General features: G+C 44.5%; 12 protein-coding genes across 19 annotated transcripts; 5 read left to right on the top strand and 7 right to left on the bottom strand.

Moving 5' to 3' along the window:
• Positions 1–1444: 1444 nt before the first annotated feature.
• mapre2 (microtubule-associated protein, RP/EB family, member 2) lies at positions 1445–10600 on the bottom strand. 2 transcript variants are annotated; one of them, XM_080462227.1, is made up of 7 exons: positions 10532–10600; positions 5362–5489; positions 3728–3873; positions 3429–3645; positions 2519–2664; positions 2270–2428; positions 1445–2182 (listed from the first exon to the last, which is right to left on the bottom strand). In XM_080462227.1, exons 2-7 carry the CDS (start codon positions 5480–5482, stop codon positions 2084–2086), a joined length of 888 nt encoding a protein of 295 aa, XP_080318353.1. In that variant the 5' UTR covers positions 5483–5489; positions 10532–10600; the 3' UTR covers positions 1445–2083. The 2 variants fall into 2 exon arrangements, with proteins under 2 accessions (XP_080318353.1, XP_080318352.1); XM_080462226.1 differs by lacking the exon at positions 10532–10600 and adding an exon at positions 7917–8252.
• A 1771-nt stretch (positions 10601–12371) lies between these two features.
• Positions 12372–15815, bottom strand: LOC308106717 (uncharacterized protein). 2 transcript variants are annotated; one of them, XM_080458620.1, is made up of 8 exons: positions 15599–15815; positions 15130–15520; positions 14908–15039; positions 14115–14228; positions 13778–13912; positions 13556–13689; positions 13446–13494; positions 12372–13371 (listed from the first exon to the last, which is right to left on the bottom strand). In XM_080458620.1, the coding sequence occupies exons 2-8, from the start codon at positions 15280–15282 to the stop codon at positions 13222–13224; spliced, it is 867 nt and encodes a 288-aa protein (XP_080314746.1). In that variant the 5' UTR covers positions 15283–15520; positions 15599–15815; the 3' UTR covers positions 12372–13221. The 2 variants fall into 2 exon arrangements, with proteins under 2 accessions (XP_080314746.1, XP_080314747.1); XM_080458621.1 differs by lacking the exon at positions 13446–13494 and having other exon boundaries at positions 12453–13371.
• A 330-nt stretch (positions 15816–16145) lies between these two features.
• sycp2l (synaptonemal complex protein 2-like) lies at positions 16146–23089 on the top strand (the record flags this gene model as incomplete). Its single annotated transcript, XM_080473348.1, has 22 exons — positions 16146–16158; positions 16666–16727; positions 17942–18049; positions 18131–18235; positions 18406–18430; positions 18708–18787; positions 18942–19030; positions 19202–19236; positions 19597–19739; positions 20008–20060; positions 20138–20183; positions 20279–20371; positions 20515–20587; positions 20687–20814; positions 20881–21004; positions 21110–21159; positions 21238–21304; positions 21579–21655; positions 22425–22519; positions 22679–22778; positions 22873–22931; positions 23035–23089. The coding sequence occupies 22 exons, from the start codon at positions 16146–16148 to the stop codon at positions 23087–23089; spliced, it is 1680 nt and encodes a 559-aa protein (XP_080329474.1).
• A 935-nt stretch (positions 23090–24024) lies between these two features.
• LOC308122836 (guanine nucleotide-binding protein G(olf) subunit alpha-like) lies at positions 24025–27338 on the top strand (the record flags this gene model as incomplete). Its single annotated transcript, XM_080484962.1, has 12 exons — positions 24025–24160; positions 24281–24353; positions 24482–24536; positions 24624–24743; positions 25633–25730; positions 25900–25954; positions 26053–26126; positions 26238–26296; positions 26382–26502; positions 26593–26723; positions 26792–26859; positions 26964–27338. The coding sequence occupies 12 exons, from the start codon at positions 24025–24027 to the stop codon at positions 27108–27110; spliced, it is 1137 nt and encodes a 378-aa protein (XP_080341088.1). The 3' UTR covers positions 27111–27338.
• Positions 27339–30753: 3415 nt separating this feature from the next.
• On the bottom strand, positions 30754–35784 carry LOC308111296 (ranBP-type and C3HC4-type zinc finger-containing protein 1-like). 3 transcript variants are annotated; one of them, XR_013935438.1, is made up of 10 exons: positions 35335–35738; positions 34309–34483; positions 34131–34226; positions 33902–34043; positions 33733–33823; positions 33361–33646; positions 32415–32515; positions 31462–31572; positions 31141–31362; positions 30754–31000 (listed from the first exon to the last, which is right to left on the bottom strand). XR_013935438.1 is itself a non-coding variant. In XM_080466158.1 (9 exons), the coding sequence occupies exons 1-9, from the start codon at positions 35638–35640 to the stop codon at positions 31309–31311; spliced, it is 1362 nt and encodes a 453-aa protein (XP_080322284.1). In that variant the 5' UTR covers positions 35641–35784; the 3' UTR covers positions 30754–31308. The 3 variants fall into 3 exon arrangements, 1 of the variants encoding a protein (XP_080322284.1); XR_013935439.1 differs by having other exon boundaries at positions 30754–30991; XM_080466158.1 differs by having other exon boundaries at positions 30754–31362; positions 35335–35784.
• Positions 35785–37899: 2115 nt separating this feature from the next.
• On the top strand, positions 37900–45680 carry LOC308115622 (alanine aminotransferase 1; the record flags this gene model as incomplete). The annotated part of the gene is made up of 11 exons (XM_080473220.1): positions 37900–38004; positions 38075–38164; positions 38272–38380; positions 39055–39188; positions 39265–39508; positions 40387–40466; positions 42567–42703; positions 44138–44312; positions 44389–44544; positions 44620–44732; positions 45427–45680. 11 exons carry the CDS (start codon positions 37900–37902, stop codon positions 45515–45517), a joined length of 1434 nt encoding a protein of 477 aa, XP_080329346.1. The 3' UTR covers positions 45518–45680.
• Positions 45681–48284: 2604 nt separating this feature from the next.
• On the top strand, positions 48285–60919 carry LOC308120830 (schwannomin-interacting protein 1-like). 2 transcript variants are annotated; one of them, XM_080481683.1, is made up of 7 exons: positions 48285–48476; positions 52725–52834; positions 58641–58758; positions 58859–59065; positions 59319–59442; positions 59610–59703; positions 59821–60656. In XM_080481683.1, the coding sequence occupies exons 1-7, from the start codon at positions 48297–48299 to the stop codon at positions 59870–59872; spliced, it is 885 nt and encodes a 294-aa protein (XP_080337809.1). In that variant the 5' UTR covers positions 48285–48296; the 3' UTR covers positions 59873–60656. The 2 variants fall into 2 exon arrangements, with proteins under 2 accessions (XP_080337809.1, XP_080337810.1); XM_080481684.1 differs by lacking the exon at positions 48285–48476 and adding an exon at positions 49328–49915 and having other exon boundaries at positions 59821–60919.
• A 15370-nt stretch (positions 60920–76289) lies between these two features.
• Positions 76290–77799, bottom strand: arl14 (ADP-ribosylation factor-like 14). The gene has a single exon (XM_080477479.1). It carries the CDS (start codon positions 77723–77725, stop codon positions 77123–77125), a length of 603 nt encoding a protein of 200 aa, XP_080333605.1. The 5' UTR covers positions 77726–77799; the 3' UTR covers positions 76290–77122.
• A 4610-nt stretch (positions 77800–82409) lies between these two features.
• On the bottom strand, positions 82410–90172 carry ppm1la (protein phosphatase, Mg2+/Mn2+ dependent, 1La). 2 transcript variants are annotated; one of them, XM_080460407.1, is made up of 4 exons: positions 89273–90154; positions 85328–85502; positions 84530–84691; positions 82410–84109 (listed from the first exon to the last, which is right to left on the bottom strand). In XM_080460407.1, the coding sequence occupies exons 1-4, from the start codon at positions 89669–89671 to the stop codon at positions 83748–83750; spliced, it is 1098 nt and encodes a 365-aa protein (XP_080316533.1). In that variant the 5' UTR covers positions 89672–90154; the 3' UTR covers positions 82410–83747. The 2 variants fall into 2 exon arrangements, with proteins under 2 accessions (XP_080316533.1, XP_080316532.1); XM_080460406.1 differs by having other exon boundaries at positions 82794–84109; positions 85307–85502; positions 89273–90172.
• A 2519-nt stretch (positions 90173–92691) lies between these two features.
• On the top strand, positions 92692–94524 carry otol1a (otolin 1a; the record flags this gene model as incomplete). Its single annotated transcript, XM_080473099.1, has 4 exons — positions 92692–93166; positions 93248–93337; positions 93460–93531; positions 93629–94524. 4 exons carry the CDS (start codon positions 92692–92694, stop codon positions 94522–94524), a joined length of 1533 nt encoding a protein of 510 aa, XP_080329225.1.
• Positions 94525–99426: 4902 nt separating this feature from the next.
• Positions 99427–103315, bottom strand: LOC308117934 (T-cell acute lymphocytic leukemia protein 1-like; the record flags this gene model as incomplete). Its single annotated transcript, XM_080477056.1, is given in 5 exon segments — positions 99427–100324; positions 101242–101330; positions 101571–102135; positions 102138–102151; positions 103257–103315. Coding segments are annotated over 5 exon segments (1254 nt in total). The 3' UTR covers positions 99427–99797.
• A 5350-nt stretch (positions 103316–108665) lies between these two features.
• Positions 108666–120734, bottom strand: LOC308123707 (uncharacterized protein). Of its 2 annotated transcripts, none has more exons than XM_080486334.1 (10): positions 120096–120734; positions 118300–119639; positions 116892–116964; positions 115290–115442; positions 113634–114787; positions 112072–112219; positions 111578–111797; positions 110104–110216; positions 109825–110015; positions 108666–109748 (listed from the first exon to the last, which is right to left on the bottom strand). In XM_080486334.1, exons 2-10 carry the CDS (start codon positions 119603–119605, stop codon positions 109555–109557), a joined length of 3552 nt encoding a protein of 1183 aa, XP_080342460.1. In that variant the 5' UTR covers positions 119606–119639; positions 120096–120734; the 3' UTR covers positions 108666–109554. The 2 variants fall into 2 exon arrangements, with proteins under 2 accessions (XP_080342460.1, XP_080342459.1); XM_080486333.1 differs by having other exon boundaries at positions 112072–112222; positions 120096–120604.
• Positions 120735–121896: the final 1162 nt, after the last annotated feature.

Raw genomic sequence — 121896 nt, 5'->3', positions numbered from 1 at the left:
TTCAGTGAACCGTTAAAACAGAAATACAACACGGTCACTTCAAGGTAGAAAAACTCTCCTGTTTTCATTAAAAACATTATTGTTCTGTAAAAAAAAAAGAAAGAATTGTAATTCAGCTGAAATGGATTATTTCATCATTCTGAGGTTTTTATGGTTTTATTCATTCAGAAAAATATATAAATTTGACATATTTGCATGATTAAATAAACATCTTGTCTCATTTGTTTTATTGTACCAATCCAGAAGAGATTATTATTATTAATATTCAAATAAATGCCAATGTCAATTCTGATAACATTTTCGTAACTTCAAAAAACTGAGATTTTTTATTTTCTACAATTTAGAAACGTGACTCTTAAAATCGTGAAAATTTTGCAATTGACTTGAAAAAATATCCTGAGAAATAATCCAAAAATGCAGAACTAGTTCAACCGAAACAGATTATCTGGTATTTTCAGAGGTATCCACTGAATCGATAATCCAGGAAATTGTGAGATAAACATGTTAAATATGAGAAATTATCTCATAACAGGTAAGATCTTCCAGATCTGGGTTATTAATACAGATTAATACAGATTATCACAGGCGTGAGCTGTGAAGTTTGATAACTGAGCTACAGACTCTGCTGGTGAAAGACTTAAAACAGGACCACTTGTTCTAATATGAAGAAAAAAACAACAAACAAAAGACAAATATCACAAAGCTGATAAGATTATCGGAGAAATCTGAGGTTTATCTCAGTGATTGGAAGAATGTCAATTATCTCCATGCCTCAGGAAACCTGATGAGGATTTGTAGTGTAAAATTAGATTATCTCCTCAATCTGATTGGATTATCTCAATATATCAGAGTAAAAAAAAAAAACAGGAGAGTTTTCTTCCGGAGTGACCGTGCGACACTTCCGAGGATTTGAACCTAAAACCTGCTGCTTGGCCGACTTCCTGTGGGCTTGAAAGCAGATCCGCGGTCCGACAGTCAAACGTGTCCCTCGTCACGGCTAAGGCTTCAGAAGAATAAATAGGGAGCAGGTCTGTGGACAGATTGTCCTCAAACAGAGTCACATGTCAGTGCAACAGGGGTTGGAGGGGGGTAAGAGGGGCTACTGGGGGCTGGAGGGGGCGGGGGAAGAGGGGCGACTGGAGGCTGGAGGGGGCGAGGGAAGAGGGGCGACTGGGGGGCTAACGGAGCGGTTCCCAAACTGCTCTACCAGGACGGACCCCCCACAGAGACCCGGGGGAGGACTGTGGACCCCCGCTGAGCTCTGATTGGACGAAACATTACAGTGAGGCCTGGTGGCCACGCCCACTTTCAGCATCAGGAAAGCAGTTTGATGTCGATCAGAAGTCTCAGATTTGATTTCACTTCTCTTAATTAAAACAGATAAAAACTAGTTTCGAGTGTAGAAATAATTGACAAAACTATTTATTTTTACAAATTTTTTTTTGGTGCCGCACCTGTAATTTAACCTTTTTAATCTGGAATATGTGCCGAGTTTTCGTATGTAGCCTGTAACGGCCGTAACAGTTAAACTGAACATTTGACATTAAATTTCAACTTTTTATTCGCTCTTGATTACACTCGCAATAAATCCAGTTTGAAAAATGTTTTCATAAAATTGTTTTAGCTTCCAGTTATTTGTCTTTTTTTCAATCAGGATTTATTTTTGTATGTTAAAAGAATAAAATGCACCTCGGGGTCCCGGACATCAGGTTGAGAACCATGGACTTATTGCATTCTGCTATGAAATGTTGTTGATATGCAAAGTAAGAGGATGAAGAGGACAGAAGTTTGGGGGGGGGGGGGGGGTAATAACACTGACAGGTAACGGTCACCTGTCCGGTGGTCCGTCTGCGATGGTCCGAGCTCACCGACCCGCCGAAAGTCCCAAAACAAAAAAAACCAAAACAAACAAACAAAAAAAAAAAAAACACGAAGAGTGAGCAGACGGACACGACAGGTGAGAGACGGAGGCGGTGCTTTGAGTGTTCGGTGTGAGAGGAACAACAGAAACCGGGAGGAGGACCGAGGACCACCCTGCAACAGTTCTCACACACTCACGGGTGAGAAGGGGGCGGGGCGGCGGTCAGTACTCGTCCTGCTCCTCCTGCTGGTCGTACGCCGCCTCCTCCTGAGCGTCCTGCTCCACGTCCGCTCCATCACCCTCCGCCAGCTCCCCTCGCTCCTGGAAGCAGAAAACAGCCGAGTCAGCGGAGGAGAAAACGCTGAGTCGCCGGACCTGACTCCTCCTCCTCCTCTTCCTCGCTCTGACCTGATCGTCGGAGGCGTACAGCACCTCCATGAGCCGCTCCACAAACGGGGCGTTCTCCTCGCCCTGCTCCTGGCACAGCAGCTCCACCTCCCGCAGCTTACTGAAGTAATAATCCCGCTCCTTCTCCACTCCCTCCAGCGCAGACTTCAACGTGTTCACCTGGGGAGGCGCAGCAGGTAAGTGTGTGTGAATGTGCTGCAGTGTGTGTGTGTGTGTGTGTGTGTGTGTGTGTGTGTGTGTGTGTCCTACCTGCTCGGTCAGCTGTGTGACCTGTGCTTCCAGATCCTTCTCTCCTTTGGCCAGAGTGGCTGCAGCTACAGGGATCTTCTTGGCTGACGAGGGTCTGGAGGAGGGCGTTGCAGTTTTTGGGGTCGTGGAGGTCGACCTGGACGCTCCTGCAGAGGAAGAAGAGCGGTGACCGTCCACGCCACTCCATAAAACCCCAGCTCACCACTCGCTGCGTGGAAACACTACTTTCATTCACACCGTGTCGCGTTCTGTTATCTTGTTTGAAACTGCTAATAATAATAATAATATCAATAATAATTATTATTTCTACAGTTCAGGTGCCGTTTACACGAGAACGTTTGAAGTGAAAATGTATCGTTTTTGCCTCTTCATCTCAGCGAAGCTTCATGTTTCCACGGCAACAGTAATAAATGCTGAAAACGATGTAGTTAGCGTGCCAGTTTGTTCTAATGAACAAGGTTTTTGGTGGCCTTAGTGTCAAATTATATACGGTAGATATCATACACACACGCATATTAAATATATCTACATGTACATAAAAATCTATTCAATATATTTTAGATTTATAACATAAATTCTAATATTTGAGCCTTTTTTGTTTGTCAAAATGATCAGTTTTAGATAATTAGGAATTTTTAAAAACAGCTTTAAACTTTTTGTGCATAGAATTAAATGACAGAACTTTGTTCTTCTAGTTTGTCCCAGTTCACCCTCCCAGTGTTTTCTTCTTTCTGTGATGTAAGAAAATTATCCTTAAATTTGCCCCAAACGTGCGACAGAAGAGCAAAATCTTGCTCATTGTTGATTTTCAGTGTGAATACAGATGGTGAGAGTGAAGACTCATGGTGTGTGTGTGTGTGTGTGTGTGTGTGTGTGTGTGTGTGTGTGTGTGTGTGTGTGTGTGTGTTACCTGCGGTGGGTGAGCTGGCTGCGTGGTGAGATTTCTTTGGCAGGTTGAAGATCTGCTCTCCGGGGTCCGGAGGGGGAATGGCGTCCTGGCCCTGCCTCGCCTCCACCGGGTCGTACTCCTTCCCGTCGTAGTTGGCGTCAAAGAACTTTTTGAACCACTGGATGAAGTCCAGATTGTCCTGAAATCTGCCCTTAACCAGTTTCTCCACGGGAATAATCTGGAGTGAAGAGAGAAGACGTGAGGTCAGCGTCGGCGCGAGGCGGCGGGTCAGAGTGAGAGGAGACATGCCGGAGGCCGACCTTGTCCACGTTCATCCGTTTGAACGACGCCTGCAGCAGTTTGAAGTTGTGGATGTACTCGTGCTCCAGTTTGGCCTGAAACTTGACCTTCTTAAGACTGATGCATCCGGGGAACAGCAGATCCATGAACTGACAGTAAGCAGCTCCTGAGCGAGGAACAGAAACATCAAACATCAAAGAAAACCTGAGTGGACCTGAAGGAGAAGCAGGATTCATGGTTCTGGAGGGAACGGTTGTTGAATACCGTCGTCGCCTTTAAATATTGAGTCTCGTGTGGCAGGCCAACAACGAGACTAATAGCACTTTTCCACCAGTTCTACTCGGCCCGACTCACCTTTGAAGCACTACGTGTTAGTACCAGGTACTCTCATGGTACCAGGTACTTTCCTGGTTCCTCCTCCAGGTTCCCAGTGAGCTGAGGCTAGTGGACAATGTGACGCGTCGCGACACAGATGAGTCAGGTGAGCGTCTCGCTCAGCCGCCATTTTTAAACCCGATCACAACCAGAGAGAGACGCTCAGAAACCAACCAGTGGAGCAGCGAGGAGCTGCAGATGTTTCTTTGTCTGGAGGCGACCAGAGGATTCAGGAGCTCCATGGATCAGGAGGTCTCCCAGCCACGGATACCACCAGTGTTTTGGATTAACTGGTTTCCCTGTTAACTGGTGACCTTCTTTCTCCAGCATCATAGAGTTTGTTTGTCTTATTTTAACATCAGCTGCTGCTAACAGCTGCTGGCAGAAGTCACCAGTTAACAGGGGCACCAGTGAAACCGAAACACCAGACAGTGAAGCACCATAACAATCCACATTTTGTAATATTCAATTCAATTCAACTTTATTTATATAGCACCAAATACAACACAGTCATTTCTAGGTGCTTTTAACAAGAGAAAAGAGAAAAACCCACATGAGCAGCAGATTTATTTGCGACTGTGGAAAGAAACAACTCCCTCTAACAGGAAGAAACCTTTGTAGAAACCAGAGTCAGAGGTGGAGGCTTTCTGCTGACAGGTTGGGGTGAGGGGATAGAGGAGAGGAAAGGATAGGATAGACAGATAGAGAGATAGATTGAGGGGGAGATACAAAGCTCGAAAACACACCCTGGTTTGGGTAGGGGAGGTAGAGAGATTAATTATTATTATTATTAATAAATATATAAAAATATACACTATTTACTTTAGTATTTGAGCTGATATCCAGTGGATGTTCGCTCCTCAGCAGGCGATACAGATTCTATCAGGGGGATTACTTGTGCACGAAGGGGAAAAGTCGCAAATACTCCGCCCACGGCGCCGTGGACCTTTAATGCAAAGGAAAACAAACGAAGCCGAGTCGAGTCGGGCCGAGTAGGTACTAGTGGAAACGCGCCAGAAGCCTCTGGAGTGAAGTGTGTTTCTCTGAGCCCTGCTGGTTGGATGTGTGTGTTTAGAAGGAGGGCGGCAGCTTGGCTCTCCCAGCAGGGAGCACCTGAGGAGTAATCTCCATCAAACACCTCCTGGACAACAGGAGATCTGAGGGAAATTGGATTAGTCTCTGAGAGCAGGAGAACTGGGCCTCCTGGTGGTTTATTTATAGCCTGATCGCAGGTTGCCGGGCAGAGGACCGAGAGTCGGCCTGGAACAGGTGAGCTCACCTGAGGAGAGCTGCTCCACCTTGGTGTAGTTCAGGCAGAGGATGTCGTTGACCCAGGCCGTGATGTCATGCCGGCTCATGGTCTCCTGGGTTATTGAGGTAGAGTAAACGTTGACCGCCATCCCCCAACTGCAACGACACAAGAAGAGAAACATCAGGAGGAAATACGCCGATAAAAAGACGGAACGGACATTAACGCTGATTCAGCAGCCTTCTTTAATGAGGTCGATATTTTGTTTTGAAAGAGCCAGATTTTCTCCACTTTTATAAACTGGAAAGTTTGTTTTAAAGTAAAACTGATCATTTTGGCCTCTGGCTAAAAATATAGGAAAGATTCACATTTCCGGTTTGGATTTTAGCAAATATTAAAACAATCCATGAGTGACTCAAGGTTTTTTTGTTGTATTGTTTTGAATTACCAGGAGGTATGGTGGCCCAGCAGGGCCAACAACACAACACACCAACAAAAGTTCTTAAAAGCTCTGACTGCTGCGTCCTTCCGTTGTGGCTCTTTGTTGTTGTGTTGTATTGTTGGCCCTTCTGGGCCACCGTACGGATGCGTCAGGTCTCCCGATACTCCGAGTAAACAGAAGATTTCTACATACTGTGGCTGAGTGACCGTCTGATCTACAGTTAAAGATCAAAGTTCTTCAGGCTCCAATAACGATCAACCTGAGTGATTGGTTTAGCAGGCGAAAGGTCAAAGGTCAAACCTTCAGTTCACAGCTGTGAAGGTTTTTGTTACAGGTGGAGGAATCAGACCTGAGTTTTCATTAGTTCTCATGACGGATATTAAAAAAAAAACACTAGACAAATATCAGCGTTATTCACGTGCAGCTTAGCAGTCATGCACACGTCTGCCACTAGTCGGAGCTAGAGAGCCGTCAGACGTGCTTTCTCACAGTATTGACGTAGAAAATGAAAACAACTGACACAGAAATTTTAATCTACACTTATTATCTGTCTTAACTAAAGAGCAAAGAGCCTTTTAGATGTGATGAACGCTCCTCGTAGCAAGAAGGTCATGGGTTCAAAGTTTGCATGTTCTCTAGGTACGAGTGGAACATCGGGATGTCAGAGCGTCTTATCATGTCATCCTGATAGAAACTTTCGTCTCCATTAAAGAGGCGACCTGCCTCCAGTGAACACAGGTTAATAGAAATAATACATGTTAAGACAAAATGCTTCGGCCAACAGTAAAGCTAACGTGTGCAGGAGCCCTGCGACTGTTTTAACCAACAACAAACGTTCAGCGTCTCAGACTTCAGTGTGACTGAGCTACTAGTTTAAATATCAGTTACTACTGTGTTACTGCTGACAGTAAAGTTACAATAATGCATAAACCTGTTATTCCCAACAATAGTGTACTGGTTAGTACTCTGTCATTGCTGCGAGCAAAGAATCATTCATCACAGATTTAATCCCAATGGATGATGAAAATAATCCAGCAGAAGGGGGGGGGGGGGGGGGGGGGTAGGGTCAACACCTCGTCCCTCACGGGGAGTTCCCCCATCTGCACAAACTGAACAAAGCAACACAACTTAAATCCTCCATATGTAAAAACTTGTTAGGAAATAAATCCACAGCTCTAATCGGGCTCAGATCCGGGAACAGTCAGGATGACAGCTTGTAAAAAGGATCAATGAGTGGAAGTCGGGAAGATTTATTAACGGGTCGATTTATTCTGTTATTATAAGATGTTTCCTTCCCGGAGGGCCGGAGGACCGGAGGACAAGCTCTCCTCCCTCCAGCCGGAGGACAGAATAAGGCAGCAGGTAATGAGGATGTGGAGCCTCCGCCTGCTGGAGGCTGTGAACAGGCGGGGATGGAGCCCGCAGCAGCGCGGAGTCCGGTGCTGAAAACCGGCTCCAGCCGCTGTGTGCTGTCGGTACCGGAGCGGGGGGTTGAGGGCAGCCGAACCGCGGAGCTCCAAGCCAGGCGGCTGCAGGAGCGGAGCCCCGGGCTCGGATCCTCGGGTGGGGGGGGGCGGGGGGCGGTCTGGGCCGGCCCCTCTCATGTCAACAAAGCGGATATGTGTTAGCACGCTTTGTTAGCCTGGCACGGATAGCCGGCCCGCGGCGAGCAGGGCCGGGCCGGGCAGAGCCGAGCCGGGCCGGGCCGGGCCGGGCCGCAGCCTCCACCGAGCCCGGGAGGGAGGGACCCGGCCAGTTCCACACAGAAAGCACCAAATAACGGCAGATAGCCGGGAAGGGGGTGAAGGAGGCCGGAGGAGCAGCAGCAGGAGGGGCGGCTGCCGGTCCCTGAACACTGCTGTCAGAGCCGAGCGGACCCGAGCAGAGCCGAGCCGAGCCGAGCAGAGCCGGCCCTCCGCCACCAGCACGGAGCACTTCAGCGGGAGCACCGAGGGTTTAACTGCCGGGTGGAGCGGCCGGAGAGCCCGCATGGTCTTCGCGGAGGGTCCGGTACTGCCGGAGCTACCGTGGCAGCGCGAGGAAGCGGCGGAACGTCGGGCCGCAGGAGCCGGAGAGAAGCCGGAGGAGGAGGCCGGGCTGCAGCCGCCCCTCTGCGGCTCCTCGCGCTGCCTCGGACGGTTACCTGTAGGCGCGCTCTCCCCGGACCGTGTTCTTCCTGTACGGGATGATGTTAGAGCCGTTGTCCGGGACGATGTCGTTGTTGTTCTCTCCATTCGGGGACAGGGCTTGGGTGGGACCGGGCATTTGGGTCTCGGACGGGTGGAACAGATCGTCTGTTCGCTCGGTGGCCAGTGGAGAAAAGTGGAGGCGGCGGCGGCGGAGGAGGAGGAGGAGGACGGCTGCGGATGGAGAGAAGGTGGCGCACCTCCGGGCTGCTTCTCCTTCACAGTGTCTGCTGATTCCTCACAAATCTGCCCGGTGACGTCCCGGAGCACGTGACCCCCTCCCGGTTCAGCACGGCTCACCAAAACCATGACAACGTTTATATAGAGCGAGCGTGCGTACGCGCGCACCCGCACGCGCACTGTAGCACCATTTATAACTCCTTCTATATCCTATAACAGGATATATATATACACACTACCCCACCATCAATACCATAACAGCGTCAATATATCATAGCGCCAACTATTGATCCATCAGAACATCAATCAACACTATCGATAGTAAAACTCCCTGTATACCACCGCGAAGTAAAAATACTACGATCACAATATAAAAACAACAAATCATAATCTACAAGCACCATCATATATATCAATGCAGGCCTTTGTTAGCATCACTGTCCTTCCATAATAATCTATACGGCTCTATAATCTGGATATTAGAGAAGGAAGATGTTCTATAATCTGGATGTTAGAGAAGGAAGATGTTCTATAATCTGGAGGTTAGAGGAGGAAGATGTTCTATAATCTGGATGTTAGAGGAGGAAGATGCTCTATAATCTGGATATTAGAGAAGGAAGATGTTCTATAATCTGGATGTTAGAGAAGGAAGGTGTTCTATAATCTGGAGGTTAGAGGAGGAAGATGTTCTATAATCTGGATGTTAGATGAGGAAGATGCTCTATAATCTGGATATTAGAGGAGGAGGATGCGTTATAATCTGATGTTAGTGGAGGAAGAGTCTTTTCAGTCTGGATGTTAGATGAGGAAGATGCTCTATAATCTGGATATTAGAGGAGGAGGATGCGCTATAATCTGATTTTAGAGGAGGAAGAGTCTTTTCAGTCTGGATGTTAGATGAGGAAGATGCTCTATAATCTGGATGTTAGATGAGGAAGATGCTCTGTAATCTGATGTTAGAGGAGGAAGATACTCTATAATCTGGATGTTAGATGAGGAAGATGCTCTATAATCTGGATATTAGAGGAGGAGGATGCGTTATAATCTGATGTTAGTGGAGGAAGAGTCTTTTCAGTCTGGATGTTAGATGAGGAAGATGCTCTATAATCTGGATATTAGAGGAGGATGCGCTATAATCTGATGTTAGAGGAGGAAGAGTCTTTTCAGTCTGGATGTTAGATGAGGAAGATGCTCTATAATCTGGATGTTAGATGAGGAAGATGCTCTGTAATCTGATGTTAGAGGAGGAAGATGCTCTGTAATCTGATGTTAGAGGGGGATGCTCTATAATCTGATGTTAGAGGGGGAAGATGCTCTATAATCTGGATGTTAGCGGAGATAGATGCTCTATAATCTGGATGTTAGAGACGGAAGATGTGCTATAATCTGATGTTAGAGGAGGAGCATGTGCTATAATCTGGATGTTAGAGGAGGAAGATGCTCTGTAATCTGGATGTTAGAGGCGGAAGATGCTCTGTAATCGGATGTTAGAGGAGGAAGATGCTCTGTAATCTGGATGTTAGAGGAGGAAGATGCTCTATAATCTGGATGTTAGAGGAGGAAGATGCTCTGTAATCTGGATGTTAGAGGAGGAAGATGCTCTGTAATCTGGATGTTATGCTTTATTTTACAACTCATTTTGATCATTTTAGTTTTCAGCAGGTCAGGATTTTATTTTCTTGAGCAGCATTAAATAAAAGCTGGAATATACAAGGTCTATATATAATACAAGGTTTTACCTTAAAGAGTCACAATATTTACACTTTCTCACGTTTTAGGCCAGTTCCTACTCGTGTACTTTGGAGCTTTCTACCTGCTTAAGGTCTCTTATATACGGTTTCGTAAAAACCGAATAAGGCCGGAGGGTGAACCCCTGAGCTCTGCTCCCCCAGCCAGGTGAGGGTCAGCGGGTCACGAGGCGCAGAGAGCCCGGGCGGGAAGCAAAGTTTATCGGTCCAGCTCCTCCCAGAAACGTCTCCCTGTGCCGGTATGGAGGAAGAAGAGATCCGTATCCACACGGAGTGAACCGAAAATAAGAGCTGCCGACCCGGACTGAAACAGGCGGTCCGCTCCGGAGCGGACCGACCGGGGGAGTCCAAGAACCGGAGGAGCCCCCGGGTCCAGTGGAGTCCAGGAACCGGAGGAGCCCCGGGTCCAGTGGAGTCCCGGAACCGGAGGAGTCCCCGGACCGAGAGCAGCTCCTCAACCCGGCGGAGGACACGTTGTTCAGTTTTCCTCCGGCCACCGACACTTTCTAACACCTCTGACAGCTCCTACGTGCCCTGACCCCGGGGTACCACCCCCGCTCCCCCGGCTCCGGTCCCCGCAGCTGCTCCGCGGCTCCAACGAAAGCTCGCGCCGAGCGGAGACGGTAAAACCAGGTGAGACTCACCTGTGAAGTGGATCCGCTCCTCTGCAGCTGCTTCAAGACGCCGTTTTCCGGCTGAGTCACCCCACCCTCAACCCTCGGCGCTCGATGAACCGGGTACGGCCGCTGATTGGACGGCGCCTCATCGCCGCGGCAGCTGATTGGTCGGCCGCTGACATCTGTCGTGAAAACGAGCCAATCGCGTCTCGATGCGTTGATGATTCAAACATGTGACGGCTGTTTTTGTGCCGTCGCCCCGTGTCGCTTCACGGCCCCACGGAGGAAACGGAACCGAGCCCGTTTTCCACAAACAACCGCAATAAAACAAACAAAAGAAACAAAACAAAAACGTTTTTATCACATTTTATCAAAAAAACAAGCCATCCGAGAGGATGCTCCATTCAGGGGAATAAAGAGGTCTTCTTTACAAATCAGAAAAATAAAATACCAACATGGATGACAGCAAATAAATGATTCAAAATAAAACATTTAATTAAAATACACAACGGAAATGTCACCGATTGAAAAGCTCGACTCATTTAGTCTCTTTGCTATTGAAAAATAGATAGATAGATAGATAGATAGATAGACAGACAGACAGACAGACAGACAGACAGACAGATAGATAGATAGATAGATAGATAGATAGATAGATAGATAGATAGATAGATAGATAGATAGATAGATAGATAGATAGATAGATAGATAGATAGATAGACAGATGCAGTAGTGTAGAGAGCATCCAGGGATCAGTGCAGACTAAAGTGTGCTTTAAGAGGTTTAACGTGTCACTCAATGTTTCAGGTACCAGGAAATAAAATCTTCAGAGCTTTTCATCCCAAACTGAATCCAGAATTTGACTTTCTGTCTCTTGAGTGAAATAAATCGAGTGAGCGCCTAAAACGATATTGATTTCAGACCTGAGGAGAGAGAGACCATGTAAGAAACATGAGAGAGTTGTTGAATCAGTATTCAGAGTAAAGATATTTCAACGAGGGCTACCGACATCATCATAGCTAAAGTTTCTCAGTTGACAGACTTTCTCGCTGCAATAGGACGAAGGAAGAATCACTCTCAGGCTGTTTCTGGTCTCTGTGGTTCTGTCTGAGTTTCCAACAGAAGCAGGGATTGTAAACCTCTGTGGAAAAACTTTCTCGTGATTGTTGGTCTCTTGTCTGGGAGGGCGTCAATCACAGTGTGTGGCCTCAATTATTAGTCTCGCTCAGCTGACTTGTTGCAACAGTTTTCATCCTATTATCGCCACATGCTGGATTTCAATGAGCTCCACTCAGATTCTCACGACTGTAAAGGCTGATTGGCTCCGGACGGAGACTCACAGTTGTGACCCAATAACACTTTGAATATATTTATGAATGAACCAGCTCTTGGAGTGCACTCAGCTCCAATGGCATCAATAACAAAGGAGTGAAGGGAGTGAACGGGTGAACACGTAATCAAGCACTGGAACAACACTGCCATCATGTGGTCAGTTTGTAAAACTACAACACTGAAGTATTACAGTATTATTTTTCATATTACACTGATATAACTTAAGCCAACATCCAAATTACAGAGCATCTCCCACCTCTAACATCCAGATTATAGAGCATCTTCCTCCTATAACATCCAGATTATTGAGGCACTTTTGATCTTTTGTCTTGATTGATTTTGATCTGTTTGCCCGCTTGAAGAAAATAATGGTAATCTACATGAAATCCTATTGGAGTAAATTCAAAGTGATTGCTTCAATAGTGGTGTTAGTCTGACATTATCATAGCATAACTGTTCTCTCGAGATAAAACTCTCTCATTCTCTTTTAGATTAGATCATGTACATCAACTGAGTGTCTGGATCTGTAATTGTTACAAGCTTCGTGAGCAATTTTTTTATTACAATCTTTCAGTGAAAACAATAAAGTGATGTTAACAAGTAAATGAGACTAAAAGACACTTTAAACCATTTAATCATCTCTCATTTCTCTTAGGATCCTATAACACAGTGGACTCTATGGAGTTGAGCTGGAAATGACAAAGCAAAGTTAAAAAAAAAACACAATCTTGCCAAGTTGCCTTACACATGAACACAGCAACATTTAATAAAATTAAAATGTAAAGAAGATAAAATGCACGCACAGAGGGTAAAATGACATTCAGTGTCTCGTCATGGTGACGGGATATGTCGCTCTGCCGCCTCCTGCAGGACAAACTGTGTTTCTGCAGCTCCTCGTCACATGATTGATGAGCATTGTGTGCCAGCAGGGGGCGCTGTCACCACTCAGCATGGCTATAAATCAGTGTACAGACATGCTGAGATGACGCTCTAGTGTGAAACCATGAAATATGTCAGCAGGTAAATACATTTTTGACATAAAAGCACCAGAAAACTTGATCATATCAAATTTATTTTTAACAACATGTTCACACCATGAGCGTCTGCATCACTGAAGATTGTAGAAAGCCTAATTCACACCATCAGGCAGGTAATAAGCCCCGCCCCTAGCCTCAGGTAATAAGATCACAATCAAGCCTTCAGAATCTGCCTCCAACTCATGTGTGATGAAGAAGATCCACTACCAACTCTTGTTACAAGGTTATTCCCGAACTCCAGGTGGTTAAAACACCCCATTATTTATTCTACATAGCTAAGAGGTATATGAAGCACCGCCCCCTTGTTCTAACTCGTCCCCAGGTTTGGTGAAGCCCCGCCCCCTCGCTCTAAGTGGCCTTCAGGTAGTTATAGAGCGCGCTCAGTCCGCCCTCCAGAACCTCTTTGATGGGTTTGAGCAGAGGGTTGTGGACAATGTGGAGTCCTTTGTCCAGAGGATGGCACGCTAACTTCTCCAACCGGCACAGGTGGTGCAGCTCCTGGATGACATGAACACGACCTTCATCATTATCATCCTCATTATCATCCTCATCAATCATTATCATCATCATACCTGAGGAACATCCTTAATGTCGTTAAAGTCCAGATTCAGCAGCTCCAACCTGATCAAACCAAATCAGACCTGGTTAGGTGTAATTATACTAACTGGTCAGGGGCAGTTACCTGGTGAGGCAGCAGAGGCCCTTGGGCAGAGTGTGGAGGCTGTTTCCCTCCACAATGAGGATCTTGAGCTCCACCAGAGCCTGAATGTTCTCCGCCAGGTTCTCCAGACGGTTACAGGCCAGGTGGAGAAACACCTGTAGGCAGAGAGCAGGTGAGGGAGCATGTCTGTGGCTGATCAGCGCCCCCTGCTGGAGACGTGCGTCCAGTGAAAAGTGGCGATACCAGAGCCTTCATGCTGTAGACGCAGGCTGGGAGGTGAGCGATGAGGTTGTGGCTGAGGTTGAGCTTGCGGAGGCGGCTCAGGTTGGAGAGCGCAGCCGGCAGAGAGGACAGCTGATTGTTAGCCAGACTGAGTACCTGCAGTACAACACACAGCCACAGAGGGGCAGCACTGAGCCAGGACAGAGACACCACCTGTCCTGTGGACGCGTTGGAGGAGGTCGGAGGTACTACACACAAGTGGAGCACTCTTTGTAATAGCGAATGGATTACTTTGTGTAGTACTGCACAAAGTAACAAAGCATTACACAACGCGATGCAGTATTGTGTGTATTAGTACCTCCAGCTGTGTACAGGCTCCAAGCTCTTCAGGAATCTCGCTCAGTTTGTTTCTGTAGGCAAACAAGACTCGAAGTCTCCTCAGCTGTCCGATCTCCGCAGGCAGGCTGCTCAGCTGCAAACAAACACACATGGAGGGAGTGTGTGGGGATGTAATACCACCTGCAGCCTGCAGGCAGCGCCACTGAGTGAGTCTGAGCTGCTCCTGAAGGTTGAAGGAATGAAAGTGGATCCTGGTGGATCAGAGGAGGATTAGAACCGTTATTTTTCCAGCACACATGAGCAGCTGCTGCAGGAGTTCAGGGACGCTGCCTGGCTCCAGGGCACCAGGGTCAGAGCTGCTTTTAGCGACACGACCGGAGCAAGTCGCACGGCGCCGTTTACTGACACGCTTCGTCCTGAAGCAAACAACAACACAAACCACACAGAGACAAACAACAACAACAACGCAAAGCAGAGAAATAACAGAAACTACCCAGACTTCAACAGGTCCTGGAGGAGAACTCTGCTGGATTCTGGATCAGAACATCCGTGCTGCGTTCAGGTACCTCCAGGCCTCGTAAATCTGAGCTGTTCTCAGTGTTGTGAAGCAGGAGGAATCACTTCCAACATGGCCGTCGCAGTGTGACATAACCATGTTCTTACCAATGGAAACTCTTCGTTAAGGCTTGGAGGACATGTTGACTTGTGGCTTCCACTATTTTGGTGTTTTTTTTTTTAAAGGAAGTGACATCATCCTGGGAGGCAGCACAGAGGCGGGAGTACAGAGGGGGCGGGGCTAAGCAGCAACTCACCTGGTTGCCCCACAGGTTGAGCACCACCAGGTTGGAGAGCAGAGCCAGCTGAGGGGGGAGGAGCCTCAGGCTGTTCAGGGAGAGGTTCAACTTCTCCACATCCAGCAGCTCCCACAGGTCCTCCGGCGCCTCCTGCAGGACAAACAGATCAGCGCCCTCAGGCAGTGGATTCCACCCTGTACCTGTGGTCCACGACACCGTCGGAGCGCAGCGACGCAGTACCTTCAGTCCTCGGCGAGCCAGAATCAACACGTTGTACCCAAACTGTTTGACGGTAAGTCGTCGGATTCTGTCGGCCGACGTCAGACTGTCCTCCCTCCCTACGCTCCTCCTCTGCTCCTCCTTCGCTTCCTCCTTACACACGGCTCCTCCCATCCTCCTCCACCTGGTGGAGACTTCGTCTGGAGAAAACCTACAACTACTGACACGCGATGCCCTCCAGATGGTCTCTAGATGTCCTTCAAACGTTATCCTGATGGTCTCCTGATGTTCTCTAAACACAGAGTTCTTAGACCCTCCAGATTCTTTCCTGATGTTTAGCTCCTCACTGAACAAAGCAAACTGTCACACCGCTGTCCAGATGTTCTCCACCTGTTCTCCACATGTTCTCCTCCTCAAAACAGAAGAAACAGAATGTGAATATGCAGTTTCTGGCAATTTCTAGATCAGACACACACAGACACACTCCTACCTGCTGCTGATCCACTGAAACTACGATTAACTTTCTGAGACTGAGAGAGGAGGGTCTATATGAGGACACACACACACACACACACACACACACACACACACACACACACACACACACACACACACACACACACACACACACACACACACACACACACACACACACACACACACACACAGAGTAACTCTATCAGACACACACCGAAGAGCTGCTGGATGATCGTGGTGCATTCAAGGCGTGTGTGAAACGTGTGGAAGAGTCAATCTCAGTTTCTAATCTCAGAGAAACAATAAACTCAGTTTGTTTATTTAAAAAAATATATATTTTCACCAGGAAGTTTCCTCCTCCTCTTCCTTCTCCTTCACCTCCTATTTATTCTGTAAACAAACACACAGTTTGTGTAAACAAGTAAACAAAGTAAACAACATTTAAGAAAGAAAGAAAGCATTGTAGCAGTATGATCCCTTTAAAACAGTCACATGTTCAAAATAATTCTTAATATTCACTTCTTTTTTTTTTCCAAATCTGGAGAAACGTTCCAATAACAATGTCCTGTCTCAGTGGGTTTAAAACAACAACAGGTTGCACACTGAAAAGGAAATATCAACAACAGAGATTAACAGTGGATCAAAAAGCTGTATCACATATAAACATTATTCAATTTTAGTCTTTCCTGTCAGTCGGTTACAACCTTTTATTTTGAAAAGAGCTGCTGGTTCTGTGCGGCTGCGCGGCCCCGACTCTCTGATGAGTTAATGAGGAGCAGCTGAGCGCGCTCCCGACAGCGCAGAGGCCAGACCTGCAGAAACACACATCATGGTAAACATGAGCACGTGAACTAATTATTTCCATGTTTCTGAAGAATAATCAATCAGATTTGCAGGTTGTGCAGGAGTTGAATTTTTATTTTTTTTATCAGGCTTTGATACAGTTACTTTACTGTAACTATCTTCTGTGTGTGTGTGTGTGTGTGTGTGTGTGTGTGTGTGTGTGTGTGTGTGTGTGTCAGTGTGAAGCACAGGTCCATGAGTGTGTCCTCAGAGAGGACGTCTCTCTCTCGGTGTCAGGGCTTCTTGATGGAGGACAGACTGACGTCACACTGGCCAGACTGGACAATCTGGTTACCAAGGTAACCAGGCAGTTGTAGCCATGGCAACATCTGCTTGTTTAATTACTGTTGAGCTATGTGGACTGTTTATTTGTTTGTTTGTGAAACGTTGTGAATTGTTTACTGTTTGTTGGTTTTGGGAGCTGTGCGGGCTGTTTATTGTTTGTTTGTTGGTTTTGGGAGCTGTGCGGACTGTTGTTTTGTTTGTTGGTTTTGGGAGCTGTGCGGACTGTTGTTTTGTTTGTTGGTTTTGGGAGCTGTGCGGACTGTTGTTTTGTTTGTTGGTTTTGGGAGCTGTGCGGGCTGTTTATTGTTTGTTTGTTGGTTTTGGGAGCTGTGCGGACTGTTGTTTTGTTTGTTGGTTTTGGGAGCTGTGCGGACTGTTGTTTTGTTTGTTGGTTTTGGGAGCTGTGCGGACTGTTTTGTTTGTTGGTTTTGGGAGCTGTGCGGACTGTTTATTGTTTGTTTGTTGGTTTTGGGAGCTGTGCGGACTGTTTTGTTTGTTGGTTTTGGGAGCTGTGCGGACTGTTTATTGTTTGTTTGTTGGTTTTGGGAGCTGTGCGGACTGTTGTTTGTTTGTTGGTTTTGGGAGCTGTGCGGACTGTTTTGTTTGTTGGTTTTGGGAGCTGTGCGGGCTGTTGTTTGTTTGTTGGTTTTGGGAGCTGTGCGGACTGTTTATTGTTTGTTTGTTGGTTTTGGGAGCTGTGCGGACTGTTGTTTGTTTGTTGGTTTTGGGAGCTGTGCGGACTGTTTATTGTTTGTTTGTTGGTTTTGGGAGCTGTGTGGACTGTTGTTTGTTTGTTGGTTTTGGGAGCTGTGCGGACTGTTTATTGTTTGTTTGTTGGTTTTGGGAGCTGTGTGGGCTGTTGTTTGTTTGTTGGTTTTGGGAGCTGTGTGGACTGTTGTTTGTTTGTTGGTTTTGGGAGCTGTGCGGACTGTTTTGTTTGTTGGTTTTGGGAGCTGTGCGGACTGTTGTTTTGTTTGTTGGTTTTGGGAGCTGTGTGGGCTGTTTATTGTTTGTTTGTTGGTTTTGGGAGCTGTGCGGACTGTTTATTGTTTGTTTGTTGGTTTTGGGAGCTGTGTGGACTGTTTATTGTTTGTTTGTTGGTTTTGGGAGCTGTGTGGACTGTTTATTGTTTGTTTGTTGGTTTTGGGAGCTGTGTGGACTGTTGTTTGTTGGTTTTGGGAGCTGTTTGTTTATTAAGCTGTGCGGACTGTTTGCTTGTTTGTTTCAGGAACTGTGTGCAGGAGGCTTCAGCAGAGTCCTGCCGCTGTTAAAATCTTTGGCGAGTTTGTCGGAGAAGCAACAACAGGAAGTCGTCCGGCTGGGACTCCCCGCCAAAGTAATCTGTAATCTCTGAGTGTGACTCCTGAAGTTCGGTGACATGATTTTAAACACTGTACTTTGTTTGTTTGTTTTTTAGGTGACGTTGTGGTTCGATGTGGTTTGTGACTCGCTGACCTCTGACCTCCACAGAAGGTCTGCCCCCCTGTTCAGCCTCACCGAGGAGTTCTTGGATTACTTTGTGGTGAGCGGCATGCTGGGAAAGGAAGTCTGTGACCACGCCTTAGCTGCTCAGTGAGCTTCAGTCACATGACTCAGCTGGCCAATCACAGCGCTCCTGTGGAGGCTGCAGCATCTCTGAACTGTAACTGAAACAAAGTAATGTAACTGAGTAACTGTCTCTGTGTCTCTCAGCTGCTGACTCGGGTTTCGGTTCCAGGTTTGTTTGGTTTTTAATCATTTTCTGTCACTGGCGAGTCTTTAACCTCAGTCGTCCAATCCTGGTCCTGGAGGTCCACCGTCCTGCAGGTTCTGGTCCCTCCCAGTTGTAGCACCTGAATGAAATGAGGAACTTCTTTATTGGGCTTTTTTTTTTTTTTTTAATTTACAAGTTCGATGGAGACGCCATCATGAGACATTTAAGATGTGCAGGAGACCCCCCAGGACCAGAGTTGGACATCAATGCTCTAAAATCTACCATTCTGTCTCTGTCCCAGTCCCTGAGCTGTCGGCAATTCTTCTTCAGTTGATTCGTTTGTCTCTCAAGACAGAAATCAATTTTCCACTCAGACTGGAGGTAACCATGGAAACTAAACGCTGTCTGAACTAGTTTCTTCAGATTTTTACTGGTCTGTGGTCGTCTGTTCTGATCTCTGATGGTCTGTTCTGGTCTCTGATGGTCTGTTCTGGTCTCTGATGGTCCCAGTCATAAATCTTTTGTCTCCTTCCAGGGGATTAGAACCTTCAACAGCATCGTTGAGTCTCTGAGCCGAGAGCAAAGGAGGCTGATCCAGATTGAGCAAGGCCAGAACCCTATGGTGTACCTTACTCTAATGTTCTCTACTACACTCCACTGTATTGTACTATTCTTTGCAAAGTCCTACTGTACTAACATCTACCACACAGTATTTTACAGTCAAATGTACTCTACTGCACCTTACTAGTATTGCAATATTGCTCAGTACTGCAGTAGGTGTGTTTTGTTTGTCAGGTTTCAGATGGCAGCAGCAGTTCTGGCGGTCGGAGGTGAGTCTGATGCTGCGTTCAACTCTTAGTTTCATCCCGTTACAACGAGGGTACCTTCAGTGATGGACCGCCAACTGCATCCATGGTTTCCTTGTTGGACGCCATCTTGGATGAGGACTCAAGCACATTCACTTCCATTGGCGGAAGGACGTCTTTATAGAATTTAAATTACAATACATTTTCACGAGAGCTCATGAACATGTTTTTTAACCTCAAAGCCAGACAGAAATATACTTATAATATTGTATTTTAATAGGAGTAATTTCACTACAATATAGTCACTTACTCACTGGAGCATTGAATGAGAGGATCCAGCTGTCATGGCGGGCGTCCATGTTTGTAGTCTTCTTCCTGTTTCAGACTACGAGCTGCAGGGCAGCCTATCGGAGGCCCTCTGTCGCCTGACGCCACGCAGGTACCGCCAGGAGAGAGCCGACCACTGGTTCTCCTGCTCTGACATCAGCAACGCCTTCTGTGACATCAGGGACGCCGATTTTGAGGTGGTGGGTGGGCCATGTTTCGTTAGTTTAGTTTATTTTGTCAGGGACCATGTACAAAGAAACTATAATCTTAAAGAAAAGATGCTTGGTACCAGATTTAGCCGCTGCTAGTTTCCATCTGCAGTCCCCGGGCAGGAACACATTATAATACGTATTACTAAATAGCCTACAATAGCATTAAAATTCATCACCTGGTTTCCTAAAATTCATACAGAATACTAAAATACATTATACAACACCTGTCGGCCTGCTCACCTGTCTCTTTTTGCAGGACTGCAGACATTTCCTGAACTTAGTCAACGCCTCCCATGGAGAACAGAGAAGGTGATGACCTTTGACCTCTTTGTCACAAAAGCGAAATGCAGATCTTGGGTTGATTTTGCTTTTGTTGTGCCTGTCAGGGTCTACACCTTCCCCTGTCTGCAAGCTTTTCTAAACTCCACACAGGTAAAACTATGATCCTGTCAGTCTAATCTCTGGAACAACTGTGACCCTTTCAGTCTCTGGACAAATACAAACTGAAGACTCGTGTGTTGTTGCAGTTGTTTCAGCCCAAAGACGACAAACTGGACGAGTTCTGGGTGGATTTTAATGTTGAATCAGGAAGTGTGAGCTTCTTTGTCGATGATTCTGAGGTAGGACCGAGTACTTCATGTAGCAGTACTGCAGTACTGGGCAGGTTTACTATGTGACTGTAGAGTTATTTGTTAAAGCACAACCTGCACATGTTGTTTACATGTTGTTTACATGTTGTTTACATGAGCGTGACGTGTCGCAGGCCTCTCTGTGGGGGTCCATCCACCTGCTGAAGGACGACGTGGATTATTACACGCTGGACATCAGAGACGAAGGTCAGAACCATGAGGAAGATGATGATCGAGGCGATGGAGATGAAGTTTGTCACTTTTTTTTTCTTTCTTTCTTTCTTCCCCCATCATGCATTGGTGCAGAGCTGGTGCTCATTGTCCGGCTGAACAATCCCATCATGCATCAGGGCAGCAGAGGTCATAAGGTGGAGTTGACCTTCAGCAGCAAGCGTCGCAGCGAGCTGCAGAAGGCTGCGGAGCGAGTCTTCATGGTAGTGACCTCACTGCCACGCCATGGCGTCTTGATGTTATTTTGAGAATGTCCCTGTTTGGTTTAGAAGTTTCAGAGCTTCTCAGATCTTCAGGAGACGAGTGGTTCAGGTCGAGCCTCGCCCTCGGTGAAAACAAACAGTCGTCTGTCCTACGGCCGCAAGAAATCACAGAGCAAGAGTCGGCTGAAGGGTGAGAGAAGACGACAGTGACCGCCACTATGACAAGAGATTACAAATAATTCTTCGTCTCAGGCCGAGAAAAATCGACTCCAAACGACCTTCTGTGTCTCTGCAGTTTTACCTTTGTCCTCGCCAAGCAGTGGGGAAGACGCCTCCATCTCCTTGGTAACAACACTGGCACAAGCGGTCAAACGTCGTCGCACTACTCCTCTACCAACTTCCACTTTGAATTCTTTGTTTCAGGTTGACAAGAGAAGTCGAGCTGAGATCCTGTTTGACGCGATCAGAGGGTCGTCGCCCACCAGCAGCCGTGAGTCTGTTACACCTTCGCTTTGTCAACAATCTGTAAACAACTGGACCGTCAACAGGTTGTATATGTCTGTTTATATGTCTGTTAGCAAGATTACGTCAAAACTACTGCACGGACTTTGTCGAAACTTCCACGACAGATAGATATTAGGCCCTGGAAGATTCCCTTACATTTTGGAGGTGATCTGGATAATTTATAAGCTTCTAAGGATTAAAGGATTTCTGAGTCTGAATTTGTTTTGAGAAAAGTGTCTAAACTGCTGCGGTTGTTTCAGGTGTTTCTGAGGGGGCGGAGCTTCACAGCTCACGGCAGCAGAGGGCAGACTTTGGAAATATTTCTCCAATAAGAAAGGTGACTTTACCTAAATATGTGTCAACAATTGTTTGTAGTTCACCTGTAACTCACCTGCAGTCTGGTTTCAGATCACCTTAAGTAGTTTTTTTGTCTTTCCTCAACTGTAGTTAGTTTTTAGCTTACCTTTATCTCACCTGTAGTTTTTCCTTCTAGCCAACATTGTGACTCACCTGTATAGAAAGCTCCCGTAGATCACCTGTGTGCTTTTATTTCGTTAAAGGACGTCACGAGGAAGAGAAAAGCTCCAGATTCAGGTCGCTGATTGGCTCTCCTGCCTTCTTCATCTGGAAGTCAAAATGGGGGCAAAAAAGAAGTTATTTCAAACAGCAGCTTCATCCCACCTGTGTTCAGGTTACCTGTCGGACCAGACGAAGACCTCGCCAGCCACGAAGAAGAAGGCTGATCCTGAGGAAGAGGAGGAGGGGCGTCTCACCATAGTGACAGGTTCAAGCTGGTGTTTTTGACTCCTTCTGTTTTCACAGTTCAGTCCTTTCTGAGTCTGGTCTTCACCTGGTCTTAGAGAGCTCACATGAAGAGGAGGAGCCAGCCTTGGAGGAGGAGGAGGAGGAGGAGGGGGGGGGGGTTAGTCACCCAAGAGGTCTGGCATCTACCCGTACCACCGACTGAACCTGAGCTGACGTCTGACATCGCAGCCGCCTTCAAAACCTTCCGATCAGAGCTGGAGAGCCACTTCACGGTCGGTACACTCACCTGATGGCGGGCTGCGGTTGGCTACGATGGCCTGATCACAAACCTCTGATTTCAGGGCCAATGGAAAAAGGTTGAAGCTGAAGTTAATCTTTCTCTGACGGAGTGTCAACAACACGCTTCCTCATTGCTCACAGCCGTCCATCAACACAGGTACCGCCCACCTACGAATATCTGTCTATGAACACAAGCCCCGCCCACTTACACACCTGCCCATCGACAGACCCCCCCCCCCCCCCCCCCCCCCCCTCCCCTACACACACGTGCACATTGCTGATTAAAAGAGAAGTGTGTGTCTGTGTGTGTTTTCAGCCTGGAGTCGCTCCAGACATTCGGCAGCAGCGTCTCGGATCATCTGAGGCGACTTGAGGAAAACTCCTCCACTCTGAATTCCATTAACACCCAAATCCTGGTACAAACGTGAAACCCAGTCCAGATTCAGGAGCCAGACCAGATCCAGGACTTTGGTGTTCCCAGTTCCAGACTGACCCTGTGTGTTGTTTCAGAGGTTCTTCCAGTTGGAGAAGCAGCGGTTGGGAACCTACTGTGATGATCTCATGCAGAGGTCAGTGAAAGGTTCACATCTGGTTTGGATTCAGTTTGAAACTGGTTTAGGACTTGGAACCAAACCCACTCAGACCGGTTCCATCTGGTTTCTTTTGCCTCAGGTTGAAGTCGTTGGGCGGTGGCCAGTTGGTGGCGGAGCCTCCATCCAGACAGTGAGGAAGTGGTCATCCAGTCCGATAGCTTGTGTGACGTTTGGACCACATGTGAAGAATCAGAATCTCATCAGACTTTAAGTCTGCAGCTTCAGTTTCAACGTTTTCTTTCACGTTCCGTTCAATAAAATCACACGAGATCTCACTCGTTTTCCTTCTGCTGCAGTTCTTCTTCAGAGCCACCAGGGGGAAACAGAAACATAGACAAATACCTCAAAGACCTTCTTCCAGCAGGACATTAAAGTCAACGAAAACTAAATCATGGTATTCATATAAAACATTTTTACTTCTATCTGAACTATTGATTTTATTTATGTTTCTAATTATATAAAAATTAATGACATTTGTAAAACTTTTGAAAACAGTTTGGTTAAAGGACAATTAAAAAAAAATGTTGATCTGATTTCAAAACATTATGAAAATATTCCAATTATAACACGTTATAAACACACAGACAGGCTTGTGTGTTGTGAATTTCGTTGTCAGGCAGCAAAGTGACACCGGAGGTTCAACAAAACCCCCCAAAGACCTCCAAGAGAGACGCCACTAATGAGGGGGGGAGGGGGGCAGACAGGTGAGACAGAAGAGCTGCTCAGGTGAGTCAGTGTAGAACTAGAGAAACATCAGCCGGCAGCACGGGAGTCCTCTCTCCAGCAGCTGGACTAAAGAAGACTGTCTGGATTAAACCTGATTCCAATCTGGATTAAACCCGACTGAAGTGGAGGACGGTGCGGGATGCTGATTGGCTGAGGAGCCTCCGTCACTGCGTTTGTTTGTTTATTTGTTTGTTTGTTGAACTTTGATGGATAGAGGGACTCTGGATCTGATCTGGACCTGCTGAGACGACAGGTCTGTTGACGATTGATCGGGTCCTGATTGGCTGTGTTTGTTTACTGTTGATGTCTTCTTGTTGTTGTTGTTGATGTGGTCTCAGAGGAGATGGGCTGTCTGGGAGGGAAAACAGAGGAAGAACGACTGGATGAGAAAGCCAAACGAGAAGCCAACAAGAAGATCGAGAGGCAGCTTCAGAAGGAGAGGCAGGCGTACAAGGCCACACACAGACTGCTGCTGCTCGGTGAGACACCGGCTGTCTTTACCTCTGTGTGTGTGTGTGTGTGTGTGTGTGTGTGTGTGTGTGTGTGTGTGTGTGTATATATGTGTGTACGTGTGTGTGTTCACCTGTTTGTCTCTGCAGGCGCAGGAGAATCCGGTAAAAGCACCATCGTGAAGCAGATGAGGATTCTTCACGTTGACGGCTTCAACGCTGAGTAAGTTTCCAAACATTTGGACCTGGTCTTGGTCTGGTTGGACCCCCGGTGGTTCCAGATCGATAGAACCCGGTTCAGTATTTCTGATACAGGTTCTGACAAGTGGGTCTGCTCGGTTTGTGTTTCAGAGAGAAGCAGGAGAAGACTCAGGACATCAGAAAGAATGTAAAGGATGCCATTGTGGTGAGCCACATGAATTAATACCCCTCCGTGATTGGTTGTGCTGAGGGGCGGGGCTATTATTAACGGACTGTGATGTCACCATTTCAGACTATTGTGTCAGCCATGAGCATCCTGGCTCCGCCCGTCGCCGTCGGTAACCCGGGCAACCAGTTCAGGGTTGAATACATCAAGAGCATCGCACCCCTGTCGGACTTCGAGTACACCGAGGTGACACACACACACACACACACACACACACACACACACACACACACACACACACACACACACACACACACACACACACACACACACACACACACACACACACACACACACACACACACACACACACACACACACACACACACACACACACACACACACACACACACACACAGGTCAGTCTGGAGAGCGGGTCTTTGGGTCGGTGGTTTCATGAATGATATCTCCTATAACTTGTGGTTTGTTCTGGAAATGAGAGAGGATTTGATACATGTGATGCATTCAGGGTCAGATGTTCAATATCAGATGTGTGGTGCGTTCAGGATCCGATGGACAGACTAACATACGTGGTGCGTTCAGGATCCGATGGACAGACTAACATACGTGGTGCGTTCAGGAGCCGATGGACAGACTAACATACGTGGTGCGTTCAGGATCCGATGGACAGACTAAAATACGTGGTGCGTTCAGGATCTGATAATGAGACTAAAATACATGGTGCGTTCAGGCGTCTCTCACAGGTGAACCGATGTGTGAATAGTTACCTGATACAAGAGACAGCAGCAGGAGACCTGCTGTTTGTTTTAATGATGTTAATGACATGATGTAACCTGCTCACCTGAGACCCACACACACACACACACACACACACACACACACACACACACACACACACACACACGTCTACATATCACCTGAGGACTCATTATCTAAACTGTCTGCGACCCTCTGAGGAGTGTTGGGGCTCAAAACAAATGTCTTCCTGCGACACCACTAACTTCGTCACTCTTCCTCTTCCTAAACACACACACACAGTGACCTGAGGAAGTGCGTGCGTGCGTGCGTGCAGGCACGCAGCCTGAAGGGCACCCTGACCTCTGATGTCTTGCAGGAGTTCTTCGAGCACACTCAGCAGCTGTGGGAAGATGAAGGAGTGAAGGCCTGTTTTGAACGCGCCAACGAGTACCAGCTGATCGACTGTGCTCAATAGTAACACACACACACACACACACACACACACACACACACACACACACACACACACACACACACACACACACACACACACACACACACACACACACACACACACACACACACACAGATCAATCCGAGTGCTTCTCTAACCTGCTCCTGATTGGATATCCTTGTGTCTCAGCTTCCTGGACAGGTTGGACTCAGTCAGAAGGACCGACTACACACCCACTGACCAGGTAACAAAGCAGCCAATCAACACGCAGCTTCCACCTCGACGTACCTGCTTGCTCACCCCCTCTTCCTTCTCCTCTTCCTCTTCTTCATCGTCCTACAGGATCTCCTGCGTTGCAGAGTTCTGACCTCAGGGATCTTTGAAACCAGGTTTCAGGTGGATAAAGTCAACTTTCAGTGAGTTTAACACACACACACACTAACACACACACACACACACACACACACACACACACACACACACACACACACACACACACACACACAGATGTTCTGTGTGTGTGTCAGTATGTTTGATGTAGGAGGACAACGGGATGAGCGCAGGAAGTGGATCCAGTGCTTCAATGGTGAGAGAAGCTCTGATTGGGTGAGATGGGGTGAAGTGGGCGGAACTTCTCTAATTTGAGAATGTGTGTGTGTGTGTGTGTGTAGATGTGACAGCCATCATCTTCGTGGCCGCCAGCAGCAGCTACAACATGGTGATCAGAGAGGACAACTCCACCAATCGGCTGCGAGAGTCTCTGGACCTCTTCAGATCGATCTGGACCAACAGGTTTAGTTCTGCAGTGTGATTGGCTGTCGTTAACCTTCTCTGCTCTGTGATTGGCTGCGGAAACCCTCTCTGCTCTGTGATTGGCTGCAGGTTTCTGAAGACCATCTCGGTGATCTTGTTCTTGAACAAACAGGACGTTCTAGCGGACAAGATCTTGGCAGGAAAATCCAAACTGGAGGACTATTTTCCAGAATACAAGAACTACCAAGTTCCTCCTGATGGTGACTCTCTCTCTCTCTCTCTCTCACTCACTCACTCCTTCCTCCTTCTCATGCTTGTGTGTTTCCAGCTGTTCCAGATTCAGAGGAAGACCCCAAAGTGACTCGGGCCAAGTTCTTCATCAGAGACGAGTTTCTGGTAAAAACAGGCGTTGCGCCTCACATGTTAGCATTAACATTAGCATGTTTTACGCGTTAACATTTTGAGTGCTATCCCGCTGAATGTGCGCGATCTCCTTCCAGAGGATCAGCACGGCGAGCGGCGACGGCAAACATTACTGCTACCCTCACTTCACCTGCGCCATCGACACGGAGAACATTCGCCGCGTCTTCAACGACTGTCGTGACATCATCCAGCGCATGCACCTACGGCAGTACGAGCTGCTCTGATTGGCTGCCGGACCCTGGTCTCGCCCCCGCCCCCTCCCGAGAGCTCGAGAAGATAACGTTAACGCTAGCATCTTGTCTAAACCGATGCCGATAGATCATCTGCCTACATGCTGCCTGGAGTAGGGAACTGTGTACTTCTGATGGTGTTTCTGAACTTATTAGATTCAACTTTTCTCTGATTTTTTCCTCCGACGTTTAGATTTGAAACATTAAATTGTGCTTGAAGCCAACACAGCGTGTGTCTGTTCACTTCTGTTAATCTGCTGAGCAGCGTGAAGAGCTCAGACATCAGATGGGAGCTGAAAGCTGCCAGAGAGACCTAGAAACCCCTGGGTCATGTCGGACTGTGAACGCATCGTGACGGCGGTCAGAGGTTGGCTGGGGGAAGATGGTCGAGTAAAACTGTTTTTACATCTTAGTGTACGCCACCCTGCTCATGCAAAACTAGAAGAATCAACTGGTTATTAACGATACAGAAAAGTAGGACTGACAAAACTGAAATTGCGAGACACAATTAGTCAAACTTACGTGACAAAAGTTCAGGATCTTTGTCTTTGGGGTGAAATTTATGTAAAATGTTAAAAGTTCATGCTATAATAATATATCATGAAATCATACAATCGTGATGTCCTCTGCTCAATTTATTGAAACAATAGCCAACAACAGTGGCGTGTATTCCCTCAACAAATAATGTCTCATAGGGTTCACTTTTAGGGCTCAAGATTTTTTCACTGTACTTACTTTAATCCATACCGTCTTGTTTCATCGCTACGAGGGCGACTGTCAGATTTACGTCTCGCTGAAGAAGAAAGATGCCTTCACACTGACACCTCTGTTATATCTGGATGTAATTAATGCCGGGATAATGTTGAACTGTTTAAAGTTTAACAAAACGAAAACAGAGGTGTGAGCCATTTTTTGAAATGGCAATTTATGTGCAGCACTTTGGTTCAGCTGTTTTTAAACTCCCCAGAAATACAATTGAGTGTCAATAACTCTGGAGAACCTCCTGAGATTATAGACTTTGCTAAAGAAGTTAGCCGATGCTAATAGCGTTGCGGATTAAGTTGTTTCCCTGTTATCTGGTGACCAACTTCTTTTAGCTCCTTGTTACTGCGGGCAACAGCAGCTTGTTAAAAAAAAAAACCGACAGACGGAATTGTCTTGATTAACGCTGTTTAACCGTGTTGGACCTCTATCTTGTCAGGTTTTAAACCAAAGCAGGGGACGCGAAAAGAAGGCAGTCACCAATTAACAGGGACACCAGTTAATCCGAAACACCGGAACTCATAAGTAGTGATGTAACGTCAGATAAACACATTAAACTTCTCTAAATATACAGAGTCCTGGGATATTTCTCAAACTTAAGCGTGCGGAAGTTCTCTGATACGTCTTACCTGTAATTATTGGTTGTTTATGTACATTTCTTGAACTTTATTCACTTAACACGGTGCTGGCGGTGATGGTGTCCAGCTGCGCTTTTGGGTGATGGGCGCCATCTACCGACCGCACTGCGCAAATAATAACATCTCGTGCATTTGGGTAATGGGAGCTATTTGGATTTAGCAAATTATTAGTATCTAAGCATAATATTTGCTGGGAGGCGGCTACACATGTTCAACGCAGTTATTTTCTCGGTACATTGCAATCTTGCAAATTTTGTGGCGCGACGATCAAAAGGTTGTACAAATGTACAAACTGACAATGTCATTTTACTCTTTGTAATATTATACCCACTTGTTCAAAGAGTATAAATAGTTGTGAAAACTTGGACACCCAATCAACTCATACTGAACCCTGTTGCTGAGAGGTGTAAAGCGTGTGAATTCTTTAAAATCATTTTTTGAGGTTAATTCTCCAAAATACTAAATTCCAATTAACAAAACGCGCCAGATTGATGCTGAAACTGCACAAGTATAAACCTGCGTGATCGACAGATTACGATCACTGTGTGCTAATTTGTACTGGCAAACTGCGCAGAGCGATCAACAGATCTTTTAGTAAATTACAAATCCATTATTTTATAATAGATCTTTATAAAAGATATGTATTTATCTTCAATAAATATCTTCAATAGATATCCTTCAGAAAAGAGCAATACCGCTCATCAGGAACACACAAACACATTATTTCTGAAGTCACAATTACTCAAGCTGACTGACATTGTGCAGTACCAAACACAGTATTACTCAAGCTGACTGACATTGTGCAGTACCAAACACAGTATTACTCAAGCTGACTGACATTGTGCAGTACCAAACACAGTATTACTCAAGATGACTGACATTGTGCAGTACCAAACCCAGTATTACTCAAGCTTACTGACATTGTGCAGTACCAAACACAGTATTACTCAAGCTGACTGACATTGTGCAGTACCAAACACAGTATTACTCAAGATGACTGACATTGTGCAGTACCAAACACAGTATTACTCAAGCTTACTGACATTGTGCAGTACCAAACACAGTATTACTCAAGCTGACTGACATTGTGCAGTACCAAACACAGTATTACTCAAGCTTACTGACATTGTGCAGTACCAAACACAGTATTACTCAAGATGACTGACATTGTGCAGTACCAAACACAGTATTACTCAAGCTTACTGACATTGTGCAGTACCAAACACAGTATTACTCAAGCTGACTGACATTGTGCAGTACCAAACACAGTATTACTCAAGCTGACTGACATTGTGCAGTACCAAACAGCACAATGTTCAGAGCAAAACATAATCTATTACCAGGGAATATTCAACAGTTGTTCAAAAATGATGAAGAGTCTTACAATCTAAGGAGGAAATGTAACTTTAAACAACCAAGATTTCGTACGACCAGAAAAGGGTTTTGTCTCTCAGCATGCGGGGTGAGACGACTGAACGGGTTTAGTGTGGAACCGAAGTAATGTCCAAACATGAGACAGTTTAAAATGCTTTATAGGAATATGATTTTCAGAAGGTGTGAGGATGAAGAAGGTGTGGCCAATCACGAGGCTATTTTTAGGGGCAAATGTCTGGTCATTTATTTTGGTTATTTACAGTATATTGTTCGTTTCTTTCTGTGGGCTTGTGTGTGGGTACAGGTGTTTATGTCTGTCTGTAGGTATGTATGAATGGACGTGTATGTATATATATTCTATGTACTGCACAGGACACGTGTGTGTGTGTGTGTGTGTAAGAGATGGAAGGAAGTAATTATGTTATTTACTTGTGACAAGGGGTGAGAGTAACTAAGTTTTACTTCTTCTCACTCCTTTTCGAATCCTCATCTGACGATGTTTTTCTTGATTTATTTTTATATTATTATTACTTTTATTCATTTGTTTGAGAGGAAAACGTCGTACCTTATTCGAAATAAACATTTCAATCAGTCGATCTTATTGTCACCTAGAGCTACACCCGGTAGAGCGCAGACTGTCGCGTTACGAAGGCTCCTCCCAGGGGAACGCCGACATCCGTGGCTAAAGAATTAACGCGAGGGAGCGACAGCGCCCCCTGGCCACCGCCCGGGCTCCGTCAGGATCAGAAACACCAGAGGCAGTGGAGTGAAATCCATTACCAGAGGCAGTGGTTAGTGGAGTTTGTTTGAGCTTCTGCACATGTCCTTTATACGACACGTCGACGAGGCAGACGCAGTTCGTTGAGTCAGTTCTTCTTTATTTTTGAGCCAAGATGAGTTTTTTTTACACGATAATGTATGAGACGGATCATTCCTTTGCTGTCACAGCTCAGAGGGAGGAAAAACTCGGGTCACGTAAACGCGGCTTATTGAAAACAGAAAAGACACTCAATGCGACGTCATTAGAAAAATAAAAAGCACTGGACGAACCCTGTAAACGACCATCCTGCTGCTCCATCGTTTGGCTCGGCTCCACCTCAGCTGCAAACACTGAAGCAAATCAGGCTGTTTGTGTGCACCACACACACAATCTCACTCTCTCATACACACACACACACACACACACACACACACACACACACACACACACACACACACACACACACACACACACATAATCTCACACACACCTTGTAAAATAAATAGGGAAGCGGTGTGGCTGGATGCAGATGTGTGTTCCGGGGCCTCGCTGGGTGCAGCTACAGTCTCCTCGTCTGTTCACGAGGACGTTGTCGACTTGTGTGTCTCTCTTTGTGTTGATGTGTGACACGTGAAACGGCGGCGGCCATGATGGGCAGTCAGCTGCTGGTCAGAGCTGCTTCTCCTCCTCGGTCCTCCCGACGCCCGTTCTCCTGAGAGGAAGCAGAGACTGTCAGAGTGTGTGTGTGTGTGTGTGTGTGTGTGTGTGTGTGTGTGTGTGTGTGTGTGTGTGTGTGTGTGTGCAGCGCCACCTGCTGGCTGCAGCTGTGCAGTGTGTCGGGTCGGGCCGTGGTGCAGATCTCACAGCCGGGACGAGACGGCTTGTTGATGAAGGTGCAGGAAGGACACGCCCACTCTGTCAGCTGAGACCAACAAAACACCAGTAACTGATTACTACTCTTATAACTTAGTACTCAAGTATCACCCATAACGACCGACTGTTCTCTTTAGCAAAAGCTAAAACTAATGTTTGAGAATAACTTGTTCAAAAGTAACAGATCAAACATCCAGATTATAGAGCATCTCCCTCCTCTAGCATCAGATTATAGAGCATCTCCCTCCTCTAGCATCAGATTATAGAGCATCTCCCCCATCTAACATCAGATTATAGAGCACCTCCCTCTTCTAACATCAGATTATAGAGCATCGCCCATCTCTAACATCAGATTATAGAGCATCTTCCTCCTCTAACACCAGATCATAGAGCACCCCCTCTAACATCACATCATAGAGCATCCCCCTCTAACATCAGATTATAGAGCATCTCCCTTCTCTAACACCAGATTATAGAGCACCCACCTCCCCTAACATCCAGATTATAGAGCATCTCCCCCTCTAACATCAGATGATAGAGCATCTCCCCCGTACACCAGATTACAGAGCATCTCCCCCAACATCAGATTATAGAGCATCCCCCTCTAACATCAGATTATAAAGCATCTCCCTTCTCTAACATCAGATTATAGAGCATCTTCCTCCTCTTACGTCAAATTATAGAGCATCTCCCCTAACATCAGATTATATAGCATCTAACATCAGATGATAGAGCATCTCCCTTCTCTAACCTCAGATTATAGAGCATCTTCCTTCTCTAACCTCAGATTATAGAGCATCTTCCTTCTCTAACCTCAGATTATAGAGCATCTCCCTCCTCTAACGTCAGATTATAGAGCATCTTCCTCACATTAATTGCTCACTCACTCACCTGTGTTTTACTGGTTTTGTTGCTGTGCTCGTTCAGCTGCAGCTTCTCCATGTCCAGCAGGTCGTTGACGTCACCCGGTCGCTCAGTCGATCCGCCTGTACCTGAAAACATCAAGTCAACAATCAAACACACCTTCAAATTAAATGTTGATTTTTTTTATTCAACAGACATTCATATTTAGCATTTTAACTTTCTGGAGCCTGAATGTGTCTGAAACTCCATTTACAACATTACAAGTGAAAACGCGTCGTTTTGCGTGTTTGTTTCAGAAGGTTTGGCAATGATGCTTGTTTACTTGCTGAAAACTGTGCAGCTTTTATGTACTTCCACTAGTTGGTGCTGTTGTTTGTTTATGTAATGAAAGCACACACACACAGACCACCAAGTTGGATTGTTATTACGGTGACTGTCAAAATAAAACTACCAAGCTGGGTTAGTTATTACGGTGACTGTCAAAATAAAACTACCAAGTTGGATTGTTATTACAGTGACTGTCAAAATAAAACTACCAAGTGGGATTGTTATTACGATGACTGTCAAAATAAAACTACCAAGCTGGGTTAGTTATTACGGTGACTGTCAAAATAAAACTACCATGTGGGATTGTTATTACGATGACTGTCAAAATATAACTACCAAGCTGGGTTAGTTATTAAGGTGACTGTCAAAATATAACTACCAAGTTGGATTGTTATTACGATGACTGTCAAAATAAAACCACCAAGTTGGATTGTTATTACAGTGACTGTCAAAATAAAACTACCAAGTTGGATTGTTATTACAGTGACTGTCAAAATAAAACTACCAAGTTGGATTGTTATTACGGTGACTGTCAAAATAAAACTACCAAGTTGGATTGATATTACGGTGACTGTCAAAATAATCCCCCAAAACACAAGGAAAGTTTCCCGTTCCACGGGGGGCGGGTTCTGACTCGGACACTGACCCTGGTTGTTGTGGGGGAGTCGTGAGGGCAGCGTGCTGTAGCCCCGCCAGTCCTGAGAGGTGGGGCCGTTCCCCGGGGGGAGGGGCGGGGCCAGGAGGGCGCTCTCCAGGTCCTGCTGGAACAGCTGGCGCGTGATGCGGGCCTGCCGGGCGGAGATCAGGTACAGGTACGCCGTGTCGCCATCCCGCTGCACGCCGTACGAGGCCAGCGAGCGCGGCTCGGTGCACAGGCACTGACCGATGACCCAGCGCTGCACCCGGGGGTGGAAGCCGTACTCCAGGAACACCTGGGGAGGACGCAGGGCGGCGGGCGTCAGCTGGAGGATGCGCGCCGCCGTGTGTGTCTGTGTGTTTAACAGAGGAAGGTTCTGACCTGTTGTTTGAGAGCGGCCACGGTCATGAAGGGGAACACTTTCACCGTGACACAACAGGAAGAGGAGACGTCCTCCACCACCACTGACAAACTGCAACACACACGAATACAGATTACAGAGTGGACCGGAGACCTCGCCGCCATGACGCTGCATTCAGCCTCACGTCACCTGACTTCTCCGTCCGCGTAGTTCGTCTCGGACAGCCGTATCGTCAGCGCCACCTTCTGTCGAGCCAGAGCCGAGGCGTGCTGCGAGGCGGCCTGCGTGTCGCCCGCCTCGATCGCCCGGGCGAGCTCCAGACACAGCTCCTCTGAAGGAGGAAGAGGAGGAAGAGGAGGAGGTCAAAGACGTGACGGCAGCAGGGGAAATCGTGGACGAGGGGAGGAGCTAAGCTCACCGCTGAGCGGCAGGGAGGCGGAGCTCCACTGCTCCATCGCCGCCGCTGCCACGCTGCCCGGTTTACCGTCCGCTTCAAACGAACCGATGTTTGCAACTGGTGGAAGGAAGTAATGGACAAAGCGATGAAGTTTTCTGGATTTTTCTCCAGAAGTCGATGTTTTAAGGGGGGGTCGAACCTCGATGTGCCTCCCGGAGCGATGACATCACCACGGTGGCCCACTCCTCCGCCTCCCGGTCGCAGCGGAAGTTGAAGCGGATGCAGTCGTTGGGCGGCGCCGCGAGTCGCATCTCGTGGCAGCGCGACGACTTGACCTCATACTGCACCGAGCGCAGGTCGAACTCCGCGATGAACTGAGGCGGGGAAGAAGAAGAAGAATTAAAAAATAAACAACAACAACAACCACAGAAATGGAGCTTTCACACAAACGCCCAGCAGCTCTGACGTGTGGATAATAAGAAGAACTGATGATTCAACGTGTTCACGCCTAAACTAGAACTAATAAAGTTATTTCACCAGTCGTTGGTGTCGCGATGAAGAGCTGTGCTGAACGCCTCGTTTCAGAATTACTTCCTAAAACATTCTGAGGGGAACTTCAGGGCAGGAGAACGTGTGCAGGAATCAGACAAAAGGTGGAAACGCATCTGGAGAGAAAAGTCTTCAGGCTCCATGTTGTTTGAAAGTGGAAGTGAAAGTAAAAGAACTTCCCAGTAACAGTGACGGGAGTTGAACCAGCATCATAAAGAGTTTGACTTCCTGGAGACAATAATCTGCTCATGTTTGTTTATGCAGCTGAATGTGAAGAAACACTGAGAACCTGCGGAACTCCGGACAGAACATGTCCACAACCTGATAGTGTGTGTTTCTATGTCAGTGTCTCTCTCTCTCTCTCTGTCAGTGTCTCTCTGTCAGTCAGTGTCTCTCTGTCAGTCAGTGTCTCTCTCTCTGTCAGTGTCTCTCTCTCTGTCAGTGTCTCTCTCTGTCAGTGTCTCTCTGTCAGTGTCTCTCTCTGTCAGTGTCTCTCTCTCTCTCTCTCTCTCTGTCAGTGTCTCTCTGTCAGTGTCTCTCTGTCTGTCAGTGTCTCTCTCTCTGTCAGTGTCTCTCTCTGTCAGTGTCTCTCTGTCAGTGTCTCTCTCTGTCAGTGTCTCTCTCTCTCTCTGTCAGTGTCTCTCTCTCTCTCTCTCTGTCAGTGTCTCTCTCTCACCACACTGCGGTTCCCGCTCGTGTCTCGGAGCGCGAGCCGGAACTCTCCGGCCCGGCTCGGGTCCATGCTGAGCTGCAGCCGCAGCGCCTCGCTCCCCGCCCCGGGCAGACACAGAGGCCGGATCCCGGAGTGACACACGGAGACGCGGACCGACATGAGCACGGTGCTGCAGCAGACGGCTGGGGCGGGCCCCCCTCCTCCCCCTCCGCCGCCGCCTCCTCCGCCGCCGCCGCCGCACGCAGCCTGCTGTTGGGACGAGGCGGGGACCGGGGCCGGGGGCGCCCAGCCGCCCGAGCTGAGAGCCATGTCTGCGGGGCGGCGGCCCCTCTAGGCGGTCCGGCGGCGCGGGGACAGCTGGTTCTGGGGCGGGCTGCGGCTCGGCTCGGCTCCTGTAGGTTCTTCCATTTCTGTTTGATCCGAGCAGCAAGGAAGAAAACAGGAAGGTCCCCCAGTCTAATGTGTCCGGGTAGAAACCAACCACACACAAACACACACACACACATTATCAGTCCCTCTTCCAGACTGTCACCCATCAAAATTAAAGTTACAACAAAAGAAAAAAACTGCATTTACAGAGAAAATCTTCACACACGAAATAGAGAAAAGGAAAAGCTCTTTAAGGAGGAAGAAACCTGCAGAACTAAAGGTCCTCTAGCAGTCTTAAAGGAGTCATGTTATCCCGTTTTTAAACACTTCCACATGGTGTTGTTGGTCCAGAAACCTTCAGTATTCAAAGTTTCTAGCTCCTCCTTGATTTTCCTCCATTTGAATATTGGATCATAGGAGCTGCATTCAGAATCTGCTGTGTCTGTGTGAGCTGGACTGGCTCCGCCCACACATGCCCATACTGAGAGGAGGAGGAAGTACTTCCTCTCGTGGTGCCATGTACCAGAGCAGAGCTGCCTAATTGAGGGAGGAGTCAAAGGGAGGGCCTACCTTGATTGGGATTGGCTAAACCCCCGATGACACTATATAGGGTTTGATTTCTGATTGGCTGGTTGGAGCAACACACTTTTTAAAACCTGAAACAAGCCAGGGAGAGAGAGGACAGACTGTCTTCACTTCTGGGGCGTCAGTCCAGGTATGGGGACGATTAGTACTGCTGGAAAAACTATAGAAAGTGAATTTTGCACAGTATGACCCCTATAACCTACAGCAGCTCGACACAGAAAAGGATCTAGGTGGCCTGAACCCAAACTAACTGTAAGAAGTTCAAGCCTAAAAGACGAGACTGTGTTTCCCTCATAAATGGGTTCCACATTTCAAAATTACCTCTATTTTTATTCTTTTAGCAGAGTGAGATCTATATTAAAAACCCACAAATATATTTTGGTATTTATATTGTAGATTCTTATTTCTACAAACACAAGATGCCACAAATTTGTTTCTGATAAAAAAAAAAAAAAAATCCTATTTTACATTCCTATGATGAAACTCTGCTGGGATGCTTCCACGAGAAACATTTAGTGAATGTGGTAACATCCAAAGGATTAGAATATTCGATTACAGTTTTAAGAAATGTTTTAGGATCAGTGATGTTTTTGGATCTCAAACCCTCCCGACACTTTGCCGGGACACTGTAACGGAGATGTGAACATTTGACTTTAACTTCTGACCTGTTTGCAGGCTCACAGCCACAGCAGGAGTCCTCAGCTGTCACTGATTCACAGAAAATGCTGTGAATACATGAGAGAAGTGACATTTAAGGGACCTTCAACACTGGTTTCAGTCTTTCCAACCCCCAGCAGCTCCACTACAGCAGCTTCATGCTCTAAAAACATGGATTACATCTTTAAGTTGTGTGTGAGAAATGCCTGGTTTCATTCGAATAGACGCAAATCATCACACAGAGCATCAATCAAATAAATAGTAGATGTAGAATATCCTATAAAAAGACTTATTTGGACCTTTCTTGACTGTTAAACTGTGAATAAGCCAACAACCGGTGAATAGAGTTCATCAACTCGTGAGTTATGAGGATTCTGGAATAAAAGAGAAAGAAATAAAATCATAGATTCTTTTTTTTTGAGAATATGAGTAAATGGGATGATGTTCTTCCATACAACACATTTATATACTGACAGCTACAAACCAGAAGGTGAAGCAGCAGCTGTTCCTCTTAAAAGCAGAAATTTGTTTAAGTCGGGTGGACCACAAACATCTCCCGCTAATGATGTACAAATCAAAATGTCCAAGCTTTTTCTATTTTCGGGAAAGAACGAATGGAGCTGAAGAGAAAACAGACTCTGGCTCCGAAGAAAAAATCTAAATAAAAAGTTTAAAAAAAATGTTTCGCAGTGAATGTGAAATTAAAAAATAGTTGCCACTGCTCCGGTAACAGACCTTGAGTTTGCAGTCATAAACTAATAAGTGATATTGTACAGTAATAAGTTACTGTACAATAAAACTGCAGGGGGTGTGTGAATGATAAGCGAAAACGCGGTGTTCTGAGAAGAACCCAGTTCTCCTGGAGGTTAGTTAAAAAGACACCACCTGCCTCGTGTCCTCCAGGTTTCCCTGGGACCAGTGAGAGACGCTCGGGCGGATCGTCTCCCGGCAGCAGCCATGTCCAGCCTGTGGCTGATCAGCCAACATGTGAGGAGCATGAGCGAGCCGCAGCTCTCCATGCTGTGGAGCCTGGCAGCAGACATCCAGGAGGAGCTGAGACAGGTACTGTCAACCCTCGCCCCAGTCGGGCTCTGACCCGTGTGCTGATGTCAGGATGTGTGCGTGTCCACAGGGAGCTGCCAAACCCTACAGAGACGTGATCAAGGTCTGCTGGGGCGACCTCCACAGCGGCAGGCTGAAGCCTCTCACGTTCGTCCGGCAGGTGACCCCCTGACCCCCCCCCCCCCCCCCCCCCCCCCCCAGAGGAGCAGGAAACACCACCGACGTCTCTCTGAAGTGAAATCAAGTCCTTGTTTCTCCGTCTGGCAGGTTCTGGCGGCTTGTTTCTACCCTCAGCTTCTGGAAAGCAGCAAACTGCCCCCGGATGTCAAGCGGAGGGCTGAATGGCTGCTGGAGAGATGTGAGGGGGGCAGCGTAGGTGAGGCCGGCGTGAAACTTACCTCCAGGAAATCTCTGTAGCTCTGAGGTGGTGGGGGAAATTTATTGTGGGATAGCATGATGAATAATGAGAGATATAGGATGAAAGGAACGTTTCCAGGAGGCAAAGTGTCCGTTTAAAAACTGAATGAGAGCAGTGCCATGTGCAAACTATCAAGAAAGTTATGCAAACGTGTAGCCACCAGCTAATGCTAAAGCCATTACTTATATTAGATATAAACTACACACAATAAAAAAAAAATCCCCAGTCTACTGATTAATTCAGTTTGAACTGAAAAATGTTGATTCTTTTATTAACAAATCCTTAAAATCAAGTAGAATCTTTTGGAAATTTGGGTTAAATTCTCATTTATTTTATATCCACTATATGCAGACTGCGTGAGATGTTATTGTTTTACACACATAATGATATGTGTATTTTTAAGTAAGTAAGTACATTTTTATTTCTATAGCGTTTTTCACAGACATGGAGTCACAAAGTGCTTCACAGTAAAAACAGATAAGAGAAAAAACTATCTTAAAAACACAACAAATGCCGAGAGTCAGTGGCAGCGTGGGTCGATTAGACTATAATGTTTTGGGAAACAAATGTGTTTTTAGGCTTTTTAATCAAACGTAAAGTGCGACTGTGGTGTGCGTCTGTGTGTTGTCCAGGTTCGTACACCCTGACGGCCGGAATCGGCGACGTGGTCCAGAGGATCTCTGAGTTCATCAGGAGACGAGATGGAGGAGTTCCCTCTCGCCCTGAAAACATCTTCATCACCTCTGGATCTCAGCGGGCCCTGACGGTGACGTTTGTGTGACTGACACGCTGCGAGTCGTCCCTCTCACGTCCCTCTTAACGTCGTCTTTGTCCCCCACTAGAAAGTCCTCAAGGTCCTGGTGAGCAGCGAGGCGTCTCCCAGGGCCGGAGTGTTGGTTCCAGTGCCGGGACACAGCGTCACCATGTCGTCAGCGGTGGCGCAGGGGGCCGTCACCGTGCCCTACTTCCTGTGCGAGGAGGAGGGCTGGACGCTGAAGGTGGAGGAGCTGCAGCGGGCGCTGGACTCCGCGCAGGGCGTCTGCAGCCCCCTGGCGCTCTACGTCATCAACCCTGGAAACCCTGCAGGTGACAAGACGACACTGGAGAGACAAACGGTTTTACACGAGTCAAAATAACCTGAACCAGAACCAGACTTTCTCAGACAGTTCTGCGGGTTTACTGATCAAATACCAAGAAGTGTTGATCTTCATTAGATTCGGGGAAATTCACCTGTTACAGCGGCTAAAACAGGAGAATAATGAACCAGCGAATGCAAAATACTCTAAACACTTAACCACTCTTCTATAAAATATTCAACCAATAGAAATAAACTTACCACAAATCAGATCAGAAATAATTACATCAACCGATTTGAGGTATTTCAGTCACAGTAATTATTCAACAGATTTTGCACATGACGCAGGTCAGTGTGAAAAGCAATATCAGTAAATGTGCAAATAAATATATGGTAAGTGGAGACTTTGTATGAGGTATCAGCGATAAGATATTTTTTTTATTATTTAACGTTTATTTAACCAGGAAAATAAAACCCATTGAGATCAAGATCTCTTTCACAAGGGCCAAGAGGTCCGCGGCACACATCACATCATTCAGTTTGAAGCATATAAAACTGATATCACACAATTACAAGAATACAACAGTTTAAAATGAGTTACCATAGACACATTTTAAAAGATAAAATGCGAAATATCTGCAGGCCAGAGTTAGAGAAGCTCACTGGTTGTAAAACGCTGCAGCGTCTCAAATCTGTTCGGAATTAAAAACGTCCTTTAATGAGAAATGACAAGACTTCTAGAGTTCTGGATGTGGTTCAGTCCTTTTGAACAAGCCGGGTGTTTCTACATGATCAGAACCGGGTTCCTCACTTTATCCTGCAGTGATTAAAAATGAGATAAATAATAGAATCCTGCGTCTGCGTGTGCTCACCTTGATATTTCTTGAAGGTTTGGTTCAGAGCAGAGAGTCCATGCAGGAGGTGGTTCGCTTCGTGGCAGAGAAGAAACTCTTCCTTCTGGCTGACGAGGTAAAACTCTGCGTCTGGAAGCGTTTCACACCGTTGTGCTTGGAGGGTCTGGAGCCCGTGGACCTGGAGCCACTCATCCCTCTCTGCTGCTTTTAAAAACTGTTATCTATTATTACCTCAACAAAACTGGTGGAGAAGTTTATGTTTTCGTCTGCATGTATTTATTAATTTATTAATATGTATGTATTTGACCAACTTTTCACAAAAACTATTAACCCGAATTGCATGAACTTTTCAGGGATGATCTGTCATCACTCAAGGACCAATTGATTATATTTTGGAACGTTAACAATTAACCATCTCCGAATAAATCTCAAAAAACTGTAATTTTTTCCCCATAAATGAGAATGAGAGAGGCACCTCATGGAGGAGCTCAAAGGAGATCAGCGTCTGTTGCCATGGAGACGCTGACTGCTCAGTGTGTCACACAGTGACGTAGCTGCCTGACAGGCTAGTTCGCATCGATATGAGCTAATGGCTATCAAACAAACAAAATGTTTCGTTGGGGAAGTTCCGCGCTCTACCGAGTGTAGCTCTAGTCTCACAGTTTGTTACTCAATAAATTAATTTTCAGAGACTTTCCTTCCAATCAGATGTGAATTAAAGAACGTTGGTATCTTATTAAAGGTAAATGAACCACCCTGGCATTTTTCAGTTTTGAATTAGAATTTTTTCAAATAATATTACTATTTCTACGATACACATTTAATATATGCTATACACAAGTTTTATATGTATAGTTTATACATGCACATCAAACATACGTACACACTTATACAACACATATATACACATGTACATGAACATAAATGACATGTACATAATAATAATAATAATAATAATAATAATAATAATAATAATGAACAAGAGCATTTACAAATAAAAATATGAATGTATACTATTTAAATGTCATCAATTACATTTTAAATTCAAAACGGACAAACGTGACATTTTCCTCATTTCAAATCGAGGATCAAATTGATCACGTTTTTATTGTGTCTTTACAAGTTTGCATATTTTATATTTTGGCTCCTAATTCAAGCGTGTGTTTGTTTTAATTTTAACTGTAACAGCTAAAAGAGTCATATCATTTTAACACTGTAGGTTCTCACAATACTAAATGGCTCATGAGCTGCAGTTTAATGGAGTCTGAGGCATGTTCTCCCTCAGGTGTACCAGGACTACGTTCACAAAGGAAGCAGGAGGTTCTAGATCTGCATGTTCTCCCTCAGGTGTACCAGGACTACGTTCACGGAGGAAGCAGGAGGTTCTAGATCTGCATGTTCTCCCTCAGGTGTATCAGGACTACGTTCACGGAGGAAGCAGGAGGTTCTAGATCTGCATGTTCTCCCTCAGGTGTATCAGGACTACGTTCACGGAGGAAGCGGCAGGTTCTAGATCTGCATGTTCTCCCTCAGGTGTATCAGGACTACGTTCACGGAGGAAGCGGCAGGTTCTAGATCTGCATGTTCTCCCTCAGGTGTACCAGGACTACGTTCACAAAGGAAGCAGGAGGTTCTAGATCTGCATGTTCTCCCTCAGGTGTACCAGGACTACGTTCACGGAGGAAGCGGCAGGTTCTAGATCTGCATGTTCTCCCTCAGGTGTACCAGGACTACGTTCACGGAGGAAGCAGGAGGTTCTAGATCTGCATGTTCTCCCTCAGGTGTACCAGGACTACGTTCACGGAGGAAGCGGCAGGTTCTAGATCTGCATGTTCTCCCTCAGGTGTACCAGGACTACGTTCACGGAGGAAGCGGCAGGTTCTAGATCTGCATGTTCTCCCTCAGGTGTACCAGGACTACGTTCACGGAGGAAGCAGCAGGTTCTAGATCTGCATGTTCTCCCTCAGGTGTACCAGGACTACGTTCACGGAGGAAGCAGGAGGTTCTAGATCTGCATGTTCTCCCTCAGGTGTACCAGGACTACGTTCACGGAGGAAGCAGGAGGTTCTAGATCTGCATGTTCTCCCTCAGGTGTATCAGGACTACGTTCACGGAGGAAGCAGGAGGTTCTAGATCTGCATGTTCTCCCTCAGGTGTATCAGGACTACGTTCACGGAGGAAGCGGCAGGTTCTAGATCTGCATGTTCTCCCTCAGGTGTATCAGGACTACGTTCACGGAGGAAGCAGCAGATTCGTCTCCTATAAGAGGGTGGTGGCCGAGATGGAGGCTCCTCTGTCAGACTCGGTGCAGCTGGCCTCCTTCCACTCAGCGTCCAAAGGGACGATGGGCGAGTGAGTGTTTGTCTCTAGTTTCTGCTTTAATGAACATTTAACATCATTTTCCCACAATGAGAATTAAAATCTGGTTAAATGGTAAAAGTACTCTGTAGTGACTAGTAATGTCATCATTTTGTTACTTTCAATCCAATAAGCTGCTGGAACTCAAATTTCCCTGACGGAGTCGTCCTAAGGGATTAATAAAGCTGAGTCTAAAGTCTAAAGTCTAAAGTCTAAAGCCGAATGTGTAATAGTAAAGATATACAGTAACTGTAATCATAACTGAGAGAAGTAGAGTTTATCCTCAATGACTGGACAGGATGACTGGAACTTCCACTTCAAGCAAACTGTGAAAAAATGTTTTGTAGTACAGAAATGAAGTACAGAAATCTTCTTTGTGTTTTTTACTTTATTGAATGCAGTTAAGAGATTTGATTATCAAGATATTACATAATTATACTTTCTATTATGTTTTTTTCTACATTTGCTGTTTCATTTCTGTTCTACTACTACTACTTCTGTTACACTCTACTACTACTTCTACTCCTCCTCCTGCTACTACTCTATCATTACTTCTGTTACTACTGCACTACTCCTACTACTTCCATGTTTATTCTTACTACTAGTACAACTATTCCTACTACTATTTCTACTTTTATTCCTCCTTCTACTACTGGTACCTCTACTCCTCCTTCTCTTAGTTCTACTCCAACTTCCACTAGGCTTTATTACTACTTCTACTTCTATTCCTCCCACTACTACTGCTACTTCCATTAGACTCTATTACTACTTCTGCTACTACTACTATTCTTACTACTACTGCTACTTCCACTAGGCTCTATTACTACATCTGCTACTGCTACACTAGTCTTACTACTACTTTATGACTACTACTACTTCTACTACTACTCCGATTATTATTCCAACTCCTATTGGTAGTCCTACCACTACTACTACTTTTATTATTATTATTACAACTACTATTACTCCTATTATTACTCCTAATCGTACTACGACTACTTATATTATTATTACTACTACTACTACTACTAGTCCTATTATTACTCCTACTTGTAGTCCTACCACTACGTCTATTATTATTATTACTACTCGTACTATTACTCGTACTCCTACTACTTATATTATTATTACTGCTACTACTACTACTTCTACTACTAGTCCTATTATTACTCCTACTTGTAGTCCTACTACTACGTCTATTATTATTATTATTACTACTTGTACTATTACTCGTACTCCTACTACTAGGTGCTTTAACGACTATTTTTCCTACTAATATGATATTTACTCAACCGTTGCAACATTTTCAAAGTATTTTGTCGAATTCAAATTTTTTTCTACTGACAATCAAAATGTATTAAATTACTAAAGTCTTCAGTATTATGCCGGCCGTTGAACTGGACTCTGGTTGTGTACCTGGTACTTCAGGTGTGGTTTGCGTGCTGGATTCGTGGAGCTGCTCAACGTGGACTCGGCCGTCATGGAGTTCGTCTACAAGCTCTTCTCCACCGACAGCTGCGCCGCCGTGTCGGGTCAGGTCGCCCTGGACGTGATGAGCTGCCCGCCGCGGCCCGGAGACCCGTCGTACCCGCGATACCGGCAGGTTGGGCGCCGCCTCGTCTCACAAAGTCAAGTTTCAGACAGAAGTAGTGTACGGAAACCCGCCGTGTCGTCTGCAGGAGACACAGCACATCCGCAGCACGTTGGCCCACAATGTGAAGAGAGCCCAGGAGGTTCTGGACCGCCTGCCGGGCCTGAGCTGCCAGCCGGCGGCCGGAGGGGCCTTCCTGTTCCCCAGAGTGCAGCTCCCGCCCAAAGCCCTGCGGAGAGCCCAGGTGACTGGGGAGGCGACCACAGGGACTAAACTCACCCTGTCAGACATGAAGACTGAACCCTCTGCTTGTTTCTAGGAAGCAGGAATTGAACCAGACACCTTCTACTGTATGAAGCTTCTGGAAGAGGCCGGAGTGTTGGTCAGTCCGGGCTGCGACTTTGGACAGAAGGAGGGAACTCACCACTTCAGGTAAACACTTCCACGTGATGGCGGCTTTAATCTGAGATTAGAACTCAAGAGTCTGAAGAACCATCTGCCGTTGCCGTTCACCTTTGAGAACCAAATTTGTTAAAAAAAAAAAGAAGTTTAGTTTGATGGATAAGTAGTGTTAGATGTTCACCACTAGGTGGCGCATGTTCATGACAAAGCAGAAGCTGAGTCAACTTGTTCAAGTTAAAGAGTTTCTTCATGCAATCAAACCTCGATGCATCCAGAGAAATGTAAGTTACTGTGGGACTGTTGTTCTATCAGTATTTTCTTATTGCAGCTTTAACAATAATAACAATAATACTTTATTTATATGTGCTTTTCAGGGCTTTTAAAGTCACCTTACATTAAAGAAGTCTTAAATACAACATGCAGACAGAATAAATAAAACAAGAAACAATTGAATAAATACAATACAAAGTCAAGATTAAAAAAAACCCAACGTATTAGGAGTGGAAGGTCAATGTGAACTGATGTAATTTGAATATGTGTAGGACTGTTACAGTCCTGATGTCCCGAGGAAAACTGTTCCCAAGTCAAACTGGGTCTATCTGAAGTTTAAACTCAAAATCTCCGACTTGAAGTGGGCGGGGCTTTTAAGACAACTGGAACACGGTGTGTTTTTCTAAAGTGTTATGAAGCAGCTCTTGACGACGTGACTTTGTTGTGTTTGCAGAGTTTCTCTGTTGGTGTGTTCCGACGTGATGGAGGAGTTACTGAGACGCGTGAGCAGCTTTCAGACCGACTTCATGAAGGAGTTTTCTTAAAGCAGAATTTCACTCACTGCCATCACTTTGACAAAAGTCTGCTAAAGTACTTCAGTAGAGTTTAGAGCATCTTTATTTTACCTTTCTCTGAATTAATTCTCACTCTGTAGTTGTTCATGTATTTGATTCATTTAGATTTTCCAAATTAAAACAACTTCAGTCGAGCTTCTTCCTGTTGTTTCCTTCAGTGATATGTTCAGTGTGTGTGTGTGTGTGTGTGTGTGTGTGTGTGTGTGTGTGTGTGTGTGTAATAATGATTATTTGAGAATAATCTTTAATTTGTGCAAAATGGGTGATTGTCAGGTGGATCTTTCTGAGCAGTTAATTATGTCCTTGGCTGGTTTAGAACTGTTTCTAGTTATATTGGATTGGTTTGCGATAATTCGAACAGACTGTTTGGGATTAACCGCTGTTTGAAAGTATCAAGAATGTTTTTAACTTTTTTGTGACTTTTTAAAGCAGTTTGTCTGGTTTATCAGTTTGTCTTTTGGGATCAGTCCAGTGTGTAATTATTGTCTTTACAGACTGTGGTTTAACTTCAAGACGGGTTTCAGGCTGGATTTATGAGAGTTTCCTTTATTCTTTTTAAGACCAGTTTTAATGCTGAGTTGTCATTTAATTTTCGGTTAGGTTAGACAATGTTAGTCTTTGATTGTTATCCATCCAGCAGATATCCATGGCAAGAGACAGCGCATATGAGAAGACCGACTGGCCTACGGTCAACCAACCAACCAGCCAATCAATCAACCAACCAACTAACTAGACAGCCAATCTACCAACCACAGAGCTAACCAACCGACCAGCCAGCCAACCAATCTACCAAACAGAGAGCTAACCAGCCAATCAACTAACCAGCCAGCCAGCTAACCAAACAACCAACCAACCAACAAGCCAACGAACAAACCAAGCGACCGACCAACCACCGACCGACCGACCGACCAACCAACCACCAACAAACCAGCCAGCCAACGAACAAACCAACCAACCACCAACCGACTGACCAACCAACCACCGACCACCGACAGACCGACTAACCAACCACATGACTGCACATTTTCAGTTCATTGAACAATCTTCAGAATGACACATTCACACATTTGGTTTTCTATGTTATGAACCGCGATGTATTTTCTTCCTGTTAAAAATGTGACAATTTATTCACACTATTTCTCCAGAACAAAAAACACAATAGCTTGTTGTGTCAGGATGTCAGACATTAGGGCTGCAGCACATTGTCAAGTGTTAGATAAACTTAGTACTCACAAGAAACTTTCACAATCCGTTTACTTCAAAATATTGATACGTGTATGAATAAATGTAATACTTTAATAAAGGAACGTTGTTATTCTGTCGCCATGAACTAAACAATATGTGGAGATAAAACCTCTGGAGAAGGATCTCGGCTCCGTAGTGTTGTGACCCGGACAGCTAATGTAATCAGTAGTTGTTATCACTGTGTGACAACCTCCTTTCTCAGTCGAAGTGAATAATACCCTGGAGGAGAAGCAGGTCCTCATCCAAGATGGCCGCTATGCTGATACTTCCTCAGCGTTATCCTGTAAGGTACAGTATCTACTAAGTCACAATTTTGAAGAAAAAGTCAGAATCACACTTTTTAGGACACTTTTGATCCTTTGCATGGTGCAGACTATCGTAAATGATGAACACAGGCAGAAATCAGTCACCATGGAAAATAATATCATGAAGAGAGAGGGATAGATTTGTCTAAATCATCTATAGATGATATTGGTGGCATTTGGTGGAGATATGTGGGTGTGTATATATATATATATACATATATATATATATATATATATATATATATATATATATATATATATATATATATATATATATATATATATATATATATATGTGTATATATATATATATACATATATATATATATATATATATATATATATACATACATACATATACATATATATATATATATATATATATATATATATATATATATATATATATATATATATATATATATATATATATATATACATTTTCCAAGAAATAAAATGTTGAAACAAAATCAATCAAAACATGAAAACAAGACAAATCATACAATAAATATAAGAATTTGATTTGAGAACATGTTTTGAGATCATCTTTAAAAACTACATAAATACTATATTCACTCCTCCACAAGATGACCAACACAAACATTTTATAATGTCTAGCAACCTTTTTTGAAATATTTGGAAAGTGTGAATACAGATGACATTTCTAATGTACTTAAATCTTTTTTTTTTTTAAATCATTTCTATTTCAATTGTTTATTTTGTTCATATACATATAAAATATATAAAGAAATAAAAAATCTATATGTATATATTTGGTGTATTTATATATTTTGTTTATCTGTCTGGTAATTTATTGTGTTTTGTTTTAAACATCTAGGGTTGGCCTTCCTGAGCGGTCTGGCTTGTTTGTCTGTGTTGCTGTGACGAGGTGGGATAGGGAAGAAAAAGAAAATAAAGGAAAATATCTCTGAATGTTATTTTTGTGTTTTCCAAAATAAAAATAAATTGAACAAGAAATGTTGACCAGCCGATATGTTGACCCGTGTTCTTCTATTCGTTGCAGCGGGGATCAACCGAACAGATTGACCCGAAAACCATCCAAACAGCCACTTTCAGCCACAGATGTGTATCTCAGGCCGGCTGGCCTCTTTCCCAGCCGAAGCACTCGGCCCCTCCTTACCCCCGAGTCTCCTCCTCCCAGTCCACGGCCCGCCTGGATGGAGGACTGTGATGTGGACATGGATGAGGAAGAGGAAGGAGAAATCTTCTCCGCAAAGGCCCAAGCAGGCGTCTGGTGGGAGGAGAGAGGAGGACGAGGCTTGGTGCTGAGCGGCTGGGCCGAGCGGCTCCAGGAAGTGTCAGAGTCCCAGACCGTGGACTGTTACGCTGGAGGACGAACCCGGCGCTCCAGCATCTCTGTGAGTGATCCATCATCCTTCTCTTATTTCAGCCACACAGGCTGAGGCTCCGTCTGTTTCTTCTCATGATACCAGCAGGTTACTGAACCACAGCAACGGAGACTGGACCACAAACAAAGAAGCACAAATCCACATTATGGGGATTGTAGAAGCCACAAGCTCAACTCATGCATTATTATCACATGCAAATTATATAATCAAATGTCCTGCAAACATATTTAACCATTTCCAGTTATAAGAAATCTCTAAATTGGTCTGAATGTTCAGCCCCCTCTAAAATATTTGGGTACTACTGTCCCACAATGCAATGTTTGTGTTTTCCTTCAAGTAACTTAAATGATCAGGTGTATGATTTAAAATAGATAATGCCCCTTTCAGTAGCTTTCTACACACTGAGGATTGTCTTGTAATAACTATATAGGTTTATGCCATTTCATAACGAATAGAGAAATAGCAGATATCCCCATAATTAGCTCGTCTGGCTATAAATTTTCTTTTTCCTTTAAATATTTAATTCAGAAGAAAAAAAAATGCTAAAGCTACCAAATAGGTATATGCCAATTACACAATAAAGGTATAAAGATATGCAATACAGATTTTTTTGAGCACCAGCATGTGATTTTAATTCTACATGGTTCTCCTGAGAGGAAAGTCTTGGTACATTTGGCCGGATGCTCACACTGATTAAGGCTGAAAGATGACTCACCATGGATGTTGTGTTGTTTAATCGGCCTACTGCTGCACTGTGACACAGCACTGTGTCAACAAATCGTGTGTGTGTGTGTGTGTGTGTGTGTGTGTGTTTGTGTGTTTGTGTATGCACGTGTGGGCAAATATGTGCCATGTGCGGCCTTTTGTGGCTCGTCGGGCTGGGATCCGTGATGCGGAGGAGATTCCTCCAGGAGAGGCCATGAGGACACAGAGGCGTGTTGATCCGCCGGCGCCTCAGTGAACCAGCCGGGCCCTTTCTAAAGCTCTTGTCCCTCCACGTTGCCTCCTCATCCATCAGACTATATTTAGTTTTTTAGTGCAGCGTCATGCTCGCGTTGCTTTGCCGTTTAATCATCGTCTCTCACTCGACCTGCTTCCTCTCCGACCGACAGGATTCCTGTGTTTTCTTTCCAGTACAATGATTGAAAAAAAAAAAAGAAACACTGAGGAAGATGGAGGAGCAGATAAGAGATCGGGAGAAGCGTGGCAGCACTGAGCAGCTCTCCCTCCATTTCTCTCCTCCCCTGCTTCCGCCTCCTCCCACTCCTTCCTCCCGTCCCCCCCCCCCCCCCCCCCCCTCCTGCTGCCTCTCCCCTCCTCCCCTCGCTCTCCTGCACGGAGCTGCAGTATATATGAGGGTCTCCTGGGTCTGGCTCCACTGCAGTGTAGACGAGTGCCTCAGTACGATGCGCTGAAGGATGGTGCACCAGGAGAAACGCATTTACCAGGTGTGTGGATCCGTATCTTCTCTTGTTCGTGGCTTGTAGTCGGGGTTGTAGCTTATTGCAACATCAGACTGACAGGTATGCGTGATAGGTGTCACATCACGGGTGTGCTGCTCTAGATACTAGGAGAGTGGATGAAAATGGACTGGGTGTGTTCACATGCGAGTCCGACATCAGTGTTTGCACGTTGTCCAGTTACCCCCCCCCCCCTGCAGTTTTCCCTACGCTTGATTGGAGAGGCAACGGCGGTTTGCATGTAAGGAGGTCATGATGTGGTGTGAAGTGGGCGAGCGGGAGGCAGAGCGGGAGGCAGAGCGAGAGGCAGAGCGCCGGTTTCCAGGAGTGATGGAGGCGATCAGATGATAGATACTCTTACATCACAGCTTCATCTGATGCGTCACAGAAAGCAGAGGCAGTGTGTGTGTGTGTGTGTGTGTGTGTGTGTGTGTGTGTGTGTGTGTGTGTGTGTGTGTGTGTGTGTGTGTGTGTGTGTATTCAGAGACACATCTCCATTTCTGGACTCGCTCCTCAACGAGTCCTGATTATTCAGCACGGCCTGGAGACATGAGAGCCCGCGCTCTCAGAATAGAAAAAAACAAACAAACATGCGGTGCCGAAACATTGTTCGATTTTTTTTCCAGAGACAAAAAGACAAAAAGAAATGGCAGCCGAGGAAAAAGAATCATAAATGATTCAGGAAAAGAGGAAACAACATGAACATTTGGAATTGAAAAAAATGGAAATTTAAGAGTGGAAGAAACTTAACTGCAGAATGACATGGCAGTTTGAACCAGTCGCAGGAAGCTCAGTTTTAATGAAGATATCAGCTGCTTTCACCTGAACGTCCAGCTTCTGCTGCTTCGTCCAACCATCTTTCACTCGGAGACACAGAGACCGACAACCACACGCTTCTAGAGCCACAAAATAACCTCCAATGTTCTCGGAGTTCCTGGAGAAAGCATGTAAACTTTACTGAGCAGAGACTCGAACAGGGGATGATGTTCCTGTGAGGTTAGAGGGCTAACCACTGCACCATTTTACACCCCTGACTAACTACTGAAAAAAAAAGAAAATGGCCGTTATTATTATGCATCTCGTTGTACATTTTGAAGATTAATTTCCATCAAAGCCAAGTCCCACTTAGTTTCTCACGGTTTAACTGGCCAGCCGATCAATCAGACAACAAATTAATGATTTTCTAATATATTTTCCTAAGAGATAATAACAGTAACATTCAGAAGCCATGTCACTTCCAGCAGAGAGACTTTAATCATTTCTAATATACGTAGCCTGCCAGTGTTCTGCATGCGTGTGTCCCTGACTCCCTGTGTGTACCTCGCATTAAAGATGATTTATAATTGGTTCATTAAAATAGTCAATAATCTGGCAATTAGTCATGGTGTTAATCATTTCTGCTGAATGGGACTTTTTTCAGAAGACAATTTAAAATCAATTTTGAAGTTATAAAGAGTAATATCTTGGGGGTGGGGGTTCTTTAAATAAGCCAATAAAGAAGACAACAGTCACAACGTCATATAGTGTTGTTGCCTGTAGGTCTGTAGGTGGAATCCTGAGGTTAGTCAGCTAATCCAGCCTAGTTGTGTAAATCTTTCCCCTTTTCAGGAATGTTAAATTACATATATGAGTTATGTACGTAAAGGTGTTGGTATACTCAGATATAGATTAGTTATTTTGTGTAAATATATTTCCATACAAATATGAATTTAATTATCTATATAGATTATCAAGAAGTGGTTTATACATGAATATGTCTATGTATGTCTGTGTATGGGTGTATCCGTTTGCATGTGCTTGAAATGAATTCATTCATAAAAAAAATTATAATCCAGGATTTAATCTGACCTCAGTCTAACCCTGCAGACTGATTAGGAATGAACAAGAGATACTGGAGGTCACGGTGCTTGCCAAGTAAAAACAAAAAAACCAAGCTGTGACAGACATTAAATGGTGCTGCCACCTAAAGGTCAACACTTTCACATCTCAGTTTCTCAGTTTACAGTTTTTTTTACCTGATTTTCCTCCATTTGAATATTGGATCATAGGAGCTACATTCAGAATCTGCTGTGTCTGTGTGAGCTGGACTGGCTCCGCCCACACATGCCCATCTTGGGAAGAGGAGGAAGTACTTCCTCTCATGGTGCCGTGTGCCAGAGCAGAGCTGCCTAATTGTGGGAGGAGTCAAAGGGAGGGCCTATGTTGATTGGGATTGGCTAAACCCCCGATGACACTATATAGGGTTTGATTTCTGATTGGCTGGTTGGAGCAACACACTTTTTAAAACCTGAAACAAGCCAGGGACAGAGGACAGACTGTCTTCACTTCTGGGACGTCAGTCCAGGTATGGGGACGATTAGTACTGCTGGAAAACCTTTAGGAAGTGAATTTTACATAATATGGCCCTTGAAGGTTAAAAAACAGTCATAAACGTTTAAATCTGCTAGTTTGGAGGATTTTGGCTGCAGGTAACACGGCTCTGACGAAAAGAAAGCATTCACATACTGTGTAAAAATGTGGAATCTTTCAGAGGAAACATGCATAACATATTTAAATGAGATGTTATTTTATTAGTCCCACAGGGAGAAACAGAGAAATGTGTTGAGTATTAGCAGTGTCCCTGATGAATATGATCCTGAGACAAACCCTGATGTCTCAACGTAGTTTAAAGATCCGTCACTCTGATCATTTATTCCTTCAGTGAGTTTGTGGCCTACTTAAATCAATCAGAAGAGCAACACGATTGTGTCTCTTCATTGTCTTGATATTTTGTGTTGTTTTTTTTTTTTCCTGGCAGGCCCAGAGGAATGAAAGAGAGTCCATCAGGCAGAAACTCGCTCTGGGCAGTTTCTATGACGACGAGCCCGTCATCTATACCAGCTGCAGCAAGAATGGCCTGTCGTCCCGGTGAGTGTGTGTGTGTGTGTGTGTGTGTGTGTGTGTGTGTGTGTGTGTGTGTGTGTGTGTGTGTGTGTGTGTGTGTGTGTGTGTGTGTGTGTGTGTGTGTGTGTGTGTGAGTGACCAGGGTTTGATCAGAGCAGCCTTTTGAAGAACAGAAATAATGAGTGTGGATTGAAGCTGCACTTTCATCTATTTTATTTATTCTTTTTACAGATTTTATATTTAGATAAAAGGAAGCAGAAGAGAGAATCTGTCCCAGTTCTGAATAATCATCAATTCATCAGAAGTTTTTATATTCAGTCGTGGATTCAACTGAGCCGTTAGAACAATTGACTTTTTTAAACAGCTGGTTCATGTTGACGAGTATAAGAATGTCATTTTATCTATTTATTTGTGGTCGTTTTGATCTTGAGAGAGAATCGATGCTACAGAGGGTAAAGTTCTATTCCATCACGTTGCATACCTAACATTCATTTCCTGTATATATTTTGTCCAATCCTAACCTGAATCTAATTCACTCCTTTTGGTTCACTTCGACATCCCAGTTTAAACTCAATTTCTACGTAGCAGCAACACTAAATCATAATAACCTATAAAAACTAAAATCCTCAATTTTTGGACAAAGAGTTAAATATCTGCTCCTCTTTTGGTGACACAATGATACGCAAATAAATGTTTTGTAAAGTATCTCTGCCAGTCCAGGGGTCAACGTATCCTTGAGCAATACAGTGAAACCAAAATGACTGCCATTCGACCACTGTGGCTCCCGGAGCATGACCCTTGACCCCCACCAGCTCCCCGGAGCGCCTTGATCCTACAAACAGGATAAATCAATGTGGGGAAAAAGAAGTGTCCGTAAAGGGATTCATAAAGTATGATCAGTTTAATTGAACATTCAGTCGCTTCGATGAGACGGTTTTCTATGAGCAATCATAAATAAATACGTAAAAATGTATTAATAAATATGGGGCTGTCACGGATGAGTGCTTCTATTTTCAAAAAAGTTATGTGGGTTGTTTTTTGTTTGTATTTAATAAGATAATGTGTCCTCACATGACAACAACATGATACATTTGCATGCGGACATGAGTGCTGGTCCTCCAGCAGCCAGCGGGGGGCGCTAAGCAAATCAAAGTCACGCAATAGATGAAGAAAAAGGTCTAACTGCACCTGGCAGTGAATGACGGTAGTGACTTCCAGAGAGCTCTGCAATCTGCAGTAAAACAGCTGAAGATAGCGTCTCGGTCATTTAAAGGAGACATATCATGCTTTTAAATCCTTCCTTTTTACATATAAATCATACAGTAGTGGTCTATATAAAGCGGAATTCCTCATTATTATAGCTCCACAGGCCCCTTTTCTACCCCTTTTCTGATGTGCTTCTGAGAGCAACTCGTTTTGGGGCGGTCTCTTCAAATGCAAATGAGACACTTCATACCCCGCCTCCTCTCCAGGTTGCAGAGGTGACACTCGGTTCAACTCCACCCTGTCCGGCCATCTTTGTAGTTTGATAGAACAGATACAATTATCTAGCGGCGCAGAAACTTTATATTCACACATTATTTACAAAATGTCAACAACGGAAGATTTGTCCATCCAGCCATACATGTTGGAGCCAGAGTCGGACCCGGCGGAGCGAGATGAAAATGACAATGATGCACCTGAAGAACAACGTCTTCATATGGATGTAACGCAATGGTGTGTTACTATATTTACACTAACTTCTCCATCCATGCCCACTACTACAATACTGCCTGTATTACAACGACTATTTAACACAGAAGTTACATTATAATCTAAAACGAGCACACAGCGCTAACATATGAAGACGGTGCAACTGCTAATGCTAACAAAACAATGACAGGGACGTCTTATCATCACACTTTTTAGCGTTATATACAGCTTACCGAAGTGCTCTGTTCGTCGTCTCCATAGATAGAAGGAACTGACCGCTCAATCAGACCAAGTCTTTCGGCAAATCCTTCTTTATACTGGCGGAGGTTGCTGAAGCAGTCGTCCTTAAAGTGCTTCGCGCACACAAAAATGACCTTACCCACAGATGTGGGTACATTTTCTGTGAAAAATAAAACTCAAGCAGGCACTTCGAAAAGGTTCTGATGCTGGGAGACGGTGTAACGAAGCTTGTGGGTTACTACATCCAACAACCGAACATTTCGACTTATCCTCTCGTAACTTCGGTTGGACTACAAAATCGCAGCGAGAAACAAAAATGGCGGATTGCTCGAAATGTCGATGTCCTAATTTGGCAGTTCCGCTGCGAATACTGTGACGTCATTGTTCAAAAAACGTAATAGAGAATAGAAAAATCGAAACGGATCGCAAAATATGACCAAAACAGAATATAAAGATATCAACGGAGCACCTGAAGAGACTACTTTGAACTTTTCTGTACTTCTAAACACTCTAAATATACAACAACATGCATTTAAGGGCTAAAAAAGTGGATTTAGCATGATATGTCCCCTTTAAGGCAAAACAGAAAGTGTAATTAATTCTTCCTGGAAGAGCGGTGTTGTTTACGGTCAGCGTGTCGGGGGGGCTGGCGTGGCATGGACCTCAAACAAAGACTCGGCTGTTTGGAAAGGGCAGGCTGGACAATGTGGTTCTAAAGTTTCTCACAGTGGCATGAGGTTTTCACTTAGAAACTTAAAATCAAACAAGCAAAGAAAAAATAAAACACTTTCATTTTCCTTCCTTCATGCTGGTTTAATTAATGCACAATCAGCAAATTCTGTGTTGGGTTGGGTTTTTCTTTTACTGACGTGCCGGTGGCCAAAGCAGGAAGAGAAATATACCAGTCAATGCTTTTTGTTTATTTGTTTGTTAGATATGTTACATAGATATTATAGTGGCTTATTAATAGATATACTAGTTAATGCTTTTTGTTTGTTTGTTTTAGATGTTTGCTGTTTGATATGTTAAAAAAAAATACGGTACAAATTTGTAATATATTTACTAATGTTTAGTTTTTCACAAAATCACTCATCGTAATCGCGATGATGTCATATGCCATACATCATAAATGAAATGTAAACAAACACATAATGTAAAAACGTTACAATCAAATGTATTTACATAATGTAAATGTAAATACAATATAAATTTCATAAATCAGGCATTTTATTCAAAAAAAAGGTCTAATTTGCAAATATCACTCAAAAAAGGAACAAATAAATGTTTGTTCCTTGATGTATATCCCATAATTTCTCAACTATTTCACTCCACGACTGTAAACTTTGCATGCCATGCTAATTAGCAACTTACTGTTTTCTGGTACCTTTGGTCCTTGCATTGGACTGTCCAATATAAATGAAGAAACTTTGCATGGCAGTTTTCAGAATAAGAGTTGTAAAGCAACAGGTGTGACTCACTTTTACGTAACTGACTGACATTAAAAAAATGAAAAAAAAAAAAATCTTTTCCCATGAAAGTGATATTTCGTATTTGTGGTTGAGGCTTTCGTTGCCCTGGGATAGCGGCACGCCTACACGTTGGCCGGAGTTGCATTGACATTACATCAGGCACAGGCTGGTGAACCACATCCAGCAAAACCTCTTTCTTTCTTGTCACGCCTCCCGTTCAGTTCAGGCCTTTGGACTTATCAATTTTTCCTTGCTAAATTGTGGGGACGCCCCCTCCCCCCCGCCCTACCCTGCCAACACTACCGACCACTCTTTGAGGAAGTGCAATTTGGCGACTCTTTGAAAAAGGAAGCGGTGCCTCGTGTGAGGCTGCTGCTGTGATTGGTGCAGTTCGAACCGTGTCACCTCCGAGGTAAAGGTGCTTCGTCTGGGCTGGAAATTCCAACGCTGCTCGTCCCAATCAGCAAGTCATTGTCATTCGGAAGGAGGGAGTGGTTACCGCGGGTGAGTTAGGTTCTTTCACAGTATAATGATGTGGAATTGAATGAATTAGTGTTTTGAGTGGTTGGAAAGATTGAGGTTAAAGTTTCAATTGTTTCCGTGCAACTGCTCCGAGGGGCTGGTTATGACAGCGTTAGTCATTTCTCTAAAAGCTCCAGTCGATTCTTATTCCCATCGACAAATCGTGTGACGTTGTTGACATTAAAACAGACAATGTCACAGCACAGCATTTTAAAGCTCCCCAGGATTTCCATTGAAATCTAAAGGCTTCACAGCAACAGCGTGAAACTCATTTCAGTTCAGAGGCCACAAACACCCCAATTTCATGTTGGGTGAGTAAAATAAAGCCATAATAACCTTTAGATTTAACGTTTTCTTTATAGTGGTGCAGAGTATACATGATGAAAATATCTATATTTTTACTAAAACCAAACTATTCCTATAGAAAATGGTACAATCTCAACATAAATCCAATTTTAATGAAACCGGAAATGAAATGTCCAGAAAACATTCTGGGCGTTTTTACAAACTCACCCTGGCAGCGTAGCGTTGAGGGTTAGGGTTTGACGGCAACAAGGTATTCTGTAATGACTTACAGAATATTAGGTGTGGTTCAAAGTTGTGGGTTACCAGCTTCCTCTCAAGGAGGAAAGTGTCTTCCCGCTGAATTTCCAAAGCTTTAACCGACAGACACGAGCGTTTCATGGCTCGGACACGTGGCGGAGGGATCTCCTTTACTTTTACGAAAAAGTCCACACAAAATGTTCGGTCCCACTGTTCTTCACGTGGTTATTTATAAAAGTAATCGTTTCAGTTTCAATACTTCTTCTAAACATTAGTACACAAGTGCTACTACATCAAAATGTCAAATGAGCCAATCGCATGGCAAAAACGCGAAGCATGAAACACAGAGTAAAATGACGACAACTGGACAAGAAATACCAGCACACTCTGACGTTGATACTCCTTAAAAATCTACTTGTTTTTTCTCAAGGCTGGCAGATCAACATATTTTTCCACCGTGAAAAAAAATATTCTCGACTTTGATTTTCGACTTTTTCTGAAGTGCATGAAGGTTTTTTTTTTTTTTTTTAGCCTCCAAATTCTTTTTTTTTTATCTTCAGTGGCCCTAAAACTCTTCCGTAAACTGCAGCCATAAAACTTTGGATCTAATGCAATTTCACTGTAAACACGGTTGCAAACGTGTAAACTTACTGCAACGGGTTTCAGTGTTTTGTAGTGGCATTGACGGAGCCACATTTAACCCTTTGGTGGCCCTGTTTTTGCCCCATCTGCTGGATGCTACATGGTCAAGCAGCCTTCCTGAAGTCCAAACCGACACAACCTCAAAGTAGAGGAGCATCAGAAAATTGAATAATATTGAAAACTGGAAGTTACAGGATGAGAGAAACATCGGTACATGTGGTGAACCTACATTTGTGCTGATTCAGAATAAAAGGCCACAATTCAACGTCAGTCACAGGAAAACAAACATGGATGATTCCCACAGTGGATCAAGAGGGTTAGGGTCCTGCTTTTGGTGCAGGAGATGTTCTCTGTCAACTTTCTGTCCCACCCGAGCGTGATTTCAGCTCATCGTTAACTAGAGCTACACTCGGTAGAGCGCAGACCTTCACCAACGCCACATTTGTTTGCGGGACCGAGTCGGCATCGCTAGCATGATAGCCGTTAGCACATATCGATGCCAACTAGCCTGTCAGGTAGCTACATCACTGTGCGAAACACTGAGCAGGGAGCGTCTCCATGGCAACAGACGCTGATCTCCTTTGATCAAGACTGTGGTCTTCGTGGGATTTCAGACATGGTGAAATCAACTAAATTGTTGGTTTAATGTGTTCATAAATCCCTTTACACTACATATAAGTGCCATGCACCTTCTCACAGCATGTCTGTGTGTCTCCCGGCAGGCTGCAGAGCGGCGTGAACCTGCAGGTCTGTTTTGTAAATGACAGCAGCAGTGACAAAGACAGCGATGCAGAGGACAGCCGGACGGAAACCAGCCTGGACACGCCTCTGTCTCCTGTGGTGTGTTTCTGTACCGCGTCTCTCCCACCACTTTCACGTATAACAGGCGACACTGGGTTTGACCTCTGACCCCCCCCCCCCATCCCCCCATCCCACACAGAGCAAGCAGAGCTCGTCGCTATCGGACCGAGACACTGCGGAGGAGGACTCGGACCCGCTTGATGACTGCGGCGGGTTCTGGCGGGTGCAGAGGAGGCTGCAGGAGGAGGCCCGGGTGGCGCTGGCTCTGGCTCGGCCCATGGCCCGCATGCAAGTGGAGGTGGAGCGGCAAATCCAGCTGCACAGACGATCTCCCGTGGCCGACCTGGTCAGTCACTGATTCATGTGCAGACGGCTTCCTTCTCCTCATTCATATCGTCAGGAGAATAAACATTCATCTCTCATGTACGGCCTGAGCAGGCAGGCTTTTGTGCATTTTGATTTCTGGCTCGTGAAGAGATGTGTTTGCATTTTGTCCTGCTGACGATCGACTGAACAGATTCCCAAACACACACTCAGTTGAATTTCATCACGATGTCAGCACACGTCAAGTCCCCGCTCGTCTCTTCTGATCTGTGCAGCTTCCACATCTGCCGCACATCAGCGAGGGCTTGATGAAGAGGAACCTGAGGCGAGGCGACATGAGGGACATGAGCCTCGGACAGCTGCAAGTCATCACCAATGATTTACACTCACAGATTCAGAGTGAGTAGAGCGCGCACACACACAGCCCAGCGAGAGAGAATCAAAATGAGTATAAAAAGATTTATTTTTATTTTTGTGTTTATCTGTATTTTGTATTGTTGTTTTGACGTGTCTGGAATGAATTATTAAAGACTGAAAGTGTGTTTTGGTGTTTTGACCCGCTGCAGGTTTGAATGAGGAGCTGGTGCAGCTGCTGCTGATGAGGGACGAGCTGCATGTGGAGCAGGACGCGATGCTGGTGGACATCGAGGACCTCACCAGGTGAACACACATTTTCTATCTGTATCATCCGTCACCGTTTGGACGGCAGCGTCATATGAATTGTGCTCTAATGCTCGTTCTAATGGGCTTTTTCTTTATCCTTGTTCTTTGCGACAGACATGCACACACCCACCAGCGGCACCACCCGGAGAAAGCTCTCTCTAAATAAACCTCCCGGCCTGTCGGGGCTTCTCACCTCCACTCTGCATGGTTTCTCATGCCGTGTTTTGTAGTATTAAAGGATCCTCTCCACTTAATCTCCCCCTCCGCCCTTCATTTACAGCCCTGTGATTTTGCACGGTACGTCCGTTCACGTTGGAGGAATCTGGAAGTGTGGTGACTTCCACCTGATTGATGAGGAGGGTTAAGCAGTTCATCTGTAGACGTGCACTCATTCACTTCACCACGAGCACTGTGCCATTGCTGTGTGTCACTGGAGTCGACGGGCTGTTGCAATAGAAAACACTCTATGGTTTCAATGCTGCTGCAGCTTTTGTGTGGTTTAAAAAAAAAAATACAACAACATTAAATTGGATTAAACTGAGAAGCTGCTACTGTGAATATATATTTATCTTGTTCACGTTAATTACTTATCAATTATTGTAAAAGACACATGAAGAACCTCTCAAAGAAGATATGCAATCCCAATATTATGTTCTGCTTGGTTTATCATGCTAAAATAATCCATGGGGAAAAGATAAGAGTATAAAGCAAATCGCCGCCAGAGCATCTACTTATTATTCTATTTTCTGTGTGTAAAAGGTTTATGGAGACACGATATGTAAACGGTAACGGACACTTTAATAGACGGATGAAGAACATGCCTTGTTGTGTTTTCACTCTCAGCCTTTTGATGAATGTCATTTAACACAAAAGTGGTTTTTCTATGGTTTGCTTCGTTGATGTTTGATGACATGTTGAAGAAAATTCCAGTAATAAATGTTTCAGGTGTCTCTGTTTGGCTTCTTTGAGTTACATTTGACTTGATAAAAGATGTTCCAGATGAATCTCCGGGGGCCGATGATGGTAATTACTTTGAAACCGAGTGAGTGATGGGCTCGTCTCCTCAACACAGGAAGAGGCCGTCGGGTTTCCCTGCTCATTCACAAGTTCATGCATACGTAGTGTCGGACTGAAAAAGAGGAAACGCTAAGACGGATATAGACATATCACCTCATAATGAGGAGATCCTCACTGTACATAGAGTCAAATATGCAAAAAAAAAAAAAAAAAAAGCATATCCAAATGTACACTTAACAATCAAATAGCCCTATTAACTAATAATAAAAAATGTTTTTAACTCAAATTGAACTGGTGAAGAAGATGGACTGAACTTGTATCAATGGGGGACAAGTTGGATAATTTCACCTCTTTTCAGCAAAAATCTCCAGATTTCGATGAAAAATTAATAAAAATAAAAATCATGACGGCTCTTCGATGGCTTCGCGACGCCATAGTGGGCTAGTTGGATCAGACACTGCAGTCGAATGTGAAGTTTTAAACCAGGAATGGGTGGAATAGTGCCAGAATAACCTTTAAATATAATTGTGGCGCAGAGTATACGTGATGAAAATGTTGATAATTTCACAGAATTACTGAGGCAAAAGAGTATAATCTCAACATAAATCTAAATTCAATTAAACCTTCTGGTGCAAAATACAGTGAAATGTCGAAGAAACGTTTCCTACAGCTGTTATAGGTATTGCACGTGCATTATGTACAACAAAAGAATAACTTTAAAGTTTAAATTTAAAAGTCATTATGACACTATTTTCCCGGTCTAACCCTCTTAAGATGAAACTAGTGTGTTTGTGGCCGAGGAACTAAAATGTGTTTTTGACACTCTTGGTTTAATGTATGTTTACATACAAGAACACACACACACACACACACACACACACACACACACACACACACACACACACACACACTTGGATCTACAACAAGCGAGCCTTTTCGCTCACAGTCCCATCGGACTGGAATCATTTATCAACATTAGAGCCGTAGACATGAATAAAAATCAAAGAGTAGTAAAGCAGTAACCGACTGGATGTGGTCAAAACCGAGAAGATGTCGACGCAGGATGGAAACAGTTCCACGTCATTCTTTCACTTTGGAGGTAAACAATGACAGCTCTCCATGTGTGAATTCTAGTTTCACTCAAAACATGCGGCATGATGGGTGGGGGGAGAGAGAGAGAGAGAGAGAGAGAGAGGGAGTGAAAAGGAAATTACACAATCATGACGGAGCACTTTCAATACAGTTAGGTGTTGACCCTTCGCCGTACGGTGAGAGGAAAATCCCTGCCTCTGGGTATAAAACCCTACAGGATGGTCGAGTCCAGACAGACACGCTGGAAGAACCTGAACCATCAAACTCTCTCAACATGCATCTCATCAAGCTCTGTGAGTATCAGGACCTGGACAACATGTTGAAATGTGAAGTGAAATAGATTGATTAAAGAATATATTTGTGTTCCAGACTTGACTCCTGCTCTGCTGCTGCTGCTGCTGGCGCTCACCTGTCCGCTCAGTCAGTCTCTACCTGTGATGAGTAAAGGACCATCAGCGGATTTCTGCATTTCATCGGCTCGGACTCTCCTCCACAACATCACCGCTGCACTGGCACAGGTCAGGCCTGATTTTAGAGGAAGAAAATCTCTATAAGGGCTGTTTACTTTGACATTATATTGACAAAAAAAATGACTAAATCTTAATTTGTCGTCACAGAACAACCTGTTCAATGGAATCGACTGCTCGAAGCAGAACGTGGAGCTGAACATGGAGAGCAGCACAGCAGCTGTGTGTGCACCAATGGTAAATACACACACACTGTCTACACCTGCATGTACATTCTGACATAAATATCATTAATGTCTCTTCTCTTTCTCACAGGAATCAGCATGCTCTGGAGGGAGTAAACCCAAATTTGATCAGGTGAGTTTTACTCGATAAAAATACTTGAATTCTTAAAGTTTGACCTTTGATCTTAAAGTGTTTTTTTTTTTTAATGTCTCAGTAGTGACTTGAACTGTTCTTGTTTCCATCCAGGACTCGTGTGTGAGAGAAATTGGAAAAGATCTCCAGCATTACTACAAGTTCCTCTCAGCTCAGCGAGACCCCGACAATTTCTTGGGTGCGACTGTTCTGCTGAGCCTCAGCGAGTTCATGACGGTACGTGACATTTCTACCGGGCGTGTGTATCCGAGTGTTTCAGGAGAACTAACAGGAGTACACGTCACTTAAATGTATTGTTTTATACACACATACAATATGCACTACATTGCACTTTAACTGCTCCCAGGATGAGTTTTCATTTCTTGTATTCTCTTGTATGAGTTTGGATTTATTCACATTTGGTGTAGTTATGTGAGAAATAAATATATATTTGGTTATTTTTGCAGATGAGTGGTAAAAACATGTTTAACATCTTTACAGTGAAGTCACAATCTGAAGGTTGTTTCATTCGCATCATGTCACCATTGAAAATGAAGATGTTTTTTCTGCTCCCAACAGAATTGCTGGTCTCTTCCACTGGACGTTTCCTCAACAGAGGTAATTATTAGTTTTGTTCACTAATTTATTCAGAAATATGATTAAATATTTAAAATATATGGAAGCATATTGCATTCACATGCAAAAATTAAAATGGACTCTGTTTTTCTGAATTAATGAGAAAAGTATCTCATAATGATGAGATAATTATCTCATTATCTCATATGAGTAGTTATGGTTTGTTCTGAGAGGTTCTGTTTTACTGAATTTATGAGAAAATTTTCTCAGAATTATGAGATAATCATTTCATAATTATCTCATGATTATGAGATAATTATCTCAGACATTCAGGAAAACAGAACCGATTCTTTTAATCTCATAAATCAGAGATAATATCTCAGAAATTCGGAAAAACAGAGCCAATTTAAATTTTTTCAGAAAAACTATTATCTCATTAAGCCAATTTAAAAAACAACAAAATTTTTCTCATAATTATGAGATAATTATCTCATTAATTAAAAAAACTGAGTAAATGGTTTTTTTTTCCACGTGAATGCAATACGCCTCCATAAAAATAAGTGTGTTTTTGTGACTGTATAAACCAGGAATAAACTATTGTATCATGGGAAATGATTTCTAATGAATTAAACTGAAGCACCTGAGTCGTCGCCAACAGTAACCGTGTGTTTCCCTCCAGGATGCAGGCGGCCGGGAGAGCAGCTACGACGAGAGGCTGAGTCTGTGCAAAGTACTGAGGGGCTTCCAGGTCCGCACCGTCACCATCAACAGAGCGCTGGGGTACATCAGCTCCGGTGAACACGTGAAATGAAGGACAGGCGTGAAATAAGAAGCTGCAACGACGGCGTCGAGAAAAACCCAAACAGAACCACGACCATGTCAGAACCTACAGAGACGTCATCTCCTACATCTCAACCTAAAACATTTTTAGGTCTTTTCTTTTTTAACATATTTATTATCTTTGACTCAAAAAGTGTTTTACATCAAAATGGTGTGTAATGGTACTTTTTATATAAGTTTATTTATTTATTTGTTTAATTTTTTTTCACTATTTATTTTTAACTATTTATTGTGACACAATTCATTTGAGTCTAAGAATTATGAAATAAACTTTATTTTCCTGCATGAAAACTGCTTTGCTTTCATTCATTGTTTGCTGTTGTTGAGTTTCAGATAGATAGATAAATAGATAGATAGAACACACATAAAGCACACAAAATAACAGACTATATGACATTGATAATAATTATTAATTAACACACAAAAAAGACATATATAAAAAATAGTAAATAAATAATGAACAAACAAACAAACAGTATATACAAGGCAATTTTCCGGGTCTATTTTCTTTCGGTTTAGCAGGCGGACAAAAAAAACAAATAAATAATAGACCCGGCAAATATCCACCTTAATTAATATAATGTGAAATAAAGTGGGATTATTAAGGTGAAAATATTTGAAGGTAATCTGTAGAAATAATTAACTCTTCATAGATGCACATGATTAAATACACAGAAAAAAATCAACTTTATCGTTGCTGTACAAGATTTGTTATTTGATCTGTGAAAATCGCATTTATTTCTTGGCTTATATCTTAAAATGTCTCTAAATGAAAAAAATAATCTGACTTTTTGGATGCATTTGGAATCCATCTGAAAAGACAGACTTCGGAAATTCAATTAGTTTTATGTGGACTGTGATATTCACCAAATGTGGTGCAAAAAACTAAAGAGTTTACTCCTTTTTACTTGTTGTACTTCTTCCCACTCCTTTTTGCACATGCAACCAGGTTGTACTGTTCTGCTGCTGTTTATTCACTGTTTGTATGGCGAGATATCTCTCGAAAGAACGATTCAATTCAGGTTTCCCCCAGGAATTCTACAAACGATACCCCAAAATGAAGAAGTAAATTTGTTTAAATGTTTGTACGTTTAACAGTGAAGCACGGTGGAGGCACTATCATGCGTCACCGGGCCTATATCCATCCTGACAGTGAAGCACGGTGGAGGCAGCATCATGCTGTGGGGAGATGAGTCAGCATCATGTTCAAACTGATTTCAGGCTGTAAAGGTGCTTCAACAAAGTACCGAGAAAAAGGCTGCAGATACTTTTTACTTTATTTTTTCCGAGAGGAGCCGTGAACGACTTTGCCAACGTGACAATTTACAGGAACGTGCTCGTGGCTTTTTTTCTTTTATTGTTGTAAACCGACGGTTCCCCACCGTTGTGATTTCCAGCGTCACGTTTCCAAATGACTGCCCCCCAGACTGGACCGTGTTTTCCTGGAGGTTGAATCTGAGACGGACGGAAGGATTCGCCGTGGCGTGAGTTCACACTTCGTTTGGAAAGTCCAGCCGACCGCGCGTCGTAGTAAACAGTCTTCGTTTGTCTCATTTTTTCTCACTTTCAGTCCACTGACCAGAGTCTTCCTCTCTGCGTCTGGTTCTGCAGGTTTCTTCCTGTTAAAAGGGAGTTTTTTTCTTCCTTTCCTCCGTCTCCTGATGTGGAATTGTTGAGGTTTTTGTTTCCTTTAAAAACGCCGTGAAATGACTGTGTTGTATTTGTCGCCATATAAATCAGACGGACTGTATTCGACCACCGCCAGTGTCAGGAGAGCAAAGAGCTGTGAGGCCGGGAGGGATGTGAAAGTCAGACAAGATGTGGTCATTAAAAGAGGATTTTGGCCATTACGGTCAAACTCCACTAAAACACTGCAAACAGGCTGCGTGCCGAGTTTGTGAGACGCTATTTTTCCGTATTACGACACTAGAAACCCAGTTTTCACTCCTCTCACGTCCACGTCCAGGAAACATTCACATGCATTCATGTCGCGCCCTCTCAGGATTATCGGGGTTTATCGCCCGGTGCACTCACTGAAGGCGCCAAACGTAACGTAAGGTTTGTGGAAGGGTCCCGTTTCGATCAAATCGTCTGTAAAGCAGAGCGCAGCTTTCTTTTTCAGATTGCTGTTATTTCTGCACAAAGAGGAATTAGGTGCAGCTTGTCTTTGTGGCCGCTGAGGTGAGAGACACCGGTGACATTTCGCACAACGCGAATCAAACACGTCACACCAGAAACTGAACTGGTCAAAGTCAAACCTTCTAATCAATTCTGCTATGGAAGTAATCATCTCACCAAAAAGCAGTTATATTGTTTTGATGCTGTTTTAACTAATATTGTTTAAAAAAAAAAGAAGTATAAAAATCATCAATTTCATGCAACGTGTTCTTATTTTTATTGTATTTCTGGTCAAAATGTAAAACCTGGGAGATTTACACAAGAAAACTCAGAGTTCATGTCAGGAAATCGTGAAATCTGAACTAAATTGATTCAATCAAACACAAAGAAAATCGCGAAATTCCAAAAGCTTCAGTCATCAGTCGTTTGAACTGTGGCAGTGATTTACTTTAATGCTCTGTATTTGTAATGTAAGTAAATCAGCGTGACAGAAAAGCAGAGCGTTTAGCTTCCGAAGTAGAAAAGATGAGAGAACATAAAATAAAGAACTTTAACTGAACTCGTCATTTTCCTTCAGGAGCCAAATGTTGCCAAGTTTGATGTCAAACGGCCGCAAGACATTTGCAATACAACTTCAGAATAACAAGTTTTTCCCATGAATTTTACTGCAAAGAATTATTTGTACGTAAACAAGCAGGCAGATATTCAATCGTCTTGTTTTTTTAACCACACAGATGAAGTGTTTTGCTCATTGTGCTGCAGGAGTTCTGCAGACTTGTGCAGACGGTGTTCTGTCTCTCTGGTATAATCACCCTCAGTGGACCGGAGACTGCAGGTTTTATGTTTGACGCCTCTGTTCTACAAATCTGGAAGCAGCTGATCACATCTGAACTCGGCTTTAACCTTCACATCTCACTCAACCTCCTCTGAGTTGAGTTACACAGCAACTCTAACTATCAATATAAAAAATAATGGATTTAATTACCGTAGAATAACGATGACCTCAGTGACAGTTAAGTCAACAATATGAAGGACATATGATGTAAACAATTCATGCAAACCAAAAAACTGATCAAACCAGTTTAACTTCCAACAGCTTGAAATGTCTCGAGCACGTCGCTCCAAGGATTCAGGTTCTCAGACATTATGGTTTGATTTATTTTATTTGCGGCTCAGAAATTTGAGCAAATTGCCAAACTCGGTCATCTAATTCCAAATAGCTGTTTCATATTAGAGTGTACAGTTGATTTATCTGTGTTCATCCAGCTTAACCATCTGAGGTACTTGTTGCAACAGCGCCACCTTGTGGAATCTTTTCTTCATAATACAAACGACAATACTATCAAATAAGGTCACGTTTGCTTTTTGTTTGGAAGTCCCCAAAGGTATTATTGTTACTGGAGATATCCAGGAGAAATACTTATATATTAAAAAAAAAAAACACAAATAAGAAAGAAAACAAAACTGTTTTTTATCTGACATGTAGTTGTGCAAAACTACAGCTATTTATAAAATAAATTAAATTAGACACCAATGATTTAGTTAAGGTAAACAATAATTTATGATATCATTATTATAGATTTTTTTTATTCTTTAATCATTACATTCCGTTTTTAAAAAAATGCATTTTACAGAGGTGGGTTTCAACTATATTTCATTAATGTAAGAACTGCACAAATAGTGGATCCAACAAATACAATGAGAAGCATGTAATCCCCAAATGTTTATCTAAACTCGTGAGTTTATTATGAATTAATGACGTCATACCTGACCAATCAACTTTGATTATTTAGGTATATTTTACCAAAATTCATCATATTTGAGTGTAACATTCTTTATGGTGTTATATTCAGAGTTCGAAGAAAAAAAAATGTTGATAGAAAATAAGAAATGCTGCTCACCTCGTGTCTGTTGGGAATATAATCTGAAGAAAATCCCATTAACCCCTCACACACCAGAGGTTCACAAAACTGTCGCTAAGTGTTTTTGTTTGTCTGTTGGATTATTCAAAGGTGAGTTGTTTTTAATTCTCCACGGTTCAGGTGATCTGCTGGCACGAGGAGAACCTGCAGGTTTACCTGCAGCCAATCAGCCTGCGCGCTCAGGTGCGGCTGCAGTTTAATGAGCCGCACGTGGTGAGGTGTTTTCTTCAGTCGCAGGTCGTCCATCGCTCCTTCTAGAACCAAGAATGGACCGCAACCTGCGACCTGTCTTTTCCTGCTGGATGTTTCTCCTGGTTTCAGTCTCCACACTCACGCAAAGCGCAGCAGACGCGCACATCCCGGCCAAGACGCAGCGGGACCCCCGGCCTTCTCCTCCGGCGGTCCAACAGCGGGTCAGCCGGCCTCCTCCTCCGGCGGTCCCTCAGCGGGTCGACCCTCCCTCTCCCCGGGCCGTGTCGGTGCGGTGCCTCCCGGACTCCCTGGAGGTGGTGGTGCAGGCCGACCTGTTTGACACCGGGCTCCGGGTGCACGGCGGGGAGCTGCGGCTCGGCTCCAGCCCTCTGAAGGAGGCCGGATGTGGGGCAGAGCCGTCAGGGGAGGCGCAGTTCACCCTCAGGGCCAATTTAATGGATTGTGGGATTAAACTTTCAGTAAGTGAAGTTTTTTTTTTTTTTAATCGCTCTCTCTCTCTCTGGGTTAACACTTGGCTCTGTGTGAAGTTGTTCTATATCAAAACTTAATACATAATCTAGATACTAAAACACATTTTTATTATTTTTCAGTCGACGGAGGAGAAAATAATCTACTCCACAGCTTTGGTGTTTTCTCCTGAAGCAGACGCTGATGGTTTGCTGAAACTGGAAGGAGCCGATATTCCAGTGGAGTGTCACTATGAGAGGTGAGTGCTGCACATCCTCCCTCCTGTTCAATTAATTTCAACACAAATAGTCTAAAATATCTTTTTTAATCGAATATTTGAGATATTTTGCACCTGCTGGTCATCCAGGCCTCACTCCAAAGTGAAGTGATGAAACGGCACCCCCTGCTGGATGGCAGAGGACCTGCTTATTTTCGATAGATAGATCTTTCAGCGACACATGCAGCTGGTAGATTTGGGAATGTTTGATTATGGATCATGGCCTGCTGTCAGCTCTGTGTCCATGGCTGATTTACTCTGTACGAATTTCCTCTAGAGTCAGGAATTCAGACACAAAGGCCACCGTCTTGCTTGGGCCGTCTTCAAGTTTGTCCCACAATATTTCACTTTATTCTTTAGAATAGTTAATCATAACTCTTGATACTACATCAGCAATTAAAATTTTTTTAATTAAAAACTTGGTTCTTAACGCAGACATCTAAAGTAAATATGTACGTGAACGTCTTAAAATGGATTTATACTTTTATTTTACTCTTTTTCAAACACACTCGGCTCTTTACAGGAAAATTCCTTCCAGGAAACGAACCTTTTTAATACAGACGTGAGGTCTTTTTGAACAGACGCAATCTTTCTACTTGACTTTAACTCGTAAAACTCCACCTCGATGATTTTGATGTGACCAGAACTCTCGGGTCTGAGACCTGGGACTGTATAAAACACCTGGACTCATCCAACCACATCTGTAACCTGCAAATCAGACCCAGACTTTAAAAATGAAGTTGGATTTAACGACTTTAAGACCATTTGAGGTAAAACCAGCTTTAATTCTTGGATCGAAATCCTTCTTAAAAGTGGAATTTTCATCCATTTTAATGAAATTGTATCTCAAAGCAGCTTAAACAGTTTAGAAGAAATGTGTACTGAAGATCATTAAGTGCCCAGTTGCGGTTCAGGTGAAGCAGGAGTGAATCGGTGATATTTTGGTTTTTTTTGTCCGTTTTCAGGAAATACTCGGTTGATGCGTTTCCCCTGCAGCCCACCTGGATTGACTCCGTCTCCACGATTTCAGCGGACGATCAGATCGACTTTAACGTGCTTCTCATGTCTGGTGCGGCTTTTTTAAAAGTTCATCTTTGAAGCTGAGGTTTGTTTGTTTTTTTTCGGTGTTCGGATGATTTCCACTCCGTTTGCAGACGACTGGCAGCACGAGAGGGGATCGTCCACGTATTTTCTGGGCGACCACGTGCACCTCGAGGTTTCCGCCATCGTTGTTCACCACGTGCCCGTGCGAGTGTATGTCGACCACTGCGTTGCCACGGCAACCCCTGATGCCGAGTCGGCGACGCGATACAACTTCATTGAGAATCATGGGTGAGCGTCACATCGGATCAGCAAGAATAAACTTGCAGAGACGGAACGTTTGCGATCGGGTTTAACCTTGCACATCGACTCCGTTTGCTCCACAGGTGTCTTACGGACGCTTACGTCACGAACTCCGACTCGGGTTTCTTGCCGAGAGTCGAAGACTCCAAGCTGAGATTCACGCTGGACGCCTTCAGGTTCTACGACGAGCCGGGAAATCAGGTCGAGACTTTACCCGTCTGGAGAAAATTCAGTTTTCTAAAATTCTTTTTGAAAAGCATAGATTCAGATCTTACAATCTCATATATGAGCTTTATCTCTTCATAAGACACCATTTATCTGCTGAAACTGTTTCCACCTCTTCTTTGGTCAACAATGTACAGATTCATCCATGAAAACTCTTCATGCTTGTTATATTGCTCTCTGAGGCGTTTGGATGCCCACCAATGTACTCTTGGACTCATTGGAGCATTCTAGGCTTTTTCTTACGTTATGCTTATATAGATGTTTTTAATGTGTAGATTATTAAAGTATCTTTAAATTTCAATGCAGACACAAAAGTTTTGTTTTAATGAACCAGAAAAAAACTGTTTAGCCCCAAGTGTCGCATCTAAATATAATCTGAAACATGCATATGAATATCTCTAAGATATGTTTTACTTTTCCAGTTTGATTATTCAGGTTATGGGATGAACACAAAATGTTATCGGACTGTTTGTTTCTACTCCAGGTCTTTATAACCTGCCAGCTGAAGGCTGTTCCATCGACACAGGCCGTCGGCTCTGAAAGCAGGGCCTGCTCTTTTATTGACAACAGGTATGATCTGAAGAAGAGAAAAATCACTTCTGAAATGATGTTTTAAAATATTTCACTGGAACACTGCCCCAAGTGGACAAGTTGGGAACAGCAATTACTTGGTCATCTTCCTCAAACTCAAAAGTGAATTTCATCATGTTATTGGGTAACAAGGCATCGATTTAATTTTTCAATTTCTAAGCTTAGAACTGGGATTAGATGCAGATCCTGACGAGACAAGATCGTAGAACTCATTCAGATTCAATAATTGAGAAATATTTCCCCCAAACAATACCAGTGTCAAAGGTAAAATATAAGTTTGGTCTAAATTGTTTTATGTGATTTTAGTTTTTTGTTTATTTACCATCTTTAGGGTGTTTCTGAAATATTTTAGTCAAATGATGGAAAAACAATATTTTAATTAACTTGGTAAAGTCATAAGTATTTCAACGATTGGTCACTTTGTGTTCTTGGTGAAATTCAAGTACAATTCAACATAATCTGAACACATCGTCTTGGCTGGGATTTCCATTATTCTATGAAAATACTCCTATTTGAATATTATTGCAAACCAAAATGTATTTAATCCCACACCACGAACATTAAACTGTCTCTGATACTCCTGTGTTAGTGGAATAATCCAGTGTAGTCTGGATTAAACTACAGTCGCCTCCAGGTATTTTCTACAGACCTCAGGTTTTTGCAATGTATGTTGGTAATCTGATTTTTCTCTCCCAGTGAGATTTCTACCTGCTAAATGTTGAATTCTTGTTTCCCAGCTGGCGGTCGGTCGACGGAAGCGACCATGTCTGCAGTAGCTGCGATCTTTTCCAGCCACCAGAGAACCGTCCGACAGAAGCTACGACATCCGTGACGAGGTCGACCAAGACCTCGTCACGCTCGGTCCAACTCAGACCCGAAAACCCTCCGGCCACGTACGTCCGCTTCCGCCCGGGACTTCCTCAAAGCAACAAGCTGGAGGAGAGATCGTCTCCGAAAGTCTCAAAGAGAGGAACGAATCGCAGAACGGGTGAGTGTGTTAAACTCTGATTGGACATTTAATCGGTTCTGACATTAATGGAGATTTCAGGCAGTTGGAAAAATCCCATTTCCAAGGAAGTAGAATTCAGATGATAAGGAACAGCCTGACGACAATCTGCGGATTGAGATCACATCAAACTTCCAACATTCATAATCGGCTTTTAACAGTCCGACAGCATTCACATGTATTTTTCTCCATTTAGAATTTAATTTTAACCTCACACAATGAGACATTTCAGTGTGTATTAATAGCTCCACATCGCATATAACAATCAAGACCTGATGACCAGAACCACTGTTTATTGATGAGAACAAATCAAATGATTAAAGTAAATTTTCTTTGTAACCACCGACCAATATTTAGTGTTTCTGGGACTGTATGGAATTAATGGCACGAGGTTGTGTTGTACTGACGTTGTTGTGCCACAGACGTCCTGCTTAAAAGCAAAAAAAGATGCGACTTTCAGTAATATTGAACCATTTAAAATATATAAACTATTTGAAAGTGAAACTCAAATTGTCCAAATGTGCCTTTTCTTTTCCAGAGAGGACTGTTGAGCTGGCTCCCATCATCGTGCTTCCATCGAGGTTCAGCTCAAATCTCTCAGACCACAAGTTGATGTCAGCAAAAAGGAAAAGCACATGAAACCCAAAGATGTCTGCTTTGAAAAATCTTGCTTTCAACAGGAAAAATAAGATTTTTTTTTTTTTTGAGTTTTGTCAAAACATTTTCCAGTAAATATTTTACTCTTCATCTCGTTGTCGTTTTGTCTCTGGTGCCCACGTGAATAACAACCCAGGATTTCATGAACCCAATATGGCTTCAGCAGAAAATGTAATTAGTACAGAGCTTATCGAACACTTTAGACTCAATAAGTGGAAGCAAAAATGACCCACAATGCATCAATCTGACCATTTTTACAGATGAATCGACCCTAATCCTGCAGACGTGCTCTTAGGGAGCACTTCCGTCCATTACTGCCCGCAAGCCCACTTGTGTAGTTGCGTTATTGATTATTATAAAGTATAAAATGTTGTCCTGTCATATTCTGTGAAGGGGATGCGCATGGCTCCTTATTAGATTATACGAAATGTCTTCGGGCCAATGTGTTAAGCCAGAAAAATAAAGAAGTATCTGAAATGATGCTGAACCTGAAAAAATCCTTGACATGCAGCACTTTGCAAATCGGCCTAAATGGCCGTGAGCTGAGGAAAAGCAGCCTTTTAAAAGACGACCTGACTTGACCCGCGAATGCTCGCTAAGAGGTAGTAATGTTACAAATGGAAAGTGGAGAATGATCCCGCCGACTGGAACATGTGACGTATTCGGCCTCGGTGCTGTTGGGAGTCCAACAGCGGGAATCATGCCGCACAGCCGCAGTACTCCGCTTTTCTAGTCCGGATCGAGTGCGAGGAAGGACGGAGATTGGTGCCAGTTATTTTCACATCACGTGCTTCTTCACGCCCGGGCACATCTGCGTGTACTCGTGCTCGACCATTACAAACGGCCGTGTCCTGCATTGCTTGGCAACACAGCCGCCATCTTGGAAGGCTCAGACTCGCCTTGGCGGCCACTTTGGTAGTTCCACGATCGGCAGTCATTTTCTCAAAGAAACTCCTTCGTATACACACACAATTAAATCTTTGTGTTAGACGTTTGCTAATTGGATGTGTTGGTGCATGAATGAATAATGTGGGAACAGATATATTTTGTTTATAAAGGCCTGTTGGCTAAATTGAATGATTCCTGATGGTTATTGTCTATTTATTGTGACATTTGCTGGTTGTAACGGTCCCTGCACGGGTCACACACCTTATGTTTTGCTGCAGTGTTGGTGCACATTTTATAAAGCCATAGTAACAAACGAGTAAATTCTTTCAACTGACACAAATAGTTTGGTAATTGGTTCTTGAATACAGATGGTGCGAGAAGAAGAGAAATCCAAATGAACAATATTTCTTACTTTATACATTTATTAATATACCATAACATGTCTGTCTTTGTAAAAGAGCATAATACAAAGTATGTCGGCATGAAAGCTCGTATGTTGTGTGACTATTTCGGGGAGTTATGATTATTGTCGTTGGACTACAACTTCCTCAGTGGAAATGAATGCACCCGGGGCGCACGAGACCCATCCAAGATGGCGGCAGCACAATCAATAAATGAAACTTAACTGCTTTAGGACACCCTGGACCATTTTCTAGTGAAGCTGCTGTAGGTTTAGATGCTGGAGGACCGACACTGAGCTTCTTTCCTTTTTCACTCACCGTGTTTCTCTATTACAAGTCAGCTTGCTAGCGAGCGAGCAGGACAAATAAACAAAATGTGGTAAAGACTGTAAAACCACCACCTTACCAGCGAACATCACCAACAAATGTCTTACCTTTATCCTTTGACTCTCCTCCTTCAATTTTTCTTCTTCCGCTTGTCCGCCCCACTGGGATACATTATTTTGTGTCGCTGTAAACATAGACATAAACACGTATATGTCTATGGCTGTAAATCCTTCAGAATGTCGCAGACTTGTTACGTCACGTGACAGTGCGTCCAACAAATATTACGTATTAATGTCACAAACGCGCACCAGTCGCATTGAAGTAGTTAGGGTTAACGACAAATAAAAAAATGCACATCGGTGATGAATACCCACACCGAGATATTCAATATTTAAACTGTCAGTTAAATAATTACAATTTTACACGAAATATCACAACTAGCAAATCTGCTGCACTGATTTATTCTTTTTTTTCTGTTTGTTCTTTATTTATTCCTGTCATTTTATTGTCATCATTTTTGTTGTTAAGTCTGTTGCTGCTGTTACAGTTAAGATTTGTAAATTGGATTTGTTTGGTTTTACACCAGAATCTTTAAATAAGCCGTTTTTTTTTAAATAAACTTTATCATTGCCGTTTTTCTTTTTCATTTCCTACATTTTTTTAAACATATGGGGGACATAGTAGACATATGAGAAATCTACAGATAAAGACTTCATTTATATTCCAGACCTCGGAAAACGTCTCTGCACGCCGTCACACTGGGTCACCTCGGATATCTTGGGATCATTCTTGAGTGCTTTGACAAAGCAAGGCGATCTCTTGGGCGCCTGTTTACTTCCACGTCCAATGAATCACTTCTCTGTGAGTGAGACGGCGTTTACGACTTGCGGGATTCAATCGATACATCCGCTAAGTGCATAATAAATCAGTCGCGCTCCAAAAATGGCGTGACGCGATGTTGTTTGCATATTTATTCGATGATGAGACGATACGTGCACCTCCGGGTTTCAACATTACTCCCTGCTTCTGGGTGTTGACTGTTTTCCCTGCGAACATCTGGAGTTGTCACTTTAGAGCTCTTCTGCGCGTCGTGTGCGCCCGCAAGGCGCCGATGATGGCTCTGCGTCAGCGTCTCGTCGTCCACACCTGAGTCCGATCTCATCTCGTTTTTGAGGAATTAACGACCTTCAGCGGGTCGTTATGTCACCAGCCATGTATTTCGACAGATGTCTGGTGCTGGCGTCCTTCACCGTGTGCCTCTTTGTGCGCACGGTGGTTTATTCCAGATGCGTTCAGGGGGTTTGCCGGACGAACCAGGCGCAGAGAAACGACACCATGACTTATTACAACATTGCCATGGTGACACGGAAACTCTCCGGGATCCTTATCATGCTGCTTCTCTTCGCTGTGGGATACTTTGTCCACAGGATGATGTGCACGAGATCCAGGCAGCGGGCAGCGCCGCTGCACGCGCAGCCAGACGTGACCGCGTCCCAGGAGATGCTCATGGACAGATTGACCCCGGACGGCCAGCTGGATCTATTTCATGTTGCCCAGTTACCGGCATACGATGCCTGTAAACGTCTACCTACATATGAGGAAACGATGCGGGAAGGCAACAGGGGACGGCCGGAGGACACAGGACGAGCTACATGACAGGGAGGAACAGTGGCGTTCTCGTGTCTGCAGGCTATTTATTGGAATTTCTGTCAAAGTCGGTTTAAAAAGGCACCTCGTCTTTATGGCTTTACAGTATTAATCCTTCAACCTAATGCAATTATATGAAAAAAAAGAAGAAAGTCAATTGTTCTTAAGTTCATGTTTTTCTCTCAAGGTGTTTTAATGATCGAAGTAGAACACAATGAAACGTGTTACGAGCAGAGCTGCTTAAAACAGGAGTGTCAAACTGATTGGAGTTCAGTACGACCCTGTTCGATATGCAGAATTGGACCCAAACAGCAAAAAAAAAAAAAAAAAGGTTTAGTGCAAAAATGTTCTGCATGGACTCAAACTGCTCCATGATTCTGACCACGCTGGCTGGCACGTGAGGATAAAATGATCAATAAGTGTGTTTGAATGTTCCAACAGGCTGAGTGCGCTTTATCAGCTCAGTGCCACTCCCACATACACATTAGTGGTGATGACTCCTGATACAAAGTTTTGCTCAAAGGCACGTCAGCATGGGTGGGGTGGGGCTGGGGGGGGGACAAACCTGGAACTGCTTCCACTCTGTTTGGTGTTTTCTTCTTCTCATATGGTCAAAATTACATCTGATTCAACTTCCATTATAGCTACACCACCACACGAGTAATTATGTTCCTTAAAGTCAGCACGTTTTAAATCGATATAAAGATTAATCAGATGGTAAAATCCTCTGGATTATTTACTACATGCAGATTCTACAGACTACAGGCTGATTTTACTTCAGTTGCTTGTTGCTGAAATTGTATTTGTGATATTGCAGGTTGGATTTATTGGTGCAGCTGTTACCCAGTAAACAGATATTTCTTTTAATCCTGAACACAATTTGCACATTTCTACCAGTTAGCAGAACAATAGACACTTCAATAAAATTTCTGATCACTGGATTTCATATTTCACAATTTCATTATTTCAGTGTCTCAGAAATAATCCGTTTCCAGAAATAAAAGTCAATGTCTGCTGGTTTTGATGTGGTGGACTCTGTCTTTGATATTTTCTTTGACTCCTCCGGAGTCGGACGGCAGTTTGACGAGTTGCACCACGCGCCTGAAGGCCTCTTCCAGCCCGAACCCGGTGGAAGCGGAGCACGGCTGGACGAACCAGTCCCGCCCCGAGCAGATCCGCCTCATGTTGAACTTGTCCTTGATGTCGGTGGCGGTCAGCGCGCCGTTGACGTCCTGCTTGTTGGCCAGCAGGACGAGCGGCCGGCCGCGGAGCGGCTCGCTGCGCAGGGTGGCCTCCAGCTCCCGGCGCGCCTCGCTCATGCGCTCCTGGTCCGCACTGTCCACCACGTACACCACGGCCGCGGCGTCGCCGTGGAAGCTCGGCCAGTGCTCCCGCATCTTCCCCTGACCCCCGACGTCCCACACCGTCACGGCGATGCTCTTCCTGTTCTTCCTGGCCTCCAGCATTTCCACGTTGAAGCCGATGGTCGGCACCGTGCTGACGGTGGCGTTGTGCTTCAGTTTGTAGAGTAACGTGGATTTTCCCGCGTTGTCCAGACCAAGAAGGACAACGTGAACTTGTGGCTGTTTGGATAACAAGTGGCCCATTTCGACAGGGAGAGAATAACAGACGGCAGCCGGCTGACGTGGTTCATGGAGCTACATCCTCCACAGTATTTGTTTAGTGCGTTTCCTGAAGTTTAATGGATGAGCCATTACCTCCAGGCTGACTGTCATGGCGCTGCGCACTGATAACGCGCCACACCAAGGGTCAGGTTTGCACCCGAGGCTATCCCGTTCAGAGTCACACTTTTATTGCCACGGCAGATCTATTTTCTTATCTTATCAAATTCCAAGCCAGGGCGCAGAGGGAGAATTTATTTGGCACAAGTCAATGACGTTTGAAAGGCCATCAACTTAAAAATGATCAAAAACATCAAGATAATAATAAAAAAGTAAAACTCGGGGGAATAAAGGAAAAATGAAAAATGTCAGTTTGGTCTCAGGGGAAATACAGACAATAAGAAGAGATCTGGCTCAATCTGTTAATTCATCCAGGTTCCCTGGTAAACATGCATTAACCTTGTTGGATGAGGTCTGCAGTGCTGAAAATGTCTGACTATAAATATGATAATTAGACTGTGATAATTATATACTTCTGATTATGAGCCTATCTTTTTGGATCAGTGTTGTCTCAATGAACTCATTCAAGATGCAGTAAAGCACCTTGAAAAACACAAGTTTGACCTGGTCCATGCTGCCCCCTTGTTGCTTCTGTGAGGGATATTTTGTAAATTATTTTGCTTCCAATTATTGTATAGCCATAATATTAAGCCATGAGTGAAGCTTCCAAACGCAACATTTTTGATTTCTTACAAATAACTTTAAAAAAAAAATCATTTTTGGCAGAAGAATGTATGTTTTGCGCTCTTTTTTTTACTTTTTGGATGAAGTGTGAACACAGATACACTGACTCAAGGTCCATTCTGACAACCTTTTTTACTTTTAATATCCAATCAAAGGCTCAACAAATGATCTCTGTGTGCAGTCAAACAAGACGCACAGTCATAAAGAACAAGGAAGAAAGAAATACACATTTTCACAGTTCATCGTCTTGATGTCGTTCAAAAGTAAATAAATAAATAATAATAATCATACAGTCTGTAGAAGTTAAAGTCAGCAAACAGTACTTGCAATGCAACTGCAAAGTCATCAGGGCTTCACAAAAACAACAACAACAAATAGATTCACTGTTTGAACATCCGGCGTTACACTTTTTACTCATATTCAGTCTAATTAATCCAAGACTTCCAGTTTATCACATCCCATCTACCTTCATCGTACATATATTGAAAATAATCACGCTTTAAGACACGTTTGTGTTTTAATGTCACATTCTTCATTAACACGTCTTCTTACCGGAGTCACATCGAAGAGAAGGATAAATAAATGAATGGTAGCAGCTTATGGATGGTTTAGTTTTCACATTATAAGCCGATTTCAAGCTTCCCTCATATTCTCTAAAGATAAAATACAATGAACTCAAACAGTTCCGTGTGTTTGTTCTCTTTACTGTGGTACAGTGTCTCACAGTTTGGGGAAACAAACAATCCCTCCAAGCAGCCAAAGAAAACACGCTCAGCGCGCGGGCACGACTGTTTCACCTCCTCTTTCATTCTTCCTCCCGGTCGGACACTGAAGACATGGACGTCTTAAATAAAGCAGTCCAATTTATCTCAGTGACCAGTCCAGCCAAGATGTCCGTGTCGTGATGACCTTTAAAGCCCTCCAGCTCCAGACGGTGTTGATGCGTCACGGAGGCGCAGCTCAGCGCTCGAGCCCGATTCAAGAAGCGTTTTCTGCTCCAAAGACACCAAAAGGTCGAGGGCACAGGAGACATCCCATCTCGGGATGCTTCATTCAAATGATCAAAACTTTCCACTCCGTGATTTTCATGTGTCAAGACCTGGTCCATTTCTCTCCGGGCTTCACCCACACGCCCCCGGTTGGGTTATCCATCACGTACACCAGACCTCCGGCGTCACAGCGGCTTTGCCGCCAGGAGTGGCTTGTTGATTTGCCCGGTGTCCGAGCTGAGGAGTGCAAACAGGTCGCCTGAGTGGCCACCCTCCTCTGAATATGCACGACCGAGGCTGGGGTGGAAACTGCATCCGTCTTGAGGAACGGGTCTCCTGCACCGACGCGCTGGAAAATAACGCGCGCTTCAATGGAGGATTTAGAGCCGTGCTGCCCCATGATGTTTAGATCTCCTACTGTACCAAAGACTTCAGTCTGGTTTGTTTCCAAGCTGGCGGGATAATAACTTTCCCCTTTCACGCACTTGTCGACTTTATATGGCGCCAATTCACCATGAAACAGGGCGAAAGGTTCCCGTAAAGCTCAACCGTGACGCACTCGATTTTAAGGTTACAAGACACTGAAATGTTGCATCGCCGGTCAACGGTATTCGGATCAGCTCATGTTCGAGTTATTCTGAGCCTCTCCAGCTGCTGCAGACTGTCACCAAACATGATTCCACACTGCGTACGTGTGAGCTCCCGTGTGGAGCCTGACGCAGAGTTAAGAAACGGCGCGGAGGGAGTTATTTACAGTCCCGCACACGCGTCCCAGAAACACACAACGTGTTTTCCCCCCTTATAATCGTGACGGGATTTCAGCAACTTCGTGGCGTGATTGTTGAGAGCTGCATGATTTACAATATGCGCGCAGGTCGCGCTCGTATCAGAAGTCCAGTGAGTCGCATTCCCGGAGAGGTGATTGAAACATGCGGGGGGGGAAAAACATGAGCAGCAGCCGAACACCTCTCCACGTCTATTTTACGATTTGTCCTTGAGAGGCACTTCAGAACAAGTGTTGTGAAAATAATGCCTTATTAAGCGATGCGCTTTGTGCTGCGTCATGCAGAGCTGCTCTCTCTCTCTCTCTCTCTCTCTCCTCCCTTCTGTTACTAGTCTGAGTTCTTCAATAATCCCAAAAGAACATCAATAACATGAAATGTATTGTCATAAGTATGCCTAATGAAATTATTAGCAGCCGTATTCACTTCAAAGACCATCTGTATTTTCTTTTTTTGAGCTCTTTTTCCTATATTTCTTAATAAGTAAAGTCTTTATTTCTGGGAGGAACCATGAAGTCTGATCCACTGGTGCTTCAGCTAATGCACCCGCGTGTGTATTAAGACAGGCCAGACAGACCCAATGAAAGGGTTAATTATATTTAAATTATCTTTCATGCTGTATAAAGAAGTGACACAGTCAATCACAAATATTCAGTACTCTTGCACGTGTGTGCAGCAAATGCTTTTTTACTGCCTCCCCTTACATCTGATGTCTTGTGATATTCCACGTTGAGAATTCCTTTTGGATCAAACGTTTGCAAGAATCCAGACAGTCCTGAAAAAAAAACCCAGCTTCTTAAATTGCACATAAACACCTTCAGTTTACTGAAAGTCAAATTATGTAAATGTATCTCAAAGTGAAAGGCTCAGCATGAATGAAGAGTAAAACTGGAGTTGGAGTTCAGATTGAAGCGTTTGTTTAATACAGTTTACATACAGTAGGATTTCTTTGTCTGCTCAGTTTGCATGAATCAGAGAACTTCTGACATTCAAGTCTTTTTTTTTCTTCTTTCTTTTCTTTTATTGTGAACTTCTGCTCACGTGCAGAAGGACGGAAAGTGAAGAGACAAAGTTTACTGAACCGGCGTCGTTCGCCAAGGACGCCGAAAGAAACGCATCAATAAATAAGGCATCGGGTAAACTGTTAAATAAAAAACAAAAAACAAACTCTGAGCTTATGAGACTCGGCGGTACACAGCGGCGACAGCCCAACGGAACACAGCAGTAAATCAGGTCAGGTTTTACTGTAACACCGCAGCTCCGCTGACATCGTGTTGCTTCAGATCAGATTTCAGATGTTCGGGCCCCGAGGTCAGCAGGTCACGAGGAGTCGGTCATCCGTCGAGACGTCCGCCGACACTCTGCCAAGTCCACACTCTTAAACACCAAGCAGTCAAAGCACACCATAGGAACGCTTCACGTTCTAAATCAGGTTCTACAAACATGAGCGTTAACGGAGGGTCGACAGTGGAAGATGTGATTTACTGTCCCCCCCCCAAAAAATAAGCTTTTTAAAAGTGCAATTTCATTCCTTTTAGAACTGTGTGTTTATATATATGTACGTGTGTGTGTGTATAAACTGATCAACCTTAATTATGTGACCACCTGACGGTTATTGTCAAACCACTGCAGAGACATTTTGGCCCAAATGTACATTATTTTCTTGCTTCTCACGAATCAATTCTTTGGACAAAATGTTCAAATGGCGTCTAAAATAACAGGTTAAGGGCTGGTCAGTGTTAACACCACCCACAAGTGGTCATAATAATATGGCTGATCAGTGTATGTGTGTGTATTGTAGGTTTACGAGGCTTCTGCCGTTAAATTTCCTTAAAAAAAATTAAAATAAAAAAAATCACCGACTGTCTGCCGACTCCATGTTTCAACAACTTTCACCAATAAGTTTAAATTAGTTCAGAAATTTAAATTAATCTAAATAATAAAATAAACTAGTAATAAGAAAGAGTCAATCTGCTTAAAATAAAAAAAGGGTAGTTCAACAAGATTCTTCTTTTGTTGATGAAACATAAAAGTTTCATCTTTTCATAACATTTCAGTGTTTTTAACGAGAATTTTCTTGTTAGTTTTACTAATTAAAATCAAATTGTTTTCACCAGAACTAAAAGTTTCACTCTGGAATAAGTACAAATATTCCCTTTCTCAGTTTGATTTATTCAACTTTTCCAGCACGCTTGTTCAATTTCACTTTACCACCAGGGGAAGTTAAGAAGGAGCAACACTAAATTAAATTTAACGTGTTATAAATCACTTCGTAAGCCTCATAATGTTCAATTGAATTAATCATTTTAGAGAATTCTGATAAAATAATTCTCTTTTAAAGTTTGTCTGACTGAAGAATTTAAAGCAGAAAGTATATTAGCCTGCTTTTTAAAAAAAAAGGTAAATAAATCATCATGAATCCTTCCAGGCGGTTTATTTTGTGATTATTAAGTGTGTTTTGAGAATTTTAAAGGCTTTTAAATATGTTGCTGTTATTTCAGTGACTTGACATCTTTAATGTACCTTTTTTTTCTTTTTAACTCGTCGTTACAAGTCACTGTATTCAGCACAGCAGGACCGCCTCAGCTTCATACTTCAGTTAATCTCCCTGTATTGAGGATGAACAGCAGCTAAACGGTTGAAACAAAACGAGTGTTTTCTACTTTGACTTCCGGTGGAGTTCGCTCGGAGGCGTTTAGCGAGTCACACACACAATACCTTTTGGGTCGGAACACAGCGAGCGCCGGTGATCCCGGGTTACCGGTAGGCACCGGGGTCGAAGCTGAACCGTAAACAGTGGTGAAGCGATCACAATCTGACGTGTGCTGGTGGAGAGAGAACTCGGAATTCCCAGATTCCCACTTTCACAACGGGGGAAAACAAAAACATGTTAAATACTGTCGAACTGCTAAAACGTGAAACTGAAGTGACTCGGTGGAGGAGAAACTTGATTTTTTAAATTTTATTTTGTTTGTCATTATTAAGCCAATCATCTTGTGTTTAAACTAGAAATCATCCCCATCGTCGGGAGTTAAGTCGGTAAAAACGTTCTGCTCAAACTCATTCACAATAACATTGAAAAATAAATCAATTAAAACTCAGAATAAACCGTTTTAGCGTCAAGCGAAATCAAAATCCTTGAAGAGTTCAGTAGTTTTCATGACTTAACTCCAAAATGTCAAGACCCCCTGGGAATTCCGAGTTCAACTGGAACGCACTGCTCGGGATGTCAAAGTGTCGTTCTTCAATCTTCAAAATGCCCCAAAACAAGTAAATCTTCAGTTTAAGATGCGTTTTGCATGTGTGTGTGTGTGCATGCGTTTTCTGTGTGTGTGTGTGTGTGTGTGTGTGTGTGTGTGTGTGTGTGTGTGTGTGTGTGTGTGTGTGTGTGTGTGTGTGTAGATGTCAAATCGTCCACACTCCCCCGGCGATGTCGTTCAGCTCCAACCAGGAGGGAAAACGTGAGGAATCACGTCACTCGCCAGCTCCGCCCTACTCCCCCGCCTTGCCGGCGGCGGTGGCGGCGGCGGCGCTCTTGAACTTGACCACCATGACGGTGATGTTGTCGGGGCAGCCGCGGTAGAACGACTGCAGGACGATGCTCTTGGCGCCGAAGTGCGGCTCGTCCAGGCGCTCGCGGACGAAGCGCACCGCCTCCTCGTTGCTGAAGGCGTCCCACAGGCCGTCCGAGGCCAGGATCATGAACTCCGGCTGCAGTTTGTCCAGGTCAAAGGTCATGATGTCGGGGTCGGGGATGACCACGTTGAGGTTCTTCAGCGGGTAGTCGCCCAGGGAGCGGGACATGGCGAGGATTCCCTGGACCCTCCAGGAGCCGTTAAAGCTGATGAAGCCCCCTGAGAGCGAGGACGGAACCGAGATTAGAGACAATACGTGTGGAAATGTGAAAAGAGAGATATTAGTGATGAAAAACCCCCAGAATGCAACAGTTTTCTGGGCATTTCACGGCGTTCTGCAGCGATAAAATTGTCTTTATGTTGATTGGAGTCACTTTCTGAAGTAATTGTTTGGTTTTGTGAAAATATTGACATTTTCATGACGTATAATCTGCACCACAACATAAAAAAGATTAAATTTAAAGATTATTATGACACTATTTCTCCAGTCCAATTCTCTAAAAGTGAAATTGGACTAAAAATGGCTCCAGAACTACTCTGTGTTTGCCCAGACCTGCACCAGATTCCCCCACGTCAATTTGTTCCACAACACACCAGCAGGGGGCAGCGAAGAGAGTCCTGTGGGTTCTGATGATGTACCTGCTCTCTTGATCCTCTTGCGTTCTTTGAGCTGATACGGCTTGTGGTCATGCGACAGGGCGACGGCGTTCCCGTCCTTGTCACACAGGACGCCGCGCGAGTCTCCAACGTTGGCGACTGTGAGCTCTCGATCGGACAGCAGCGCCACCAGGCAGGTGGTTCCTGTGGGGGGGGGGGGGGGGGGGGGAGGACCCGAGAAAAGTGACAATAATTCCACAAAAACAAAACCTGAAATCCAAAGGGTTAGAGACAGACAAAACATACATTATAAAAACATTACACACGATGAGAGAGGAAATCCAGCAGAATTATTTTCAGGTCAAAAGGTTAGAGTACCAATTACATCCTCAGTAGTGATTTAAAAAAAAAACTTAAGTAAACGGTGAGTAAAATACATGATATAAACTCATGATAGAAGCCAAAAAACACAACTATGTTCAAGTCGTTTGCAAGTTAGAAAAACTGTAATTAAAACGTTTTTGACCATAAAAAGGTCAATAAATCACATTAGTATTTACAGTCAGTATTAATCAAATAGAAAAAAAATCAATTGTACGGTTCACTGAAACAGAGATAATCCAACACATGACAGAAAATTAATATTTGGCCAGTAAAGAAATAAAAATCTCATGAAAACACAAGAATTCATTCCATCATGAGTTATTTTATACAACACACACACACACACACACACACACACACACACACACACACACACACACACACACACACACACACACACGTATATGAATATATATATATATATTGAGGTCCTACCGCTCTCCGCCCCTCTCTGACCTGCTTCGTCGTGGTTGGCCGACAGCTTGTCCAGCATCTCTCGATCCACAGCCAGGATTCGCTGCTCGAGAATGCTGGCGTAGGACAGCGAGCTCTCGCGCTTCTCCCTCTCCAGCGCCTGCAGCTGCTGCCTCAGCGCCTCGGGCAGGTGGGCCTTCACGTAGTCGGCGGCGGCCTGCGGCACATGGCGACGGGATTAGACAGCGGGACGGAGGGGCGGAGCCGCTGATGTCGGGGAGACGGGATCCACTTACATGCTGGTTTGATGTCAGTAGCACACAAAAGTGAGGGATACAGAACACCGCAGGCGTCACTTCCAAAGCACGCAGGAAACTAAAATTACTCTCGGGCCGATTTGACCACGGCCAACGTGACACAGCAACGATTACCGCGGAGCTTCAGGCCTCTCGGACGCAAAGACGGCCTCTCGTACTAATTCTTACCTGGAGTGACTTTATTCACCCGAGTTTGGGTTTGGATGCTGCTACTCCTTTTGCTCATTAAGTGACCAACATCCGTCTGGTTGTTTTTTTTTCTCCCTCCAACCAACAGCAGGTGTTCTGCACTGAATTATTGAACAAGCTTCACATCCTGCAGCCTCCTTCTCCTCCAGACTTTATTTATCTGCTTCCTGCCTCACGTTCTCAGTCAGGAGGTCCTCTATTACCTTCGCCGACCAGGTTATGTTTTCATCTCCGTGTATTGGTTTGTATGTTTTTTCTTTTCGTAAAAACTATCCACCCGAATTGCAAAAAAATGTTCCCATACAAAGCGGATGGGAGAGGCACCTCATGTGACATTGCTAATTAGATCTGTGGCCGTTAATTATTTTAATCAAAATCAATTATCTTTGAAAAAAAAAACCAGAGAAATCTTCCAAAGCTAGACCCAGCAGGATCAGTCCTGTAATACCACTTTGTGCCACAAGATGGTGCAGTGAGTCACACTACATTTCTTTCAACGCATTCAAAGACATTGTTTATTATAGGATCTCAGAAAAAGTTTCACGTTTACGTGGCAGAAACGCTTAAAAATGACGGGCCACTAGTTGGCGCTGTTGTTTGTTTTTGTCATGTTTTTACTTGATGATATTAGCGCGTTAAACTGGCCTTACATCTTCCACAAAGAAACGTTTTCCTTCAGGCTTCTGACGCTTAAATTAGACTTGGTGTTATTGTGACAGAATGAATGGAATTACATTAAACTGAACTGTAATTACCAGCCGAGGTTAACCTGAATCCTGCTGCTTAAAGTCTCATTTCCTTCACTGGCTGGAGGAACTGGACTGTTTATTCAACTGGAGTGAAACGCAGTGATTTCCACAAGAGGCCACAGCCATTAAACACTTTTAGAAAATCACATTCATCACTCCGACTGCTTTCAATGAGCGAAATGTAAACTACGGGAGCTTCTTGCAGACGTCGCCGCTTCATTAAATCCTATTTTCTCCCCTCCGAGAATCTTTCAATCCAGTTAAAAGCGGAGCAGCAGATTGTGTTGAATAATAATTCTGGGTCATTACTCACTGCTTCAATGAAAAAACCAAAACAACTTAGGGGGAACATTTTGAGAGACGGACGCTTCTATCGGACCATATTTAGCAGCGCAGTTTCAATCAGTTTCATCTTTTATTCCTGCGGCTCTCGGTCGGCTTAGTGTTTGTGGGACTTTGGAAGTTTACATATTTGCAGACGAGGTCGGTGGACGGACGCAAACGAGATTCATGTCAGCGTGACCCGATCAGAGGCAGAGAGAGAGAGAGAGAGAGAGAGAGACGGGCTGGATAAATATTTGTTGACAGAAATACAGGACAGAAATAGACAGGGAGGTAAACACCCATTACAGGTTTTTAAACTTCTTCTCACAGCTGCTTTCCCCCCAAAAAAAACATGAGAAAGAAGGATTCTCCTTTATAGAACTTATCTAAAGAAAGAAATGTGGATGTACACGATGATGTGTGACGTTAGACATGAGATGGAGGTTTGAGACTTTTTGTTGATTAAAGCACGAGTAGATAATCTAATTAAATTAAAGTTCACCCTTAAATCAGCTAAAAGACTTTTTGTAAAACGCAAAAACCTCATCAAATTTTAAATGTTCCTCCTCCTCCTCCTCCTGTTCTCCTCCTCCTCCTCCTGTTCTCCTCCTCCTCCTGGTCTGGTCGGTCCAGAAACCTTCAGTATTCTAAGTTTCTAGCTCCTCCTTGATTTTCCTCAATTTGAATATTGGATCATAGGAGCTGCATTCAGAATCTGCTGTGTCTGTGTGAGCTGGACTGGCTCCGCCCACACATGCCCATCTTGGGAAGAGGAGGAAATACTTCCTCTCGTGGTGCCATGTGCCAGAGCAGAGCTGCCTAATTGTGGGAGGAGTCAAAGGGAGGGCCTACCTTGATTGAGATTGGCTAAACCCCCCGATGACACTATATAGGGTTTGATTTCTGATTGGCTGCTTGGAGCAACACACTTTTTAAAACCTGAAACAAGCCAGGGACAGAGAGGACAGACTGTCTTCACTTCTGGGGCGTCAGTCCAGGTATGGGGACGAGTAGTACTGCTGGAGAACCTTTAGGAAGTGAATTCAGCATAACATGACTCCTTTAAATTAAGTTTAGGACAAAATAGAACTTCACTGCTTTTTGTTCAAAAGGAAATATTTGATGTTTTTCTTGGACTGTAAGAGAAAAGTAGTCTCAGTTGGTAGAACATGAGACTCTCAATCTCAAGGTAGAGGGTTCATGTCCCACGCCGGGCGCCACCTTCCTGTGGGCTCTCCACCTGCAGGAAGGTTCTTAAAGGTGCAATGTGATCTGGGTGACGGTGCTCAGACTGACACCACCACCACCCGGAAACGGATAAGCGGGAGAAAATGGATGGATGGATGGATAGATAGTCTGATTGAATATTTTCTTAATGGAAAGTTACTTTTAGATCAGAGAAGTAATTATTTTAATTCAGGGGTGTCAGACACTTTCAGCTCAGGAGCCACATGCAGACCAACTTCATGGTGAGAGGGAAACAGCCGTAATAACCTTTTAAATTTAAAATGCATAGTTTTTCTTTGTCGTGGTGCACAGTATACGTGATGAACATGTCGATATTCAAGTTAAAAGAATATTGCTATAAAAAATGACTCCAATCTCAACATGAAGCCAATTTTAATTAAACCTTCTGGTGCAAAATCCAACCTCCCCCCTGACAGCTCGGCTCTGAGGCGAGTTTGAAAGCTTTTCATCACCGACATCTCAGCTCGGGTCTCGGTGTCAAGTTGTGTCGCTCTATAGACATTTAGATTTTCTTTCAAACATTTGCACTTTGCTTGGTGGTTTGGTAGACTGGAGCCCGTAGAGGACCGGTTCTGCTTGACAACTGCTTTAATTCATTGTTGGTCACCAGAAGGAGGAAAAACCAACAAATATGATTTCTTCTTTTCTTCACATTTTGTGATAAAAACCAACAGGAAGTCTGGGGTTTACACCGTGTGATCCGGAGAAGTGAAGTGAAACTATACAAGGAGCCGGAGCAGAGACGGTGCGACAGATGGTGTCAGGATGAGGGAGCCATGAGAAAGCCGTGACCCCTGACACACACACACACACACACCCAATGGGATGGATGATGGGGTGGGGGGGTGGGGGGGTGTCTTTGTTTGAGGAACACACACATGTGCCAATCGCACTGTTTGAATCTCAGTGGAACGTTTGAACAGGCCTCATCCTCAGTGCAGCTTTAGTGGTTCGCTCTCCAGTCTCACAGCCTGAGGAGCCCCAGTTCGAGTCCAGACACCTAGTGTGTGTGTGTGTGTGTGTGTGTGTGTGTGTGTGTGTGTGTGTGTGTGTGTGTGTGTGTGTGTGTGTGTGTGTGTGTGTGTGTGTGTGTGTGTGTGTGTGTGTGTTCCTAGTATTAGCCGCCCCATTCAGGCCCGCGGTGACCTCTGCTCCCTTACCTCTCCTCCGTGGCCGTCAAATATCCCGAATATGGAGGGGTGGGTCTTGTTGGCGATGTCGGTGAGCACCTCGAAGCGGTCCTCCATGTGGTCCCTCCTGCCCTGGATGGAGTACACGGCCACGTTGTTGTTCTTGAACTCCCAGGTCTTGGAGAACTCCGCGTCCAGGACGCTGAGGCCTCCGAGCCGCTCGTTCTGCATCATCTCCGCCACTTTCCCCTTCACCATCTTCACGGCGTCCCGGCTGGACTTGACGATGGTCTTCACCTCGTCCGTGTGGAAGAAGTAACTCCACAGCGCCAGGCTGATGCACAGCAGGAACAACGTCTCCGGCCTGAGGAGAAAATAGCGCATGATCCGACCCAGAAGAGACAAGAGCGTCATTGTGTCTCCTATCATCACACGCAACTAAAAAAAAAATAAACTGCGCTCTTGTCTCCGTTCCCGTCTGCACGATTCACTCCATCCGCTCGTGGGAACCCTGGAGAACCGGATTCACGGCCACGCCGTCGGACAAAAGGCTGGATGAGCGCATGTAGAGAACAGCGGCGCTTTTACGCACTGCGCGCGTCTGGACACAAAGCCGACAGGCCCCCTTCATGGAGCGGCTGCGATGCCTCCGTCCTCCCCCGGCTCTCCGAGCAGCTGCAGGACGCTCCTCCGACTTAGCCCATCCTAGACTGGCGGATGTTTCGGGTTGGACCCACCCCGGACAGAGACACGGGGAGGGAGGGGGGGCGCGAGGATCGGCGGCTCGACTTGAAGGTGTCCTCCTCTGTCCGCCGCTGACCTCGTTTCTCCGTTTCTTCGGTCTGATGAGCGTCTGCTCGGGCTCCGCGTCAACATTACGGTCCTGCTTTTCACACACAAGCCTCCATTCTTGAGAAGCATCAAGACACCAGAGGCGGCACCGGAAACTAGACTTCTGGCTCAAAGAATAAAAACCGCGTGCGTAATGCGCTCAGAGAAGGGGGTTTATTGTGAAGGTCTCAAACGGAAGTGATTGTTTTTACGAGATGAAACGTGAAAATTAGGTTTTCTTTAAATGTGAGAGGAGAATGCGCAGCTGCAAACACAAAACCCTGAACTGAAATCCTGATGTCATCCAGGTTATTGTACGTCCATCTGAACGTTTAAACGTTTATTTAAACATTTCTCTCTACATCACATCAGGCACTGAACTATTCAACAAGGAAACGGGAGGACAAACAAGACAGTAAAACAACAACCCAACAACAACAAACACATTTCTTAGTTTAAACTTATTTTTCTTCAAGAATCTAATATTCTCCAACAGTCTGAAACTATTCAATATCTGGTGCAAATCACATGTTTCTCACCCACAATCACTTTTTCTTTCTGTATTTTATTCCAGATAAACTACAGGTAATGTAACAAAGAAGAAAAAACTAATTATACTCATTTTAAATGAGAATGCAGATACATAAATTATATAATGTATTGTACACTCAATACAAACATACACACACGTAACACACATAACTAATTCAACATGTCTGAAAAGAGGAAAGAAGAAGTTAAACTTATGTCACCTAAAGGTTTTAATGTAATTTAAACCAAAAGCCAAACAAACATCTGAGAAAATCAGGCAAACAAATGAATATATTCATGAGCATGAAATGACACTGGTTTAAATACATGAATTGCATGAAAAACACATTTATTTCTTGATTAATATCCTAAAAATGGGCCAATACGTTTGTGAATGTGGTGAAATTGTTACTGTGCTCATTGTACATCACAACGACTTTTAATAAAAAAATTTATTTACAAAACACCATCATTAATGAATGTTCAATAGTGGCATCATATCACTGACTCTTTAGATTCATATGATTAAATATACTATCATGATTTACATGTTTCCATAGTTTTCTGCTATAATATTTCACACTGACTCCCAGTAACATCATTTACATATAATATTCATATAACTATACATATCCCATACATTAACACATAATGATTCTTTATCACATTTAAACACATGATTGGTTGATTACCTTCCAGTTTCTTTTGTTGGTTTGGAAGAAATTTACCAATTTAAGCAACATAGTTAATAAAGGGTGAAATGTTTTGGCATTTACTTCACATATTATACAAAATATACTATTAAGACTGTTTTAATCTTTCCTTTTTTCCCCTTTCTATTCTTTTTTCTTTATTTTTTCCTTCATTATCTCTTATTTCCTTTTTATTATTAAATTCTTTTTTAAATTATTCCCCCTTTTTTCCCTTGTTTAATTTATTTTCTTTTTTTCTGTCTATTTTCCTCTTTTCCTCCATGTTTCCAAATGCTATTCTTTTCTTTTTTCTTTCTTATTTCCATCTGTGTCTCTTTTTTTTCTCCCTTAAATCATTTTCTTCTTATTTCCCTTATTGTCCTTTCCCCCCTTTTTTTCTTTCTTTTACCTTCTTTTCCCTCTTTTTCCCCCTTTTTAAATATTTTTTTCTTTTTTTTCTTTCTTTTTTCCTTCTTTTTTTCTATTTTTCCCCCTTTTAAATTTTTTTCTTTCTTTTATCTTCCTCTTCTTCCTCTTCTTTCCATTTCCTTTCAGTTTTTATGTCTTTTTTTCTTTATTTTTATCCCTATTTTGACTATTTTGATTTCACCTGTACATGCTGTACTGTTTGTTTGTTTGTTTGTTTGTTTTTGTAGTTTTAATGACGTCAACAACCTTCATCCTTTCCGAGTTGATCTTGTTCGTCTGGGAAAAGTTCTTGTGATCGAGTCCGTTTCCCAGGTTTGGTTTCCGTCAGCGTTGGGTTCTACAGATCAAGGCGGAGAACGTTTGGATCAGTGTTGCTGCGCCGCCGGTTCTAAGACATCAAACCTTCCTCTGATCCGTTTACCGGCTTTGAGGTGCTGCCAGACGCCGCCACGGCCAGCAGGTCGCTCGCTCTCATATGAGACTATTCATTACTGACACGATGTGAATTTGTGCGTCTAAACACTGCATGTATGAACACATGTTGTCTGTCCGTCTTTGAAACTTCAGATGTTGTTTTGTGTACAAAGCCGGTGTGTGTGTGTGTGTGAGCGTCTGAGCGCCGGCCGGTCCTCCTGGGCCTGGATCCAGATCTGGTATCACAAAGAATCAAGTCCTTGTTTGCAACTTGCTTCATTTCACGTCCCTCAGGAGTCACGTAATCTGCAGTCGCCAGCCCACCGGCTTTCTGCCCTGCGTCCCTTTTGTTCCGTCACGAGCTTCAAGGTGCAGAAGTTGGATAAAAGGAAGGCGGTGAAACGGCGGCGGCGGCGTTCCGGGGAGGAATGAAGCTTCGGCAGCGTTTCCATCAGCAGGCGCCGTCGTCGCATTCCGTCCGCTCCGAGAAGCAGAAGTGACCTTTGTGGCGTTTCGTCTTCACCTTTACAGTCGTCCGGCCGAGCGTCCGGCATGCCGTCGCCGCGGGCCGTCGTCCTGACCGCCGTCCTGACCGCCGTCCTGGTGGCTCTGATGGCGGCGCTGACCTCCGCTGCCAGAACCACCCGCTGGCCCAGACCGCAGACCACCAAGAAGCCCCCCCGGGCCGGGGGCGGCGGTGGAGGAGGAGGAGGAGGGCGCACCACCACCACCACCACGGCCACGGTCCCCCCCTCCAGCAGCGTCCACACGGACGAGACCACGGAGGTGCTGATGGATGCCTACACCCTGTCCTCCACCGACAGCACCACCTTCTCCAGCGACTCCTACTCCACCGAGTTCCACACCGACGCCGCAGCGCCGCCCGGGAACGTCCATGGGAACTTCACGCTGGACTACAACGAATGTTTCTTCAACTTCTGCGCGTGCTGCCCCCCTGAGAGAGGCCCGGCGGGCCCGGCGGGGGAGCGAGGCCCGCCGGGGCTGGCGGGGGAACGGGGCCCACCGGGTAGGGACGTCTTTCACTTCTAGCAGGTTCACCCATTTCGTTCAAGTTTTGTTCTTCCGACTTTTTCCTCTGTTTTTCCAGGTTTTCCAGGAGAGAAGGGCGATACAGGGCCCAGTGGCCCCCCAGGACCAGTGGGACTCCACGGAGCCAAGGGCCTCGACGGGGACTCAGGTACACCCAGGCTCTCCGCCGCCTCTCGGTCTCTCTGTCGTTGTCCTTCGCTCTTTTCTTTGGTCTGGTATAAGTTCCTTCTGGACGTCATTTTCTACGTCTTATTATCAAAACTGCTGCAGGTGGAAAAGGAGATCCGGGACCCGCGGGTCTACCTGGTGCCCCCGGGATCCCCGGGAAACCCGGGGAAAAGGGTGGGTACTTTTCTCCTGTCGTTTTTTAATCCAAAGCATGAATGTGGTTTGTGACTGTTGAATGTCGTGTTTGAGGATTTGACGGCCACCTCTCCAGGTGATCCAGGCCCGAGAGGAGAGAAAGGTGAACGGGGCTTCAGTGGTCTGAAAGGAGACCCAGGAGAAAGAGGAGAGCCCGGCATGAATGGGACGAAGGGGGACCCGGGGAGGGAGGGGCCTGCAGGTCCCCCGGGGGTCGCCGGGACAAAGGGTCAGAAAGGCGACCAAGGACTCACTGGCGAGTGTTTAGCAGGCGAGAAAGGAGAGAAAGGCGACGTGGGCGAGCGAGGGCCCCCGGGTCCGAGAGGCGAGAGTGGCCCCCCGGGCGTGAACGGAACCGACGGAGCTGATGGAGCGCGAGGGGAGCCAGGGCCTCCGGGAGGAAAGGGGGACGGTGGGGCGAGAGGGCCGCTGGGACCGCCGGGGGGGCGGGGCTTGGCCGGGGTCCGGGGGGAGAGGGGACCGAAAGGTGGGCGTGGCCCCCGGGGCCCGAAAGGCTCCCCAGGTGAGAGCGTGGAGCCGGTCCGCTCGGCGTTCAGCGTGGGCTTGTTCCCCAGCAGGTCCTTCCCGCCGCCCGGCCTGCCCGTCAAGTTCGACAAGGTGTTTTACAACGGCGAGGGCCACTGGGATCCCGCCCTCAGCAAATTCAACGTCACCTTCCCCGGCGTCTACCTGTTCACCTACCACATCACGGTGCGCAACCGCCCCGTGCGCGCCGCCCTGGTGGTGAATGGCGTCCGGAGGCTGCGGACGCGAGACTCACTGTACGGCCAGGACATCGACCAGGCGTCCAACCTGGCGCTGCTGCCGCTCGACGACGGCGACCAGGTGTGGCTGGAGACCCTGAGGGACTGGAACGGGGTTTACTCCAGCAACGAGGACGACAGCACCTTCTCCGGCTTCCTGCTCTACCCAGACCCAAAGAACAAGCCGGCGCCAACGGAGAACCTGTGACCGCAACCTTTGACCTCTGACCCGAGCTTGTCGTAGACTCTGCACGTCCTTCAGCCTCTGGCGCTGCTTGACGAATACAGTTCAGCCTCTGCTCGCCGCTGTCGGGCCAATCAGAGCAGCTTTGCTTTATTCCATTTGGAGATGGACGAGGCTCAAATCAACTGCTGTTTAGTTCTTTGCATTAAAAATCCTTCTGCTCAAAATAAATGACCCTTTGAGTTTTATGTACGTAGAAAGAGAGAAATAAAGTAATTTACAAACAATTTGTCATTGCAATCAGAATTAACAAAATGCAGACAATGGAGGCAAGTTGTAATGGCTTTTTATTTCCACTAGAGGGCGTAAGATGCTCAGGATTTGCAGCAGAACTCTATGGCGGTGGAAACAATGCTCATAATGTTGTAGGACTGGGAAAGTCATGTTTAAACCATTTCTTTATTTCATCGTAAAAGGAAAAGATCTTAAATGCACAAACATATTGCAAAACTCAGATCAGAAGTTAATAATGGACCTTTTAATTTGGAATTTGGAGGCAAATATTGTAGAAATTCTTGCAGAATCTTATGCACCGGCCTCATTTCTACACCCAAAATCTTTGTCTTGGCAGTTTGGTATATCTGAATGTGGCTCAAATGTATTGAGCACAAAAAACAAAAGCAGGAGCACAAAACTTTCTGTTTCTACACATGAACAGCAAAGATTGAAACCAACTCTGTGAGAAATCAACATTTATTTCGACGTAAAATCACCTGAGCCGATAAAAGCAAAGAAACAAAAAATACAACACCCAATTGATATTACACACTGGGAAGAGGCAGGAAAAGCTTCTGCAGTTCAGCAAAGCGCGCCGTAAATTACAAGCAGGGCCTCCAGACTGTACAAAGAAAAATCACTGTGACTTTTACGGATGCTATATCTCATTAGACTCCAAGCCTCTCTGCAGATTACACGTGATAATAACTCATTTTCCTTTGCACACCAGCAATCCATTTGCAAGATGAATTGCTTTCGGTGTTTATTATTATACTGAAAGGCTCTGAGACGTTTTTACAGGAGATATTTATTTAATACGGAAAGGAGAGGGGCTGCTTTATAAGTTCTGTGACGATGACATTTGGATTTTTACGACAATCACATTTGGTAAATATAGATTTCTAAACGTGATTTTGTCTATATTAGTGTTTCAAAGGGAAAACATTCGCTGGAGATAAGTGAAATGATGGCATTTCAGAGATATGGTCATTTACTTATGTTCTTATGATTTATTTCTCTTGTTCATCCTCACATTTCACGACTGAAAATACACTATCTTCATTTCAAAATCCCAGAAATCTGTTTAATCTAAGTAGTTCTTCAAGATATTTTCAATCACCATCGTGCCTCAACGCCTCCTATGTGTCTTTCTTTTACAAATAACAATGAACAGGATGTATATTCATTTAATAAAACAGTACACGATAAAGTGATGAACACAAATTAGGAAATGGTTCATATTTTCACCTAAACTAACATTTTTGTTCCACGAATTATGCAAACTATTCCTGTTTTACCCGAAGAGAAAATAATTCATTCTAACAGCAGTGTAGCCAGAAATCACTACAATAATGAAATACTTTGAGGTAATGTGTTTATTTTTAAATGATGCTTTAAATATCCAAATATATCGATATATTAAATGAATGAATAAATGCTTTTTTTTTTAATTTCAATTGGAATTTTAAAACTACATTCAGAGGACGAGAAATAACCTGTGTGTGCATTGTTGAATAAATTTAACAATGATAATAATCTGGTTCACTTTGATGGTCAAACTACTGCAAAATCCTACCAAAGTTTATGTTTTTATGCTCCAAATACCCACTAATGATTGAAAGACTAATTAAAGGTCGATTAATTGAGAAAAATACATAATTGATATTTAACAGACACAATGAGACCTGTTGGAGGGAAAAACACACACGTCCATCGAGTGGTTGAAGACAAACTTCCACCTGCTTCACGGTGCCGTGTGTGTGTGTGTGTGTGTGTGTGTGTGTGTGTGTGTGTGCGTGTGTGTGTGTGTGTGTAAAAAAAATGCTATTTTGCTTGTTTGTTTATAGGCCTATCTGTGTATATGTGTGTCTGTGCATTTATGTGTTTCATTTATTTATTTATTTTCTGCGACTCTGTGTGTGTGTGTGTGTGTGTGTGTGTGTGTGTGTGTGTGTGTGTGTGTGTGTATGTGTGTGTGTGTGTGTTTGTGTGTGTGTGAAAATATAAATAACTACCTTGGCTGCGTGTGCAGTGTAATCTGTTCCCAGCAGGCCGGATTCCCACTGTGAGAAAGACAGTATATTGTTCCTGCAGCAGCACAGATAACAGCTCATTAGCATACTGAATCATTTGGCTGCAAGAGCCACTCTGCCACCCATCTGCACTGAGCTGATAAACACACACACACACACACACACACACACACACACACACACACACACACACACACACACACACACACACACACACACACACACACACACACACACACACACACACCCCTCGCAGTCCCCGCTATGCTCTCGCTCTCTGTGTTCGTCTCCTTTGTGAGTCGCCGTCGTTCTGGAGAGTCAGGTAAACGTTTGGCAGGCGTGAACCCGTGGAGCCGCTCGCCGGCGTCCGGGCCCCCGTCAGAGCGCCGCTCAGGAGAAGGTCCCCCAACACCTGGAGGCCTCTGATGCTCTCTGGAAGCAATTATAGCCTTCAGAAACATCCGAGTGCAGATTGTGTTCTGGCCGCGGCGCTCCAGTCCACTGTGGAGAGCAGACTCAAAGAAGGGAGAGTTTTCCAAATTAAAACACACACGTCACAAACTTTTTTGGAGAGGGGGGGGGGGGGGGGTCAACGAGACTCGATCAGTGTGCTTGTTTCACTGCGCCTGCACAGACACAACAGCAAAGTGTGGTGGAGGCCGTCCAGAGCACTTTCACAATGGCAGGATATCCTGCGGGTCACCGAGCCGCGCTGACCTCTGCAGGAAGTCGTCACTTGCTGGGAGGAAGTGAGGATTCCAGCCTCCGTCGGAGGAGTTTCTCTGAGCGGCTCCTCCAGCGCCGCGCTGGGCAGATGCGGTGGGAAACGGTCACGTGGCGAGTCTTTGTGTCGGCCTCCGGGGTCGAGTTACGCAACGAGCAAGTTTGGTTTCAAACGCAGAGGAAGGTTGAACGTGAAGTGCGATGATTTACTTTGGATGTTGAAGTGGGAGAAGCTTATTACGACTGAAACAATGGCTGCATATCAATTGAATTCAAATGATTAGATTTTGAATTGAATTAAATTGAATTGAGGAATCAGCTTGAATTGATACGAACTGAAATCAATTAATTGAAATTGGAATAATCTGCAATGTAAAATTGGTGACGTGTGAAAACAAGATAAAGGATTTGCAAACGAAATGAGACTCAACCAAATGTTAAAATCAATATACAGTCAAAAGTAAAAAAAAAATATTTATATAAAAAGGAGAAGAACTGAATTATGAAATCATCTTAAATTAATACAAATTCACTTCAGTTCATCTTAATTTGAATAATCTAATTCTAATCAAATGAAACTCAACCAAATTAAGTGAATAAAAACTATAATGTTAAAATGAAAATACGACGTAAACGTTTTTTAAAAGCTAAAATAAATTAATTTGAAATGATCTTAACTGAAACACAATCTTAGAATCAATATGTGATTCAGTTAAATAATAAAATAAATGTTTGTGTGAACTGAATTGAACTGGATTTAATTTGACTTTATTCAACTTAATTAACTAAATTGATCTGCAACCAGAATGAAGTGACAGATTAAATTCAAATCAAATATATCAAGTGAAAAGATGAATCTTAATGTGAATATATGAACAAAACTAAAAAGAATTGAATTGAAACCCTGTCCTAACAGAATCAAATCAATAAAAAGGGAAGAACTGATGAATCATCTTAAACTGCATTGATCGGAGGTGAATTGATCGGACGTCGTGTCAGTGAGACCAAATATACAAGACTTTTCCTCTTCGTTTTATTCAGGAGTTTTTGTATAAAATTCATCAATTTAACATTGGATATATTCATAGATACAGCTATCATACAACAAATATGTCATTACCAAACGTACAATGTCCCTTTACTGCAAGTCATAAAATACCAAAGGTACCAATATCGGCTACGATGGGTCCTGCTGAAAGAGCAGAGACGTGAACGCGTCTGGAACCTCAGAAAACTGCTGGTGCTCTTATGATATTCACACTGTGTGTGTGTGTGTGTGTGTGTGCGTGTGTGTGTGTGTGTGTGTGTGTGTGTGTGTGTGTGTGTGTGTGTGTGTGTGGGCGTGTGTGTAAAAGCTGCAATGAAGGGATTTATTTGTGTACCTTACTAAACTACAACTGCATTACAGTTAAAAAAAAAAAAAAAAAAGAAAAGACACTGAAACATTCATATCAAAAAAGACTGTTCAGGATTTCTTTGTACACTTTTCTTTTTTTTCTTCTTCTTTTTTTGAAAGAACACTGCATGTCTTTGTACCTCCACAGCTAATTTCAAATAGATAAAGTGAGTCCAGGCAGTGAGACTTGTCTGAAATGTTCGCCGGAGCAAACGGTACCACATTGGATTTCATGTTCAGTTGATCTGCTCCCTTCCCGCGAACCCTCCGACAAACACGCAATGGTACGTCTCAAAAACACACCACCCCAGTCCGCCTTCTTCTCTTTCTTTTTACATCGTCCGGTGGAACTATAACGCCTATTTACAATACATACGTAACTGCATGGGTACGATCAGAGTCCAGTCGGTTTGTTTGCGACCGTCTTTTCGTCGGAAGCGACTCGACACTTGTTAGATCCGCTGACGTTCCTCGACCGTCGGCCTGAAGTGGCGTGAGATCCCCCTCTGGAAACGTTTGAATAACCTTCGAATATTATTGTCTTTGTTTTGCTTTTTCTATCGTTTTTTTTTTCAGTCTTTGGAACTTTCGAAGCACAGAAAGTTATAATCCGCCGTTCAGTCGCAGACGTGAGACATGCAGAATTTACAAAGTCTATTTTTTTGTTGGATGGAATTCAGACAATTGGTTTGTGGGGACGACGTCGCGCCGGGGGGGCTCGTCGCCGTCTCTCGCATCGTGGAGCTCGATTCCCGTCTCTCTGCCGAGGACTCGAAGCTGACCGAGTCCCCGGCCAGATCCGGGTTCTCCCTAGTTCCTCCCATCGCTCCCGTTCAGTCTCTCGTGTCCGTCGTCATTTGACATCAGCATCATCGGCGGCTGGAGCCGTCCAACGGGCGGCCGTTGCGCCTTAGATCCCTGGAGGCGAGATGCAGCGGCGGGCCGCGCGACGCCGTCAGAGTCCTCGACGCCGGAGGCGAGTCCTGGTCCTCCACGAAGCTCTCCGGACTGCCCTCGGCGTCGCCGTCGGGCAAACTCCCACAGCTGGACCCCGGAGACATCGTCCCCAGGAGATCATCTCGGGCCAAGCCCACCACCGTGTCCTGATGCGCCCCCCCCTGGGGCCCCCCATCGTGGGCCGCCACCCCGACCAGCAGCCCCGTGTCGACGTCGCCGCCGCCGCCGTTCCTGCCGCCGTCCTGGTCCTCCAGGAGGTTGGACAGGAAGCTGATGTACTTCATGGCGAGCCGCAGGATCTCGTTCTTGCTCAGCTTCTTGTCCGGGGGGTGGGTGGGGATGAGCTTGCGGAGCTCGGCGAAGGCGCCGTTCACGTTCTGCTGCCGCCAGCGCTCGCGGCTGTTGGTGAAGATGCGTCGCACGATCTTCGGCTGGCCGGCTGGGGAAGGAGGAGAAAGAGACGAGTTGGGAGGAGACAAAGGAACGACGGAGACACTCAGACTTGCGATTGGAGGAGAAAATGTAGTTGGTGAAAGAGCGAAAGCGCAAAAGTAAGAGTGAGTCGAGCAGCAGCGGGTGAACAGACGTGCAGATTTTTCGTTTTTTAATGTCAAAAGGTGAAGTTACTCCATCGTCCTCCGGACCATCGTGGATTTTGAGGGAATGCCGTTTATCGGTGTGATGGAAGGACGGTGAGTTCAGCATGCTGAACCTTGGCGAGGAGTGTTGGGGAAACCTGTGTTACGCTCTTTGTACTTTCTCTAAATTCACTTGGGCGTATTTAAAAAGGCAACGCTGCAGGTAGTCGCATCTTCTCGCCCCCAACAATGGTGTCTTCTGGGCTATTGTTGCCCTTGGAACACACCCAGTCTATCTTAATCCTTCAGCCCACTCTGCAGTAAAACCTTGGCATGGAGGCAGCAGCAACCCCCACCCTCCACCCTCCGCCCTCCACCCTCCATCCCTCCATCCCTCTACATGGCAGTGAGTGGGCAGCAGTGGAAAAGGATGTTTCAAATAAAACAAACCAAAATCTGTGTGCAGAGGGCTGTCTTCAACAGCACGCAGGTATTTGACACTCAGATTAGCTGCATTTATGTGAATTATGATGTTTTCATTCATCCAGGGTTAAAGACTCCTGGAATTTATTTTTTTGTTTTTTTGTTCTGCTTGTAAAACATCCTCTGCGAAACTCAGATTACAGAGATCCCTGTCAGTGGATGGATGATAATGGAGATGGGGGGGGTGGGGTGGGTGGGGTGGGGGTGGGGGTGGGTTCAGGGAACTACATTGGCAGAAGGAGGACACAGCAGAAGTGCGTCTTACCATACTTATAAAGATCTAAAATGCGCCTACCCTCGTCGAGTTCAACCTCATAAGGCGCCGGGCGGCGCTTTACCCTGTTGCTGGGGTACATGCTGTACTGCTCCGACTCCCCTCCGAGACTACAGCGACACAGGACACACAAGAGATGCAGATATATGAGAGTAATGTTATATATTACTGCCTTACGACACAAAGCACACACACACACACACACACACACACACACACACACACACACACACACACACACACACACACACACACACACTTCTCTTACAATAAATATTGCGCTGCACGCAGCCCATAACTTTCTCGAGGTGATTTTCCATTTTTTTTTTGGATTCTCTTCCATCACCTACCTGTTGATGGCGGCGAGAGGCTGCGCCAGGTTGTAGAGCATCGCCCGCGCCGGGACAGGAAACGCGTTTGGACTCAGTTGGACCATTCGAGCGTCGTCTCGTTGCGGCGGCGGCAGCGGCAGCGGTGGAGGTCTGCGAAGTTCCGTGATCGGCACCAAATGGTTCTCGGTCCTCTGCTCCACCGCCTTTATAGCGTCCCTCCTGGAGAGCTCGATCACCGGCACTTCCCTTTTCAGGTCAAGGGCGTCGCGAGAGGCAGTTTCCTTGGCAACCCCGTTGATGATGATGCTGATGCTGGTCCCGTTGCTCGAGTTCTGCAGAGGAACGTCATCCGTCTCCTCGCCCGCCTTGTACCTCCCTCCTCTCTCTTCTTCCTCCTCCTCCTCCTCCTCCTCCTCCTCTTCCTCCTCCTCCTCCTCCTGGTCCTCCTCCCTCTCCTCCTTCGGCTCCCCGTTCCGTCTGGAGATGATGAAGGAGTCCTCCTGCTTTCCAGGACCGGACCCGGCGTCGGGACTTCCAGGACAAAGATCCTGCTGCCGCTTTTCCATCATTTTCGCACCGTCTCACCACGCGCTACAGTCCTGAATAAAATGGCAAATTAAATCATAGTTAAGGGAAATGATGTGCTGCTGTAACCACGCATCTGTTGTCTCTGCAAGCCACCGGGAAATTAACGATTCTCCGTGACGCCTATTATCAAGAATTAACGTTATTATAACAACCATAATTATGCGCATCCAAATTGCGCAATTAGTGGCTTGTCAAATTAGGTGTTTTTTATTAATTCTGTGTATGTTAGAATGATATTTTCCACACGATAAGACTTCCTCACACGCATTTTGACTGGAAGGTTTTTTTTTAAATAGCCACTGTTCTCGTTCGTTGTATAATTTTGAATATTATTGAAGGCATGAGAATGACTTTATAATAATAATAATTCACCATTTGAACGGGTGTATTTCTTTTTAAATAAGATAAATATGTGAGCTGATTATATTTTTAAACATTACCTTACCTTTAAAGAGACATTTTCTATCCCGATAATGTCTGTGTATGTTTTCTTTTCTTTGGCCCTCGGTGTGCGTTCCGTTCAGAAAGCCTCACAACACGAACGCATTATTTCCACATTGGAACAAATTAAAAACTCGTCATTTTGGCTGACGTCTGAGGCTTGAATGTTGCAGCGCTATTACGGATAAAGGGACAAACGAAGAGAGCTAATGATGGCCACCCTTAGTCAAAAATAAAAACCCGTGTGCAGAAAATCCGGAAAAACGTCGTGGAAAAATACGCAAATGGGATTTTAATCCCCACAGAAGTGAAGGTGGGTTATTTGTTTTACCGTGATGAAGGCCGCGGTGCTGCTGTGGTTTTCAGGCGACCACTGGAGAGGGCTGCTGTATTTTTCTCTGCGTTTAATTGGATAAATGCTCCGGGAAAATTATTATAATCCAAGAGCAGCGCGCAGATAAACACGCGCTCTTTAATTTCTGTGTTAAATCTCCAATAGGCCTCGCATCCGTTATGACATTCCGCAACCCGATCAGACAATGGCAGAGAAAAATATAGGCTAAATATCCCCGCTCATTATGCTGAGAAAACGCGGACGACAGCAGTCCAATTGCGTCCCTTTTTGGAGCAACAAAACGCGCGGGTTTAAATGGAGAGATGTATTTTTGTACTCACCGTTCCAGCCGTGTTGTTGATGTTACTGTGTAAGTGGAGCCATTTTGTGAGTGGGTCATCCATGTCTGAGCGTTTTCTTTTTTTTTTTTTTTTTCCTCTCTCTACCCGTTGTGGAGCAGTGTGTGTGTGTGTGTATGTGTGTGCGCGCGCGAGTTTGTGTGTGTGTGTGTGTGTGTGTGTGAGTTATTCCTCGCCGCATCCAGCGCGCTCCCTCAGTATGGGGAGCGGAACACAGGCCGCAATGTGGCCGAGTGAGATAAGCGCACGGCAGCGGCCTCTTCATTCCCGATAAGCCCCTAAACCCATTATTTATGAAATGATTCATTATTATTTGGCTGTCGTGGGCTATATAGTCTTGTGGAGGGCAAAGCATATAAAAAAAAAAAAAAAAAAAAAAAAAAAAAAGCAAACAGGCAGAGCGCGCCGGCCTGTAACGACGTGCGGTGGTTTACTGTAGCCTGGCTGTGGTTCAGGTGCTGTCATTTTTTATTTCTTTTTTTTTTTTTTTTTGATGAAAGAAACAAAAGCTCAGGTTAAGCTTTTGACCTATTTATATTTTACACTAAAGCATTTTTCTCTAAGCTGGTTTATCCCGCAATGAGATAACTAATGATAAGAGAGGATTCTCTCCTTTTTTTTTTTTTTTTAATTTTACTGATTATTTTCATATTTTACTCCCAAAAAAAAAAAAGAAAAGGTGTAATCAACATCTTTTCCCTTTGCCCGAAGGGTGGACGTGCTGCTGATACAATACCGAGGGTGTCTAATTATACCTTAATTGAATGCGACACCGTTTTCTCCATCGATAGATAAATATGAAATAAGAAAGGTGCTTTTGTGTGGGATTGTTCTCGCTGGCCTGGCGGTTCCCTGAGGTCCACCGGGGGACTTGTGGCTCTGGGAGATAAAGAGGTATCTGCTTCTGGTCGCACCAGATAAAGGGGCTGAGCATCAACGGGGACACGCTATCAGAAACCGTTCAAGGCAAACTAAATGGGCGCAGGTACATCCTAATAACGGGTTTTTAACGTCCTCCTCCTCCTTCCATCATCATCCACAGAATGCGGGAAATTAAATAATTACATAGATAGATAGATAGATAGATAGATAGATAGATAGATAGATAGATAGATAGATAGATAGATAGATAGATAGATAGATAGATAGATAGATAGATAGATAGATAGATAGATAGTTTTTAAAACGACCTTTTTTAAAAAGGAGGCGCCTCAGTCACGACTTGAAAACGCATCTGCTGAAGCAGAAGTCACGACTGATCCAACATCCGGTCTCTGACAGCTGCTTTCCAAATGCCAATTAAAGCCCAGTCACAACGGATATTTGCCTTAAAACGCTTTATAGTTGTTTTCAGCTACAAAAGGGCAAAGAAATGACGTAACTTTAAACCAGTTGAACCAAACTTCAGCATTTCAGCAGCAAAACGGGGCATGTTTAAGTAAGTCTAATTCGGGTAAAGAGAATATTCAGGGTAAATAAATAAACACTGTGTTTTTATCATCCATAATATAACCATTACACATTATTTCATTTCAGTTGGGAATGAGATCACTGAAAATATTGATTTAAGTCGCGCTTGGCTCATCTTCAACTACCTTTACCTTTAAATCTACGCATTAAATCCGGCTGCACGTGGGTCACCATGAAGGTCCCATTTTGTCATGAAGGGTCTCCAAACTCACCAGACATAAACTAAATAGAATCAATAGGCTGGGCCTGCATGGGGGCCTTTCTGTGTGGAGGTTGCTGGTTCTCCCCTGTGCATGTTTGAGCTCCCTGCTCCACCATCTCTGACTCCAGTGTGTCTCCTCGCTCTGCCTCACAATGAGGCCTCCATTACAATCAGGTGTGTTGAAAAATAAAAAAGCTTCTGAGTCCTGAAGTCACTGCCTGAAACCCTGAAAACCCTGAAAACCCTGAAAACCCTGAAAACCCTGAAAACTCCCCAAAACCCAGTTTTGGTTTGTTCATTCGGAACCCAGGACCTCTTTTGCCCGTTTCTTTTTAAAAACTCCTGAAAATGTCAAGGGGCATGAACTACTTTAAAATATTTAGATTTTGCACTATTTTGAACTATTTGGCGATTGACTAAAACTTACCAGAAGTACTTCTACACGGCACATGTATACACGACATAATGACATAACTGCAGTGAATGTTTGGCACTTTGACGGAATTTATTTGGAATTAGTTCATGATTGATTATGTTAAAAAATATACTATTTCTGATAAGCGTCACTCACATTAGTGTGAATTATTGATTTGATGAATACATTGAATGTATTTCCTTATCTTCGTATGGGACAAAGGTCCAGTTTTCCTCTGCAGAGTTGTGATGATTTATCAATGCACACAGATAGAGACGAAACTGTTATTGGAGGTGTCCAAGTCCTCAGCCTCTCTGGAAATATATCATCTTGCAATTAGCCTATTTGGTTTTTTTTTTATTATGAAGAGCAATTAATTTGTATATTTCAACTTCAGGTAAATGCCTTCATAAGACGCATCATCCTGTCTACTCTCGCTTTAAAACATTTTGTTGTAAATCATCTATCATATGAGCACTGCATTGATTCTAACTTTTGACCTGAAAATGAAAAGTATTTTCTCATGATGACTTATGAAATAACACACACAATTGCATTTGAATTAAACTAAATACACACAATTACTCATTTTGATGGTTGAGGATGTGTAGATGTAAATTACTTTTACTTTGCTGCAAGTATTTTTATATCAGTGCAAATGTCCAGAGTCGAGTATCTGAAATAAAATGTATAATAAGTAGAGGGATTTCTTTTTAAATTGAATTCATTAAATGATAAGGACAAAAGAAGGTCAGTTCAGTTTTAATCAATTCATTTTTGCTCTATCCAGCACCATAACAGAACTTTAGTAGATAAGAGATACGATTTAGTCTACAGTTTTATGCATTCTTTAACGTTTTAGATTAAAACGTGTCGTTTTGTTGATATAAAATAAAGTATTTATGTTTACAAGATAACCACTCTTTGGTTATCTGATCAATTATGACCTTTGGAGAGGAGGAGCTACTCTGATAATCTACTTTTCAGGTTTTCTGTCCCATCTAAACATGAGCAACCCTTACTTGTAATCTCTGGACACTCCAGCAGGGGGCGCCTTGTGTTGAAAATCTGTGGATATTTTCCCCAGAAGGTCCAAATCTTTTCTCTTTAATAACTTCTGCTGTTTTGTTATTAGTTTTTTCTTTTCTGTCACTTTGGGAGCTTAGTGTTAGATGTTTATAATAGTGAGTAGATCAACTGTTAAACTGTGTTTCTGCAAAACAAGCCAACACAAAAAACACAAACCACCGTTTGTGTATTCATAAATTAATACCCCCTGTTTCCAGTTGCCCAATTTTTATATTATTTACTTTGCCATCCATAAGAAATGTTCTGTTATTCCCCAAAATATTTCTTCCAGACATCAAGTTACATTAAGATTGTATGTATGACATTTAATGAGCTTTAAACTATAAAAAAATGTATGAACTTTACTAATTACAAACAGTAGCTTGACGATTTTCAGACGTAAAAACGTGTAAAAGTGTAAAACTCTCCTGAAGGTGGTTGAGTGTGTTCTATGAAAAACTGGGATCGATCCAAATAACTCGTTATTGTTGTTAGTTTTACTTTGAAGATGTCTTTAGACTGGCGTTACTTGTTTTCCGGAAGTTATATTATAAAATGCAGATGTTTTATTTTGAAGGACTGCAAAACCGGAAGTACTTTGAAATGAGGCAGAAACGGTACAATGAATGAAAATATGTTAAGCTTAAAACTTTTTTTTTGTTTTGTTTACAAAGTACCTGGTTGGTGGAGACACAAGGCTTGTTTATATTTCAGGTATTATGCAGATTAATTTGTAGTTTGTCTCTTTTGGGGTTTAGCAGGGGTTTGTGCTAATGTACATGCTAACAGTTCCCGCCTGAAAACTAAAATTAATCAGACACTATTTAGTTTGAAGGAACAATTTAATGTCATGTTTGTGTTGACTAAGGTTGGTTGAAGATCTCTATTGTGTTGATTTTACTTTATGTTAAACTACATTAAGAGTCATACATTTAAGTGGCTGTTATTCACGATTACTTGAGGGTTTAAAGACATATATTGTCAATAATATGGTGAACACATGACTTTTAACGGTCTAAGTGATTTGTCAAAATAGCAGTATTGTATTGATGTTTTCTTTATTCATTTCTTTCAGCTCTCACGGTGTGTTCTCTGTCGGGGTCATCTTGGGCTGTCATCGTCAACCTCCTCCTCAGTGAAAAAGTACTTGGTGTACCTTCCCACTGAGAGCTGGCGGTCCGGCGGCTGGCCGAGTACCTCGACTATACTCCTTGTCTGCAGGCGGAATCACAGACACATCAGCAGAGGTTCTGACAAGATTTCCATCTTCTGCAGGAAACATGTTGTATCAGGCAGACCTACCAAATTACCTACCCCCCCCCCCCCCCCGGGGGGTAGGGGGGGGGACTCTGAGACTGTCAGTCGGTGTGTGTATGTCTTCTAATGAAGCATGTGAAATCTGGGGTCAGTCGGAGCATGGACAGGTTATATAGGCCGTACTTCCTGTTTCCAGCAGGTGGCGCTGTAGCTGTGATGAGGGTCGGGCTCTGATGCAATATGTCAACTTGCAGGCTGATCTGACAGTGAACAGGCTATTTGCATTGCACTTCCTGTTACACGGCGTGCTTGGCCATTGCCACGCCCTCAAATGGCGCTACGAGCGAGTCATCATGATGACGTGATGAGGACCGAACCCTGATGCAGTTCGTCAAGTTTGATGCTGATCAAGTCATGTTAAAGCCGTTTACACTACACTTCCTGTTCTTACACTACACTTCCTTTTTTTACACTACACTTCCTGTTTCACGGTGAAACGTACACTTTTGGCCACGCCCTCACATATTTTGCAACGATTTAAGTAAGCTTTTGTCAGTGATCCCTTTTCTATCACCTCACCAATCTTCCGGTGAATTGGAATTACGCCCTCGGAGTAGTTCTCTCTAGAAAATTCAATTTAGTCCAAAATTGGTGAAAATCCAATATATATTTCAAAATCCTGGACTTCCTGTTGAGTTTTCGATATGTGTGTCAGAGAGTTTTTTTGCGCGTCGTTATATATGTGTGCCGACTTTTCATAGCTCTCAGTGAAACGGGATCCAGGGGCTGAATTTCTCAATTTTTGCAGGTGGCGCTGTTGAGCCATTCACCCAAATTATCGAGTGTGCAAACTCTCGCAAAAAAAGTTCTGTGTGTTTAGGCCCTCAAAAGGATTTTCCCGTGGATAAGAAAGTATAATTATACTAGTCTGAGCAGTTTTTCACCTTCAGTGCTCAGAGCTAAAGAAGAGTCACACCAAAGGGCTTGAATTGTTCTTTAAATGAGGTTGAATTAAGTTACAGTGTTCGTAGAAACATTTATAAAACTAACCTGCTGTCTCTAAACACATCTTATCAAAAATACTCTTTCAATTGAAATAAAGCAGTGGATCATATTTTCATTTCATAAGTATTAATATACATACTTCTTGACATGTTCAAAGTGGGCACTTACAAAATAAAAGCAGGAAGAGTTTCATGAGACGTTTCTGATTTAAGACGGAATTACAGAATTGATCACAAAATCCAAATGTTTTACATTTCAGGGTGAAACTTTTTGGCAAAATAACCATTTTATTTAGAATGAACCCATCTCAGCTTGTAAAATAATCAGAGCTTCAAACAGAAACAGGATAACAAGTTGTTATACTGAGTTAAAACAGTTTAAATATCAATTTGGTTTGCATCCCTACAGAACATCATAAAAACAAATAAAATTAAACTAACGGAAACAAACACACTCACTAGTTCAAATCGGCTATATAAACATTTAGGATGTGACATCGAGTGGTGTGAAGAGGAAGATTCAGAAAATAATTACATATGCTTAAAATTCTGGTCATAGAAAAATAGAGAAGTACAAGTAAACATGCACTGAAACAAAGTGCAAGATTTGGATTGTTTTTTGCAGTTTAGACTTTTCGTTAGAATAAAAATATATACTTTGAAATCCAGTTTTCACGCTTGTTAATTTGACTTTTCTGTATTTAACATTAAATGAACCCGTAACTTCATAATATGATGCAGAAACGTGTTTAATCTTCGGTGTCGTACGCGCGTATGTTAGAGTCAATCCACGGTCGTGTTCAGCTACTGTCTAAGTCTCCAGGAGAAACAGGAAGAGGAGAAGCGATGAGAAGCGATGAGGACTCAGCGCTGACCGCGCCGGGCCGGCGTGATCCGAAGAGACGCCGTGCTCTCGCGGGTCATCAGCCGGGTCACGTGATCCAGACTGAGTCCAGCCACCGCCTCGCCGTTCACCTGGAGGATTTCGTCACCGATTCCCAGGAGTCCCACGTAGGGGCCTTCGCCACTGCCGTCGCCCACTTTCTCAACGTAGACACCTGAGGGAATAAAAAACCCACAAGGGTTAATCCCCGAGGAGACGGACACTTTCCCATCGGTTGCGTCTGTTGTCACCTGTGTCCGGTCGACCTTTGCCCCTGGAAATGACGAAACCAAAAGGGCCGTTCGGGGGTCTGACGAGCTCGAGGAGGAGAGTCCCGTCGGGGAAGGCCTGCGTTACTCGGCCGACTGGACGCACCAGGCGGGAAACCATGACGTCCTCGACACTCAGAGCGCGGTGCAGCTCGATCCGCGGGCTGTCGGGGCTGCGGAGGCAGAGCGCAGGGTGAGTGTTGGATCTGCTTTGAGGACGTGCCCCCCCCCCCCCCTTTGTCGTCTCCCTGCGTGGTATACCTGGGAGCCAGGCCGTACGGTATCTGCACCTCTCCCAGGATGGTCGAACGCTCCGTTCTTCTCTCTAAGCTCTGCACAGAGGAGGCCTTTCGCAGTTGGGCCAGTGGCAGCACCTGGTGGCCGGCGAGAGGTAGTGAATCACACTGGGCACATGGTTCCTGCAAAGACTCGCCAGGGCAACTCTTTAGAAACCCACTTTACCTTTTAGAAACTGTAGGAGCCCTTCATGCTTATCGTTGGCAGGTTATTTAGTCTATATGTTTTGTTGTTGTTGCATTATTTGGACACTTGGGGGCAGTAAATACACACAGGTAGAGGAGGCAAACAGACGCTAGAGGGCAGGAGACAAGAGGAAGACACAGGTAGTGGGGGGGGGGGGGGGGGGGGGGGGGGCAGGAACAGACATCTAGTACAAAGATACAACTTTCTTTAAGAAAACTCAGGTATGTTCATCATATTAACCAGCAACTAAATTGTAAGTAGACCGACTATAAATGCATGTCGCTTCACTCCTACTGCGGCTGTGTAGTCGTGGCCAGAACCGGACCGTGGGATTAATTGTCAGACACAGACAGTCAAAGAAAAGCTGAAAGTGTATATTTGTGCTTCCAGAGTCAGTACTCCATAAAACTGTCTGCCGTTAAGCCAATTTATCATCAATTCAAGCTGTGTTTTCATAAGCCTGATATACAGACGGAAATGCCTTTTTTTTTCTGGTTGTTTTAGAACAAAGAAAACAATTTTAATCATCCTGGATCCGCCCTCTGATATTAATGAGAAGTGACCATTGGGCATCCCAGTTAAATGAGCCAACCAGCTCAACTGTAAAGGAGTTGCAGCCCAACCTCATCAGTTGGAAGTGTTTAATCGGAGCTTCACACTCAAAATGATTCATCAATAATCATTCGTTGGGAGCTTGTTTCAACCTCAGTGAGGTCTTATGCCCATTTTACATCTAGAGAATTACAGCTTCTTCTGAGGCGACACTGTGTTAATAATATACTGTGTATAATGCACATCAATATCGTATATTGCATATTTTAGTTCATAAAGCACATTTCAGTTGTTAACTTCTATTCTAAAATGTTGCACTCTTTTTCTTGCCGATATTCTCTATTTTATTATTTTTATTCTATTTTGGAAGATGTATTTTGTCTATATTCTCTCTTTATTTTTTAATTCTGGGTGATAAACGGTATATGTCTACATCGTAGGAGGGCAAGCGAGATGAAATTTCAATTCCACTGTGCATCTTATGACCAGCAGACTTAACAATAACGCGCACTTTGACTTTTGGTTGATTTTGGTGGACAGAATTTGGTGGGAAAACCTCTTGAAGGTTCTTCAGGAAGAACTGGAGGTTTGAGGCTCTCCCTTTTGAATGATTAAATCTTGCACGGGGCCCGTCAAGCTTTTGCAGAATCTGAGGAGCTTTGCCAGCGGTGAGCAGCACGGAGCAGAGACGGACGCTCACCGTGTGGAGGGACTGCAGAGACGGCGTCCTCTGGATGCGGATGGTGGGCTGCGGCCGGCGCGTCGGGCTCGGGGAGGTGGAGCTGGCCCGCGGCGCCGGGGGGATGCTCAGCTGCTCCATGCTGCTGGAGCGGCCTCCTTTCACAAGCCTGCCCACGCTGTTCAGACCGATGGAGGAGAAAAAGCGGCGGAGGAAGAGCTTTGGACGCCCGTCCAGCTTCCTGTGGAGGAAGAAGTTGGAAAAATAATCTAGGGGCATGTTTTGAAAACAGTTTAAATGGCAGGCAGCAGTTGCGCTTCACTACCAAGAGGGGGCAGGGTTGCTCCGGGATTGTATTTCCAGCAATAACATCTTGTGGACTGCAGGTCAGGGTTTTAATCTCCTAACCGCCACCGCTGGCACGCTCAAGTCCAACACTGTTTTGGGAACACCGATGGTGGGGGCGGGGGATTTATTGTCTAAGCTATGACAACAACATTGTTATCTTGGCTTACCTGGAGCCGTCAGAGTTTTCCTCCCATATGGCCTCGGCTTTCAGGTGCTCTGCTCTCAGCAGCTCGGCTCGCAGGTCTTCGGCCCGGGACATGGCCACGCCGCGCAGGGCCCGGCACTCCGAGCTCGACACGCCGTCGCCACTTAGAACTGCTAACAGGAAGAAAAGGCGCTAATAGACTCACTGTTCAATCCCTCTAATGCACTAGAATGAAGTCTAGTACAGTGTAATAGTGCATTACATTGTTAAGAATTGAGTATTTCCAAATATTTCATTCATTTCTATTACATTCTGATGCAGTTTAAGGAATATATGCCATTTGAAATCCTTAGCTCTTAATTTTAATTATATATTTATTCAAGAATTATCACTATTTATTGTAAATTAGTCCATCTGATAATTTGGGGATTTATCAAGCATCACTATGAATAAAGAAAAAACATTGAGCACTATAGTTGGTAAGAATAATATTGACTTTATACGTGTGCAACACCAATAGTGATCAATAGTCAATTGTAGAAAATTAATTAAGAAAAGCAAATATAATGTAAACTATTGTGAATATTTGATTTGAAGATTTTTATTCAACATTGAGTCACTCAGTAAAGATCTTCATGGACATCGATAGAGTTTAGCTTAAATAGAGCATCTTGTTATTGTAACTTCCTGCCACAGTATTTTGAACATACTTACTTTAAAGGGCTCATATTATGCAAAATCCACTTTCTAAAGTTTTCCAGCAGTACTAATCGTCCCTATACCTGGACTGACGCCCCAGAAGTGAAGACAGTCTGTCCTCTCTCTCCCTGGCTTGTTTCAGGTTTTAAAAAGTGTGTTGCTCCAACCAGCCAATCAGAAATCAAACCCTATATAGTGTCATCGGGGGATTAGCCAATCCCAATCGAGGTAGGCCCTCCCTTTGACTCCTCCCATAATTAGGCAGCTCTGCTCTGGCACATGGCACCACGAGAGGAAGTACTTCCTCCTCTTCCCAAGATGGGCATGTGTGGGCGGAGCCAGTCCAGCTCACACAGACACAGCAGATTCTGAATGCAGCTCTTATGATCCAATATTGAAATGTTCAAGGAAAAGGTAGAAACTTTGAATAAAAAGTTTTTGGACCAACCAGACCAAGAGGAAGAGTTGAACAGCTGGATAATATGACCCCTTGAAAGGAACATAAACAAATAAGAGATGAATGTATGTTGTTTGACTGATCAGCATATAAAAGCAAAACCAAAACACCAATACTTCAGGTTTCTTGGTGTTTCTACATAATCCAGAGATGTGAATGTGAACGAGAGTCAGATGGACTGGTAGCCTCCACTATCTGCTGGGATAAGCTCCAGGCCCCCATCAGTGCACTCAGAGAATAAATCTGGTGTTTTAAAATGATGAATTGGTGGATTTTCACACTACTTTTTCTCGGCGATTACAATTTTTCCATAAGCATTTTCGCAGATTACCCACTTTAATGAAAGTACAGTGTAATTCCATGACAGAAGCCAGTGTTTCACCTGCCTCTCGTCCGGATGAGAGTTATTTGTGACAGTTCTCTCTCACCTGCTCCGTCGGCGGCGGCATCCCACAGCTCGCCGGCTGGCAGGTCTGTGGGGAGCCTGGCAGGCGAGTACCGCAGGGTGGACGGCCTGATGCACGGCACCGGGCTGCTTGTTGCAGGGGTCCCCTGAGCTGAAGCCACTGGAGATTCTCTTCTCGTCTCCAGGGGATCCAGACCGGACTGGGACCCACCCTCCGCTCCCTGAACCGTGGACTGGCCCGCAGCGGTGCGACTCCTGGAGCTCGACTTCAGAGCCGACTTGATCGGCAGCGACGGAGCCGGTGGCTCCCTTTGTCCACCTGACGCCTCCGGCAGAGACGGCTCCAGAGAGATTGGGCTACCAGGGGCGAACGAGACCCCCCTGCTCAAATTGACTCTGTTACGTGGGTTTGAGTTCCGGCGCTGAGCCCACGACGGGCCGTATGGGCCGTGGCCGGACTCTAACCGGCTCTCCCCTTTCCTGCTCCGCCGCCTCAGTTTCCCAAACCCTGATGACTTCCACCCCGTGCTGCTTTCTTTATTCTCCCCGAGAACATAAGCTCCAGCGAACGTGACAGTCAGAGGAGCTTTGGGACGAGTGCTCGTCTCGGGTTTGTTCGGCGGCATCCCGCGAGGAGCCACTTTCCCCCGAGCGTCTTCCGGGTTTCCGAGCTGCTGTGGTTCAGCGTTCACAGGATCTGGGGGCGAGACGACCGGCTGAGGTTCCCTGACGACTGAACCGCAAGCTTCGCATTTCTTCACCAGAACTATGATCTCTTTGAACACCGTCGTGGTTTCCCCGCTGCCTCCTGCCTCCTCCTGCCGCTGCGACGGAGGCATGGAGACGCTCCTCTGGCTCCGGCCTCTCTCTGAGCCGCTGCTGCTGGAATCCGTGTTACTGTCTTTGTTCTTGGACTTGGGCGCCCCGGGCCTGCCGCGCTGCCTCACCCTATCCAGATACCGAGACTCGGCTTCTTTCTCCGACTCATCCTCGAAGCGCACGCGGGTCGGAGAGCAGCCATAGCGTCTGGGTCGGGCGCCTTGCTCTCCGGGGGAAGAGTCTGTTTGAGCGGGGACGAGGAGTGGACCAGTGGCGGTTTGAGTTGGAGGATCGTCTTTGGTCAGAACCACTTTTTGTACAGTCGTTGGACTGGAGGGTTCAGATTGCTGCTTTTTCCTGCAACAAAAATACCAAATGTGTGAACATTCAAATATTCTTTGTCAAGAAGCATTGATAAAGTGAAATTGTGGTAAACTCAGCCTCACACCATGTCAATGTTAAAATTGGACACGGGGAGAACATTTAAATTGTGACTGCTTCGGTCTTGTCTATGACTGACCAGGTTTTCAGTCATGAACATAAGATCCTCTTCATCCCAAACCGAGGGAACAGACTCTGCTCCATAAAGGGATTTCAGGAGCAAAACGACATGATATATTCCCTGTTACATAGAGAGGAGTAACGCCATACATTTTAGCTGTATTGTCAGCTTTTAAAACGTAGGCTGGCTCCAAAGCTTTGGCCTACTTTTTGTTCCACAACATCAGAAAAGAAGACTGAAAGTTTGTTGAAGAAAAAGCACTGAAGAAGATTTCTTTTCAAGTCATTGCCATCGGAAACTGCAGACACGAGAGGGAAATCTACAGTTACAGGGAAAGTATTTGTTTCTCTAACTTACACAGTGGCTCTCTGATCGGAGTGGGAACGTCTGCCAGGGCGATCGCCTTTGGCATGACTGGAGCGGGCCTTCAGCCTGGCTCGCTCCAGAAGACGCTTGGCCTGTTCATGTCTGGGACTCAGAGGAAGCTCGTCGCCGAGCACGAGAAGGGACCTGATGATCAAAAGAACCAGAGACAAGGATGGAAATCAGGACAGCCATGAATCATTGATGTGCTAAAAACCAAAAACGGAAAAACCTGCAGGGAATAGAAAGTTTACTGAATAATGGGACTGCATCGGTATAAATATGTGACGTTCAAGTGGGCAAAGCGAAACGTATCGACTGACATCAGATTCCCAACAGGCTGACCCAACGTGGCGTGAATCAAGCTGCGTCTTCCTAAGCTGTTTTATGTAATATGAGATAGACAGAGCGGGGCGTGGCCGAGCAGCAGAGAGGGACGTCATCCATCCATCTATCCATCCTTACACCAGCAGCTAAGCTGCTCTGCATTGTGCTTCATCGCCTGTACTCGTCTTTATCCCCGGGCCCAGCGATAAAGATAGCATGATACACCAGCCGTGTGGATTAACCTTGTAATGGACTAAGTGTGATTCATTCTCTCCTGTGTGTCAAGACCAATACATATTGTGTTTCTTTAGATTACAATTGGTTCGTGCTGATGGTAAATCCCAGCGTTGACAGCTATAATAACTCTGCAGCTAGAGTGTGATCAGTTGTTTATTTCTGCAGCTCATATAGTTAAAATGATAGAATCTAGATTTAGTTAAATTTCTGATATAAAAAAAAAAATTAAGAATCAAGGTATTGCAGTTGTCAAAATAAAAGTTTGCTTTTTGTTTGTTTCTTTGCAAATGAAAATATCAACGTCTAATAAGAATGATCACCATCACAGTTAAATATATTATAGTATTGGAGTACTGGAGTTTTTATTACTCTACTGGTTTGTAAGTGCAACCTGATCTCAAAAAATTAAGCAACAATTCTTTGCAAGTAAGATTGAGATATAAAGTTGTTAATCAGGTGAAATTTTTTTAAATATATATTTGATTACATTGCCTAACTATTAACACCAGTGAGAATAAAATACAATCACAGCATGTGTTTGTTGACTGTTATATTAATACACCATAAGTACAACGGTCTTCAGTGGCAGATCAGAATTATAACTTCTTTTAGAATTTTCATTACTTTTCGTCAATCATTGACATTATAATGTTCAGTGTTTTCATCATTACAGACAATAGATGTGGCTCAGTTTACTAGAATGTGTTGTTTAGGGGGGAGAACAACCCCATAACAACAGGTTATTTGTTAATTATTGCTTATTCAATGTAAAATAGCTTCAAGTATTAGTTTTTGCAAATGAAATATTAATTCTAAAGTGACATGTGGGTAAAAATAATAATAAAAAAAAATAATCAGACCCTGTTTATTTATTCACGTAACACTTTTTTCTGCATTCTGCCTCAGTCGTCCAATTACGAAATTACTTTATATTCCCAAGCAGAGCTGTGAAATAGTAATTTATGAGGTGAGACTATAAATAGAGTCTGAGGCTTGTGTGTCACCGGGCCTCTGAAGGCTTGGGTCGCTCACCTTAAGTAGGGTTCAAGCTCCTGAGCGAGGATGACCGGGTCTGAGCCGTCCAAAACATCCTGAGCACCTGCAGCTGGCCCAGAGGAAGGGACGTTACAATGACAATACATATATTGAAGCAGACAAACGTGTCCAAAAGTCTCTGCTTGGCTTTTCAACTTCTCAGCAGCCAGTTTGAGGGAACAAACTGCAAAAACAGCCATCTGCCATGCGGTGACCTCTGTCAGGACATGTGGGTATTAGCACTGATGCATTATACATTTGTGTGCAATGGTTTGCCCTCAGGCAGAGTTTTTATCCAATTGGCCATAAAAAAAACCAGTGTGTGCTTTATTTTCTTGTGTTTTATTTCATTCCACCTGATGAGTTATGTCTGAAACTACTTTTTATCCTTTCTTTGTACCTAGGCAGAAGAAACTCTTGGAGGACAATAACAGGTATTATTATCACATTGAAGTCATTGTGTGTTTAGTTCTGAGCATTACACCGCCCGGATGGATTAAGTGACAGTTTCAAAGTTTTTCCTGAAAAACTCCAAAAAAATAAAATAACACCCAAGTTATGCAACCACTGAGAAACAGATGAAAGCAGATTTTATAGAAACAAGAGCAGAAAGTCGGCTCATCTTGGTGGATTTATGTCTGCAGATGCTGCTGCATCGAGTGTTGACATGGTCTGAACACACGTGGCAGACATATAGGATATTACACTCACACACAGATAATCTGTCATCCCACATGCACAGAGACACATCCATTAGTGCGCAGTCAGAGATACAAAGGCAGGGACACTTCCCCCCTCTGTGTTCTCTCTGCTAATAATAGTAACATGGGCAAGCACATCTGCACATCTGCACATCTGTTCTGCACTGGGAATCCGCCAGGTTACATGCTGCATGTAAACATCCCAGGCAGTCAGCTGGAGAACATTTTAAGCGCACACCGGGGACTCATTGTTAATACTTTAAATCTCTAAAGATTGTTGTTGGGGAAAATATGCAAATGTTAAATGTTCCGCCTTCACTCAAACATGTGAGCGTCGAACTGTGACTGAAAATCCTCACAGCGATGCACTGCACAGCATGAGGAAGTTGTAATATGGAATTAAAGAAAGGAAAAACTGCGACTTAGCCCAAATTTTATTTGACCTGCAAAGTAGTTTGTATCATCATGTGCTTTTACTTCTCTGAGTGGGGATTTATTTATTTTTTGATAAATCAGTGAATCAGTCCATCCATCATTGTAAACGCGGCACAATAATCCCTCTGAGTCCATTCAAAACGGGAATATCAGAGTTTCAATGAGAGTCCAACACCAAAACCTCTCTTTTGTTCCTTTTCTTCAGAATATGATGCATTACTGAGCTTCTGTGTGTGATTTATTATATTCAAGATCTTCTCCGTCCCTACCTTTATAATCGAACGCGTTCGATGCATCTTCACTTCCTCTCTCCTCTCTCCAGTTCTGCTGCCTTTCCCTCAGTTTGGCGTAGGCCCGTTCCTTCACCCTCAGCTTCTCGTCGGCGGGGGGTGGTGCGCCCTGCGGCCCGCCGCCCTGCTGTCCCCCGTCCTGCGCTCCGCCGTCTTGCTGTCCCCCTTCCTGGGGACAGCCGTCCTTCTGTCCCCCGACCTGCGCACCGCCGCCCTTCGGCCCACCACCACTCTGCGGCCCCCCACCACTCTGCGGCCCCCCACCACTCTGCGAGGTCATGCTCTCCCAGCTGTCCGAGCTGCACATCCCTCTGCTCTGTCCGTCGGCCGCCTCCGCCTCCGCCTCCGCCTCCTTCTGCTCACACCTGTCCAGGTAGCACTCCACGCTGTCCGAGTGTTTGAACTCCGAGGAGGCGGCGTCGTTCTCGTCCTCCTGCAGGCCCGCGTCGCTCCTGCCGGCGGCGGGTTCCGTGGGCTTGGTCTTCTGCTGAGGCTCCGCCGGCGTCTCCGTCTGAGTGTAGTCCCTCAGGGGGAACGTGGCCGGGGTGCTGACGGGCCCCACCCCGTTGAGGACCAGAGTCTCGGGACGCGCGACTCTCCAGAAGCCCTTCGGAGGCGCCCAGCGTCTTGTTGAAGAAGATGAGGAGGAGGATGGTGTGGATGTTGAAGGAGCAGAGGTGGCTGAAGGAGAGGAGGAGGAGGAGGAGGAGGAGGAGGAGGAGGAGGAGGAGGGCTCTTGGTGCACCAAGGGAGAAGGGGGTGTTTCGCCGGCATCCTCCCCGCTCTTCGTTTCAAAGGTGAACTCATTGTTTGGTGACCCCTCACCTTCAGGCGCTCGACCTGCGCGCTCTGCTTTGGCTTCAGCCGGAGGACTGTGGATCTCCAGCTTGACCTGCACTTCGACCTCCTCCTCGTCATCGCTGCTGCTTAAGTCCTTGGCGGCTCCGGTTCTCCAGCCGGCGGCGGGGAGGGAGAGCCCCCTCCCTCTCGGCCTCTGCCTGAGGAAGACCTCGGAGGAAATGTGTCCAGCCGGACCGTTCAGCTCCGCGTCCAGCCGCTCCCTGTCTCGCCCCCGGGATCGCCGCTGCGTCAGCGACTTCACTTTGGTCTGTAGGGCGCGAACGGCCGAACTCTGCGGGGGAGGAAGCGAGGAGCCGAGAGACGGCACCGGGAACACCGGCTCGGGCACCGGGCCGGTGATCAGCCCCCAGTTGATGGGGACCCCCGCGGGTAAAGGGGAACCGGATTTAGTTAGGATATTATCAGACGCCTTCTCCTCCTCCATTAGCTGGCCATGCGCAAGAAAGTCCAGACAGGTTCTGAAGATGGACAAAACAAAAAGATCAAACCTCCGCCCCACTCAGATCTGCAGTGTGGTTACTTTCTTTCTGACATGCCGGGTGAGGAGATATGTAATGTGGATTCAGTCACGTTGCCTTATCCGCTGATTACTTTCCAGAGCACAGGATAATCCTTTAGAATGAGAATAAGCAACTGCTGCCTGCAACTGAGACCTCCATCAACAAACACCAATATCTGATTGTTTTTATTCGACTCGGAAGCCACAACAACATTAAACAACCAAGATTCTCTCCTGACGTGTCACTCATTCACAAAACTGGCAAACTAACAAATAAAAGATCATTCAAACCTGACACAATTTATTTTGAAAATATTGTGCGTAATGATTAAAACATCTGCGATATATTTCCTAAAATGCAGTGAATATATCAAAGACCACCCACAGATTAGTATTATATTTCAAAGTCGCCCACCTGAATATCTCGTGAAGACAGATCAGGGGAACACGCAGATCCTGCGACGCAAATCATGACAAAGTTCCCATAATTTCTGCAGAAGCTGCGACAATTAAAGTTATCCTCCGCAAACCAGCGCCAAACGCGCACATTTCATCCCGGCGCGCATCCTCAATTATGTGACCCAAACATGTGCAAGAAGACCGAGCAGCGGCGATAAATGAAATCAAATCGGATTTGTCAATGTTTTCTGCAGATCCCAAGGTTGTGTTTCCACACGTCAGCTCCAAGTCCGAGCAGCGTCCGGCGCGAGCCAGCGGGTTTCTCAATCTCGGTAATCCCTTCAGAAATCAGTGGGATTAGACAAAAATGGAATATATAAAAAATAAAAAAAAATCCCTGCTTTGCAAACCGGCCGCACAGCTCGTGCAGAGCTCGCGCAGCGCGCTGCGGTGCGCACCGATCCTCCGCGAGCAGCTCTGATGTGCGCAAAATCTGCTCCTGACTCGGCTCCGCCAACATGTGGCGCGTGTGTGTGTGTTTTTTTTTTTTTTTTAAGAGAAAACGGTTCAGATTTTGTCGGATGAAAACAACAGTCAGATCGTTATGTGTCGGTGCCCTCGCGCGTTTATCCAGCTCTCTTTCACGCGCCTGCACGCACGGACGCGCACGTGGAGGCCTAATTGGGTCAGTGTACCTGCAACTTACTCCGATCCACACAGTCAGACTGCAAAGCGAAGCAACTTCGGGCTTTAATTGAAATAAATGCGCTCCGTGCAAATAGGATCCATTTAAAAAGAATAATAAATTAACCAGCTCTTTTCTTCTATGAACAATTAATAGTCTTAATTGAGTGTGTGACGGTCTGATGACGACCATGTTCGGGGTGGGGGTGGGGTGTGTGTGTGTGTGTGTGTGTGTTGGGGGGGGGGGGGGGGGGGGTGTTGAATCCAGTAGATTCTTCTCGTCTTAATTGACTTTTTTCATCAATAAACCTAATAACGGTTGTAACGTCGTCAGAGTTATAAATTAGAGACGCCAGACTGAAAACAGCATGTTTATTTAAGGGAGGAGAAAATGTAATTCAGAGGTTAGAAAGAAAAGTACGAGGAAATGTTGTTAATCTACAATTGCAGATAAACTGACTTATAGTAAATTGAGTTTTAGCTTCTTCACCATAATAATTGTCCCTGTTCATTTAAACCAGAGGGGGTGTGGCTTTTTACAGCATCATAATGTTAGTGTGTGTGTGTGTGTGTGTGTGTGTGTGTGTGTGTGTGTGTGTGTGTGTGTGTGTGTGTGTGTGCGTGTACATTGCAGCAAGTTTCTGTGTGTGTGTGTGAGAGAGAGATAGTAAGTAGATTTTAGTTGTATAGCGCTTTTCACATACGTAGAGTCACAAAGTGCTTCACAGTAAAAACAGACAAGAAAACATCTTAAAAACAGTGATATTGTGAAAGATAGTGTGAGAAAGTGTGTGTGTGTGTGTATGAGAGAGAGAAAGAGAGAGCGAGAGAGTGAGAGAGATAGTTTGTGTGTGTGTTTTCGTTGCACTGTCAACAGAGGGCGCTCTCCGCTCTGGATCTCTCGTGCGCGTGCCTGTCGATCCGCCCCCCCCCCCCCGCCCCCCCGGTCCAGCTAGCTGTAACCGGCTACTAGCCGCCGTCGAGCTGACACCCTCCAACCTCGGCGCAGCTCCGCTGCACAGTCGACATGGCAGCACAATATCGCAGCGCTTTCCTACACAGACATGAACAATCTCCACGTCTTCTGGGATAAGTGAGTAGCGGGGGCCCCGCGGCGACTCGTTTTGCGAGCG

The sequence above is a fragment of the Lipophrys pholis genome, assembly GCF_963383615.2.
Source record: "Lipophrys pholis genome assembly, chromosome: 1".
Taxonomy (NCBI): Eukaryota; Metazoa; Chordata; class Actinopteri; order Blenniiformes; family Blenniidae; genus Lipophrys; species Lipophrys pholis.
The sequence above is the reverse complement of the archived record's forward strand: the minus strand, read 5'-3'. Positions and strand labels throughout refer to the sequence as shown.

Coding starts and splice junctions, on each gene's coding strand:
- mapre2 (XM_080462226.1), bottom strand. CDS start 8,038: ATGCCCGGTCCCACCCAAGCCCTGTCCCCGAATGGAGAGAACAACAAC. Junction 3,646..3,727: donor AACGGATGAACGTGGACAAG/GTCGGCCTCCGG, acceptor TCTTCACTCCAG/ATTATTCCCGTGGAGAAACT. Junction 2,665..3,428: donor AGCCAGCTCACCCACCGCAG/GTAACACACACA, acceptor CTTCCTCTGCAG/GAGCGTCCAGGTCGACCTCC.
- LOC308106717 (XM_080458620.1), bottom strand. CDS start 15,282: ATGGGAGGAGCCGTGTGTAAGGAGGAAGCGAAGGAGGAGCAGAGGAGG. Junction 15,040..15,129: donor TGGCTCGCCGAGGACTGAAG/GTACTGCGTCGC, acceptor TTTGTCCTGCAG/GAGGCGCCGGAGGACCTGTG. Junction 14,229..14,907: donor TCAACCTGTGGGGCAACCAG/GTGAGTTGCTGC, acceptor GTTTGTTTGCAG/CTGAGCAGCCTGCCTGCGGA.
- LOC308111296 (XM_080466158.1), bottom strand. CDS start 35,640: ATGGCTCTCAGCTCGGGCGGCTGGGCGCCCCCGGCCCCGGTCCCCGCC. Junction 34,227..34,308: donor GCTCCGGGAGGCACATCGAG/GTTCGACCCCCC, acceptor TCCTTCCACCAG/TTGCAAACATCGGTTCGTTT. Junction 32,516..33,360: donor ACTCCCCCACAACAACCAGG/GTCAGTGTCCGA, acceptor TGATGTTTTCAG/GTACAGGCGGATCGACTGAG.
- LOC308120830 (XM_080481683.1), top strand. CDS start 48,297: ATGGATGAGGAAGAGGAAGGAGAAATCTTCTCCGCAAAGGCCCAAGCA. Junction 59,066..59,318: donor GATCTCCCGTGGCCGACCTG/GTCAGTCACTGA, acceptor TGATCTGTGCAG/CTTCCACATCTGCCGCACAT. Junction 59,443..59,609: donor TTTACACTCACAGATTCAGA/GTGAGTAGAGCG, acceptor GACCCGCTGCAG/GTTTGAATGAGGAGCTGGTG.
- arl14 (XM_080477479.1), bottom strand. CDS start 77,725: ATGGGCCACTTGTTATCCAAACAGCCACAAGTTCACGTTGTCCTTCTT.
- ppm1la (XM_080460406.1), bottom strand. CDS start 89,671: ATGATAGGAGACACAATGACGCTCTTGTCTCTTCTGGGTCGGATCATG. Junction 85,503..89,272: donor TTGACGGCCACGGAGGAGAG/GTAAGGGAGCAG, acceptor CATGTGCCGCAG/GCCGCCGCCGACTACGTGAA. Junction 84,692..85,306: donor TCAGAGAGGGGCGGAGAGCG/GTAGGACCTCAA, acceptor CCCCCCCCACAG/GAACCACCTGCCTGGTGGCG.
- LOC308123707 (XM_080486333.1), bottom strand. CDS start 119,605: ATGGAGGAGGAGAAGGCGTCTGATAATATCCTAACTAAATCCGGTTCC. Junction 116,965..118,299: donor GAACGCGTTCGATTATAAAG/GTAGGGACGGAG, acceptor CCTCTGGGCCAG/CTGCAGGTGCTCAGGATGTT. Junction 115,443..116,891: donor GAGCTTGAACCCTACTTAAG/GTGAGCGACCCA, acceptor TTTGATCATCAG/GTCCCTTCTCGTGCTCGGCG.